The sequence below is a fragment of the Physcomitrium patens genome, chromosome 10 (genome assembly GCF_059467195.1).
Source record: "Physcomitrium patens ecotype Gransden chromosome 10, ASM5946719v1, whole genome shotgun sequence".
Taxonomy (NCBI): domain Eukaryota; kingdom Viridiplantae; phylum Streptophyta; class Bryopsida; order Funariales; family Funariaceae; genus Physcomitrium; species Physcomitrium patens.
This window is the reverse complement of record NC_143419.1, coordinates 11,007,048-11,148,604: the sequence shown is the minus strand read 5'-3', so window position 1 is coordinate 11,148,604 and position 141,557 is coordinate 11,007,048. Positions and strand designations below refer to the sequence as shown.

Sequence of the window (141,557 nt, the reverse complement as noted above, 5' to 3'; positions counted from 1 at the left end):
AAAAGAGTGACACTAGATAGAAAACTGATTCCTTAACTTTGAGCGCCTATATCTCCTTCATAAAAACTCCAAAGGACTCAAAAATTGTACCCAAAATATAGCCAAAAACCTGAACTTGCTGACCCTAGCCTCCAATGTTCGAATATTTCTGAAAGACTAACCCTATTTCCTAATAAGGCCTCGTGCAACCTCCTTGAATCCCATTGGTTATGATTTTTGACCAATAGGAATGGAGATTTATATCATCCATCTCCATTCATTCAAATGGGTATCCAAATTACCTTTTTTTCTACCAAAATCCCTCTTCAATCCTTTTTTATAAAAGATTTACATATCATTTGCCTTAAATACCAAATTAAAGAACCAAAATAAAACTTTAAGGCTAACCAATGTCTAACAAAGATGACTCTAAATATACAAAAATTACTACCAATAAAACTAATTTCAAAAGTCACTATCAAAAAATATACATATATATATATATATATATATATAAATTCTAATAGTAATCCTTTTAAATAATTTTCTTTTAAAATAATAATTTAACTAAATTCTACAATCAATTAAAATCCAGTAATAAGGCTCTCATGATCTTGCTAACTAAATTGTATATTAAATATATAAATATATTATTTTTACATAGTAGCTGAACCACAATTCCACACTGTTGTCATGTTATAAAATGACTATATGATAAAAGATGATAATATAAATCTTATTATAGAAAAGCCAAAATAAAAGATAAAATAAAAAATATGGATAAAAGATAGGAAGGTAGTAAAATTTATAGTAGTAATATTTCTTTTTTTAAAAAGTAACTTCTACTTACTTTGTAGGGCCATAAATAAGGAAAAACAAAGTAGATTAGAAAAATGAATGATATTAGCATCTTTAGAAGAAAGTAAAGAATAAATTTTAATAAAAACTACCTAAAAAACCTAGATATTAATACCCAAAGATGGGTAATTATGAACCAAGGTCGAAATCAGACCTTGAGGCACAAAACCAAGCCTTGACAATGATTCTAGGATTTTTTGGTAGATTGGAGAATAGGATTAGAGAGAAGACTTAATAAAGTGTCAATAGGCATTAATTTGGAGTTCTTTGGATTTGTATTGACTTTGAAAGAGCTTTGCAAAATCAAGGTTTGTTTTAGGTAATTCTAGATTTGTGAAATGAAATAGAAGATACTTTTTGGAGAATTTTATAATTTTGGCAATAAATCTTTAGATGAAAATTTCTAGGTTTGTAGGGGTAGTTGTGCTTCATATGTGCTATAAATTTAGATTTGATTGAATAGTTAGAATAAAAGACATGAAGATTTTTGTGAGTTATGGTCTTAGAATTTTGGGTTTTGAAGACTAGTGAGGTTTTCTCAAATATCTATAAAACCATTGGTTAAATTTAAGCATTCTTTTTTATAAAGGTAGTCAGCTTGATTTCTAATAAGTATATAAAATTTGGAAGCAAAGTAATGGTTCAATCAGAAGAAATTTTCTTTGGGAGATTAGCATCAAGGTCAAAGCAGGAGGCCAGCCGACACTTGAGCATATTTTTGAGGTTATCGTCTATTTGGTAATTTTGATCATTTTTAATTTTTTTTGTGCTTTTTTTCAACTTAATTTTTAAGAAATTTGCAAAATTTGAGTTTAAATCAACAGTTCATTCATTAGTTGTTGAGGTTTAAATCTGCTATAGAAATTACTTGGGATTGATTAGGATTTGTTTAGGATTTGACTAGGATTTTATTAAGGTTTGATTAAGATATGAATAGGATTTAATTAGGACTTATTTAAGATTTATTTAGGATTTGACTAGGATTTATTATGATTTAACTAGGATTTATTTAGAATTTGATTAGAATTTGGTTAAGATTTATTTAGGATTTGATTAAGATTTGGTTAGGATTTGACTATAATTTGATTAGATTTTGTTTAGGATTTGACTAGGATTTATTTAGGATTTGATTAGAATTTATATAAGCTTTGATTAGGATTTATTTAAGATTTATTTAAGATTCGATTAGGATTTGATTAGGATTTGATTATGATTTGATTAGAATTTGATTAGAATTTAATTAAGATTTATATTTTAATATTTTATTAAAATTTCTATTTTAGTATATTTTTGAATTTCTATATTATTTTTTTATGAATTCTTTAAAGCATCTCTAGGAATTTTTTGTGTTTCTTGTATAATTCTTTTGAAATTTTAATTGAATTAGATCAATGTTTGATTGTATTTATTAATTTTTAATTGTAATTTTTTTTAAAATATATTAAAATTATTTAGACTTGTTGTTGCAATTTTCTTTTTATCTTCCACAGTTAAGTGCTTCATGCATTTTCAAGCCAATTGCCATGTAATACGACACCGCAAAGATAAGAGCTTGGTCTTTGCTGCTCTTTCTCAATTACTTTCTCTGAATGTGTCCATAAATACTTCTAAGAATGAATTCAAATCATAAAAGAGTTACGAATCTTTTTCCATTGAAGGTACAAATCAAAAGAGCATTTTTTTTATAGAAGTATGCATATGAATCCAACTTGAGTAAATCCATCGAGGTATTGGAAAGGATGAAACCTTAGATAAAGCTTGATTTGTTGTAAAAATCCTCAAAATTTTGTTCTTGTTCCATCAAACTTCTCAGACATACTAATCTTTGTCTCCATCATACTTGTAGAAGCAAAACTCCTTAGATTTGGTTGTGAGGTCAATATACGTTGTCGTGTTGTAACACGAGTATACTGTGAAAATATAAAGAAAGAGGACTTTTATTAATGTTCAGTTACCTCGAATATTGGGAGCAACGACCAATTCCAGTGCAAATACTGAGAGGCTAGGTTTAGTCATCCCGTTACAGTCAGCCGGAGCTTACTGAAATGCTCTGTTTGATTCCAATAACGGGAGTCAACAGGATGGGAAAGGACCAATTCAATGACGGGTGAGCCTAGTTCAAAGAGCCAATTGGATCCAATTTCAAGACATTCAATCCAGGTCCTCTTACCCAATATGAGACCTAAATTGGTCGAGCAGCCCAATGCGGTCCAATTGTGGGAACATCTAGGTCTTACTACGAGGTCCTACTATGGGCCTCTTATCCAATATGAGACCTGAATTGGTCGGGCGACTCAATGATGTCCCAATTATAGGGCTCCGATTCCGTTTCAGGCTGTTCCGTCCTTTATGCTGTTCCAGGGACGTCCTTTCGGTAAAAGGATCTCTTAAAGGTAAAAACAAAGGAGAAAGCTCTGACAACGGAGCCAATTCCGGATCCAAGACAGAAGGAGCCAATTCCGGATCCAAAACGGAAGATTGAAGAAATTCAGAGGCTAGGGTTTGAAAGAGGAGAGAATTAGGGTTAAAGGGGAGGAAGGTTAAGAAATGGGGGGTTTTTTTTCAGATCGGGTTTTTTGGGTCGAAGAGCTAGCTTCAAGCTCTTTTCAAGGTCACTAGTTTGGTTTCATTAGGGTTTGTGAGGGGAGAGCAATCGCTGCTCAAAGTCAGTGTTTATTTTGGTGTTTCAGATTTTATATAAAACATTGATGGTTTGCATTCTCAATCAGTTTGTGCAAGTCGTGTAGCATCTATGGATCAAAATTTGGTATTGTGTGGATAGTTGGGTGTGCAAAGTGTATACAAAAATTTGTGTTAATCTAACGATGCAATCAAGAGATATCTGGATTTTAATACAAAGGGTTGTCGGAAGTTGGCAGTCTAGGGTTGGATAGGATTTCTGTGATATCTGAAGATCTACTAGTTGGATCGATGTAATTTTTGGCTTGGTAATAGAAGATTTGGAGATCAAGCGGCTATTCAATTTTGAGCTGGAGTTAACGGTTGACAAAGGAGAAATCACTTCTGGAGTTTCTACATCAAATTTCAAGGTTGCGGCCGAGTGTCATCAATGCGGTTTTTGGGCGTTTTCTTGCAATCTGTAAGTTGTGTTGCACTGAAATTTTGTGAGCATATAGAAGGCTTATACTGGTATTTGGGTGCAAAATTACACACTAAGTGGACGGTTGGATCAAAAGTTATAGCTTGTCAAAGCTCATTGGCTAGGATCAGGGCTTGTTAAGAAAAACAAAAACAACTTAATTATAAAAGAAATGAAGCAATTGGAATATTGTATGGTTAAAATGACTATGAGGAGTGTTTTTAAATACTTGGAAATTGATATTTCAATTATATTCTTCATACATGGATAAAATCTATTAGGGTTTCTTTGTTATTTGCGAAAACAACTATACCTTCCACAGCCAGATACCCAGTGTATTCCCGAACAAGACAACACGTAATACGACAACGTGCTTCCTTCAATAACACAACTTCTTGTTGTAAATTGTGAACTTCATCCATAGGTGTAGGTATATTACCTCCACGATTCACATTAGAAAAATATAAGATTTTCACTCTAAGAGTATTGACAAGCTCATAAAGATTTGTAATAGTTAGAAATCTATTGTCACTTCTACTAAGAGTAGCATCTATAATCTTTCTTTCTATAGATAATTCAAAAAAATTTAATAAGTAAAATTAGAGGAGGTTAATCTGCAACATTTAATAAAAATTTCCACAAAGAAGGATAATCTATTCTTTTTAAAGAAAAATATTAGTGTTAAAAATCAAAAAAAAATTATTTAAAGGTGGATAGTCGACAACCTTCAAAACATAGTAATAGAAGTAGGATGATGCATTGACTTTTAAAAAATGACAGTAACAATAGATTAGCACTCTTGTCAAACTATCAAGGACATAATCTCAAGGAAAGAAAAATCCTTAATAAACTCATATATCACTAAAAAAAAACTAGAAAGTCACTCAAAGATGATATAATATTGAATTAGAATGGCTATTGTCAAAAATAAGAAGACTAAAAAGTCTTAGAATAAGACTAACGACTAGAAAGGTAAAAAAGACTTTCATTCTTGCCTTCATATATACTCTTAATTAGGAATTATGTAACAATGTCCTATAGGACCTTCAAAACTTATTGACTTTGCAAGATACATATCTTATTTTGCAATGCAAGTTTTCTATATACATTGCCATATTATGTACTATCTTGCTTGAGAATGCACCGGGCATCTAGCTGTAGAAGATAAAACAATATCTTGCAAGTATTCAAGTAATTTAGTGGGTTTCAACCATCTAAATACAAACTATTTTGGATTTCAATATAAAAGCTTAATCTTAATATAAAGTACTTAGAAATACTATTTTTAGTAACTTCAAGATATTATAAGTACAAATTCTTTTATTATTTTTTAATTTTATTTTATTTTATTATTATTATTATTCTTTTTTTTCTTTTTCTTTTTTTTTTATTTTTTAATTTTTTAATTTTTAAACCCTAATCCTAGACAATGAGCTTCAGCAAGTTGTAATTCTCAATTTAACTATCCGATTGTTCTAAAACTTCTACCACTAGTTTCTTTGCAAGTCTTCTAAATGCTCAAGAAGTTTCAATCCAATCTAACTTACAGATTGTAAGAAAACGCCGTAAATGCACACTGATGTCCCTTGACAACCGCCTAGAAAGTTGATGACAAACTTTGAATTGTAATTTCTCCTTCTTCAATCGTTAATTCTCATTCAAACTTTGTGTGCAGCTCTGCCTTTAAATTTTTGACTTACTACGCTAAAATTCATCTTATTTTAGATGGTAGATCTCCAAATATTACAAAAACCCTAAACAACCCTAATCTGCCAACTTTTGATACCTCTTTATACTAATGATCAAATATCCTCTATTAGTACCGTTAGATTAACACAAATTTTTGCATGCACTTGGCATACTCAACCATCTATACACTTCTAAAATTTCAACTGCAGATGTTTTTCTAATTTTACAAAACAGTTAAGAGTACTAGCTATAACTTTATTGCAAAAAATTCAAATCACCAATACAAACACTGACTTTGAACAACGATTGCAAAGTCCTTCTGAACCCTTTGAAACTAAGTCTTACATCTTTTGAAGGATCTTGAAGCTAGCTCTCCGATTCCAAATCCCGATCTCCAAATGCCTCCTTATTTTATCCTAAGCAGTCATTTTAGTAGCTAGAGGTTGGATTTCGACCCTGACTCACAAACGGTCATCTCCCGGATATCAATCCTACTTATCCTAGAGGTTTTTCAACACTTTCCTATCCTCAATTTCACCTTATTATCTACCAAATCATTTTTTTACTTCATCTACCTTATTTTTACTAATTTGTGGCCTTTTTAAAGTGATAAAATAGTTTCTACAATCTAGAAAGAAAATTTAATGACAAGCTTTTATTTATTAGCTATTAAGACATGAAAATACTCTAAAAGCTTTTATAAAGCCTTCTTAAATTATCTTGAGGTCTTATCAACTAAGATAGCTAAATATTAATAAAATCTTCTTCATTTATATTTTCACCATATAGTCATGTTACAACATGACATCTACCCCCTCTAAACCGGTGCATCCTCTGGTATGCACCAAATAACCTAGTTGTTGTTTAATTCATAATATGTTCTCCAAGTCTTCGTCCAAATCTTCTTCATCATTTTTGCTATCCAAGTCAAATTCATCTTCTTGTTGAAGAATATCTATGTCTTCACCAAGGTCTTTTATATTTATTTTTATGTATCTTTGTTTAAATATTTTTACTTGCTTCCCTACAATTGGTATTTTTAACCTTGTTCCATCTAACTCTCGCAATAAGTAAGTTGCATTATCATGAATAGTTGTTATCACATACAGTCCAAACCATCATTTAGAAAACTTCTTTAAAGTATTATGTTGATTGTCCAAGCTACTATCATAGACCAGGACCCAATTACCTTCTTCAATTGCTTTAGGCCTCAATCAATGTTGCTTGTCAAATCGTGCCTTGTTTTGTAACCTCGCTCTTTTTAACCTTTCTAATGTTATTTGTACATCTTTCAATCTTTGCTCTAATTATTGAATTTTAATAGCTATTAAAAGTTCTTCTCTTGTCAATCCATCTTCCTATGGTAGCACACTCTAAGTAGGTACTTTTTCTTCAATTAGCATAATAGGTTTTTGACCTATCATAAGCTCAATAGGCATATATCTCATTACTGAGCTATGAGTTATTCGATCAGCCCATAATGTAAATGACAAAAGTCATGGCCATTCTCTAACCTTCCCATTACAAGCTTTAACTAATGCTTTCACAATCGATGGGTGTCTACGTTCACTTTTTGCATTTCCTTCAGGATTATAAGTAGTAGTTAGTGATAGTTTAACTTCACATCTTTCAAAGAATTCATGAGCTTCTTGTGCATTTAATTCTCCACGATCTGCAGTGATTTTTCTTATACATCCGTAGTGGCAAATAACATCTTCAAGAAAAAATCTACAAATTCATTCAATAGATTTTGTTCTCAATGCTCTTCTTTCTACTTGATTTAATAAATCTTCATGAGCTAAGACCAAATATCTCATTTGCCATATCCCGACTGGCATAATAACCAAATCAACAATCCATTTAAAATGAATAGCTAGAGGATATGTAAGATGAAGATCATCTTGATGTCGTATATTAGAATACGCTTGACAAATTTCACATGACTCTACAAATAAGAGGACATCTCAATACATATTTCTCCACCAATATTGTTCCTTAAGTTTAGCAAAAATAGCCCAAATTCCTCTATGTCCTGTCTATAAACTATCATGAAACCCCTTTAATAATTTTTGTTTCTCTTCCTTATTGCCTATCACTCTTTGTTGCATTCCAATTCCTTTCTTTGGTCTCTTCTATAAGAATCCTTCTTGAAGCAAAAATCCATATGTCTTTTTTCTTATTTATTTAAATTTTTTTGTAAACCAATTTTTTTGTTTAATGAAGGTATTCAAGTAGTGATCAATATCCAATAATTTTCCTTCATAAAATTCTTTAAAAAATAGCTTGTCTTCTTTGTTAAGATTTGATATTGAATAGAGTTTTGATCCAACATCATCAATGTTTTCAACCATTTCATCTTCTCTTTCATATCTTGCTCGAGATAGCATGTCTGCTACTAAATTATCTTTTCCTGTAACATGCTTAAATTTTGGATTTAATGACTTAATATAAACAATCTATTTTAACATTGCAATATCTGGCATTGAACAATTAGTAATCATTCCAAGCAATGGCAAGCAATCTGTTTCAAATACTACTACTGCACCAATCAAATAATCTCTTTCAGCTTTCATAGCCGAAATAACTCCCCAAAGTTTTCTTTTGACTTTCGAATATGCACGTTGATGAGTACTTAAAACTTTAGCTCCAAATCGAACTGCAAATCTATTTCCACTTGAATCATCTTGACCCACAGTCCATCCAATAGCAATAGGACTAGTATCCACAGTAAGAATTACTTTTCTATTACAGTCCTAATCAATTCTTCTTAAAATTGGAGATATCATCAATAACACCTTTGGCTTCTGCATTGCTTCAGTATGCTTTTTTTTTCATTTAAATTCATAATCCTTATGTAATAATTCATACAATGGATCCGCTACATGAGCATAATGAGGAATCCATATATGATAAAATATACAAGCCCCTAAAAACTTGCGTATTTTTGTTAAAAAGTCACATGAATCTTTCATCCTTCCAATTGCATCAACTTTGCTTGGATCTGGCTTTCTCCCATAAAATCCATACAAATATCCAACAATAAGAACTTCTTGTATTCCAAATATAGATTTTCCTCCTGAAAGTATAAGATGATCCTCTTCAAGTCGAGTTAAAATTTTTTCACAATCTTATATATGATCAACAACACATTTGCGACACCCTCTCTCATCTAAAGTTTCATCTTTTTCTCCTTCTTTACATCCTTTGATTGGAACATCATCTAAAAAATGGCATAGTTTTTTCAAGAATGAAGTCTCTTAATACCTTGTTCATCCCATTCATCATATGTGCAACTGAGTTAGTAGCACCTTTAGGGAGAGTACACATTTTAAGTAATCCAAGTGGCGTTTTCATTGTTGTTAGATCTCTACTCCCATGTACAAGTTGAAATTGATCATAACCTGAATATAAATCACACATTGAATAAATTACCCTTCCCGCAAATGCTTCTACAAATTCATCTACTAAAGGTCTTATACATGCATTTCTTATATTTACTACATTCATTAGCTTCATACCTTGAATAAAACGTAAAAATCCATTTTTTTTAGGTATCGTAAACCAATGACTAGAATATGGAGCAAAAGAAGGCTCCAAAATTTTCATTTGCATCTTTTCTTTCAATAATTCCACCAATTTAGATAAATGTGCCCTCGGCACGGAAATTGGCCTTAAGTTTCAAGGCACATGAGGTATTGTAAAGATAACCATGGGAGCAATAACATTAGGATCTACACATCCTATTTCACCAGATCCAAAGGCAAATGATTTATCTCGTTTTGTAAGCATTTTTTTTAAATATTCAATTTTTGTTGGAAATAAAGAACCATCACATCCAATCTTCAATTCTTCAAAAGTCTCCTTTGTAAACTGATGTCCAATCTTCTTTGGATCTTTTAAACTCTCTTCTTTTGATGCTTCTTCTATTTGTTCCTTAAAATCTTCTGGTAAAGGACCGGCAACACATTTTACCTTTTTATCTACTGTTTTATATTTTGTCTCTACAATAAATTCTAATGCTTGAAAAGACTCAAGTATAGTATAAACCTCCCTCGAATGAATTTCCACAATCTTATCATTATCTCTTAATCCAATAGATACAATTAATTCCAAAGAATCCTCCAATCCATTTTCTTCATGAACACCTAAAATCCTCTCATCATCTTCTAATGTCCCTAACTTGCGTAATTCCCTTTCAATACTATATAATCTTTTTCTTTCTTTTCTTTTAAAATCATCAACTTTCTTATACATAATATTTCCATTCTCAAAAATATCAAACAAATTCGCATCAAAGGCAGCTATATCTCGTGAGAGTATCACTTCTTTTATACCTTCATAATCCTGCTTTATAGTGGTACTTCTCCAAAATCCTTAAATTCTTCAACAACCCTTGGCAATGGTTTCTCCCTCAACCTATCTCGATTTCATTGATGATTAGGAGGTACTGTTAGAAATTATACAACTTTCCTTCCATCTTTACTACGTACCCTTGCATAAGCAGAACCATTGTCAAGTACTTTTGTTTCCATCCGTGTTGTCATAATATAAGGTTGTCCTAAAATCAATGGATAAGACGTTGTATCTTGAACAAAGAAATGTTGTTTTGTCACAACATCTCCAATCCGAATATTGACATCTGGGCAACCTCCATATAGTTTGCCTTGTGTCTTATTAGTTGCTCATATTACCCATCCATGTTCCATATCAATTGGCCATTTCTGCTTCTTATGAAGATCTTTAGACATAAGATTTATTTCAGAACCATGGTCAACTAAAGCAACAATTGGTTTTTTTATATCTTCTACTTTCACCAATACTTCAGTAGTTGCCCTTGCCCAATACTTTCAAGTATAATGGCTTGAAGCTTCCATTTCCTTATTACTATAATCTTTGAAACATACTCGTTGATTATACCCATTCTTTTCATTTGTTGATTGCTTGTAACCATTATCAACCTTTTCTTCATCTTTATATAATCTTGCATCAATAGCATGATTCATTCCAGCTTCGCCCATTAATTATCTCTTTCGCTTAATGTTGTCAATGATAATATCATGAAACTCCTTCTTTGCAATTCTTAAAATTTCTTTCAATGTGAATTCCACCTTAGTATTTAATATACGTTCTTCCAACACCCCTTTTCAATTTGTTGCCGCTTTAATATCAGAAAGTAGCTTATAAGCAATTGATTTATCCTTATCTTTTGTTTCCTTTGTTTTTTCTTCCAATGCTGGTGAAGTATCCTTTATAGGCAATTCTTGTGAAGCTGCCTCACGAGCCTTGTCTCTTCGAGTTTGCCTCTTAGAAGAATTTCTTTCTCTTATATTATCAAAATTTCTTCCTCTCTTTTCTTCCATCAAAGCTTCATGTTGGCTCTTAGCAATATATGCATGAACTGAAAGAGACTCAGCAGGATCTTTCCAACCTGTTGCTCCTCGTATTGTAGCTGTAGTCTTCAATAATGCTTCCTGAGGCATTTTTCCTTTTTACATTGTAGAAATGGCAGAAGCCCAAAATTCACTAGTTTCTATACTTCCACCAAAGTCATCATCTACTCTAGCACCATAACTTGCACTCTCTCGTGTAGCTATTCCATGTTCTATTAAATAATCTTGAATCAATGCTCTCATACGTCCTTTGCCAAAATTGATTTGAAGGAGATCCTCTATATTATTTAATGCAATCTTTCCATCTTTCCAATAAATAACTCCTTGCTGTACAATATTATTAAATTCATTGCAATCCTTCCTAGTATGTGAAGCATCATCACACCAAATACATCTTTGTACATACCCTTGTTTTGAAACATTCTTCAAATTGTTTGTAGAAGTATTTTCTTCAAATCTTACCAATTTGATTTGAAGATCTGGCATTCCACGTATAATTTCTTCAATCCCCATCTCTCCTTTCTTCGAAAAAGATGTTGAAGGTTGAATAATATGCATTGTCGATCGTGTTGTATGTACTGGATTTTTAGGTGCTTGTACTGCTTTTGGAATATTACTCCTATCCTTCCTCCTTTCTCTTTTTGCAAGCAAATCCACCACATTTTCAACATTTTTTCACTTTGTTGTCAATCTTTCATCTTCTTCTTTGACTTCAAGAAGCAACTCCAATTTCCCTTGTAATTCTCTATCAACAGCTTGAAGAAATAATTCAACCTTATTCGGCTCTAATGTCAATTTTTCTACCTTCGATAATTGAGAATACTGCCTCTCAAATTTCCTTAGTAGCTCTGTTGCTTGCAAATTCTTATTAGGCCGCTCAATTCATTCTAGAAATAATTTCTTAGTAACATGATTAGTGTCATCTAAGAAATATTTGTCTTTTAATGTATGTGAAAAAATCTCCCATGAATTTCTATAATGTTCTATAATTGATGTAATATGCTCTCTTATCTCCGGTATCATGGCAAGTCTAAATAATTCAACCATCTTCTTCTCAAAAATCCAATTTAATTCCATTTTTCAAACATAACATCTTAAATACTTTGAAATATCCTTTCCATCAAATTGATCAATTTTATTGACCACTGCTTGCAATGCTTTGGTTCCTAAAGCTTCTTTGTAATCATTGCTTTGTTGTTGCTGCATAGATAATGTTAAGGCTTGAAACATACTAGCAATGGATGGATCCATGTACATACCTTGTCTTTTAGAAGAAACTCCACAAAAAGCTCCACTTGAAGCTCCTCCCAAAGCTCCTTCAAATTTCCTATTCTCATTCTCCATAAAATAAAAATAAAAATAAACAAATTTCAATACCTCCCACCTGAAGCCTTCACATCGGATTCACCACTTATATCATATTATATGCTATCTTGCTTGAGAATGCACTGGGCATCTGATTGTAGAAGATAAAACAATGTCTTGCAAGTATCCAAGTAGTCTAGTGGTTTCAACCATCTATATATAAATTATTTTGGATTTCAATATAAAAGCTTAATTCCAATACAAAGTACTTAGAAATACTAATTTTAGTAACTTCAAGATATTATAAGCACAAATTCTTTTATTATTTTTTAGTTTTATTTTTATTATTATTATTTCTTTTTCTTTTTCTTTTTTTTTTAAATTTTAAATTTTAAAATTTTTAAATCCTAACCCTAAACAATGAGCTTTGGTAAGCTATAATTCTCAATCTGACCGTCCGATTGTTCTAAAACTTCTACCACTAGTTTCTTTGTAAGTCTTCTAAATGCTCAAGAAGTTTCAATCCAATCCAACTTATAGATTGCAAGAAAATGCCATAAATACACACTGATGTTCCTTGACCACTGCCTAGAAAGTTGATGACAAACTTTGAATTGCAATTTCTTCTTCTCCAATCATTAATTCTCATTCAAACTTTGTGTGCAGCTCCGCCTTTAAGTTTTTGACTTACTACGCTAAAATTCACTTTATTTCAGAAGGTAGATCTCCAAATATTGTAAAAACCCTAAACAACTCCAATCTGCCAACTTTTGATACCTCTTTATACTAATGATCAAATATCCTCTATTTATACCGTTAGATTAACACAAATTTTTGCATGCACTTGGCATACTCAACCATCTATACACTTCTAAAATTTCAACTGCAGATGTTTTTCTAATTTTACAAAACAGTCAAGAGTACTATCTTAACTTTATTGTAAAAAATTCAAATCACCAATACAAACATTGACTTTGAACAACGATTGCAAAGTCCTTCCAAACCCTTTGAAACTAAGTCTTACATCTTTCGAAGGATCTTGAAGCTAGCTCTCCAATTCCAAATCCTGATCTCCAAATGCCTCCCTATTTTGTCCTAAGCAGCCATTTTAATGGCTAGAGATTGGATTTCGATCCTAATCCACAAATGGTCGTCTCCCGGATATCAATCCTACTTATCCTAGAGGTTTTTCAGTACTTTCCTATCCTCAATTTCACCTTATTATCTACCAAATCATTTTTTTACTTCATCTACCTTATTTTTACTAATTTATGGCCTTTCTAAAGTGATAAAATAGTTTCTACAATCTAGAAAGAAAATTTAATGACAAGCTTTTATCTATTAGCTATTAAGACAAGAAAATACTCTAAAAGCTTTTATAAAGCTTTCTTAAATTATCTTGAGCTCTTATCAATCAAGATGGCTAAATATTAATAAAATCTTTTTTATTTATATTTTCACCATATAGTCGTGTTACAACATGATAGCGTCACATAGTTAATTTGTTTTGTAAGCTATCAATACGTGGTTAACTTGTTGACTTAGTTTCTGACCTATCAATTAACCACAAATATATATAAAGACAAAGTAATATCTATGAAGCTTCTAAGAAGCTTTTCTAGAAGGTCTTATGAAATTAATCTACTTTTATCTACTTTTATCTACTTCTACCTAATTATATAGGTATTTATTAAAATACTTATGTATGTCTATGACAATCACCAAGCATTATTTGTATTATTGATCCATTAGTTGGTACATTATTGTGTGTACTTTTTTAAAATTATCATTTAAAGAAAATGTGTTTCCATCTCTTTGAGAATGGATATCTAATCAATAAAGAAATACAATACTTATATTTAGAATACTAAAAATATTTATAATAAATCTTGATTCTAAAAAATCTTTGATTAAAATAAAAGTTACTAAGATTTTGTATCTAAAATAGATTGTGGATGAAATACCTGATGGCTTCAATGATGCATCTTAGATTACAAGAATTTTGATTAATGAAGCTTAGAATGCACCAATTCAGATTTCAATATTATTAACTAATATATCTTAAGTTATAACATCAAAAACTAAAAAGATTCGTGGACCAAATAAGCAACCATATAAAAAAAAAATTAAAAATTATAATATGTGCCAATTTTGATAATTTTTTTGTAAAAATTCCTACTAAATCTACGAGACCATCAAATAATGATGATATGTTGATGTAAATTATATCTTTACGTCATGTAATAGAAAATCTTAATATTATAAAGAATAAAACCAAGTTAAATAAAAAAAATATCTATTCTATATTGTACTAAAAATGTTATTTGATATAGACCATATATTATAATAGATGAATCATTTGCATGCACGATTACTAAAGCTCTTTTTTATAAGGAAGAGGATCTTGAACCTTAAACCATCAAAGAAGCGATGCATCATAGTGACTCTATAAAATGGAAAAATACCATTAAAAAAGAATATACCTTGTTGCATAAGAAGAAAGTCTTTGATCCAATTGTGGACACTCTTATATATCACTTTATGGAATATAAGATGGTATTAGTACTCAAGTGACATGCTAAAGATCAAATAATCTACTATAAAGCTCGTTGTGTTGCCTAAAGATTTATCTAATGATTTGACATTGATTATGAATCTTCATATTCTCTAGTCATAGATTCAATTACATTTTGATATATTATTGGAATGACAATCCATGCCTCTTGAGATGTGTCTCATGGATGTGATAACTGCATATCTATATAGTTTTCTTAATGCAAATATTTATATAAAAAACCACTTTGTTTAAAAATAAAAACTCTAAATATACCTATTCCAAGATGATATCATGGTATTAAATTACACGAGGCCTTCTATGATCTAAAATAATCTAGATGCATGTAGTATCAATATTTTTAAGATTATTTAATTATAAATAAGTTTATAAGTGATCCACCAATGCCTTGTTTATTTATTAAATATGATAAAATTAGTTTTTTAATCATCATTGTATATGTTAATGATTTTAATCTAGAAGATACTAGATCTGCATATATTGCAGCTACTAACCTACTTATCAATGAATTTGAGATGAAAATGCTAAAAAAAATAACTTTCTGTAATAGCCTTTAACTTAAGCATCTCAGAGATGGTAGCATTTTTTTCTACCAATTAATGTGTATTAGATGAATCTTGTAGAGATTCAATATAATTGATACTTATCGATTGTTAATACTAATGCTTAAACGTGGTTGTAATGATGATGATCTATACCATCTCTACAAGGAAGAGATGAAAATATTGCAAGATCAGTATCTATACCTCACGACAGTTGGAGCACTTTTATATTTAGCCACATCTATAAGATCAAATATTGCATTTACAATTAATATTCTTGCAAAAGATAATGTTCGTCTAATACTATGATATTTAAATGGTATCAAATACTTATTATATTATTGAAAAGGTACTAAAGACTTGGAAATATATTACACATGATTTATAAATCTAAAATTAGTTAAATATTGTAATGTAAGATATAAATTTGATATTATAATAGCTAAATCTCAAAAAAGCTATGTATTTTTAAGACATTGAGCTACAATATCATAGAAATTAGTGAAATAAATAATAATTGGGATTTCATTCAACCATGCTAAAATTATTATCTTACATGAAGTATCTCAAGAATGAATTTGATTGCAATCAATTGATAAATTCATTCAAATAACCTATGGACTTTTATATGATGATTCTCCAATTGTTTTGCATAAAAACAATAGTACTTGTGTTACATAAATATAAGTTGGTTTCATTAAAGGTAACAAGAAAAAGCATATTGATCCAAAATATTTTAGTTATATCTATGACTTGGTTATTGATTAAACACTTAAGATCAAGAAAATTGAATCTACATATAACCTTGTTGATTTCTTTACCAAAGTTCTTCTTTTGTACAACCCTCATTGACTTACTTATGATATTAGCATGTGGTAACTTAATTTTTTTGAATAAGAAAGTTCAGGAATTTTTTAAATAATTAAAAAAAATAATATTGTATTTTTTTCTTTTATTTATGATTTTTTCTCTTGAATTCAATACGATTTTTTTTAGATAAGGTTTTAAAAAGTCAGCAACTGTTGATTATGCAAGATTATAGAAAAGTATTAATCATAATACTATGCAAATTTTATGTTATATAAATATTATGAAAAGTAAAGAAGAATGTTGAAACCATTACTTTCCATAACATTCATTGTAGTTATAATAAATATTATAGCTATAGTATTTAGAATGTAGTTGTAATATGGTATAAATAAGATATTTGTATTATTGACACATAAAGATAGATAGTGAGAATCATATTTGAAAAGTTTATAAAAGTTTTTAGAATTGGAACTAGGTTAGTAGAATATATAGGATCCACCATTGAACATTCTAGAAAGAACTTAGGGCGGTTATTTAGATGGAGTCCACCATAAAACATTCTAAAAAGGATTTAGAACAGTTATCTAGATAGGATCTATCATAGAACCTTTTAAAAAGAATTTAGGGCAGTTCTCTAAGTGAGATCTACTATTCAAAACATTCTAAAAAGTTCCAATATGGTTGGACAAAGTATAAATAAGACTAGCGAGGGCCTTTTGGGTATTTTGTTAGGTATGGCTTTGGACCTTTTTTCTTACTAAATTTTGGTTTTGTTTCTTCATGTTTAATTCTGTTCTATTCTATATTTGTTTGTTCAGTTTTGTCTTTCATGTTCTATTCTACTTAGTTCTATTCAATTTTATTCTACTCTATTTTGTCCTATTTTGACATGAAATTTATATTACTGTAGATTAAAAATGTCTTAGATTCTCAAAATAGACTGATTATGTTTCATTGATATTAGAGTAAATATTAGACTGTTCTTTGGTAGTATATCAATAGCCATCATTTAGTTCGAGGTCAATTGTTGAGGTTATACTAGATACTATATTGAAGCTATTATGAGCTATTTTTAAAAAATTAACCAAAAAGTAAAAAGGTATTACAATAGTTTGGTTAGGATTTGATTTAGGATTAGGATTTGATTTAGGATTAGAATTTGGTTGGAGTTTGGTTTAGAGTTTGGTTAGGATTTAGTTTAGGGTTTAGAATTTGGTTAGGATTTCATTTAGGATTTAAGGTTTGGTTTAGGATTTGGTTAAGATTTGATTTAGGATTTAGAATTCGGTTTGGATTTGGTTTAGAGTTTGGGATTTGGTTTAAGGTTTAGGATTTGGTTTAGGATTTAGGATTTGGTTTAGGGTTTAAGATTTAGTTAGGATTTGATTTAGGATTTATTTAGAGTTTGATTTAGAATTTGGTTAGGATTTGGTTTGGGATTTAGGATTTGATTTAGAGTTTAGGATTTTATTAGGATTTATTTAGGGTTTAAAATTTAATTAGTTTTGGCCTAAAGTTTAAATGAAGTTCAATAGGATTTTAACTAGGGTTAAATTAAGATTGAATTGACATGTATTTGAGATATATTTGTGATTATTCTAATATTTTTTTAAGATTTCTTATTATTTCTTTGAAATTTCTTTGAGGTTTCTTTGAATTTGATTAAAGCTTGCTTGACATTATTATGGTCTAATTAGATTTTATTAGTATTCTATTATGATTAAGATTTTTTGTTGCAATTTCCATTCTACCTTCTACAACCAAGTATCCGGAGCATTCTCAAATAAGACTTCATATATTACGACATATTTGGTAAACTTGATGTAAGAAGCTTGAGGTGGAAGGTATTTGATTATCTTGGATTATTTGAACTATGGAAAGAAAAAAGACAAGTGAATTGAAAGAAGAGCTTTGGATAGTGCGTGAATTCGAGCTTTTGAATTCTTCGAGCTTTGGAGACTATCTTAAAATACAATGGTAATATTTAGATTATCATGGAGTACTATAAGACTTTATAGATATATTGGAGTATTTTGAAGTATCATAAGGTATTTATTGGAGCATTTCAAGGAATATTTTTGATCATTGTGGAACAAAATCGAAGATGTATCATTAAGGTCTTTGAATAGGTCAAATATTTTAGATGGGTCAAATATTAGTAAAATTTTTAAGGCTTTTTGTATATTCATAGAGGAACAACAAAGAATGCAAGTAAAGAAAAAAAGATATCATAAGGACATTGCAAGGAATAATCAACAAATTTTGGAGATTTGAAGGATGCAATATCACTAAGTTTTTACAAGTTTATATATGTAAGATGGAGACATGCCAAATCCCTGAGGCAAAGATGAAGTCAAGCTTCTATTTGGCTATTGAACCTAGATTTCATAAAAAAATGAAGAGATTGCTTGGAGAGGGTATAGAAATATGGTCAAAATTTCAAGAACTTTTGAAGGAAGAATTTATTGTTGGAGATGAGGATAGGATTATCAAGCAAAAGTTTTTGAATTAGATAGAGTTGCAACTAAGCAAGCATAAGGATCTTTATGAATTCTTAGAAAAATTTGACAAGAAATTTTATCAACTCTCATCCTCAAAGAGACAGTCATTGAGTGTATTAAAGGTAGAGTTGTTTTTAAATGGTGTTGATGATGCTTTGAGAGACAAGATTTTCATGCTTCTTGTAGATGAGTCTATCGAGAGTGGTTGTACCAATAATTGGGAGAAGTTGAAGGAAGTAGTGGTTATTTTAGGAAGACAACAAGAAGCACAAGCTAAAGGAGTTGCAATATGGTTTAAGAAATCTTCTACTTTGACTTCTATGTCATCTTTATCAATGCAAGGGGCTAATCTTAAAAGAAGAGAAATGGAAGAGCAAGTGAGGGATTTTAATGGAGAAGCCAATTCTTTGCACATGAAAGAAATTAGATCTTATACTAAGGATGGTGAAGGAGAGAAAAAAATACTTTTTTCAAACTATTACTATAGAAGGTCAAAGTATCTAAAATTTTGAAGACAATATGGAGTTCAAGGATTTGGAAATTAATGAAAATAAGGTTGAAAGTTATGGCTATTTTACATTGAATAAGTTTGTATAAGTTAGTGATGGTAATTTGAATGGAATATTTTTTGGTGATAAAAAGACATTTTCTACATTTGAAGGAGGTGAGGATGTTTTATCTAATACTTTGGATTATGTTGAAGAATTTAAGGTTGAACCTTTACAAGAAATGGATTATGGATCTATTGAAGATTATAATCATGAAGATTGTATAAATTTACAACATTATGATGTGAGAAGTGGTGGGATTATGTATGGATATGATGTTGAAAGTCAAATTGCATATGATTATGAGACCACATATGAGTTGGATGAAAGAAGTTATGAGTTTTCACATGATTATTATAAAGAGGGTTATGAAATTGTACAAGGTTGTAGTACTAAATGTGGTTGTGAAACCACAAAAGACATGGAAAATGGATTTAAAGATTACATGGATATCTTAAATGGGACTTTGAATCAAAAAAATAAGAAAAAAGATACAAGGAAGATGTATGTGGCTATATGGAAGAGATTTCAATTCAATCTTTTCATTTCAAATTTTTTACCTCGCCAATGGTTTGGTCATGTGCAAAGGAGGATATTTCCAAACTACTTGTACATGGGGAGTAGAGAGAAACATTAGCATTGAAAAAAAAAAAAAAAAAAAAAAAAAAAAAATTAGAGAAGTATTATTGTAAAGCTAGACTGTAGAGGTATAAAAATGGTGGTAATCTTATAAGATATATGTGCTTTTGATTTAAGCTTTATTGGATTTTAAAAAAAATAATAAAAAAAAATAGAGAAGTATCATTGTAAAGCAAGACTATGGAGGTATAAAAAAGGACGTACTCTTACAAGATATAGATGCTTTTGATTTAAGTTTTATTGGCAAAAAAAAAAAATCAAAAAAAAAAAAATGATTGAGAAAGAATTATGTGAGTTAGGAATATTAGAAGATGATGAAATATTTTTGGTATTTATCAAGGAAATGGATTGAAAGATTCTTGAAGAAAAAATTGCATCTATTGGATTAAAGAATGATGATAAGAAAAACGACTGAAGATATTCAAACAAAGACAGAGAAAAATAAATATAGAAGACTTTATTGAAGACATAAATCTTTTAAGACAACAAGATGATTTTGATTTGAATAGCGAAAATGAAGAAGAAGAATTGGATGAAGACATTGAGAATATAGTATGAATCAAACAAAGTTGGATTATTTGGCGCATACCGGAGGATACACAAGTTCAGAGGAGGTGGATGTCGTGTTGTAACACGACTATATGTTGAAAGATGATAATATGGATCTTATTATAGAAGAGCCAAGTTAAAAGTTAAAGTAGAAAAATATAGATAAAAGATAGGGAGGTAATAAAACTTTTAGAAGTAATACTGCTTTTTTAGAAAAGCAACTTCTACTTACTTTGTAGGGCCATAAACAAGGCAAATAAAAGTAGATTGGAAAAATAAATGATATAAGCATCTTTAAAAGGAAGTTAAGAGTAAATTCTAGTAAAATTTACTTAGAAAAACTAGATATTGATACCCGAAGAGGACTGGTTATGAACCAGGGTCGAAATCAAACCCTGAGGCACAAAACCAAGTCTTGATGACGACTCTGGGATTCTTTTGCAAATCAAAGAATGGGATTTGATAGCAGACTAGATAGGGTTTCTATGAGCATTGGTTTTAGACAATTTGGAGTTGTTATGACTTTGTAAGAGCTTTATAAAGTCAAAGTTGTTTCAGATGACTTAGGGTTTGTGAAATATAATAGGGTTGATGTTTCTAGTGATTTCAAGAGTTTTGTAACAAATCTACAAGTGAAATTTTGTGGATTAATGGTCATAGTTGTGCCTAATATGTATTACAAATCTTAGCTCCATCTAATGGTTGAATTGAGGATTATTGATGTTTAAGTGGGTCAAGGTCTTAGAAAGTAGAATTTTAGGTCTAGTGAGGGTTTTTAAGTTTTCTTGCAATCTACTAGTTGCATTGGAGTGAAATTTATGTAAAAGGATATAAGACTTGTTTTTCTATATGTATGAAAATTTTGAGATCAATCAAACTGTGAAAAGAAGAGATATTGGCTCTGAGAGATTGGCATCAAGGTTGGAGAAGGAGGCCAACCAATATCCGAGCACGTTTTTGATGTTATTGTCTATTTGGTAATTCCGATCCTTTTAAAAAAAAATTGTGCTTGTTTTCAATTTTATTTTTAAGAAGTGTGAAAAATTTGAGTTAAGATCAATGCTTCATTTATTAGTTATTGGAGTTTAAAACTGTTGTAGAAATTACTAGGATTTGGTTAGGATTTGATTTAGGATTTAGAGTCTGGTTAGGATTTGATTTAGGATTAGGGTTTGGTTGGGATTTGGTTTAGAGTTTGGTTAGGATTTGGTTTAGGATTTAGAGATTGGTTAGGATTTTATTTAAGGTTTAAGGTTTGGTTTAGGATTTGATTAGGATTTGATTTAGGATTTAGGATTTGGTTTAGGATTTGGTTAGGATTTGGTTTAGGGTTTAGAATTTGATTTAAGATTTAGGATTTGATTTAGGATTTAGGATTTTCTTTAGGATTTAAATTTTAGTTAGGATTTGATTTAGGATTTATTTAGAGTTTGGTTTAGGATTTAGTTGGGATTTTATTTAGGGTTTAGGATTTGTTTAGGATTTAAGATTTAATTATTTTTGGCCTAAAGTTTGAATGAAGTCTAATAGGATTTTAACTAGGATTAAATTAAGATTGAATTGAGATATATTTGAGATATATTTGTGATCATTCTAATATTTTTTTAAGATTTCTTATTATTTCTTTGAAATTTCTTTGAGGTTTCTTTGAATTTGATTAAAGCTTACTTGGCATTATTATGGTCTAATTAGAGTTTATTTAGTATTCTATTTTAGTTAGCATTTTTTTGTTGTAATTTCCATTTCACCTTCCACAGCCAGGTGCTTGGAGCATTTTTAAGCAAGACTTCAGGTATTACAACAACGCTTGATACTAAGATTAAATTAAGGATAGGATTGGACTAAAAAAATCCTTAAGATAGGTTAGATTGATATCCAAGGATTGAGCATTTATGAAATAGGATTGAAATCAGATCTCTAGCCATTAAAATAATGACTTAGGACAAAATAAGATTTTATTTGATGATCAAAGATTGGGATTCGAGAGCTAACTTAGAGCTTCTAAGTTAGCTCTAAGTTAGCTCTCGAATCCTAAATCCTAAATCCTAATCAATTTCCAAATCCTAAACCAAATTCTATTCAAATTAACCTAACCTTGAGGCAATTTAGAACTTTAATATCTATCAATTATACCATTGATCTTACTTAATATTTTACACACCTTTCAACAATTAAGTTGGCAACAAGCAAACAAAGTTTGAAGAAGATTGAACTTATCAAATAGAAGATCAATCCTAAATTCCGCTCTAGTATTGGTCGGCTTCTTACTCTAATCTAAATGTTGAACTTTTAGTACCAATATCTTTTTTTTGAATTATTGAATTACCTCCAAAATATTCTTAAACTATAGAAAATTAAGTTTAGTCTCTATAAAAAAAATTACTTCAATCCAATCAACAAATTGCTAAAAATCTTAAAAATACTCACTAACCCTCAAATTCCAATTTTTGAGATTTCAACTTATAAAAACCTTCACATACTTTGATTTAATCATTTGATTGATCTCAAAATCTTCACACATACTAACAGCTAGAAAACCAATATATTATGTAAATTCACTTGTATATATACTACAAAACTCAAAAAATCCTCAAATTTATAAATATAATTTTATTTTTAAAAATCTATTCTAACTAAAAATATCATTAATTTTAAAAATCTTCCTAAAGAATATTAACTTGATTGAAATAAAACCAATGTTCAAAAATCTTTTCTTCAATCAACTCTCAAATCTCATTCTCCGATCTACCAAAGAATCTTGGAGTCATTATAGATACGCATGTGATATTGCACAAAGTCTTGCTCAAGAATACACCAAAGACATGGTTGTAGTAGGTAGAATTGAAATTGCTACAAAAAAATCCTAATTCTAATAGAATACTAAATAAACTCTAATTAAAACTTAATAATGTTAAATAAGCTTTAATCAAATTCAAAAGAAACCTTGAAGAAATTACAAAAGAAACAATAAGTAATCTTAAAGAAGTTAAAAGAAAATCTACAATAAATCTTAAAAGAATCTTTAAGAAATCTTAAAAAAATATTAAAATAATGACAAATATATCTCAAATAAATCTTAATAAAGTTCTAATTTAAGCCTAGTTGAAATCCTTTTGAACTTCAATCAAACTCTAGACAAATCCTAAACTCTAAATTAAACTCTACACAAAACCTAAATCCTAGATCAAATCCTAGAAAAATTCTAAATTCTAGTTCAAATCCTAGATAAATTCTAAATCCTAAATCAAACCCTAGAAAAACCTTAAATCTTAAATCAAATCCTAGACAAATCCTAAATCCTAAATCAAATCCTAAAAAAATCCTAAATCCTAAATCAAATCCTAAACAAATCTTATATTTTAAACCAAATCCTAGACAAATCTTAAATCCTAAATTAAAACCTAAACGAAACCTTAATCCTAAATCAAATCCTAGACAAATCCTAAATCCTAAATCAAATCTAAGATAAATTCTAAATCCTAAACCAAACCCTACATAAATCTTAAATCCTAAATCAAACCTTAGATAAATCCTATATCTTAAATCAAACCTTAAACAAACTCTAAATCCTAAATCAAATCCTAAAAAAACCTTAAATCCTAAACCAAATCTTAAAAAAATCCTAAATCCTAAATCAAATCCTAAAAAAAATTTAAATCCTAAATTAAATCTTAAAAAAATATTAAACCTTAGACCAAATCCTAAAAAAAATTTAAATCCTAAATCAAATCCTAAATAGATCCTAAATCCTAAATCAAATTCTAAACCAAATCCTAAATCAAATCCTAAATAGATCATAAATCCTAAATCAAATTCTAAATCAAATCCTAACCAAATCCTAAGCAACTCAATCTATCTCTAGTATTGTTTAGAACCTCAATATCTATCAATCAAACTATTAATTTTACTTAAAATTTTATTAACTTTTCAAAAATTAAGTTAAAAATAAGCATACAAAATTTGAAGATAATCGTACTTATCAAATGGAAGAAAAATCCTAAAATCCGCTCAATTATTGGCCAGCCTCTTATTCCAATGTAAATATTGAACTTCCGATGCCAATATTTCCTTCTTGATCTATTCAATTATTCTCAAATTTCACATATGTATAGAAAATCAAGTCTATTATTCTTATATATAAATTTTATCTCAATCCAAGAATTAGATTGCAGAAGATCTTAGAAATCCTAATTATCTTTCAAAGTCTAATTTCCGAGACCTCAACCTACTTGAAACTCAATAACCTTCCATTCATTTATTTGATCAAACTCAAACTTACAACATACACTTTAAACAACTATCTTCATAAGTCTTCAAAATTTGAACCATAGATCTACTACCAAACTCACAAAATTTACCAAAATATAATATTTTTTTTATTTTACAAATTCTAGAGTCATCCAAAATAACTATGACTTTGCAAAGCTCTTGCAAAGTCATCATATACTTAAATCACATAAAATCAACGTTTAAAGAAACTTTTTTAAGTTTTCTCTCAAATTCTACTCTTTAATCTACAAACAAACTCTTGAATTGCCTTAAGTGTCTAGTTTTGTGCCTCAAGGTCTGATTTCGACCTAGGTTGATAACCAATCCTCTCCGGGTATAAAATTTTGCCTTTTTGAGTTAATTTTTACTAAAATAAAATTTTAACTTCTTCCTACATATGCTTATATTTGTTATTTTTCTGATCTACCTTGTTTTGTCTTATTTATGGCCTTACAAAATAAGTAGAAGCCTACTATGTAAAAAGGTAGCATTTACATCTTTAATTTTACTTTTTTTTGGAATATTATCTATTTTCTAAGATAATTTGCTATAATACTTGAATTAAGATCTTCTATAATATAATAATTTCTTTATCCTTTTCACCTATTAATTGTATTATATCACAACAATGGATTTGTGCCTTGGGGTCTGATTTTGGCCCAAGTTGACAACCAATTCTCTCTGGATATCAATATTTAGTAATTTGATGTAATTTTTTCTTGAACCTATTAGTAACTTCTTTCTAAACATATTTATATCAATTACTTGTGTCATTTATTTTTATTTGAGGTATTTATGCCCCTACAAAGCAAATAGAAGCCCTTTCTCTAAAAAATAGCATTAAAATTAAACTTTTTATTACCTTCCTATCATTTATCCTTGTCTTTCTATCACATCTTTTTACTAGGCTCTTTTATAACATCCATTTTTTTATTTTTCTCCATGTAGTCATGTTACTACATAACAACGTTTTACATTAATAGAAGTGGATTAAGTGTAACAAGGTATAAATAAGATATTTATATTATTGATACATAGAAATAGATAATTGGAACCATATTTGAGAAGTTTATAGAAGTTTTTAAAATTGGGACTAAATTATTGGATTATATAAGATCCACCATAAAACATTCTAAAAAGAATTTAGAGTAGTTATGTAAATAGAACTCAGCATAAAATATTCTAAAAATAGCTTAAGGTAGTTATCTATATAAAATCTACCATGGAACCTTCTAAAAAGAGTTTAGGGTGGTTATCTAAGTAGAATCCATCAATAGAAACATTCTAGAAAGTTCCAAGATGGTTGGACAAAGTATAAATAGGAATGGCTAAGGCCTTTTGGACATCTAGTCAAGTATAGCTTTGGATATTTTCTCTTAATAAATTTTGGATTTGCATCTTCATATTCAGTATCTTTTTATTCATTTCTATTCTATTTTATTTTCATTTGCTCAATTTTGTCTTTTTTGTCCTATTCTATTTAATTCTATTCAGTTTTATTCTAGTCCATTTTGTCCTATTTTGTGATGAGATTTATATTGCTGTGGATTAAAAGGATATTAGACTCTTGAGATAGATTGGTCATGTTTCAGTAGTAAAAAGAAACTAATTATTTTCTCTCTTTTTCTTTGTATACAAGTAAAACAACCACATTAATACATAGTTTTGTTTAGAATCTCTTTCTCCTTCTATATATTGTCTTGTGAGTGTATGTGCGCATTACTTCTAGCTACTCTTATATCTCTTTAAAACATTTTCAACAAAGTCAACATGATTTTTAGTTTTGTTATTGCAACCAACAATCAAGTAAAAGGTGATGATAGATATCTTCTTGAAAAATTAAACCTTGCAAAAGAATGAGAGTATTCTCAAAATTTTAAATTAACAAACCATCTATTACAAATATTAAAAGACTTATATCTTATAAAAAGTAGAAAATTAGATGATTTAAAAATATTATTAAACATAAAATATCTAATAATTATGTTATTTTTAAATAAAATATATAATAGAAAATCTATAAATCCAAGTAATTGAAACTTCTATTTACAATAATAAAGATGGATGTGAAACTTGATATATCATTTATCAAAAAAATAAGCATTCTAGTACATCTAAACTATCATAATTTAATAACATATTATTTTTCAATAAAAATTAATTCAAATTGTTGAATGTTATGTAGTTAAGAAGAAAAGAAAATATTTTTATTGTAATATGGAATTGGTAAAAATTAGTTTAAACAAGATATTGGAAGAAAATAGATAATTATCTTACATTTTTCTTATTGATATGATGTACTAAATTACAAAAAGAATGTATTACTTCATTTTCAATACTTTTTTTTAGCTATAATATTGTTGGTTTTTATTCAAAAGATTATAGAAAAGATTGTGCACATTTATTATATTTATAAGATTTTTATTTGAATTGAAATTTTTTTTATTTATATTTCTATACAAAAATTTCAATAAAAAATAAAACAAAGTATTAGATAAGGTAATTGATAAGCATGTATAAAAAAAGTTGAAAATTTTGAAATATTGAGATTTTATATAAGATATCTTGCAATTGAGAACTTGTAATTTTATAAAAAAAATTACTAATATCAGTGTTTGAAATGAATACACTATATTAATTCAATTTAAAAAGATGTTTAAATTTCATACAACTAAAAAAAATAGAATATTTGGCTTTATTAAAATTATTTAATTTAGAAAATTTTTATAATTTAAGAATATTACTAAAATTAATAAGTGGACTTATTTCTTTAAAGATTTATATTTCTTATAGATATTGTTTAAAATCAATATCAAATGAATTTAAAAACCTCATATTCATGATTACTTTAGATATGTTAAGGTATTTAAGCTTAAAAATATTGTTAAATGGATTGAATAATCTCACATCTTGACTGTTTTATTTTTAGTAAGATTCTCAAATTTGACATTATTACTAATAGAATTAAGTAACTTTTTGTCTTTCACTACTTTAGATATAATAAGATGATCAAGCTTTAAATCATTGTCAAATGAAATGACCAATTTTAAATTTTTAACTAATTTAAGTATATGGAGGTATTCAAGCTTAACATCATTATCAAATAAATTGGACAACCTCACATCTTTGATTACTTCAAATATGTCAAGGTACTCTAAATTGGACATTATTATAAAAAGAATTATGTAACTTTGGTCTTTGACTACTTTAAAAATAGAATGGTTGTTAAAATTGATATCATTGCCAAATGAATTAGACAACCTTCTATCTTTGATTACTTTAGATTTAAAAGATAATTAAAACTTGACATCTATATCAAATAAATTTGACAATCTTACATCTTTAACTACTTCAAAATTACAATGGTGTTGAAGCTTGATATTGTTCTTAAATGAATTTGACAACTTTTTTACTTTAGAAGTAGAAAGTTGTTTAAATTTGATTTTATTGCCAAATGCATTGAAAGACCTTAAATCTTTTACTACTTTAGATATGATAGGGGCTTTAACTTCACATTGTTACCAATTCTATTAGAAGATTTTATACTTTTTATTATTCTAGGCATGAGAGGAGCTTTAACTTGAGATTATTACTAAAACATTAAACAACTTCACATCTTTAATTACATAAGATATGATATTTTACAATAGCTCGATATTATTGCCAAATAAATTTTAAAACCTCATACCTTTGTTTATCTTAAATATATAAGGATATTCAAAATTGACAACATCACAAATTGAATTGAATAAACTCTTATCTTTGATTACTTTAAATTTAATAGAATGCTTAAATATGATATTATTGTCAAATGAATTAGATCATCATATTTCTTTGTCTATATCAAATAAGTATAAGTGCTCAAGCTTGATATTATTGCTAAAGAAATATAGCAACTTGTCATCTTTGACTATCTTATACAACTCATTTTTCTCAAGTTTGATATTATTACGAAATGAATTGGATAATCTTTTATCTTTGATTATTTTTTATTTGTATAGTTGTTCAAGCTTGACATCAATGCCAAATAAAAATATGCAACCTCACATATTTATTACTTCAAATACATCAAGGTATTCGAGTTTGACATTATTTCTAAATAAAATTGAATAATCTCATAACTTAGACTACTTCAAATATGTTAGGATACTTAAGCTTAATATCATTGCCAAAAAAATTTGATAACTTTAAATATTTTATTACTCTAATTATATATATATATATATATATATATATATATATATATATATATATTCAAGCTTGAATTTATTACCAAATGATTTGAATAATTTGATATCTTTGACTACCTAAAATACAGATGGATGCACAAGCTTGACATCATTGCAAAATAAATTTAGCAACCTCAAACTTGACATCATTGACGAATGAACCTAATAGCCTTGCATTCTTGACAAATCTAAATAAAAAGTATTCTTTTTATTTGACATGTTTGCCAAATAAATTCAACAATCTTTCATCTTTGATTGCTTTAAATATATGAAATTGTTAAAACTTTAAATCATTGCCAAATAAATTTGGCACTCTTACATCTTTGACTATTTTATATATATTAGAATAATCAAACTTGACATAGTTGTGGATAAAGTGGTAATAAAACAAATGTGTTGATTGTGATGAACTACAAATAGTTAGAAATCACATCTTCTTAGATGTCTTCTCACAAACTAAAATTGTTTTATGTTGTATTCTACCATGATATATTCTTACATGTACATATACATGCATTTGTCATATAATTATCCATATTAAACTTATTGCATCCAATTTCAAAATGTGGTATTAGGTATATAGTTGAATTCAACAATCAAAAAGAAAAGAGAAGAAAGTTTTACAATTTTTGTATGTGGAATAGTAAGGTGATCAAGCTTCTTTGATTTGTTACAAATATTCCACTTTGTTGCATTATGTATTGCTTCCAATACATAAGAGTTAATAAAACCAATAAAACCAGTAATATTTAATATTCTTCTCTCTAAACATATATAGACTTACTTCTTACTATGAACATAGAATTTTTTGGTATTTTTAATCATGTTTGCATACAATAGTTAGAAATTATATGCAAACATGATTTTAAAAATTAAATATTTATATATACCTGTATATAACAAAAAAACCAAAAAAACCAAAATTAAACTCAAATAAAATATTATTTACCAACAAATTCTTTGCAAAGAAATGTACCAAACTAGAATATATATATATATATATATATATATATATATAACTTTACCCAATCAACACTCACGACTATACTTAATTGTAGTGCCAAAAACACACCATGCTCAATTCATGTAGCAGATGGTGACAATTTGCTCTCCAACTAGGTCACCAAGACTCCTGTTGTGATACCCCTATCCAACCATATCCTTTGCTGCTTAGTCACATTCTCCTACCCAACTCCAAACATCCACACGAGTATGTCAAGTTTCGCCCTAAACCCCTAATTGGTTTTCCAACCTTTTGGCGCTCACTTTTTCTACTTGCCTGACGCTTACTGATGCTTCAAAATCCACTTCTGTACTCTACGCTTCAATGATCAACAGGTTTGCCGAGGGTATGTTAATATTTTAATATGCACAACAGGTTTTGTGTCGTGTATTCCGGCTTGTAAGGTGTGAAATCCACGACCGTCACGCGCTGTACACAACAGAAATCTGAAATAGTACACAGCAAACGAAAGAGTTGTTGTCGCAAGGTGGCAGGGAAGGTGTCGTGTTTGCGCAAGGATTAGAGTATCAAATCCTTGAGCACCCGCACCGCTGCCAGGCCCGCTTCGCTGTGTCTCCGTCTCGGAAGCTCTTTCCTGTTCTCACCCACCCAGATTCCAGTAATGGCCACCGTTGGGGCAGCTTTGAGTACCGCTCTTGTGCCTCTGGCAACTACCGCTGTAGGTTTCCGTGCGCGCCTCTCGTCCGTGTTCATCGTACACGCCTCTAAGTCGAGCAGATGGGGCCTGGGCCGTGTCACTTGCATGGCTTCCTACAAAGTCACGCTTAGGACTCCTACGGTGATACACACATTGGAAGTCGACGACGGTGTTACCATCTTGGACGCCGCCGAAGAGGCAGCCATTGACATGCCTTACTCCTCCATGTGCCGCAACGGTGGCTGCCCTGAATGCGCTGGTGTGCTGGAGTTGGGGCAGGTCGACCAATCCGCCGGCAATTTTTTAGACAAGCAACAGCTCGGAAAGGGGTTTTGCTTGACGTGCGTGGCGTACCCCAGAAGCGACTGTACCATCACCACCCATCAAGAGGACCTTTTGATTCGGAGTATAGTCGCGGACAGCAAGATTGATACTCTGTTCTTCTGAGTATGACATTGGTGGGTTGCACATTTTCCTTATGCTCTGAGAGGAAGGTTGGGAGTATGACGGAGAATCTTGTCTTGAAGGTTGTGGGTTTGTGACTTTCCACGACAATCACTTGTAAATATGGAATGTAATGAATCAAATACTAGAAAATAGCTGGTATCGCACGCAATTGAACCCTTGAGTCAATGTTCCGGTGTTCGAGATTGCTTCTGAAATGGATACTCCCTGTATGCTTTTCATTTAGCTGCGTACGAATCTTGCGTTTAAGATGTTCTCATTTAGGGTTTGAGGGATTCTAGACGTTATCATGCTCTACTTCTGCGCATTTTGGAACTCAAAATTATTGGATCTGCTAGTGAATTTCCCTTCAGCCACGCCGCGACAGGAACATTGCAAAATTCTAACGAATCATCTTCGAACTTCACCATCTTCATTTCCATATTTCGTAGCTTATGCAAAAAGCGCTACCCTTGTCGCAGAGTGGTCTCGTTTGCTTCAACAGTCCGAGGCAATGTATGCTTGATTCGCGTGTCAGATGTGTGGGGTGCTTGTTCGGAGGTCGGTTTGAGGGCGTAGATAATGAGCACAGAATATGTACGAAACAGCTTCGCCTGCGCTCAATCCTCGAATTCCCCCAAATCACAGAACTGCACCATAGCCGTTTGAATGTGTTGAATGTTTACCTAAGCACGCTTTTCTTACAATCTCCAACGCAGATGATGCTGCAATCTTACACTGGGCAGGCGCCATGCTTCGCAGATGGCCTGTCCTGAGGCACACTCAGGGTGTCACTCCCTAATGCAATGGCGACAAGGTCTAAAACCCTAAACCCTGAATCTTAAACTCGTTTCTTCGGTTGCTAAACAAATGCAAGCACTGCTAGAATTAGATGTCATGTCAATGGTGGTGGGGTCTCGTAGTATTGTAAGGGGATACTGAAATTGTAAGGGTGTGAGAATTACTAATATGTTCTGCAATATTTGCTATCTACTCATTACCTCAATGGCATCTACGCTGATGTATGGAGCTTCAAATTTGAGATATGTAGTTACAACATGCAGAAAGTCAATCATTTAGCGCACCACTTTGATGCACAGACAACAATTCAACAATAGGAAATTTTTGCAGGGTAATAAGTCTACATGAATGCCCTCTGCTTCTGATTTCATCCCATTTCAGCAAACAGCTAGCGACCTTCCATTCCCCTAAGTTTCAAGCTCCCACCTCTTTTAGGCAGTCCACAAGCGTAACAATTTCAATTATCTGAAAGACCATGGCCAATAATCCAAAGAGGGTCGGACAATAAACACCAGTGTAAACAGGGAACACCAATCTGAATTTAGATACAATGCTCAACTACCACGGCACGGGAGTAGTACTGCAATATCTAACTTCAACTATTAGGATCCACAGTTGCAGCGATTTCAGGCTATCGGCTTTAGAGAACAAGTCATACATACTACAACAAAGCTCTCCACCATATTTTTAGAGAGCAATGAGTTGATGAGTTTGTTTACTTCTAAGGTAGCAGTTTACAAGAGTCACCTCAGAGATTGAGAAGGACTAAGATGGAAACAACCACATCAAAGAATGTGGAGCTCTCGTATCTCTAAAAAAATATATATATGTATCTGAAGACAGAAACACTAATCTTTTGAAGTTATTACTAACAAGCCAAGAACTCCAATCAAAAGGTACTGCACACAAAGAAACAAAGCCAGCACCATTAGTTCATTGAAAAACCAAGCCTCAGTTCCAATGAATCAACTAACTTGTCTGCTACTTCGGAACATACCCACCAAGGGTTCAGCTCCACCACATGAACTCATTTCTCTTGGTGACTTCTAGACATACAAGCCTAATGAAGGACAGCACGTTGTTCTCAACCGAAAATGCCACGAGCAGGAAAAAAAACACACAAACTAACCTTGATGTAGGGCTTCTCTGTCATAATGATGGTAACCCACCCAATATACGGTAAAAATCTGCAGGAAAAAAGGTTCCCAACTCTAGTTTTTGAATAAACATTGAAATAGACAAATAAATAATAGTATAAAACTTTGCCAGTCACAATGTATCCCAATGATGCAATGCATAGCTCGATCACTCACCCAACTGCTCGTCCCATAATATGCTGTCGTTGTAGCCACATCTGGTTTTCCGCATAAAGAAGACGATCATCACCAGTATTGTTGTCCCCTGAAGAATTCACACAAATTGAATGTGGATTAAGGACATCATATCACTTTGGTTACCAAATAAACCTAAATGCATCTCATTCGAACCTGCAACAATAAAAGGTAGTCCTCGACCAGGTTGTGAATCGTACCTTTCGTAAGAACCTCATAATCTCCCTTTTCAACGTTCTCATGAACCTGCCACAACGTAGCAGACTCAGTTAAACACGATTCAAATAAAGTGCTGACCTCAATAAAGTTTCAGCACATACTCATACTTGAATGTATTACCGGTTGAATCCAGGCGAAGTACGTTCTCTACATTCATCGATATGATTGAACCAGAATGCAAACACGAAGCGTTGATTATTTGGTGCAACCAAAAGAAAGTGATAGCATTTACAAATAACAACCAAACAAGCATGACGTCAATTTGTGCAAAGCATGCCTCCTCCGCCAGCTCTTTTCACATCAGAACACATTTGTGTAAACTTACGCAAATTAACCAAAGAACCAAAACACACCCACCTTAATAACTCTATGTACAATAGGTATATTCCGCCCCTGCAAAAATGTACACAACAGACGTTAAAAAATATTTCTGGGTTGATGACTGTCTAACTTTGTACATACTACATCTGATAAAAACAACGCTACAACGGCAATAAGACGATTGAAACAAATATCCTATATCCAGCTTCTCCAAGCAGCTCACACCCTAAAAGCAATTCAATAAGGAGTAAAATTCAGTTACACGAGAAAAACAGTGGAACTCATGAGCTATCACGATCCCTAAGCAAAACCGTGCTACGCGTTTCATCGTGCCACAAAGACTATCGGTTGTAAACTTACTTCGACGTGGAAGACAACAATTTCTCCAGCTCGGATTGGAGCTTTACCCATGTGAAGGAAGAGTATATCCCCCTATCACCCCAAACATCAAGCTGTAAGTTCAATATCTGGAGACATTTCTAAGAAGGAACATAGCAGAGAACAATACGTGTAATACTTCTGACCATCATAAATAGAGAGACTTGCGGAAGACGATTGCAGCACTAGGATTTTGAGACCATTTCTCAACATTCCTACATGGCTAGAGTTCAAAAGAATTATCGAAAATTCGTAAGTTCTACCATCTACAACCTATCTGATCTGTTCGATGTCCAAAATAAAAACGATGTTCGACGAACCGCCCGAAAAATCACTTGTCGTTAACCTAAGGTATGCGTTGTCCAATACGATTACTCACTGATGGCAAAAGGCGGCTGATTGAGTAAGAGTTTCAATCCAGCAAACAAAGAAGAGACTTAGAGCATACCCTTCTAAAACCAGGCTCCATGCTGCCTGAGAGCACAACGACGACAGGAGATTCACTCCCCGTGAGGCACATCAACCCTTTCCATATGATCAAAGCTGACGTCACAATCATTCCTGAAAGTCGAAACCACGTTGCAAGCTCATTAATACCGACATACTACCAAGTCCGTTTCCCGATCTCTCAGACCATCAAATAAAGTATCGAGCAGAACGGATTCAGCAATAACTAGATTCAAATAGCAATACGATAGCGTTACTCTGAAACCAGACAGTAAGCAAAAAGCAAAACATGATAAACCAAATTTGAACCCCCCTAAAATACACTTCTGACTTCAAATTGCGCGTCATCCCAGAACATGCAGCAGAAATCCAACATGCGCAACCCAAAAATCATGGAAACAAATTCACGTCCTGCGCTACCGATCGTTACACACTAACAGCTGCCCACACCTAGGTCTATAATATCAAATGTCGTAGAGCAGCAAAATCTCCCCGCCACAGACACTGAGCTTCGAGTCTTACCTAGGCTGATTGCCTGCAATGCGATGTGTCTGAAGTTCGTTGCCTTGATCGAAGCTATTGCGTCCCCGAAGGCACCCATCGCGTCGAGTTCGGTGCTCTCAGAATGGGACTCCGCCAAACAACCGCGACTGAATTTGACAAAGGGTCTAAGAAACACTTGCGCGACGAAATCCAATCGCCGAAAACTTCGTCCGCCTCTCGTCCGTATCTCGTCCGGGTTTCGTCCCTTCGTCGTGCTCTTGACGGCTGAAACGACGACTTCGTCCGAGTGGACGGCATTTGTCGACGTGGAAAGGCCCGGGTCGATTTCAGCAAAGGCTCCGATGTGAAAGTTCACACAAATCCAAACATCTGCAAAAATAAACTATTGATTTTTTTTTAATTAATTTTATTTTGGATAATAACTAGATCTTTAGTGATTATGGTATATAGCATGAAACACACAAAGAAATATATATATATATATATATATATATTCACTAATATATTAATCATTATTTTTAAATAAGTAAAAATCACCAACGTTTTAGCCGAAGTACACCTTTCTTTATTCTTGTCGCAATCATTGATTTAAACTAGATACCCAATAGAACACAAAAGTCACTAAATTAACCAAAGATATATATAAACGAATTATTTTAGTGACAAAAATTTATACAAAAACATATAAAAGAAGTTCAAAAAACAACGTAAAGATATTATCTACTGATTTCATCTCTTTTTCTGTGTTACAATTAGTTAAACTATCCAAAGTTGGATCTACATACTATTGTAAAACAAGTAAAACACATGACCTGATACATAAATTCACCAACATTTATGATACTAAGTCGGTTTTCTATGGTTGAATTTTAACTTTGTCGAAAAAAACACACAGAAAATAATTGCAAAAGAAGATAAATATTGTTCTCTTCCTTGAAAATTGATGTTAAGGTATTTGACTTTACAATAAAATACTTAATTTAGAGAAAGTTAAAATATTTTCAATATTGACAAGGTTATAATATTAATAATGGGCATGTGGAAAGAAATTTGGCCAATATTTTAGAAGAGATAAAAATAAAATCATCATAAAAATCCATCCAAATAATGCACTGACCATTGGTGATATTATCACGCTAATAAGTATGAAACAACGAGAGTTAACTTAAGCCTTTAAATTTTATATTTACACAATTAATTTTCGCTCTTGTTTCGTGTTTTTATGTTCTGGCTTTTCAGGGAAAAAAGTACTCATAACAGATGAACTTGCATGTAACATACATAGAAATATGGCTGAAGTTTTCATTATTATCATCACAACATTTTATTATTAAAAAAAATACATAGATTTTATGGCATTGCTTAAACATTCACAAACAAATTCAAAACTATATCTTTTGCAATCCGTTTACATTCTCAAAATTTTGAAGCATATTTTGAAACACAAGTTTTTATTTATTTACTTCCATGTTAATTTTCTTAAACTTCATCAAAATAAGTAAATAAAACAACCATTTACGTCTTGTGTGACACAAAGAAAGAAGCTGTTAATATATTTTTTATCTCTTAGTCCAATATAGATAACAACTTCCTAATTATAACTACATGACGTGTTAAAATACTGCGATCGACAAGCGTGGGATAAAGAATGAAATCTGGCTTCATCCGTATATATCATCCATTCATATCATTCATTCATCGAGTACAAGGAACGTACATTCGACCATGTCATTCTCACCAACCTAGTTTTTGAGGGGCCTGAGCGACGATGACAAAACAATTGTCACGAGGATCTGGACCTGAAAAGGAAAATTTGACGGGTGGGAAGGATGGACTTAATAAATCCTCAACCACGCTCGCAACGAAGAATCCTTCCTCGCAAAAGCGAATGTGATATTTGCGAATCCCAACCACGATGCAGGCTCCACGCCGAGTGTAGGATTGATTTCATGGTTGCGTCAACGAGAGACTGGGACGCGCCAATCTCGTCTCGCGGCTGCAATGAGCCCAAATCCCACGCGATGCCGTCATCAGGTTGAGGCTGGAACACCGACGGATCGATCTCACACAGGATTTCCTGAGCCAGCCCAATCGAAGGGCATGCTTTTGCAAACGAACCCTGGCCTCTAGCCTCTGCCGCTCTGAGGAAGCAGACTGCCCACGCCTCCCAGCGTCGCTGGGCTTGCTCATTTATCCCAACCCTAAGCGATAAGTCCATCTTCTTCTGCTCCGTCATCGTCGCTGCTTCACTCTGAGGAAATACTTCTCTTGGAGTAGTAGCGCGGTGACATTGCCCCTTGGAATTCTTTGCTAAGTCTCAAGGTGAGGCTCACGTGACTTTGGTTTGTGAACACACCTGTGTTTGGGACTTGATTGTGAGAATTTGGAAGTGTAGGACTCTTTTTTTTTGGGCGAATTGACGTGGCGATTTGATTTGCGATTCTATCGTAGGATTCCGCATGATTTTGATGTGAGTCGTAGCTCTGGGAACTGGAGAATTATGTCGAGCGTGTTTACAAATATGTGTAGTACTTGATATGAAAAGTGATGGTCAATATCAATTCTGATTGCGTAATTGGGAATGAGTAGCTCGTATGGCGTGTGAATCTCAACTTGAACAATTGCGGGATTTAGACTTGCAGATTGTTGCCTTATATCCTAATTTTGACATATTTTTGTCCGCTAGAGTTCTGGTTTAAATTCTTCCTGTTTAAGAAGTGATAGCCATTGAAGAGGTACAGTGAGGAGGAAGGACGATGAGCATCAATATTTTGTAGGAATATTAGAGTGGAGTCTACGAGTGTAGCCAAATTCGTGATGGCTCATGTAGATTACTATACTTTTATTAAGTTGATCTGCTGTTAATAGAGTGCAAGAACGTTGAGAACCAGTGCTTTGAGCTTCTGTAGTTTTTTTGTTTTTGTTTTTTTTTGTTAGTCTCGAAGTTGGGTGGCGCAACGGTTTTGCACTGCACTGTAGATTCTGATGATCACTTCGGTGCGCGAACTTAATATTCAAATCAAAGCGTAGTGTCAATAGGGGAACGAGATTTTGATCTTGTCTGTATTTCATGGTCGAGATGGAATTCACAGCGAATTCAGACTTCTCGTGTTGTATTCCTTTCTTTTATTTATTGTCATTATATTTAGCACATTGTTTCTCGGATGGTTAGCTCTATTGGTTGGTGGCAATTCAATTAGGAATGGCGAAGATTGTAATTACTGCTAGATCTGATGTAGGCAGTTGCAGGTTGTTGTTCAATTTTGGGATAAGTCTCAACAGTGTTTTGGTATTGTCGCGCAAGTGAGAGTTCCATCTGGGGATGAAACTCATGGCCTTCGCGTGTATGGCAGGTGGTCCGTCTGTTGACGGGGCGTTAAAACACATGGCATCTTCCTTGTCTGTGCCTTCGAAACTCTCGATTACTTCCTACAGGTCTGAAGTGTTCGGACATTGCAACAATGAACATCAAAAGAGATCTGCTAAAAAGAATGTATTATTGAATGCCTGGTTAGGATCAGGGAAATTGTCACGACACAGTCATGTTCGGGGTTGGCAGAGTCAGGAAGGAAAGAAAGGTCCTCTTTCTTGCCAGGCACTTTTTGGAAGTAAAGCTCCTAAGGATGAGAACGACTCGGAGGACGAACCCAGAAGCTCAATCAATGACTCAAATAGCGTAATTTCCACACTTTATTCTTAAGATTAACTCACCATATATGCTTGCTCTTATTTGATGGCTGGTTACAATGATGCTCAGTTAAATCAATCATACAAATCTCCTTGTTAATATATTAGAATCGTGATCTGCTCTCGTTTAAACGTGACCTCTGTAGTTTCCCACAGCTTTATTTCCTGCACAGGGCTGTATCAGCTGTTTACACTCAGCTAGCTTTCACTCGTGATGTTAATGTTTTCAGATAAGCTCAGACGCTTTCCGGCAGCAAATGGAACGAATGGTAAACAGAGATAATGCCGATGTTTCTTTTCGAGGAATAGATTTGGCTACACTTATAAGGAAGAAATACGGGAGATCTTATGACGTGCAATTTATTAAGAAAGTGAGTACATCCCTTACCCGTTGTTACGTAGTTGTGAAATGCTTCAATGTAAAGTTTGATCACTCTCAAAACTGTTCTACCTAAAGACCTGATACTCAGTTACTGATTACTATGCAGGAATTTATGGGACGCCAGCTCTTAGCTATGAATGTGATGTGGAAGTATCGTGAGCAGGTAATGAACATCCATTTGTAGTGCGTTCTGTATCAATTTAACTCTCCTTGAGTCGTAGTATTGTGGCATCTGTGCTTAATGCCTGCTCAGCGTAGGTTTTACTGTGAGTGGAAATACGATTATGCATTTCAGATCATTTCAATCTAGTAGCAATATTTGATAAATATGCCCCCAGACAGCCGTTAGCTGTTTCTAGATTATAGGACTCGTGATATGTGCACGGGTAGTAGAGCTGTGGTGTTAAATCAGCATTAAAACTTTCGGAAAAATATTCACTTGTCTTTTTTGGCATCAGCGTTCCTTTCCTTTAACAGAGGAGGAATACCTACTACACCTAGATGATATTGCCAACAATCTGAGATGCTGGGGTGCTGTTGGTCTTGTGCGCAACGGCCTTGAGAAGACCAAAGAACGACCACGTATTGGCAAGGTATTGAGTCGCCTCCATTTTCACTTTAGATCATTTCTTTATGCATGCTAGGCAGTTGATCTTGTTCGACACGACAAAGACTTGACCGAAGTTTTTTTATGGCCTTTCATGAGATCAGATATAAAAACTTAGTTCATGTGCCCTAGTTATCAAAAATACTCGAGGCATTATTTTTTGGTGCTAATGAAATACTCCAAGAAAGTCCATGTAGCTATTGGTCAGCAATGTCGCAGAAGCCATCATGGCTTTGTTAAGTTGCAATGAGAGACTAAACTTTCATTTTTCACAGGCTGTGAGCATTTTCATTGATCTTGACGAATTTGGAGGAAGGTCGCGAGAGTGGATAAACAGGTGAAGAATGAGCAAGGGAGAGACAAGTTGAATAAACATATCAACAGTTCATTCATCACATTGTACTTTGTGAGGCCGATGTTATTATTATTAACCCCTTCCATCGTCCGTTTGAAGGGGTGCTACAGGCGGATGGAAACTCTTGTAGAATTAAATTCGCTTCAGGAATGCTTCCTGTACGCAATGTACGCTTTGATTAGCAAAGTGTCAATTCTCTAATGTGTTCACCTCTGCCTCGCATAAAGTCCGCAGACTTGTTCTTTTATTGAGGTTGTATACACTTGTTCTATGTATTCGGGGTTGAAGTGAAAACGCTAATTGCTTGCTTTCTACTTACATCAATCATGCCACCTACTGATATCTCTCGAAATATAGAATAAGTTACTCATATCATACGACTCCTAAGTTTGACTAAGTATGTTAAGCTGCACATTCAACCTGTAGATTAAGAAATCGATTTTGCAAGACGCTGTGACAAGTCTAAACCAAACAGCTATTAATCAAGATCTTTACTCTTGAAACTTGATAGTCAGATGATTTTCAGGTTATAATTTAAAATACAATTATCATGTTGTGTTCCTCGCCCTCAAACAACCACATCAAAGGAACAGATTGGGATAAGGTCCCTTGAAGAACCGATTGCAATGCTGAACTCGAATGCTGAAAGACGTCGATCTCTCAAGTCCATAAAGTTTCTCAGGTATCCAAATCCTTTTTCTCCTTCCTTCCATTTCGGAGAGGCGTAGAGAAATGGTTTCTCATTGGTCAGTAACTACTCTAAGGACATTTTATGAGCAACAAGTCTCCTTACCATCCTGACAGTGTCTCAAGACTTAGTGGGATGGTGGTTCACAAAGTTGCAAACCACAGCTTTTAGCCTCTTCTACAGTTCAGTTCATTGATCCTTACTGATGTTTCTGTAGAAATGATATCATAATTTTTTATTTAGGAGAAAAGCATCCGACTTAATGAAAACACAAAATCCAGAATAATTCGACTCGTTTTCAAACAGTGACTCAATGTCATTGCTGACGATGACAGATATACAATGGCTTGCAATTGAATGAAGTGAACAGTTGGATGAAGAGGTACCGCTTGCGACAGAACTTGGAACCCCTAGAAAGATGCCAAGAAGAATTCATTCAATGAAAATAGAGCGGCCAACCCATTCACTGACGACTGTTCCTAGGGAGAAACACAGATGCATTTGGCAGTCTTCAAAAGAGGTCGAATCATTGTCAAACAAGGGATTCTGTGCTTGCAGAGAGCCACAATGTCCTTCTCCACAAATGCTACCTCGAAATAGTGACAGAAATCTGCTAATCGAAGCATAACATTGATGGAAAAACCTTTCGTTGCGCGTGCACTGTTCCCATGATGAATGGCAAGCATGTGGTTAGACCCGAAGAGGCTTCCCACGCTGGTTACCGTTTCAGATATTCATATCTCTTCCCTGGCAACTCCTGGTTCTAATAACCGACTCATTCAAGCTCTCCACCCCCGTGGTGTTCAGTCTCAGTGCTCTTCTTGTAAGGCATCGAAGCAAAGAAAATAACAAATACGAGGTCTGCCGTTGTCCAGTTACTTACACGAAATACCGTGTAAGCTGATTATTGATCAGCTATATTAGGCATGAGCAAGTCAGCAGCCAGGGCTGTTCAGTTTGGGCAGACATCCAGGATTTTGGTGGGCCATACTTGTCCACCAGAGTATGCCTTCTCCACAGCATGCCATGATGAAACATTGGAGTTTGATAGTAATGTATGATAGTTATGTGAAGTGCTTTAGTGTTGGGCTTTCCTCATTTCATCTAAATAGTATCCCTCCATCACCGCCGCCATCGTGAATGAACTGATCAGCATCCATGCTGTCTTGAGCAAAATTTAACGAACCTAAAGTGGTTCATCTTGAAAACTTTAACTTCTCCACTTCAGACCTTTTTGACGGATGTTCCAATGCCCTCGAATCCAAATCTGAAAAAACTAACCAAGTTGATATACGAAATAGCTACCGCACCACACCCAAAGCAAAGTCCCTCGTTGAATGAGCGAACGTAAAGAAACTTGAAAAGGCGAATATGGCGAGAAGGGATGAAATTGTGAGAGTGTGGTTTCTTAGACCTAGGGATGTGTAAAAAATAGATAAGGATTCGTTTCTCTCCTGGAGCAACTCAGCTCCACCCGTTTCTACTCCCTTGTAGATGGAAAATGGTAAAGCGTCAGTTAGATTCTTGCAGAAAGAGCAGATAATAGCGGAATTTAGCAACAACAACAATAAAAAACCAAAAAACCAAAAAAAAAAAAAACTAACTAAAACAAAATCAAAGACAAATGACGTGGGAGAAGGATATTGCTCTGGTTCTAGGGACGTTGCGATGGTCTTAATTAGTGCACATCGTTCTTTGCAGATGAGGATGCTAGCAACGTAAAACACTGACCACAAGTGGCAACACTACAATCTCTTTAGCCCTGCGAACATGAGTAGAAAGCATGTTCAGAGATCGTGTTTTCTACCAAACAACTTTCACAAGGAATACTACAAACCTCTTCACATACACGTCACAGCTTACTTGTTTGTTTCTTCTTCGGTACATGCTGAGAAGCAGTTTGCAACGATGCGGATTCTGATACCAGACGGGTTGAAATCACAGACAACAGATTAGAAACACATGGACCCAATGCTTGCGAAGAGGACAAGAGACAGAAAACCCGAAACCCCAAACTGGGTCTCCAATTTTCTGTGATTGAATGTGGAAAAAAAACACACTTAAAGGCTTATTAAAAACTCGATAAAATTTTGTATTTTAATACTTTGTGTGTACTTTCTTTTTCTCCACAAGGCTGAAATTAACTCCCTTTTGAATGGAAAAAAGGGTGTTTAGGTTTTCACACAGAGATTTAATATTATAGTTTTTATATCAAATTTAGTAAGCCCTTCATTCACAAGCAAGAGGCGCTATGTGGACTCCTAAGCACCGAGAGTTTTCCCACAACGAAAGACAGTCAATAATGTGGGGCGGGCAGCGGGCAGAGGGGGCAGCAATAATGAAAGCTTCCCCATATGTGTGCCTGGAGAGAGGAAATAATAATAAAAATAATTATAATGAAACTAAGAATGCTGCTGCAATTGGTGTGAGGGTTTTGTGAGGGAACTGGCGACGACGGATTCCGGACGAAAACTGTCGTCCTCTCTGCGGGCGTTTCTCGGTGCCCCTCGCACTTGCCGCAGCTAGAGCTCCCCCCTCCCCCTCCCACTGTCCTCCCCTCCCCCGGCTCCCGTGCCCTTGCCTTGCCTTGTCCTTCGTTTCGCGTGCAACCAACCAGGAGAATCCAATGAGCCATTCTCCGTTCTGCGATTCCTCAAGCTTCCCACAGTTTCTTGTTCCAATTCCCTTTATTTGCAACGCCTCACACGGATAGAGCCCCTTGGTGTAGTAATTTAGTGAGGTCAGGGTCTGCTTGCGATGGGAGCTCTCTCGATTTGCTGAAGACCAGGATTCTGCGGTGTTTGTATCGCTTGCTTTGAAGCACTCTGTGGCAGGTGCTGTGCGTTTATTTTATTTTATTTTATTTTATATTTTTTTCCTCTCTATTCTGAATTTGTATCTTTGAACATAGGAGGAGACTTTTCTTGTACTGAGTCATTCTTTTTTTTGCGATATTTTTAGGGTTAAGGGAATGGCTCATTCTGGAAATGTGTTGATATGGATACGAATATGCAAATAAATTGTTGCTATACTTTTTCTTTTTTCTTTTTTTCGTTTTTTTCCTTCTTTTTTAAAAAAAACATTTCCCGTGGTTTGGCGTGTATATGTCGGATTGTTTAGGATTAATAGTAATGGTAATGCCCTCGGTTGAATGGGACTGGTGAGTTTCGTGAGGGATTTTTTGAGAGCTTTGTCATCTTGCTTTCGAGGCAACGGATTATCCTCCTGAACTTTGAATGCTGCATGGTAATGTCCGCAGCGCCTTGAATATCATCCTCGAAGAACACTTGAACACGGAAATTGTTTATTGATCTTCCACTAGCCCTGATTATAAACCTTTTTGAGCGAAGAGGTCTTGGTCATAACCCAGAGCATTGAAATTTCTTGTCAAGTTGACATCGTTTACTGTCTTCTGGTTTGCAATATCATTGTATTCTTCTTTTTATAGTCCTTCAACTTGGGACATAAACGAACGTGGTGTGCTGGTTTATGTCCTCCTTGCCTTACGAATTGTGTTTCTAGCTTCAGCTTGGGATTTGACCATAGTATATACATGGAGTCAGAAGAATGTCTTAACGTTCTTGGTGTTGGCTAAGTGGCTGAGGAGAGTATTCAAGCTGCCTGATGAGACATGTGTTGCCTTGGAACTATTGTGTAGGCCTTGTCGATCTGTAGTAAGCAGAAGAGTCTTATGCTATTTGCGCAACCCTACCTTTGTCTCTATTCCTTTTTATCTTTTCTTTTTTTGAAGTTGCTGCTGATGAGGGACGTAGCATACCGTATTCGGAATATCTGCAGGAACTTGCCTGACATGAAATGTTCGTATTTCGCACTGGTTTTTGACCTTTGTAGATTTGATTTCAATTTGTCCTGCTTAAGTAGCTTTTAGTTCTTTTCTCGTGTATTAGTAGTCTGTCTCTCATTTCATGATAAAGTGATTGCTATATAAAGCAACCCATGGTGGTGGTATGTTAGCAGGCTATGCCGTAGCAACTGTTCTTGAGCCAACGAGACATGTGAGAAGTCAACGGACATCAAAAGCACGTGAGATTGAGTCCGTGATGTTGCGGATTGGTCGTGGCTAAGTTATGAATGGCTCTTCGGAATGTCTAGATAGTGTGGCAGTTGGGGAGTAAATTCCATGCTTGATAAATTCGAATGGGTTGCAGCAGTCTGATCTACGTGAGGTGGTGCTTCGCTGTTTAACTTTATTTTGAAGAATGATGAAACATCCATGGTTGTCAGAAGACTAGTAAATATCAGCAATGGCATCTGAATATTTGGGTCCTGAATCTGAGAAAAGTGCAGCTGGAAATTTAATCCTAAAGCCTGACGCTTTGCTCACCAACGTTGCACCCCTCCCACAATTAGGGCTTATGAATAAGCATCATCATGGTGAACTCGATGCGTTGTCTCAGATTTGCAAGGATGGGGGACCAAATTTTTGTGGTCAGAATGGTACAGATTCCACTTATGAAACGAATGGAGAAGGAGACCTTAAACCCGAGATCATTGATAAAGAAGTGGAGAATTCAGCCCCACAGGAGCCGAAGTTGATGGTAGCGTTTGAAAGAACTGACATCGGGTTAGCAACACTTGCTGTCAGTGTAAATACGAAAGAGATCGTAATAGCCGCACAAGAGCCTGAAGTGGTGGACGTAGATGAGGCACGTGATGTTGGTCTAGTTACAGCTAGTGAAACTGTAAGTGAAATCCCAGGAGGGGTTAGGTTGCCTGAACCAGCTCTTACACATGATGCTGTGCAAGAATCTGTTATTTCCAGCGTGCGTGAAACAAAGACAATCAATGTTGAGATTTCAGAAAAGCAAAAACGGAAGCGGCGACAGAAGTCGTCCACGAACTTCGAGGTGGAAGAGCAAGAGGCAGGGAGGAGGAACAAGAGGCCTTCTAGGCAGCACTCTAAAGTGTCGACGTACGATGAGTCTGCCATGGACAAAGTAATGGAGGAACAAATCGAGGGGTCTTCTTCAAGAAAAGGGGCTAAAAGAAAATATGACAGTGTGGTTCGAGGAATTGAAACAGAAGCCATGGTTGCTGCTGCTCTTGGTTTCCCTCGGGACTCACTTACGGAAGAGGAAATTGCAGCAAATGTAGTGAACGTAGTGGGTGGGAAAGAGCAGGAAAACTACATTGTTGTACGCAATCACATTTTGGCTGCTTGGAGGGAGAATACAAACGTGTGGCTGGAGCAGGAGACTGTGATGGAAAACATACGAAGTGCCCACAGTAAACTCGTTGCTTCGGCTTATAAATTTCTCTTATTCCATGGTTACATAAATTTTGGAGTTGCTCCGGCTATTAAAGCTAGGTTACCGGCAGAACGGAACAAAGCCAAGGTGGTCATCGTTGGAGCTGGACTTGCAGGCCTTGGTGCCGCCAGACATTTGATGGCTTTAGGACACCAGGTGATTGTATTGGAAGGTAGGCAGCGGCCTGGAGGTAGAGTATATACTAAGAGGATGGAAGTGGATAGCGTACATGCTGCAGCTGATTTAGGGGGTAGTGTTGTTACAGGGATGCACGGGAACCCCTTAGGTGTTTTGGCTCGTCAAATGAACTGGTCAATGCATAAAATCAAAGACTTGTGTCCAATTTACCAACCCAACGGTCAGCCTGCTGTTGATGAGATTGATAAGAAGGTGGAAGCACAGTTCAATCAGTTGTTGGACACATGCAGCAAATGGCGAGAGGAAAATCATTCGAAGTCTGCAGAGATTTCGTTAGGAAATATCATGGAGTTTTTACGTCATAACTGCGGAATGGGTACTATTCCTGCTGAGAGGCAGCTTTTTGATTGGCACTTTGCAAATCTTGAGTATGCCAATGCACAATTACTCACTAATCTCTCGCTTTCTGATTGGGATCAGGATGATCCCTATGAAATGGGAGGGGATCACTGCTTTCTACCTGGGGGCAATGTGCAGTTTATAGAGGTCCTCTGTGAGCATGTGCCTATCCTCTACGGTAAAACTGTGAAAAGAATACGTTATGGAGATAGTGGGGTGAAAGTTGAAACTGCAGATGAGACTTTTGAGGGTGAAATGGTGCTGTGTACTGTGCCATTGGGTGTTTTGAAAAAGGGTATGATCAATTTTGATCCACCACTTCCTCCATACAAGGTAGATGCCATTCAAAGGTTAGGCTTTGGTCTTCTAAACAAGGTGGTGATGCTTTTCCCAAAAGTGTTTTGGGATGGCCACCTAGACACATTTGGGCACTTAGAGGAAGATCCACGTAAGCGTGGTGAGTACTTCATGTTTTACAGCTATGCAGCAGTGGCTGGGGGGCCACTGTTGGTGGCTTTAGTGGCTGGAGAGGCCGCCATTGCTTTCGAGGCCACTCCCCCAATCGAAGCTGTAACTCGTGTTATGACCATTCTCAGAGGTACTTCAATATTTTTAACTCAGTGTGCTCTAAATGTCGAGATTGCAGAACCAGCGATATTATAACGCATGGGATACTGTTCATTACTACATTGTTACCATTTTCTAGGGAGTGGCTTTCTTCTATCCACGAAGGCTCTTCTAAGTTTTGGTTTTAGCATGCTCTGCAGTTCATATTTATCATAATAATAAGGCTTGAAGTATTTGGTGCAGGTATTTTTGAACCGAAGGGAATAAAAGTGCCAAATCCCGTGCAGACTGTTTGCACACGGTGGGGGAGTGATAGTCTGTGTTTTGGCTCTTACTCAAACGTGGCAGTAGGAGCATCTGGCCAAGACTACGATACAATGGCAGAGTCCGTGAACGATAGGCTCTTCTTCGCAGGCGAGGCAACCATTCGCAAATATCCTGCAACTATGCACGGTGCACTTTTAAGCGGCTTTCGCGAAGCAGCTAATATGGCAAGAGCTACATTAGCCAGATTGGATCCACCTAAACTGGAAAGAACTCAATCCAGAGATTTACATTCATACTCAACAATTCTGGTAGACCTTTTCAAAGAACCCGATCTCGTGTTTGGTAATTTTTCTGTCATTTTTAACCAGCAGGTGTTGGACCCCTCTTCGCTGGCGATTTTGCGAGTGCATATGATTTCTCCTGGGAAGAGTACCAATGTATCTGTAGAGGGGACAACTGAAATCTTTGTTCCAGAGCAATTGTTCTTGTATACTACCATTACTCGTCAACAGGCTTTGGATTTGAGTAGATTGGATAATGATAATGAAAGGCTACAGCACCTTTGTCTTAATTTTGGGGTGAAGTTAGTGGGTCGAAAAGGTCTTGGTCCGGCAGGGGATTTGTTGGTTTCCACGATTAAGTCAGGTCGTGCTGCAAAGAAGGCTTCTCCTAATTAGTTGCAGTGTTCCATGCTGCTGTAAGATGAGCTTCTCAGGAAGCAACGGAAGGGCATTGAAGAGATGGACCCTTCTGTGGCCGGACATCAGTACATCACGATTTTTGTCCCAACAATTTAAAAATAGTCTTTAGTACATTTCTGATGGCAAATGATAATACTGGGGGATTGCAAGGCAGCTTAAGTACTGTGCTCCTGTTCGCAGAGCCCGTTAAAGACCCTTACGACGTCCTCTTTGCGCACAATTTGACTCTTGTTTAATCAGAATATACCAACCATGCACTTAAAGCAGCATCTCTGTAACATTGGGTGTGATGATTTACTGTATGATATTGCACCTTCATCTCTTTTGGATCCATTTCTGTTGGATCGATGTCGCAATTTGATTTATCTAATTTTATTTCTGCAGTGAGGAATTACTTAATGTTCTCCGTACGATCCGAGTTGAGCTGCTCTTAACACAAGCGTCGTTCTTCGATGCTTAGAATGTATAACAATAGAGATTGTAACTAGCAAATGTAATCTTGTGGTCGAATTGTTTTAAATCAATAATAGCTTTATATTTCGAAACAGCTTTAGTGTTCTTAGATGAGGGTTCTGGATATGGTGTTCACGCATTCTTCTCTTTGACCAAATTTTACGAGGTAGTGTAGCTTGCAAACTCTGAACAACTTTTTCTTCTCAGAAATTATCCTTGCCGACAGTTCCTATGACTAAAGGAAGGTGGGTGCAACATGTCATATAATATCAGTGGTAGGGGGTTCCTTCTCCACTAGGTAAGCTCTATGTGGATTGTTACAGCTACGGAAATGTTATTCTGTACATGATATTCCTTGCAGGTCAAGGTACTCTGATAGCTGTTCACGTGGAAGTGTCCTGGTGCCTCAGTGTCGTGTGAATCGTGATTGTAGAGTACATGCTGCATGGAGTTTCAGTGTTAAATGCTGTAAGAGTGGATGTGAAGGAAGGAACTTCATCTAGTGAAGTGCCGTCTCTTGATAACCCCTTTAATGTAATGGAGAACAGGAGAGGGTTTGAAGATTGTGATTATGTCGCAAATTAGAGATGTTTCCAAAAGCGGCCTTGTAGTGTTGTTGTATCTACCACTTTTCTTAATCACAAGCAATATTAGGGGTAGCTCCAGTATAATGCAGGGATGAATGTTTCGTTGAAAGCTGATGGACTTCTCATCAGAAGCATCTGAACCTTCGGCTTTTATTTTGTTTTGCTATGTACTTCTTTTTGTTTTTTCCAACCAATTGAAGACTTCTATGCCAACTGTGTCTTTATTCCAATGGTCAATTTGTGAACATCCTGGCGCTCCGTAAAAACAATGTTCGATTTTCATTTATATTGACTGTGAGTGCAAAAGAACAGTTCTTTCTCCACTTCGACTGATATTGAGGAAGAAACGAATTTGAAGATCGTCTCCAAAGCTATCTCTCAGGTTAGGCTCTGCAATTCTTTGAGCTTCTCTTATCATTCCTACGCTTTAAACCCGTAGAAACCATCCACTAAGAAAGATGATATATTATAACCTGCAGAAATCCGCTTTCGAAGGTGATAGTTAATCAGGGACTTCACGAACTTTCAATGATAAGCGCTGCTCCAATTGGTGGGTAGTTCAGATGCGGGTGAAACACAGCTGTAGTAGGTTATACGGTATGGAATTCTGGACCTACCCACCATGTGTCACAGCATTGCTAAGCATAGCTCCGTAGAGATCACTCCAATTCCGCCCTCCATGACAAAACTTGGATACAACTTTCAATGCTGGATGTGGTATCTATGTTCCAGATGTATTCAATTTGCCACAGACGGGGTCAAATGTGAGAACTGGATTTAATGCACGCAGTGTTCATTAAATACACTTCCTTACGTTAGATCCTCTCCCAATAATGAATGTGACACCTTTCTGCGTACTCAACATCAACTGAAAAGCAATCAACTGAATTCAATTACGATGATTGCTTGCTTGGTTGCAATCAACCTGCTTCATTTTTTATTTTTTATTTTTTTTCCTTTTTCCTTTTTCCTTTTTCCCAATGAAAGTGCTCGACTACGATGGAACAGTCGGCACAATTCCTCACCTCTTAGGGGTTTCGACATGCTGTTGCTGAGCACAAACTTTCCAACTTCCAATACAGGCTAATTGTGTGTGGTGGCAAATAGTGTTTAGGGTATGGGATCACACACATGTTGCTGCTTTGAGTGGAGGTGGTGAGTTGTGAGTTGGTAGTTGAGCTTCCTTCAAACCTTGCATGTCCATATCATGGGTTCCCTTTTACTGTGCCTGCCTGATCTGGGGGCACTAGAATGGTTTTCACGGCCTCTCCAGTGTGCTAAGCATCACCTTAAAACTACCACAAAAATAAGCTTTTGGAGCATGACTAGTAATGAGTATAGATCAGGAAACCGATTTATTTCTACTTAACTGTTTAAGTAGTGGAATAAACAAAAATACCCTACTTTTTTTTTTTCAAAAGGGCGAATCCCCAATGAAACAAAGTCTTCAAGTTATGCCAATTACACTAAATAATTGTACTAAAAGTCATGGCAACAGTAATTGAAGGTGTGTAGTTATGAATCTTGGTTTCTTTTTTGGTACATGGTAATATGCAGAGCATCGTGAACGTTCACAGGGGATTGTTTTCAACCTTGGTCGCTATTTTCTATTTTGGTACATGGTAATGAGAATGTGTGATCCCAAACAGATATTTGTACACAATAAAATAAGAATGAAGAGGGATATTCGCTTTTTATTTTTAATTGTTATGATAAATCAGGAAACTCGTTAACACTAATATTATCTAAGCGTTGAATTCTTACAATAGTATTGTCACTGTTGTCAACACAACGTTAAATTGTTAAATAGTTACGTTTCGTCAGTTAACAAATATAGTATAGTATATGGCACATACTAAATATTAGTACGTAGCTTCAAATAAACTCATATCATGTAACATATATGAGGGATCTTTCTATAAGAGCATAGATATATTTCAATACCTCTAAATTTAACAAATCAATTATTTTATGGCAACTAGCAAAGTTAAACTCTACAACATGATTCCAAAAAAATCGGAGGATGTATTTCATTTTCAAGATAAAGAAACTTATTGGGTAATCATAGGATGAGAACAAAGACCAGCTAAAAGCCTTTAAAACATTTAAATGATAATTAAACATGTTAATCACAAACCAATGCAAAAAAAAACATGAAAAATAAAGTTTCGACTTTATAAAATATAGAAGTGAGGTTTCTGAGAAATCAAATACAACATATTCACCAAAACCAACCAACTAGGGAAAAGAGGAAAGAGGAAAGAAACAGTCTAAAAGGAAAAATACACCAAAAAAGTAAATATTACCAAACCTCCTTTAGAACAATCGGCACACGGATGAATGAATTATGGTTCGTCACTCAATCATTCGTTCGAATGAAGCATGCGGTGGCAAACACGGTGAACGGCTTCCATACCCTGCGTGAGGCAAGGCCTTTACTCGCGCTCTCTTTAACTTTTACTTTTTACTAATCATCTCATCATCACCATCTTTCCGGTGGCCTTCTTCTTTTGCTGCTGCAATTTCTTTTGCATAGGCGTGGATTTACTTTTCGCTTTATTTCTTTTTCTTTTCGTTTCTCCCCCTTCGTGCTGCTGCTGTTGCTCCTTCTCTTCTTTCTCTTCTTCCTCGTCCTCCTCACCCCGATGTCGCCTACACAAGTGCGCGTGAAACGCGCCTGGAGGTCCCCGCAACTACTTCAACAGTGACGTGTTGATCTTCACACTAACATCATTTCACGGAGAGAGAGAATTGAGATTTGGGGTCCGACGGAATCACTCTCTGTCTCGCCAGTCAAACCGTTTTCAGGAGTTGCAGAAGCGGCGGTAGCGGCAAGAGCAGAGCGTCTAGCTCTACTACAGTCCTCCTCCTCCACCTCCTTCGTTTTCTGCGGCTTGGCTCGATTTGGCTTGGCAGCCAGGGTGAGTCCCGAGGAGACCCCCCCTCCCTCTCCCCCAGGTGCAAGTCGAGGCCCGCTTCTATGCTTGTGCCTAGAGCGCGAAGAGATCTATCGAGCTCGATTGTCTGTTGCGTGCAGTGCGTTGGAGGTGGCATTGGACTCACTGCCACGCTTGCGTTAGTGGGACTGGAGGGAAGCAGTGTCGTGGCCCTAGTCACTGGCAAGCTAAGGGCACGGGAAGTTGCCAGAGTGTCGGTAGGAATGCGTGCTGGGGAGTGAATGTGGTGTAAGTTGGATGTCAGGTGCTAGGCTGACGATAGTGGGGTAGGTTGCTTGCTTGACTGCAGGCGTTAGGGTCTAGAAGGTGGAATCGAGAGTCGCGGGATGGAGAGTTTTGGATGGGCCAGGGTTTTGAGGTGAGATTGGGAGGTTGGGGTTGGGGTGGGTTTGGAATGGTGGGAGGGGTCTGCGTAGATCTTGTATGTAGACTCGTGGGGGACATGAAGGACCGGGGGTGGTGATGGGTGGTAGTGGTGGTGGTGAAGATTTTGGAGAGAGAATAGGGTTTGTGGCGCTGCCAAGAAAGTGGTGATCGGGGAGAAGGGGTCTGCTGTAAGGTGAAATTGGTGAGATGGCGCGGATTACGTTTCCAGTGTTGGTGTTTCTGGCTCTGGCGGCAATGGTGGTTACGTACAATACGATCACTATGATCAACAGCTACCACAACCGGAGTGACCTTATAGACTCTAGGGCTGGGGAGGAGGACGACGACAACCAGTTTGCGTTCGATCCGCTAATCAGAATGCCGAAGGACATGAAACGGAACGGTCCTAAGCGGTTGTTTCACGTTGCTGTGACAGCTAATGATTCCCCCTACAACCGTTGGCAGTGCCGGATCATGTACTATTGGTACAAGAAGTTCAAGGACGCACCTGGGTCGGAGATGGGCGGCTTCACTCGCATCTTGCATTCAGGGAAGGCTGACAATTTCATGGACGAAATTCCAACCGTTGTCGTGGACCCTTTGCCGGATGGCGAGGATCGGGTATAATTCTCTCTCATGGTACTTTGTTTGTTTTTTGTTTTTGTGTTTTTGTGTTTTTTTTTTTTTTTTGTTTTTTTTTTTTTTCTTTTTCCGTAGGTTACAAAACGAATGACATCATCTCAAAAAGAATTTACTGGCGTAATCTTCAAATTCCGAAGCAACCTCTACGCTGATTGCAGGGATTTTTTTGTATAAATTTATAAAAATTGAGTTCAGGATGTTCTAGTCGGTGAGATTTCATGAAAGCAACTTGCTGGACCGCTTCACGAAGTGTAATCTGCCCAAGTATGGTAGCCTCCGCCAATGCAATCACCAAAGCAACGCGAGTGTTATTGACAGGGACATCATTTTTCCTCTGGATATCAAAAGTTTTTATATAAGTTTGTAGACTCGGTGGGGTCCTGAAGAGTCTTAACTTATGTGTTGGTTGAGTGTCCAGGGATACATTGTTTTGAATCGACCATGGGCTTTCGTGCAGTGGTTGCGAAAGGCAGACATACCTGAGGAGTATGAATCTTATTCCAAATTATGTTGGTGTGCATGTGATTAGTGTGTCGGTGGGTGTGTGCGCGTGTGCATGTGCATTGGCTATTCTTTAGGGAGCCATTTTGAGTTGCAGTTGAACGGAACAATCATTGACTTTATCACCTGCTTGTGTTACTTTAGCTTAGGTTTTAGATCGCTGTGAGTATCCTTTACAGTGTAGTGTACTGTTGCGAATATAGCTGCTTGCTTATGGATCTAATACATTTTGATATTAGTCTTGGTTTCTTTGCGGGGATCGAAAGTAAAAAATTACGTTTTTAATCTCATCACTCATGGGGACACGGTCGGGGGTCAGTTATATCCTGATGGCAGAACCAGATCATATATTCATACGGCCGCTTCCAAACTTAGCTACGGAAGAAATGCCGGCTGCCTTCAAGTTCTTTTACATTGTTCCTACGGAAAATGAAAAAGTTTTAAGGAAATTCTTTCCGAATGAGAAGGGACCGATTGCCAACATCGATCCCATAGGCAATTCTCCAGTCATTATTAAGAAGGTACGACGTTTTTATCAAAGACCCACTGTCTAAACCGTTAAGCGATGTGGATTACTGAACTTGCTTCTTTTGAATACTTAGGAACTGTATTTCCATATTATGTGAACTCTAAGTGTGTTGTTGATAAATGCAGAGTCAACTAGAGAAGATAGCTCCAACATGGTCTGACGTGTCCATCAAGATGAAAGATGACCCAGAAACTGACAAAGCATTTGGTTGGGTTCTGGAAATGTGCGTGAAATTTCAACCTTGGTAGTCTGCGCAAGTTTCTGTCTGGTAGTTAGCCTAGTACATTGTTTGTCGCCTCTTTGCTGTGCTTTGGCTAATTTGGAGGATGTGCATTGTATGAGCAGGTACGGATACGCAACGGCTTCAGCTTTACACGGGATTAGACATATGTTGGTGAAAGATTTCATGCTACAGGTGCATTGGTTTTCATATGATGTCCTCTCTTTCTACTTTGTGAGCTGGATTTGCAAGATATCATTTAGCTGGTTGTGTCAATATCTCTTTGTTCCTGAAAAATAGGACAAGTTTGACTCTCGCGTCTGTTAATGACGCCGGCCAGCACTTACCATCGTTTTTTTTCTTGCAGCCACCTTGGGATACCGACCTTGGAAACAAATACATTATTCATTACACATATGGATGTGATTACAACATGCAGGTTTGAATTACTGTCACCTTGACATTTAAGTATCTTAGTCTTCTGATACCAGAGATTGTGTTCTCTTTACTGCTCTTTATCAAGTGGCGACTGGCGTTAACACATGCTCATCGCCATGTTTTATTTCTCAGGGGAAGTTGACGTACGGCAAAATTGGAGAATGGCGATTTGACAAACGTTCTTTCACTACAGGAGCTCCACCTAAGAACCTGACGCTGCCTCCTCCAGGTGTACCAGAGACAGTGGTAAGTTCGCCACTTGTTTTCCTTAAACGTGAGCAGCAGTTAGTACTAACAACTGCAGAATTTTGGTTTCTAAATTGCTTACTTAACCCATTAACGGTCGAGGTGTCCTAATCCTAGGAAAATCTTAAATGCGCTGTGATATGAATCTTCTTATATACATGTGCATATTAACGACATCTAGTTTTAAATTTAAGTTTATTTTATCAAAAAAAAAAAAATCTTAATTTTGTTAAAGACTCACATTTGAATATTTATCACAAGTTCAATTTTTATTTTTAATACTTGAAAGATAGTATTATTGACGAGAAGTATTCGTATCAATATCACAAAAATATTCTTCAAATGAATTTTTTTCAATACTAGTTTGTTTTAAATATTTGCACTTATGTAGACTTCAAAAGAGTTTTGAGTTTGTAGATTTCAATATAGCATACTCTGAACTGAACAATAACTGATTTTGGTTATAGTTATGTACGTGCACAAAACAGGCGTGAATCTCAAATGTACCTTAACCATTAAAGCTGCAATGAAGCATTTCATGGTCTGTCCATAAAGTCATCAGCCGTTTTAATCAATTGCAGGGTTTGCATTTCCTATAGTGACCTAGCGATTGGTGAATGCAGGTCACATTGGTCAAAATGGTGAATGAAGCCACCGCAAGCATTCCAGGATGGAAAGGAGGGGAATAGTGCAGAGGCATTTCCTCTGGTAGATATGCTTAAGAAAACGTGCTTCTCCGTTAGTGCCTCTTTTCATCAATCGCAGTAAAACTAGAGAGATCTGCAGTTAGCCTAGGCCTGAATTATAGGCACCTGGTGTACTGTATGATCATTAGTTGCTTAATGTGAACATTATGGAACCCACAAGATATAGTGCAGCCAGATTTTTTGTTGAACTTATCAGGGGTTAGTAGCATGCGGTCACTTACCAACAAGAGGTTGGATAACGTCTTTTTCAAAGGGCAATTAATTTTAAGGTTAATTTAGTTATATCGTACCGATGTCTGCAGCGGATTCAAATTTCCATGTTTTCAATAATTTAATTTTCTAAAATGGTAAAATGTATGCTGCAGAAATTGTCGGACACAGAATAGTACTCATTTTTTTCCCACTCTCTATTGTAATGTCTATATATCAGATGCACGTTTACTGTATCCTCGTACATCATATGGAAATATTTATAACTGCTTCAGATTAGCATAAACTATTCTACTTTCGCTGGTGCGCGAATAAGTAATATTGCACCAGATTAAGCTTCTGTCTGCGGCAGAGAAGAGAGCCTCACTTAGGGTTTGTGATGCACAAAAAGGGTGCTAGATGATTGCGTCGACTTACATAAGACGCTGATCAATTCACTAATTACACCTCGCTGCGTGTGACAACTCCAGGAAAAAAATGCGTTGCACGAGATTAAACGTTATGCGACATACTCATGGATACACTTCACAGGCGATCCAAGTGTTGATGTGACTGATTAATAGCTGCTAGTCAGGGACGTTGCTCCGGATACTGGAAATCTTAGAGAATCACTAGATGGGAGGGTCATAACGTCACTCTCGACAATGTCGGGACTTAAGTTACGTTCTGCGGGAACAGGGTCGGGATTTCGGATCTGCAAGAGCATTTTCAGCACTTCAATGCTCTTGGGGCGTTGCTGAGGGTCAACGTGTGTGCAGAAGACGGCAATCTTCATAGCCAAGAGAATCTCGGTCTCGTACCCTGACGCCTGCAAGGCGGGATCGATTGCTTCGACTCCATTGCTCGATTGGAGACACTTGTGGAGCCATTGGCCAATACTACCGCCATTCTCCACGACGAATTGGTCGGTTGGGTTACGAGCTGTGACGAGTTGGGCAATCACGACACCGAAGCTAAACACGTCACTCTTTTGCGAGTACCTGGATTCAGACATGGTACACCGCGTCAGACTATGTGCGCATGCATCTCAACTCTGCTGGAATTGAAGGTTGCAAGCAGTGACAAGAACAAGGAAATGTGCAGCGTATGATTGATCTCAACTTACCTCATCGTTTGATGATATTCTGGTGCAATGAATCCGATGGTGCCAGCAAGCACTTCAGTGGTGGCGTGAGTGGCCTTCAGGGGGACGACAGCTGCCAGGCCGAAGTCACCGAGCTTTGCTTCGTATCCTTCGTCCAGCAAGATATTGGCGGGTTTCAAGTCACGGTGCACGATGGAGCTGCCGAGAGACTCATTGTGGAGATACGCAAGCCCTTGAGCAACACCGCATAAGATGCGATGGCGTTCAGGCCATGACAGTGTCAAGTTACCAGTAGCTACCCGGTGCAGCGCATCTTGCAGACTTCCCCCTGGCATGTACTCGTACACCAACAAGTGAGAGTCCTCCTTGAAGATGTATGCCAACAATCGTACCAAATTTCGGTGGCGGATGAAGCCTAGGGTTTCGAGCTCTGCACGAATCTGCTTCGCGTCATGGCTGGAGTCTGAACCCTCTTCAGCTTCGTCCGAGGCGATGCGGACACATTTTATTGCCACGACGAGATCATCCTGGAGAGGAACTTGGTATACCTTCCCGTTTCCTCCTGCACCAAGGAGACGGCAGCCAGCTAATGCGTCCTCCTTGTCGAGGAAAGCAAGCATGTGGGGCGTGATTTTCTTATCGAAGATTATGGGCTTCTTGAGATTCTCAGTGCCCGAAGCAAACGCCACCACAACGCGTATTATGAGTGCGAGAAGGACAGCGGCTACCGCCCCAGTGACTAATCCTGCCGCAATTCCAAGCCCCCATCGGGCGCCTTTGCTGCGGCGGTTCTTTGATGCAGCTTTCAAGGACCTTCGCACCCCAACTTGCGTTCGTGGCTGAGAGGTGTTTTCAAAATACTTGCTGACACTGCCTCGGACAAATTCGCCCCCCTTGAAAAAAAGACTGTTCACGTGGGATTTGAACTCCTGAAGAACGTCTTCATCTTTGCAAGTCAGTAAAGGTGAACCGCACAAGCCGTCGTTCCCACGAAACTTGGGAGCTTCACGCACCCACCTGCCTTGGGGGATGTGCCCAGACAACCTATTTCTCGCTACATCAAATTCTCGGAGCTCTCGAAGCTCCGCGAAAGACGACGGAATTTCACCCACTATGAAATTGTCGGCCATATTGAAAGTCCGCAGCTTCGTGCAGCTCTTCAGCTCTTGAGGAAGTTGTCTATCCAAAATATTGTTCTGGACCTCCAGAACTTCAAGATTGACAAGTCTCCCATACTCAGCCGGAATGCCACCGACAAGAAGGTTGGAACCAAGATAAACTTCCACAAGTTGCGAGCACTCGTGCAACTGCCTCGGCAAGCTGCCCGTGAGACGATTGTGCGACAAGTCCAAGAGCTTCAAATGATCACATGGAGCGTTCTCGGGAGCCAGATGCAACTCGATCAAGCGGTCGAGACGACCGGAAAGCTTGTTTCCGGAGACAGACAACTCCAACAAATTGGGCAAGAGGGTGAGGATACCGGGAGGGAGGGACCCAACCAAGTCATTCTTTCGCAGATCCAACAACATGAGTCGCCTGCAATTGCCCAGCTCAACCGGAATGAAGCCTTCGAGCTCGTTGCCCATCAAATTCAACACTTCGAGCTCGGAAAGATCCCCAAGCTTGAACGAGATGTGGCCCTTCAGCTTGGCCTCCTTGAGCTCCAACCCTACCACGCGGGTAACGTGGTCGGTCCCCACGCGGGCACACTCCACCCCGAGCCATGAACACGGAGTCTGCAGATAATTCCAGCTTCGCAACACGCCGTTCGGATCCTGCAACCCCTCCTTGAACTGCAGCAGCGCGTCCGCATCAGCCCTCAAGGCCGCATCCACATACCAAGGGGAACTGTCGGCACCGGCACCGTGCACAAGCAAGGCGCAGAGCAGCACTGCTACTGCAACATTCGCAAACTCATGCCTCCTTGCAACCGCGCGCATGCTCCCCATCGCCACAACAACAAACCCCAGTCTCAAACACGCCCTCTCAACGCCACTCCCTATCTCTCTCTCTCGCTCACCCACTCCTTCTCTTCGGCCTCAACCCACGTCTAAGCTCGGAGCTCATGTCGTCATTCTCACTGACACATTCTCTAGCAACCACTCCTCCGACTCAACCCAGAAAACCACAACACCTCCAAATTGGGAGTAGGCTCAATACCAAGAAAAGTCGAAGCACAGAACCAAGCTGTGGTCTGCGACTCGGCGACTGTTTTCAACGCACACTCACCCACTACCCGGGAAGATTCGTCCTTTTACCATTTTACCACTGACAAAAAGTGTGTAACAATCACTCGACCTCATCTTCTGTGACAACACGTGACTTTTTTAATACATGTGAATCTCTCTCTATCTTTCTCTCTCTATAAATAATGCATGTCCTTGCAGCTACATGCTTTAGTTTCCACACCGATTGTACCCCATCTGCAACTGGCGGTCGGACCTGCAGCTCCGAGCGATTCCGTGTTGGCCGCGGTTCCTCCCACTCTTGTTGTCACTGTGCTCACTCTATCTCTAACTTCCCCTGTGTTTTCCTGTAACCATCAATCTATGACAACGCGACGACGGCGCCCACTGTCTGCGTTCTCCGCGTCGTCACACCCGCAGCCATCGCCCGAGGCATCATCCACCATGCAAAAGTATTTCACTTTCTCCACATGCTACGTTATGCTGCTTATTCAACTCCGTTTTTTGTTTGCCGAGTCTACTACATTTTTTTACTTTTTGTATTTTTCTTCTCAACTGTTGGTCAGAATGAAACTCCAACACTCTTTACTGATCATACCTTTTGCAGCAGGTTTAAGGCTTTATCACGCAATTTCTGTTTGAATAAAAACATCCACGTCTTCACCATTTTTCACACAAAATTTATGCAATCTATGAATATATACATATAAATATATACACAAAATAGGGTTTACCTGATGCATGGATGAAGTAAAAGAGTTACAACACACAACTTAACACCTAATACGCAAGGGGGCGGAGTAAAGAGTACAATGTGAAGTATCTACTTTTACTTCTCAATCCGATGCACTTTCTGTGTATTATCGAATAGATTTGTGGTACTGTAGAATTCCTTTTAATTACCTTGTGTAACCAAGAGCCTATTACAATCTACATACATTATGTAAGGCTGCTATTACATCCCGTTGGATCCGTGAGAATTGTAACCACAATTCCAGCATTGCTTTTGACTGTACTCGTGTGTGTGGAGCAGGATTCCAGCATTACTTGAGAATAAATTTTATGTATATAACAAAACCCAAAGAGTTCAGAGGGGGGATTGTGATTATTCTCACGGGGGTGTGGGGGCAGTGTGAAACCCTAATTGTGGAATAGAATGCGGAACCCAGCCCACTTGCATCCCCCACTTGACCCTCCCTACAAGCGCATTCACTCGTTCATTCATTCATCCATTTATTCATCCATTCATTCATCCCCTGAAGTAAACCCTAAATCCGCCCTCCCTTCTTTCCAGCACTGCAGAGCCTATTACCCCGTTCGCCTCCCGTTCCCTCACGTTCCCATATGTTACGTCCGTTTCCATCGTTTTTCGTTCGTTCGCTGTGGCACGGGGTCACGATATCTTGAAAGGGAACGGGACTCTAGTGGATGGGAAAAGCAAGGCCCACATGGGAGCACCAATTATGGAATATTCTCGTCAGATTCTTCATCATAAGGTGCTGACGCGGCCCCGAAGTGGCCATAGCTGACGTGGCATCCATGTGGCGCCATTTTCCTCTTCTTTTTTTCATTTTTCTCTGACCACGGGCACTGGGGTAGAAGTAGGTGGGAACGTGATCTCCATTTGTCTCTTTCTCCCCCCCACGTTGTGCCATTCAAGAGGACCCCCTCATCTCCAGATTTAGGGTTTGGAATTCTCTCTCTCTCTCTCTCTCTCTCTCTCCCCCCCTCCACCACCTTCAAGCGTGTGTGTTTACTCAAGTCCACGCTTAGCCTTTGTTGGATGGATGACTTTATGGATGGATGAAAATGGATGCGAAGTATATATCCGTGTGTTTATCATCCGTTTTAGATGGAAGATATTTCTTGATCCCATGCATGGAGTAAAGCTTATTCTTTTCATTAACTATTTAAACAACAAGCTTTTGTATGCTAATCTTATCCACTTGTTCTATTGCTATATCTTTTACTTCTTTGAGGGTGCATAACATAGGCAAAAAGATTTAATCTTAGTTGAAGGTGAAAGGGAGATTGCAAAATACAAGAAGGGAGATGACAACCACCAAATGTAGTATTCAATATATATATATATATATATATATATAAAAGGAGTTGGAGAATTTTGGAGTAAAGTGGTACTTTTGTGGAGGGGAATCTTCGGTTAACATCTTTTTGTCTCTAGTTTCTTCTATTCTCCCATTCTTGCTTGGTGCACTTTGACTTCATACAAAAATAATGGTTGGAAAGAGCTACAAGCATTCATATTTGTCATGACAACTTGACTATCTTTGCTATTCTTGATTTTTAATATATATACATATTTATATATTCATATATTGAATGGATAGGGTGTGAAAGTCTAGCCAAATGATGGGTTCTTGTTGGTCTTGTAATTTGTGCTAGTTGGTTTCTTTGAGAGGGTCAATGGAATGTTTCCAAAATGTGACATCTCTTAAGATATATATTTTTTTAATATATATACATGTCTTTTTTAATCGAACACATTACATCAGACTTCATGTCATAAGCAAAATAATACCATGACTTTTGTGGCCATTAACAGTGTATATGTCTTTATTTATTCACTTACTTTTAAATATATGTGTAAGAAATGAAATAAAATAAAATAAAAACAGACATTTCAATTGAATTTGATTTTTAGTTAATACAATGATAAAAAGCCATGTGCATGTAAGTATGCAAATAGTTAGAGATATGGTTTTTCTTACACTCTCACTTGAACACAAATTTCTCATTTCATTTGGAATTTTCTATTGAAAATTTAAACATGTATACTTCAACTTTACTTCTATCTCAATTCAATTTTTTAGAAAAAGCCCACTATATATATATATATATATATATATATATATGTACATGTTTAATAATATATGTATATATATATATATTATTAAACATGTTAAATAAAGAAGTGACCAGGTTCAATGCACAGTGTTGGGTTCATTGAATGTGTTCAATATTGTCATACAACACATGAAAAACATTCTACTTCATTGTTGTTGTTCAGTCTTCAAAAAAACAAATGTAGTGTGATGAAAAATAGCAAAAACCTAAGATTCATATGTTATGATAAAGCATAACCACACAGCTTTAAAGTAGTTGAGCATGTTAAAAGCAAGAATAAAAAAATAAACAAACAAAACAAAACAAACAAACAAGTGTTTTGTGTCCATAACATGTCCTACAGATGCTCTAGAAGATGTGTTGCAAAATAAACATAAATTCTCAAATACATATGACACAATGCTAAATGTATTTTCGTTTTTTTTTTCTTTTTTTTCTTTTTTTTTTAAACCCAAAAGTAGTAATGTAATTGTATTTCTTAAATTAAACCATCAGCCAGATAATATCAAAATGCAAACACATCATCATTTGTTTTTTAAAAAGTTTCTAAAACTTTTCAAATTCCATCTTTGAAAGTTTTCAACTTTACAATGATGCAATACTGTTAAATATGTGCATGAAAATTTTATGACTGGGCCAGAAACCAAAGTTTTAAGAAGTTGATATAATTGAAATGGGATGTTAATTTAAATTACTGTATTAGTCATTAAACATTAATCCTGAATGTCATGCTCGTGCATGCAATATATTATTCTATGATGAAATTTTTTCTTTGCTTTTCGCATTGTGTTATTTGAGGCTTAGTAAATACAAAATTTGTAATAGTAACCACACTTATCATTATGTACATGCAATAAATAAAACTACAGAGTTCTCATCAAAATACATATTATTTTATAATGTAATATTTTGAAATAAGCCCAACTTATTACACTTTCAAGTTTCAGTAAAATTAGATTACTTTTGTGGTCAGTAAGTTTGTTTTTTCTTCTTATTTTTGCTGTTGAGACAAGTTAAAATATATTCTTTTATTACGTTTAATTCATTTATCTTTGAAAATAATGATTTGGGATAAATGTTTTATCTCGTATTAAAAATCGATTAATTCCTATTTATATTTACACACACACACACATGCATTTCATGGTAATGAATTAAAAAAATGAAAGAGTCTCTTTTGCAAATCAATTCAAATGTGTTACTCAGTGTACATAATAAGTTTGATCTACTAATATATAACATACCAACAAGAGATTTGATTTGATTCGATTTAATTTTTATTATTCCAAGCATATAAATTATCTATATTAAATGATAGAAAAAGACATAATTTTACTAAATTGCTAAAAAGTATATGTTGGTGGCTATTGTGGTGCTTAATTAATTCTTTAGTGTTTAATTTTTAAAGATAATTGTATGTTATTACTGTTATATTAACTGTTTTGGAAATTATAAAAAACATGATAAAATTATGAATGAAAACATCTCTCCTACAAACTGTTGACAACAGATTCTATCTAACGGATAAAAATTATAAATATTTTATTATATATATATATATATATATATATATATGGGTACAAAGTACTATAATTTTTCAAGTTCACTGAAAATTTTCTAAAACCACAAATTAAATGCTATATTTTGGAAATTTACTTTTATGAACACAATTATGAATAACTGAAATTTAAAAATAAATATCTTTGAATAAATCATTCATTGTTCAGTATTACATGTGCACACAAAAATTAACAATGTTTGCAAAGCATTGACCTCTTGCAAAAACTTGTTTCATAAGAAAAAAGTGTAATTAGCTCAATGCCAAATTAATAATAATAATAATCTTCTTCTATGTTGTTGATGTTCATTTTAATATGTTTCTTAAAAAACTACATTTTTTTTTAAATGCATGCATGTATGTATGTATGTATGTATATATCTATATATATATATATATTTATATATATTTATATATATTTATTTATTTCAGAACGTGAAATAAAATATAACCTTATAATAGTCTCATTTTGAAAACACATTCTAGAAATTTGTTCCTTTGTACTTTTGGTGTGACATTCTAAACTTTCAAACAATTTGTATTTTTCAAGTGACAGTAATTATCAATCACTATTATGCTTATTAATTGATATTTTGATAATTTTTTCAATTGCTGATTTTACAAACATGAATATATTACAATTATTTTTTACCAAACTTTTATTGGGACATTCAAATATGACTGTATTTTATAAATTTTAACTTTGCATTCATATTTAGTTGCATTATGTTTTACACAATGCATGACACTTGTTCTAGTTATTGATGAACATACTCTAATACTCACTAGTGTGAGTGAAGTAATGAAAAAAAAAAAAAAAAAACAAAATATAAAAAAAATAAAAATCAATCATGATTCAAAAATCAAAATTATAACTGGCATATCCTACAATAGTTCATTTGCTTTGAGAAGACATTTAAACTGAAATATTAGTTGAAATCTTTCTAAAAGCTACGTGATGTTGATTATTTTATTTTTTATTATAATACTACAAAAAAATCAACCATAGAAACAGTATTGAAATTAATTCTGTATAAGTTGTGATGAAAAATATTGAATCTTTCATGTGTATTTGTTTCAACAATCTTGCTAAAGTAATTGTTCAATTAATATAAGAATCCATTTTATATGTATATATATATATATATATATATATATAAATATAAATAGAAAGAGAGAAGGAAATAATTGAATAGATAATAGTTTATTGTTATTATTAGGATTCTTGCATACTTCAAAACCTCAATAAATAGTGTTTATGAAATTAAACAAATTACTTTGTTTTTAAGCTGCCTAGTTAATATTTATACATGTTTTATTATTATTTTAATTTTCATAAAATCAAATTTTTACATTTGAAATTTGATTCTTCACATTTTGAACTTAGCTCTATATTATTTTTGTATGAGAGCTATGATCAATGACTTTGCATCTATTGAGTATTGAATGTAGCCAACACTCTCTATAATATTTATTGTAGTTTATAATAAATACTATAGCTAAAATATTTGGAATGTAGTAGAGAGAAATAATTTATCTTCTCTCCTTGTCTTTGTATAAGTGAGATAACTACATCAATATACTCTCTCTTGTATGTATTTGTGTATTTTCATGCACATTACTTCTAACTACACTTGTGACTTTCCAAACATTTTCAACACATTATCAACACAATTGCTCTTATATACTAGTCTTGGTTCTTAAAAACTTATGTGCACTTTATCCTTCACTTTTTCCTTATTTTTTTTGTTAATCCTGTTATTATATTGTATTGTTGTATTATTGTGCTATGTTGCTGCTATGCTATACCTTATCCTATTCATGTGTTATGCCCTATTGTGCTATTGTAATGCACCCTATTCTATTGTTGTGTTGTGATGTACTACATCTTGCCACCAAATGTCACACACTGTGGCCAAATTGCTGCACCTTGCTACCAATTGCATCACCTTGCTATCGTCTACTGCATCCTACTAATAATTGCTGCATCTTGCCATTAACTACCGCACCTTGCTGCCGTTTTTTGTACCTTTCCATCATTTGTCGCATTGTACTACTAACTCCCGCACCATACTGCTATCTATCATATCTTGCTACTGATTGCCGCACCCTGCCACAAAGTTGCAGCATCTTGTTATAGTCTACCACAAAGCCTTATTTTTGTAAAAAAAAAAAATCTCCTTAAGTATAATTTTATCATTTTATTTGGCTTTATATTTCAAGATGCATTTTACTCAAACTCTTCTACTTGATTTCATATTTTTTGTTCACAGATTTATTTACAATGAGTGCTTCACTATCCTCAACTGCATCTATTATGTTTCTAACTATCACCAGTGCATCCCAATATTTTCAAGTTCTTCTATTTCTACTATTGGATGCTCATAGAAATAACTATTTATTATAGACAAAAATGGCAAAAGTAAATTTATTTACAAAACAACTCTCAGATGTAATTTTATTTTAAATTTTTTTTACTGTAAGTACTTCAATTTTTCTTGCTATCTATTTGAAAGTACTTCTTTTTCATTCATCGTCATCTTATATCTACATTACAACATTAATATTTAGAAATTGAAGATCTAGTGAAGCTTTGGAAGAATCTTAAATCTACGTTTGATCATCAAAAGACTATTTTCCTTCTACAAGCTTGTCATAATTGGATACATTTATGTTTTTTAGATTTTCTAAATTTAAATACTTTTAATAGTGAAATGTATCATATTGTCTCACAACTACGGTTATGTAGAGAAAGCATCTCTAAAGAAGAAATGATCAAGTAAACTTTCTCTACATTTCCTCCTACATATGTAGTACTTGTACAATAATATAAGAATATGAAATTTCAAAGTCATTATGATCTCATATCCTATCTACTTCTTATGGAAAAACAAAATGAGCTATTCTTAAATAATGCTGAAGCTTGTCCTATTAGAACCAAAGTTTCAGAATGTCATGCATTTAATATTTCAAAGTCTAAGAAAAAATTATACAAACATGGAAAAAGTGCTCATAAGCACCAGATCAGTCATAGTCGTGATTATTTTGGCCCATATGGAAAGAATAAATGTTCTACAACTAATTAAAATAGAAAATAAAAATCAAAGATGGAATGATTGAATATTTAGCATATACGTGCAATATTTTAGAATATTTTGTTAAAATATTCTAAAAAAATAAGAAATTTAAAGTTGAAGCTTGTGAAGTTCATACTAAAGATGTATCCATGGACTCAATTAGTATTCATGATTTAGATGCTTATATGAATGATAAAACTTCTAATAATGAAACAAATGATATGTTCATTGATTCTACAACAACACATACTATCTTACAACATAGATGATTTTTTATTAAAAAATCTTCAACTTGGCAAACTAAAAATTTGATGACTATGGCTAGAACAAATGTGTTTCATTTCTAAGAGGGAATAATAATGGTAAAATTGTGTGCATGCTCTATTATAAAATATAAACATTCAATTTTTGTAACTTCTACACCTTGGAGGGTGATCAACTACTAAGTTGTGCATGCCAATGGTTATCATCTTTCAACATTAATTCTAGATAAACAAAAGATTTTGGTTCTTGTACAAAATCATAAATTTATTGAAAAAGCCTTTGTTGCGACAAATGGTTTATATTAGATTGCAATCCAACCTCTTGTTATATTTAATTTTATATCCTTTATCACAAAGAGTCGCATTTTTCTCTGAGATGGACAATTGAAACATCAAGAATCTGTATTATTTTGAAAGATAATTCCATATATAATTGGATATAATTTAAGACCTATAAATACAAATTCTATAGAATTATGTCATGCATGAGTGCAAGGTAAGATGATTGCTTGGCCTTCAATTTGAAAACTCCCATGAAAGTTACCACCAATGCTTGAAAAGTTGCATGGTGATATTTGTGGTCATATTAATCTAATATCTAGACCATTTTGATATTTTTTGGTTCTTGTTGATGCATCAAGCAAACAATCACATGTTTCATTATTATCAACCTAAAATTTAGTATTTTCCAATCTTATATCTATATTTCTTTATTTTTGATTATATTTTCTTAATTATCTTATTAAAATATTATATATAGATAATAAAAAAGAATTTGTACCAAAGTCTTTTGAAGACTATTGTACTACAACATGGATTAATGCTGATATATTGTGTTCTATATGAACATGCTCAAAATGGACTTACAGAGTTATTTATAAAGCATATTCAACTCATTACTTGGCCACTCTATCTTTAGGCAAATTTACCTACATCTATGTGGGATTATGTAGTTTTGCATGTTGCAGCATTAATACACCTCAATCTTTTTTTTCTTGAAATTATTATACATCAAGAGCTTATTTTAGGTTGTGTTCTAAATATATTTCACCTACAAGTATTTAGTTGCCATTGTCGTGATGTAATACGACAATATAGTGAAATATAGTGAAATTGTAATCAAAGTTGAATTTCTAATTAATATCTAATTATCTTAATTTAATTATAATTTGAGGTATCTAAACACGGCTTTTATAAAAGCCTCTTAGATTATTTTCTTATCTTAATAGTTAATAGGTTGAAGGTTAGTTAGTAATTTTACCTTCTAGGTTGTAGAGACTCTTCTACTACCTTAGAAAGACCATAAATTAATAAAATTAGATTAGAAGAGATAAATAATTAATATAGTTGGTACTAGAATTAAGTTGAGAGTAGGATTGCCCTAAAAAACCCTTAGGATAGGTTAGATTGATACCCGGGGATCGACCATTTGTGAAACAAGGCCAAAATCAGACCTCTAGCCACTAAATTGATGGCTTAGGGCAAAATAGGGGGTCATTTGAAGATCGAAGATTAAGGTTTGAGAGCTAGCTTGAAATTCTTTCCAAAGACATAAGAATTTTTTTGAGAAGGTTTTGGAGGACTTAACAATTATTTTTCAAAGTTAGGATTTGTATTAGTGATTTGGATTTTATATAATATAATTAGGACTAGTAACTTTGGCTAGTTCATGCAATTCGTGTGACATCTATAGTTGAAAACTTGATATTATTTGGATTATTGGGTGTGCTAAGTGTATACAAAATTTTGTGATAATCTAATGATGTGGTTTAGAGATATCTAGTTTTTAGCAAAAGAGGATTTTAGAAGATGGCAGTTTGAAGTTGGGTAGGGTTTCTATGATATCTGAAGATCTATTGATTGGATTAAGATGAAAATTAACATAGTGTTGAAAGACTTGAAGATCAAGCTACATACCAATTTTGAAACAAAGTTAATAGTTAAAAAAGGAGAAATCATTGCTAGGATTTCTGCTTCACTTTTCAAGTTGGCGGTTGAGTGACATCATTGTAATTTTTGGAGGTTTCTTCACAATCTGTAAGTTGGATTGGGCTAAAAATTCTTGAGCATATAAAAGACTTACATTGACAATTGCATGCAAAATTCTACATCAAGTAGACAATTGGATTGGATATTACAACTTGTTAAAGCTCTTTGATTAGGATTGGGGCTTATAAGAAAAATCTAAATTGCTTAAATATAGAAGTAACAAGGTAATTGGGATTTATGTATGGTTAATACTACTAAGAAAAGTATTTTAAGCACTTTTGAATTGAAATTCAGATTATATACTTCTTGTATGGACAAAATCTATTAGTATTTTTGGCTACTTATGAAACACAATCTCACCTTCCACAGCTAGGTGCTTGGTGTATTCTTGAGCAAAACAATATGCAATACGACACTTGGATTTCAATATAAGAACCTCAACAATGTACTATTGGAGCTCATTGACAAAAGGGCATATATGTTGGTTTTGATTCATTAAATATTATTTATATTGTTGATCTATCTAAAGATACATTATTACATGTACGTTTTTAAAATTGTTGTTTTGATAAGAATGTATTCCTATTTTTTCAAGGAAGAATATTTAATCAACAAAGAAATGCAATACTTATATTTCAAGTATTCAAAATGTTTATAATGAATCTCGATCTTAAAACTTCTTTAGTTGAGAGTGAAGTTGTAATAGTTTTGTATCTAAAATAGATTGTATATGAAACACCTCATGGATTTGATGATGTGCCTTGGATTATAAGAGTTCCAATTAATGAGACTTAGAATGAATTTTTTGAGATTGCAACACCACTAACTAATATACCTTAGGTTTAAACATCAAAAATTAAAAGGACTCATGAAGGAGATAAGCAACCACAAAAAAAGAAGACTATAATATGTGGTGATTTTGATATAATTTCTATAGAAGTTCCTATTAAATCTATCGGACCATCAGTTAATGATGACATGTCCATTCAAATTATATCTTCACATGATGCAATAAAAAATCTTGAAATTAAGAGGAATAAATTCAAGTTGAGTATAAAATTATCAGTTATATATTGTATTATTAATGGCATTTGAGATAGACCATCTATTATAATAGATGAATTATTTACATTTATGATTGCAGAAGCTTTTTTTTTACAAGAAAGATGATCTTGAATCTTTGACCATCGAGGAAGCGATATGTTGCTTTGATTGGTTAAACTGGAAAACTGCCATTGAAAAGGAATATGCTTCTTTGTTTAAGATGAAGTCTTTGGTCCAATTGTGGATACTCTTACTTCTCACCCTATGGGATATAAGATCGTATTAATATGTAAGCTAGATGCTACGAGTCAAATAAACTTTTATAAAGCTTGTCTTGTTGTTTAAGGATTTACTCAATAATTTGACATTGATTATGAATCTATATATTCTCTAATCATGGATTCAATTACATTCCAATATATTATTGGAATGATAGTCCATGCCACTCTTGAGATGCATCTCATGGATGTGAGAACTGCATATTTGTATGGTTCTTTTGATGCAAACATTTTTATGAAAGTTCTACTTGATTTGAAAACAAAAACTCCAAATGCACTTATTCCAAGACAATATTGTGGTATCAAATTACACAAGGCCCTATATGATCTAAAACAATCTAAATGCATGTGGTATCAATGTCTCTAAGATTATTTAATTACAAATAAATTTATAAGTGATCGACTAAGTCCTTGTTTATTTATCAAACAAGTTAAAATTGGTTTTGTGATTATTGTTGAATATGTTGATGATCTTAACTTAGTGGATACTACATCTATATGTGTTGCAACTATTAATCTACTTATCGATGAGTTTGAAATGAAAATGCTAGAAAAAACAACTTTTTGTGTTAATCTTCAGATTATGCATTTCATAGATGGTAGTATTTTTTTCTTCCAATTAATGTATATTAGACAAATCTTATAGAAATTCAATATGATTGATTCTTATTCATTATCAATACCAATGGTTGGATGTAGTTATAATAGCCATGATCTATACCATCCATGCAAAGAGGAAGAAGAAATATTAGGAGATCAATATCCATACCTCACAATGATTGGAGCATTTTTATATTTAGCTACATCCACAAGACCAAATATTGCATTTGCAATTAATTTTCTTATAAGACACAATGCATGTCTAATACTATAACATTGGAATGACATCAAATATTTATTACATTATTTAAAAAATATTGAAGATTAGAGATTATACTACACACAATTTACATATCCAAAATTGGTTGGATATTGTGATGCAAGATATAAATCTGATATTGCAACAACTAAATCTCAAATAGGCTATATATTCTTAAGTCATGGAGTTGCAATATCATGGAAATGAGTGAAACAAACTATAATTGCAACTTCATCCAACCATGCAAAAATTATTGCCCTACATGAAGCATTTTGAGAATATATTTGGTTGCAATAAGTTGATAAAGTCATTCAAACAACTTGTGGACTTTCACATAATGATTCTCCAATTATCTTGTATGAAGATAATAGTACTTGTGTTACACAAATGCAAGTTAGTTTCATTAAAGACAACACGACAAAGCATATTGAACTAAAGTATTTTAGTTATATCCATAACTTGGTTATTGGTCAAGCACTTAAGATTAAGAAAATTGAATTTGTAAATAATCTTGTTGATTTCCTCACCAAAGTTCTTCCTTTGAACAATCATTGCTAACTTACTTATAGCATTGGCATGTGGGGACTTGCTTTTCTTGAGCAAGAAAGTTAATGAATTCTTAAAATGATGTTGTATTCTTTTTCCTTTATTTATAGTTTTTGCTCTTAAATACAATAAGGTTTTTGTAGATAAGGTTTTAATGAAGGAACAGTTGTTGAACTTATAAGATTAAAAAAATATGTAATTATAATTCTATGCAAATTTTATATTATATAAATATTATGACGAGTACGGAAGAGTATTGAAAGCATTAAATATAGCCAACGCTTCCTATAATATTTATTGTAGTTTATAGTAAATAATGTAGCTATAGTATTTGGAATGTAGTGGGGAAAAACTATTTATCTTCTCCCCTCCTCTTTGTATAAGTGAGATAACCATATCAATATACTCTTTCATGTGTGTGTGTATTTTCATGCATATTACATCTAACTACTCTTGTGTCTCTCAAAACATTCTCAACAACATCTATAGCTTTTATTTTTAATTTATTTTATTGCATTGATTAAGTATAATTCTCTTTTTAGCTTTTATTTTGATGATCATGAAAAAAAATTACCAAAAGTAAAAATTAATTCTTAAAAGCATGTTGATCTTTAACAGATAAGGATCTTTCCATGCTTGAATTATTCAAATAATAATAATAATAAACAATCAACCCAACACATAGATAATATTGAATAATTTTGATAGATAGAAGAGGTAAACAAAGTTTGATTTTTTGGGGAAATTATGACAGAATAGTTTATGGAAGTGAGGATCTTTACCATATAGGCTGAAAAATGGATGTACTAAATTTAAAACAAAACATGCATCAGACACAAGTAGGGTTCCCTTTCCAACAGTACTGAATCATCGACACCATGGCCTTTAGCTACATGGTACATAACAAAAAACAAAACAAAATACAACTTTGTAAACAATTGAAAATCAATCAAAACAGAATTAACTCAATATACATCTGAGAATACCTATTCATTTCACCATAGAATGGATGAGTATTTGGTTTAAGTTAGCTCTGTGGTTGAAGTCAATCCAACTTCAAAACGCCGAGCTTATCTGTCTAATTTTTTGTATTGCATTATCAAGTTTAAAACTTATACATAATAGTTCAGTCAATTTCCAAAATTTTATATGTATATATAAAAACCTTCTACAAACTAGTTTTATAACATGTGACAAACAATCCTTGAATATTTTAAAGATGTGTATGTATGAAATTATATCAAATTTTAAATAGAATACAGCATAATAATTAGAGATCTAAAATTTGTAACTGTATCGAAACATAGAAATATATATAGAGAGAGAAAGAGAGAGAGAGAGAGAGAGAGAGAGAGAGTAACAAATAAGGTAATTCTGGAATAACTTGACAAATAAAAAGTTTGTTCTACAAGTAAACATATTATATTCTTTTCATCAATTTTTTTATTAAACAACAAGATATCAATATTAATATGTAGAAGTCTTTGTTTCCATTAATAATATTTAAGGCTCAATTTTCTTAAATATTCCCTAAGAATTGAAGTATTGAAATTTGTCATGAATCAATCAGTATGTGTGGTTGTATCCTTGGATGTTGGAACAGTATTTACTGTTTTAGTTTAACACATCAAAAAACTTGACAACTAAGTATAGTATAGAAGAAAAGATAATTTATCATTAAAATTTTCTTTTTGCATCAAAGAAAGTCGAGCCTAGTATTTTGTGTAATGTTCAATTTTTGTGATCAAATTAAAATTTATGAAAATTAAAGAACAATATGAATTATGCAAAGTAGCAAAAAACTTTCTGTGAAATGGAAAAATGGGAACAGTAAATTGAAGAAATTGTCATTTCAGACTTTATTTGTTATTGCACAACAATTAAAGTTGTTGTTGTCCTGTTTTATTTTTTTATTTTTTTTATTTTTTATTTTTTTATTTTCCCTCCATAATTATAGATTATTAAATTATTTATTTCTCTTGCATAGGAATTGTGCAAAGTTTTAAAATAATTGTAAGATAAGTGATTAACCACTCAGCATGAAATGCATAAGTTTAAGAATCAAATGGAAGGATCTGATACAATGGTTTTTGTAAGCATAGTTCTTCACCATGCATTACTCATATCACTGAATCTTATCGTAGTTTAAGCTATTGGTCTGAAAACAATGTTATACATTTGATAAATTTTAAATTAATTAATTTTAAGTAAAATCAAGAAACGGAAATCAATACAAGAATTCACAACATTTTTGTAACACCTAAAGAATAAAGTAATCAACCGAGAAACCCATTATCCAAACATACAAAGTTACCTTTCTCACATGACAAGTGATTATTCATTTGTTTATTTATTTAGCAGGACGAATGTAAAATAATTGCAATGGAGCCCATGCCTCAGTGCACTGTATGGCGAGCGAGCAAGAGGTTATTTTGCAGTAGAAGCAAGTAATGGGTATTTGCTTCTTCTTATTATTATTATGCAACCAACACTGGCTTCGAGATTCGGTACTCACCCCCACCCCGAAAGCATAATTGGAGACTCGTTCCTGGATTCTATTATCAACTCGCCACTACTCCAGGGGTACTTAGGCTCTCCGCCGCTGAGGCTCATGACCGGGAGGTACCGGATGTATACCAGGGTGTCTACCTATCAGAGGCGGGGCTCGTGCATGTCTCCGGTTCTCAACCGCGGACCCCACGGCGCTAGTCCTCCAGCTTGGGCGAGAGACGGGGTTGTGCGTGGGGCCCAGATTTATTTTTATTTTTATTTTTATTATTTTCCGGGCTGGTGGAGGGGCGTCTGTGTGTTTGTGAGTGTGAGTGTGTGTGTGTTTCTCGTTCTGTTCCCTTGTATGTGCTTTCTCGGCGGTGCTGGGTGTGCGTCTCCTTCTGTTCGCGTTCGATTACTCGACTTGGGAGTGGTGGTGGACTTCGTAGCTGCAGCGTTTCGGAATTTCGAGGGTACGTCTCACAACCCTGCCGGTGAAACTTTCTTTTAAGAAGGAATCGTTGGGGGAAAGATTTGCACGTGGTGTTTGTGCATGTGCATTTACTGAGGAAATTTGTGGCGACGGAGACTGGAGTCGAGGTGAAGGGCGGAATGTTTTCGAATGTTAGGGTGGGATTACTCTTCCGAGGAGTATTGAATCAATGCATTGTGTGTTGGTGTTTTGATTTGGGCGGTTCACTCGATTAGGGACGGCTGTTTTTATTTTTTTGTTTTTACTCCCTCCCTGCAGGGCTGCCTTGCGAAAACGGGCAGCTTGTCCGCTTCTTTCAATTTTGTTTTACTTTAATATTATTTTCATTTTTTTTTTTGAAGTAAATGTTTATTGTTAGGCTGTAGTATGAGCTTCTTTTGGTGCCAGCAGAGGGTAGAGTATCGCGATTTATGACAAATTTCTGCTTCCGGGGATTTCAATTTTATGTACTGGCTCGTTGCTGGTCGCTGAAACTTTTGGAGGGGATTTGACAACGTTGAGAATACAACTCTGACCTAATTTTTTCAATGTTAGCATTCAAGGTCAGCTCTTCTTGGTAGTCTGCATTCCGCCAAGTTATGTGTTAGAAATGACATGGAAGACACTTAAGTCTGGTCAAAGTTCAGAATAACCGTGAGAGAAAACTTTTTACATTAGCTAGTTTTGAGTACTGATACGAGACTTGCATCTCACTGTATACGGATACACTCGGACTTGCTCCTGTATTGACATTTCATGATTCCAGTATGAGCAGAGTCTCAAACAGTTAGGTTTAGTATCTGTGTTTCAAGTGCTGACATTTGCCCTATATTTAGAGTTGCGTTTTTACAGTGGCATGGATTTTACTCGAGAAAGGGGATGATGAGGATGAAATTGTGAAGGCGAGCATTGCATGAGCGACGATGAGGGCGCCTGGTGCTGACGGTCGCATTACCAGGAACAGGAACAGGAAGTGGCAGCTGTTATTGCTCCTACTGTTGGACGAGGAGGAGGAAAAGCAGCAGCAGTGGGAAGATCGGCAACAGACACTCGCATATCTACAATGGCAACACCAGCATGCTCGTCGTCGCACATGGTTGCAGAATTATTACTGTCAGTTGCAAGCTCTATATGCGGATCTCGATGTCCTTGAAAGTTGTCGGTTGCGTCGTGCTCACGTAGCAGCAGCTGCGTTGGGAGCTGCAGTATCAACGCAACAAAGCGTGCATCGTCGATTATGGGTGAAAAATAGGTCGCAAGCATGGTGGGCAAAGTGCAATCACCCAGGGTTTCCAGACGAGGAGTTCCATCGATCGTTTCGGATGTGTCGCGCTACGTTCAATCTCATCTGTGAACAGCTCGCAGGAGCGGTGGCGAAGGAGAACACTATGCTCAGGGCAGCCATACCTGTGGAGCAGAGAGTAGCAGTGTGCATCTGGCGGTTGGCCACAGGAGAACCCTTGCGACTTGTTTCAAAGCGCTTTGGACTTGGAATATCAACATGTCACAAGATGGTGTTAGAGGTCTGCGCAGCAATCAATGACGTGCTGCTTCCTAAGTATGTGCAATGGCCGTCAGCAGAGCGTCTGCAACATGTGACGCGGGAATTTGAGGCTATGTCTGGGATGCGGAATGTGGTTGGGGCCCTCTACACGACGCATATTCCTATTATAGCTCCCAAGATCAATGTGGCTGCTTATTTCAATAAGCGGCATACTGAGCACAATCAGAAAACGTCGTACTCCATCACTTTGCAAGGAATGGTGGATGCACGCGGTTCATTCACAGATGTGTGCATCGGGTGGCCAGGGTCCATGTCCGACGAACGTGTGTTTGAAAAATCGAATTTGTTTAGGCGTGGAATGAGTGAAGACCTGCGTGGAATGTGGGTACTTGGAGGGCCTGGGTATCCGTTGCTGGATTGGCTGTTGGTGCCGTATGTCCAACACAACTTAACTTGGGCGCAACATGCATTCAACGAAAAGGTAGTGGAGGTACTACAGATTGCCCGAAATGCTTTCAGCCGTCTGAAAGGACGTTGGAAGTTTTTGCAACGGAGAACCGAGGTGAAGTTGCAAGAGCTGCCTGCTGTCTTGGGTGCATGCTGTGTGCTGCACAATATCTGCGAGATGCACAACGAAATGTTTGACCCCGAGCTTCACTTCGAGGTTGTTGATGATGAGATGTTGCCGGAGAACATCAACTTTCCTATCACAGCCCTACAGGCTCGTGACTCGATTGCTCATAACCTGCTTCACAACGTTCATGCAGGTTCTTCCTTTTTGTGACTTGTATAGGAGCATTTTAAACGCCTGATACAGTGCCCGATTACGGATCATTAAATCATCTGTATTTTACTCTCAAGGCTTGTAATTGTGAGGATGATGGCACCATAAGTGCAATTTTATCTGCTGTGACGAGTTCTCGTTTCCTTCTGTTTTCTTACTGTTGTAAATTGCTCGCTTGCATTTGCAAATATTTGCGGCTTGTGATGTTTCGATGTGGCGATTGGTGAAGTATCGTCCTACAACGTCAGTAATTTCTTATGCGCGTATTTCGACTTCTTAATTCCCGAATACCCAGCCAGGTTTATGAATTGATGTCGAAGGTGCCGTCGAAGATGCCGTATAACACAGTTGCCGGATGGTTATCATGATTCCACACGAAGCTGCAGGTTCTCTGTTACGGTCGAAAGAGGGACAGACGTACATATCGGTTTGGTTCACCAAGAGAAATTAGCAGCAGCGAATTTGACTTTCGATACGCAGATCCGAATAGCAATCCGAAGACTTGTATTACTTGTTATTCTACTATGTTCTAATCTTGTCTTTACCAGGATATTCTTCCGCAATGACATCGCCTCAAAAAATTTGGTGCTACCTGAGCAAGTCCTTGAAGTTGCCATTCCACGGTGCAAGTTTGGTACCTGTTTATCTTGTACAGAGTTTATCTCAACGATTTGTTACGATACGTGTGGTTACACAGATCTGAATCAAATGATTGCAAAGAAGTTTGTTCTTCAAGAGTGCCAAGATTCTGGAGCGGAGAATTTTTGCCTGTGGATAATTCATTTCATCAGAGTAGGTTCAGTGATCTCCTTGTTACTGATCAATCAAGGGCTACCCACTTCTGGTTTTTGCTTGCAACTTTGATAAACGCTGTTAACGAGGGCCGTTGGGTTGGATCATAAGCAGTATAGTGACGTAGCAGATGGTGCAGACAGGAAAGTTGTATTCTCTTATGTTTTGTAAGCAGTGCATAGAATTGGTTGTGTGTGAGAATTTGCGACACTGCCATCGTCAAAAACTACATGGAATTGGCTTATTTCATGAAGAATGTGCACTCCAAAAGTTGGGTGCCAAGTTTTTGAGTCGTACACCACAAGGGATGTAATTTCATTCAGAGTGACTTGAATTTGAGATATATTAAGATTTCTTTTTCTTCATTTAGAGGATATTTTTAAAGTTTAAAAGACACACAAATTGAAGATGGGGAAAAGATAACAAGAAATCTCACACAATAACAACCACAAAATCACTTGGTCTTGTTGAATGTTTTAAAATAGCAACAAATACAAATTTATAAAAGAAAGCGAATTTCCTGGTTAATTTCTCACATTCTGAAAAATCTCCTCATTTCTTCATATAGCTCTTCCTTTCTGTAAAATATCCACATCTTGGATTCACAGCGTGGAACTATACAAAGGCTGAAGAAAGAAATTTTAACAAACCAACTAATTACTGTGTAATGTACGGGCTGATTGAATTGGTGATTGTTTGTAATTAAACATTATACTTCACTGTTACTATTTATTTCAATAACACTTTATTACAATGAATACATACCAAGGTTGATTATCATATGTCAACTAATAAAGGAAAACATGGTATTCATTGAAAAAAAGTAATTCATGTCAAAATTTAATACTTGTAGTCTTTAATAGAAGATTGATGAATGTCTGCAATAAGTTTTAATTTCTCTAAGAAGAGTATTTGTGTTACTTTTTTATATCTAATTCTAAAAACATATTTTAAATTTGGCATATATAATTCGGATAACTTAACAATTTTTAATATGATGGCACAAAGTTAAAAAGTTGTAAAATTTTTAGTAGTTTATTTAATTATTTTGTAAGGTAAATTCTTTTCATTGTTCTTTCTATATTAAATTTTCATTGAGAATAATTATAAACAAAAGTAAAGAACATGTGCGTAAATGAATCTCGCATTGGTACTCTTGTGTTGTATTATCTTCTCATGGCCTTCAATTGTCACGGTTACAACCACACCTCTCACTGCAGTGAGAACCTTATAAGTCTCAACGAATGAAGTCAAAAGTTTCACACCACCGCATAGTTGGATAATCGTACACCACATACCCCCAATTGATCCCCCAATTGGACGGGTATACACCCTGTTCATTCGGCATCAAAATTGGTTCAGATTCAGCTGGGTTGGGTGCCTGAAAGACTGACATGGGATGGCCCGACCGATGGGGTGGAGGAGGCTCCCAATTCTCAGTCTCCGATTCCTTGAAGCAAGTTTCACACATGTCAAACTCATTACACACGTTGCAATGCCAACCACGTTGACCTGTGATGAGCGTTTCGCATATATCACATCGTCGGAGGAAACGAGAATGCACCTGCACATTACATTCCATTCCAATTATTAAAAGCTCAAAGACTCACCGGGTGCAATAAATTCAAAGTTGAAACACAAGACCTGCATAGCAAGCTGCGGTGAATGGATAATCAGACCATGCCTAAGCACATTACTACAAACTAGTCCAGTTATTTTTGAGGAACTGAATAACCAAACAGACCATGCCCTCAGCATAATATTCTAAGCCTACCTTTCATATTAGTCTATTTTCTGGGGTACTTACTAAGTGCAAGCTCCTATCAAGGGCAAGAGGATGAAGGATGGCACAGCAACAATAACTCGAACCTTGAGACCACGTAGGTAGCAATTATGAACCATATCACTTACCCCATCATCCAAGGTAGTGTAAAGTCATTTCAGACTGGAAAACTATATTTTGATTACTTCATACATTTGACTCTGATATTAACTGCCTCTCATTCATTTAGGGGTCATATATATTGTATAAAACCAGCACTATAAACCAAGACAGTGAGTGATAACACGTCGAGCACACTTACCATTCGGAAGCGGATAGCTTTGGCATCACTTTTATCATGAGAAGGGCGGGCAACAACGCGTTTGATGTCCTGACCAATTCGAACACCGCTTTCATCAAAGATTGAGATTAGCATGGGTAAAATGGCAACCTGAAGGACAAGTGGAAACGGCTCAGCTCGAAACGTATGCCGAGTGTCACTCACACCATCTTTCAAAACTAAACCGTCGAGAACATCCGACCTCAATCCCTGGTCGGGCCGGTTATATGCAACGCAGATGCTCCCCTTCATGACTGTGATCCTCCATTCTTTGTACACAGATCTAGCAAACACACACACTTTGTCTCCACCTTTCAGACTTTTAACCAGCGGGTGAGGCCTTCTCAAGGTGCAAATGTATGCTTGGTCCCGATAGTTTGGTGAGGCTGGAAGCACATAAAGCAGAAAATTTGATAAGATTTGCTCCCAGCTCTCCGTCTTCGGTTGAGAATAGGGTCGCAATTTTACTGCAGCCGTCCAATGACAATGCCTTGAGGTTTGATAGCTTGACCATGCCCTCGGGCAGCCTTTCCAGATTCTCGCACTCATTCAAATTAAGTTCTTGAAGTCCTTGTAGGTCGCCCAGACAGCCTGGTAACAGTTTCAGTCTTTTGCACCCATGAACGTTCAGTATTCTAAGCATGGTCAGTAGTTTGATGGTCTCTGGTAGCTCTTCCAATGCTGTGCAGTTCTGAAGGAGTAACACTCTCAGTAAACTGGGCACGGCCTGATTGAGACAGTCACGACACATTCAAAAAACGCACGACAAGATCAAAAAACATATATATATATATATATATATACATATACATATCACTAGTAAATTATATTGAGAGCCGGCCCTAAGCTACATATATAATGATAATGATCAGGCAATAACATGCATTTTTAATCCAAAGGATTGAATTAAAACCAAATACAGCATACTTACTAATCCTCTGTTTAGATACCTGTGCATCATCGTCTGACCAAAGTCGAGCTAAGCTGTAACTATTTGAGAGATCCAGGATTACCAAAACCTGCATGTGCAATCTAGGAGGCAGCTCTCTGAGAAACGAGGATCTCCACTGCAGCCACCGTATCTTCTTGGATAGTAGGGAGAAATCCCCCTCAATTCGAGCTCCATCTAGTTGCATCAAGTGGATCTCAGACATCATTTTAAACTCCAATCCAGCAAAATCTGTTTGCTTCGCCCCAACCAGTGACAATCCTCTTACTTCCTTTGACCCCTACCATGACCAACATTAAGTATTAACGTTTGTCTTCTGTGAAACAATGTTTAAAGACATGCAGAGCTAAGAGAAAAAGCTAAACATACGTATATCATTTCAGTTGTGGTAGAAATCACATGTAGAGATTCAACTTCTATAAATTAAATCAATACTGAGCATTACAAACTCAACTCATAAATTTGATAAATTCTTTTGTTCATAATTTCAATAACAATATATACACACACACACACACACACACACATATATATATATATATATATATATATATTTTATCTGGTTCAAAATGCACAAACCTCGTCATCCGTGAGGTAATATTTAACGAGAAGAGGATCCCATAGGTGGCACCAATGTCCTTCTTTCTTCAAACTACCAATCTTGTCCACCTCGTCCATCTTTTTGCCCATCTCACGAAGGAGGTCATGCATGGTCATTCTTCTATCTTTGTCTACTTCCACAAGGGACTTGTCTTTCAGAATTTGCAAGGAATCATGGACCATTTTAGAAGTCATGCAGTAACGGGACTTGCAAGACCCACAAGATTTCCAGATGTCGATGGCATCCTCCTCCAGCAAACCAACCATTTGGCAAGAGACATCTAAGAACATCATCTTGTTTTGTTCCTTTAGACCCTTGTAACTGATGCTAAGGACATTTATGATATCAGGTCTATCCTTTAGAGACATGGTTGCTTCTCTCCACACTTCCTGCGGCTTTCCATACAAATGTTGTCCGATAACCTTCAATGCCAAGGGAAGACCTCCACACAAATTATTAACCACCATTAGTGCGAGAGGGCGAAACATTTCGTCCTCGGCCTTTGAAAGTTCTCTGTCATGGAAAGCGTGGAACCAAAAAAGATTAAACGAATCAGTAGCTTCCAACGGCTTCATTTCATGCAAGTAGGAACCAAATCGAGACGGTGCTTCGCTCATGATGGCTCTCATCGTATCCCTCTCACGTGAAGTTAGTATTATTCGGCTTCCCACGCCCAGCTTCTTCATGTTGGGAACAAGTTCCTTGAAGTGTTCGACGTTGGATATGTCGTCTAAGACAACCAACACTTTCACTCCAGCGAGGCCCTCGAAGTGGTTCACGTATCTTTCATCTAAGTTCTTCTCTTTTTTGTTGAGGAGGTCGCGGAGTGCCTGTTTTCGTAAGTGGCTCGTGTCCTTGATGTCTCCAATCTTCAGAAAGGTTTGGTACAGGAATTTTCCACCTGTGGAGTAGTGGTTGTAGACTTCCTGGGCCAATGTTGTTTTGCCAATGCCTCCCATGCCACATATGCCTAGTATTCCCACGTTGTCCCCCATTTCTTCCAACCGTCTGAGTGTTTCTTTCAGTAGCACCTCGCCTCCAACATTTGGGCTCGGGACCGACTGTTTCCTGCTTTGTCCGCTTCGTGGTGCAATTAGTTCCTGCACCCGGTTGATGATTTTCTTTTTGAGCTCATTCGTATCTCTGCCCACATACACACGCGGTACACATCAATCGGTTTCCAATAATAACCCTGTTCAATCTTTTTCTGGAATCGATAAACTGATCAGAGTCCAATCTCCCAAACAAAAACCACTAGTGACCCTTTCAAAAGCACTCTTACTGCCTGCATTAGAAGCGAAGCTGGACTCAACTTGCCACATACATTGTGAGGCCTGCCAGCTTAGAAGTTGATAGAAGCTTGTACAAGGACAAGAATTAGCATCACCTATTAAGCACTTGAAGCACTATAAACTAGTGATGACAACGGATTTGTACTGTTTCATGCTTCAATTCAATGTGAAAATCCCAGACTTCAAGGTGTATGGTGTTATGAAGCTTTAGGAAAAAACATGTAAGGTGGATATATCAGACATCATTCACTATACTGCACTATTGTAAACCTCACCCTATAAAATATGGGGTAGAAGAGGGAGAAGGGAACCAAACAGCCCCCTATTTTTGCATATGTGAATGTTCTCTGCGACCTCCATTGGTCTAGCAGGAGCTAAAATTAAAGAGCAGCCTGGTAAACCTCGCAACTACACACTGGGAGACGGAGGTGGACAACAGTACAGCATGTGTACCGACAATGTTAACTTAGGAGGCAAAATGCCCATTCAAACCACTGGCGACTCTGCTAGCGGTTTGTGAAGTTTTGATACCTTCAACAAGTATGTAGAGCTCAGTCGAATTTGTCAAAAGCAGAGTGTTACAAAACAAACTCAATTACAAACAACTCAGAGTTTTGTATGTGCGTTTCGGGGACATACTCGCCGATTTTGAACTCAAATCCTTTGATATCCGCTGCATCATGTAGAGCTTTCTTCCACGCTGAGATTCGCTGATCAGAATATCTGAGTTTTTTCTGCTGGAACGCGTGCCAGAAAGGACTTCCAGGTAAATCGGGCCTGCGAAGTGCTTGAGGCTTCACGTCGTAAAAGACAGGCACCAAGGTGACAGCGCCATTGGGACTCTTTCGTCTACATTCTAGCATAGAAACCAGTTCATCGAGGCAGTATTTAGACTCAGCGTACCCAGGAGAGAATATGGCCAAGTGAACCCGTGTGTCTCGAATGGCTGCTTCGATCTCCTCGAAGACTTGTTTTCCCTCTCCCAGTGACTTATCCACAAACGGAGTGTACTGCTTCTCCTTTAGCCCCTCTTGGAGGTGGGTGACAAACGTCAGCTTTGTGTCAGGACCCCGGTGGTTTATGAAAATGTCATACTTGGTCTGTTGTAGGACGCGATGAAGGTGAACAGCAGGGCTACCGAGATTGTGGACGTCATCACTCTCCGCATCTTCAGGTGTGCGGGGGCAGTCGCCATGGTCGGTGTAGAGACTGCTATGAGCTTGATTGGGATGTTGTTCTCCATCACCTCGGAATCCACCACACACCCACGCTATCCATTTACAAATGAATCCTAAGAAGAGATACATGCCGATATATAAGGCTGAACAAAATATACGAGCAGCTCTGTAACTTAACCTCCTGAAGTGCCCAGACCACTACATAGTTAGCGGTTTAAGCCTACTAGAGTTGTATAACTTGAGCCTATTCCCCATAATTGATCGCACAGCATATGACCTCTTTTTAAGGTGTGATGTGAAGCTGTGCAAGTGAAGTAATTCAAGTAAGAGGTTTACATGTGCAACTTTAATTAACAAATTCATGTGCCAAGGCTCCAGTTCTCCCTCTTAATTCGTTCTGCAGGAAGTTGGATGCGAATACCGCTGCAGAGAGCGTGAACAACTAAAGTCAGCCTTGGAAAGATTCTAGAACGTACAAGGCTGGTTGCACGGCACATTGAAAACCCTGGTCCCGAAACCCGTCAGAGTTCTGAGTTTGGGGACTCCGCTGGGAAACTCCATAGTGAGGGTGGGTCCAGCCTGCAGGCTCTCTGGCGTCCACGGGGGAGTGTTGACGTGTGAGCGGTGACAGATGAGCAATGTGCGGTGAATAATGAACAATGGTTATAGGATCCACAATTTAGGGTTTCGTGTTCATACTGGCTTCAAGATATTAAGGTTCGAGTGCGTTTGCGCGGGAAGAAGAGCGCCCTGAATTTCGTTAGCTCGCGCTGAATTCCGTCCCTCGCAAAAAAGGACTCGGATTTGGCGGCTATGACCACGTCCCTTGCGATGCCCACTGTCCGTACCTGCGCTTTCTTCCTCCTCTAATTCCGCCCGGATTTCACCCCGATCTGCGTCCTTTCCTAAATGTTGAGTTTCTTGTGGAGGGAGATCGGTATTGACAGGGTTTGCGTCGAGACACAATCGTGCTGTTGCTTCTTTTTTCTTCGTTTAGGTCACGGACGAAGGCTTGGAGCATACAGAGTAGTAGTTTGTATCTGCGGAGGATTGTAGAGTAGTCAGTTTCTTTTTATTTATGTTATGGTTTTTTAGCTGGCAATAACGGGGAGTAGGAGATTTGAGATTTTTTCTTTTATCCATGGAGGATCAGATACGGACTGAATTTTTGAATAATAACTTTACGCTGGAGGACGATGAAACAGCTGAGAAATGTACGTGCCCCTTCACATTGTGCCACGTTCTTGTTTTGTTGTGTTTTATGGACCTGTGTTGCCCTTAGTTCGTATTCAGAAGTTTGAGTTTGAGAAGTTCGGCGTGCGTTAATATTAGTTGAATTGTTAATGGAAGTTTTTTAATTGTTGAAATTTTGTGGAGGACATGGATGTGATTTTAGCTTGTGAATGCTTGAGCATTAAGGAAGTTTGTGTTTCTCAGGTGCATCGCTGTGCATGAGTTTTGGGATGGAGCCGGAAATGTTCGTCTCCAAATGGGAACTTTTCTACCTGAATCAGTGAGTTTTCTGTTTAGTCATAATGTCAATGCAGCTGACTGTAGTGCATGAGATGTTCTACAAATACGGAATTCGTTGTCGCATGTGAGACTTGCTTCCACTTGTCATTATCTTCGTCCTGCAGGTTGCGCACTTCGTGACCTAGGTCATGTGAAAGTTACACTGAATCATCTCTCTAAACTGCCTGGAAACAATTTCCCAGTCATATTTTCATGGAGAATTTGGAGAAATAGTGCTTCTAGTGTTCCCCAGAATGTTTGCCACACTGTGTAACATGGCACACTAGAGTGTTATTAATTCTGGCATTGTTTCAGGTGCTTATTATCTACTTAGGAATCAGCGTCAAATGTCTTCTGAGTCATGACTGGACATCTTTGCTGCTTTAAGCTTGATACCTAATGATGAGAATGTAACGGGCTATTCTGATGGAACTTTGCTACGTTTTTTAGGCAGCTGGATGGAGTTCAAGTTTTGAAGGCAAACTTGGATAGTTTCAAACAGTTTCTGGAGAGGGACAAAATAGAATCGTTTCGCAAAAGGCAAACTGGACTGCACTACTACACCAGAGATGACGTCGACATGTATGTCCTTAGAATTCCATCTTGCAATGTCCACGCCACGGGCATCAGAAGATTGTCCACGACCATTAATTATTTCATTTCCAATTTCATTGTCAACTTCATTTGAGTATTTTCTCTGTTCAGATTGTAAATATATCTTTTCTTTGTCAAATTAGGTTGCTTGATGACAAGCAGGAAACCGAATGGCAGGAAAAACACCTGCCAGCTACTCCCTCTAAGGAGAGGCCAACATCAGGATCTTATGTCGACCCGATGGAGCTAACACCCCCTCCGTTTGCTTCAAAAAATCGTGGATTCTCATTACATACTCCAGCAGATGTATCTCTTAAACCTTCAGACACTCCCTTTCAGCGTCGCGTGAAAAAGTTCAACGTGCAATCTACCTTCAACGATCATCTTTCTTTTGAGGCAAGCGAGGAGGCTGTCTCCAATTCTGGCGACGATGATATTTTGAAGCGCTTGAAGCCGGTGCGACGTTGTGAGGTTGACGTTGTGAGGACTGGTCCTGAGCCCGGAATTCGATACATGTTTGACCAGACCGAGAACAGGGTGAGTTTCTGCAAAGTTCTCAGTGGTTTATTTTGATTTTGGATGGCAAAAAATTCCTCGTCTTTCCTTTGCCGTCATTCTTAATCTTTTGCTTGAGTGAATATTGTCGAGTGATGACAAGGACCTTGATGTGGCGCTTAGTAGCAATTTTTACATCGTCAGAATCTGATCGTTTTGTGGTTCCAGCAGTTCTTTTAGTCGGTATCTAGTTTGTATCGTAGAGGGACTATTGAAGATAACAATGGCCAATCCTGTCTTGCACGCATTATGTTTTAGAAAACCTGAGGCATCTCGTGAGGGTTGTACAATCAGTTTGGCGCAGTGGACAGACGGATACAAAATTTTGCCAAGGTGTTGGAGGAGCGTTTGCAACGGAAGATGAACGATCATGTTGCTGTTTCCTCTCAGGTGAACTTTTGCGACTACTATGCCCTTCTGTTCTATTGCAAGTTTACCCACTAAGTGTGAAAGAATAGTCTCCTTACTGGAATCTCGTACACGCAAAGTTCTCAACAAATGGGCTCTAGCCTCTCAATTTGAATATGGTTGTGCAGGAAAAGGTAATGGTGGTAGGTAGGATTTGTTGTGATGCAGAGGGCCATCTCAATGACAATTCTATTCTTTTAGAAGGGAGGTGAGTATGCGACACTCAATTTTTGAAGTATGTGGTGGTTTATGGATAGCGGAAACATTTTCTCCTCTATTTTACTGTGTGCTACAGCTTAAATTACACTATTGCTTGTAAAAGCCTTCTGATTCACTGGAAAGGTTTTCGTTTGCAGGGTGTTGCTTTTTTCTCTAAGCTGATTGTTACACAATATGCTGGTCTGTGGTATGCAGTGTGGAGCACTCAAATGGGCAACGTGTTCGCCTTGATCTTCGTAATATACCTAGATTTTCCTTCTTTCCTGGTCAGGTAGTCGCCCTTTTCTTTCACGTTTACCTCTGGTATTTCTAACCCTAGTGTATATATCGAACTTTTCCTCCCTGTTCAGCTGAACTTCATTTAAATATGAAAGTGAAATCTCTGCATTTGGCCTGAATCTTCTACCTTACGAAGGAAACTTTGGCAAATTCCTAATCTTTTTCTCTGCAATTAATCAGGTACTAGGCGTTGAAGGTCAAAATCCAAGTGGGTTTTGTCTTATGGCTACACGCATTTTTGATTCTATTCCTGTATCTTCGTCCTCACTGAAGTCTGATGAACCCCCAACCAAACGCCGAACTTCTAGTCGAGATCCGAGTGACTCTGAACCTCGACAATACACACGCATTGTACGTTTGCTTAGTTGCTGTAACTATTTATTATGTTTGTCGGTGACAGTAGAGGACACGTTTCATGATTATCGGATAATGTTATGCTTTGCTTTGACTTTAGAAGATCTGTTCTTATACTACTTGAATCCGTCATCCAGGTGGCTGCAGCGGGTCCATTCACAACCAATGACAACCTTGCGTATGAGCCACTTGTGGAACTTTTCGCTTATGCAAAGAAAGTTCGGCCGAACCTATTGATATTGGTAGTCTTTTGACACTTTTTTTACTTCCCTCATTTGTCGAATTCAGATTCGCAGGTTCTAATCCTTCAACTACTATTTGTCAGAGGTAAACTCATTTTTCTTGTGGTTGTTTTCAATGTAGATGGGTCCGTTTGTAGATTCTGAGCATCCACAGATCAAGCAGGGGACTGTCGGCAAGTTATTCTCCCATATCTTTCAGGAAGAGATCAGGATGCGGGTAAGCTAATTAAACGCTGTGTTAAATGGTCAACGAACCTTGACCGAAGTCATTCAGTTTTGGTTTCGCCAAAACTGCAATTCTTTGTTCTAGCAAAATCACGTACGAGTACTTCTACATCTTATATTAAAGACGTACCGTTTGTGGTGTAGGTGGAGGATTATTGTGAAGAAATGGGTGATGGTTGTCGGATTGTTTTGGTTCCTTCTCATCGTGATGCCCACCACGATCTTATTTTTCCTCAAGTAAGTTACCAACTGTTTTCCGATCACATGTCTAAATATCTCTACATGGTAACCTAATTCTACGTTTTTTTCAGGAAAGACAGTCGACAATATCCCTGTACAATGGTCTGACCTCATAACAGAATGCAGCCTCTTCGATCTTGGATCAGAAAAATATTCTGTAATATTTGTTTCGTCAATTCATAGCTTAATTGTACAGATTTCCTTATCTACTCTAGTGTGCAGCCTCCATTTGATGCTGATGAATTCGAGGACCCAAATCACCAGGTATGAGTTGAGACCAGTTTCGGATCAATTACTGAATTTATTGATAATTCCAGTATTATTCATGTATTTTGTAAAGTGCAGTGTGTTCTTAAGCTCAGCACAAGTTAGCCAGTTACCTTTTATTCATCTTATTGGCTGACCCATTTCTTATTGAACGCAGATAACGTTACTTTCAAATCCAGGCGTCTTGAAAGTTGATGAGGTACGTTCAATAAGTTCGCGTATCGTATGTAAATCGTGAAGGATGGACAATGAGTTCTCTTGGATTATATAAATTGCAAAGTTATCTTCATTGAACTAATGTTAGCATTTCCCTTCAATAATCACATCTTCTAAGTCAATTATTGCATGGTTTACGGTAGTAGAGCAGTTGTTGACGGATTTCTGACATGAATGCTCCCGGGACTGCACAATTCTGCTCATGCTAGTTTTTAGATAAGCCAGAAACCCGGTTTAGAATGTAGAATGTCACAATCAAAATGATCGCTGGATTGTTTGTGGTGTTTAGTAACCGTTCACGAATTTATGTCTGTTTGGTTTCAGGTAACTGTGGGATTTTGTACAACCGACATCCTGAGACACTTGAGTAGCGAAGAGGTGTCCCGAGTACCTCAAGGAGCATCCAGTGATCGAATGACTAGACTTGCTTCACATCTCCTTTCACAACGCAGGTATTTGTTTTGAACATTTTCAGTAGGCTGTGAACAGCTAAAATTTATGCAACATTGAAACTTGTGCAACTATTAGAAAATTACCTTCGATTGTCAGAGCAATTTGATCATTGTTCTTGATTAGATTCTGCGACACGGTGTCGAGCATTAACAAGCGTGGTACGGATGCAGTTTTTATCCCCTGTTTCCGCCTCCACAAAGTGTCCCACTGGACTTATCAGTTGCTCCTGAGTCGCTGGATCTATCGTCTTCGCCAGATATCTTGTTGCTGTCCTCTAATCTTGCTCCATTTGTGAAGGTTCTTTGAACTCTTCTTCAAGACTTTAGTCATTGATTTTATGCTTCGATTTCCATGCTCAGTACAGTTGTTTTTCTGATAAAGTAACACTGAACCCCCTCATTTGAATTACTAGTTTCGTTTTGTATTATCGAGGTACTTTGAAGTTGTAACTGAATGAAATCTATCAATTCACAGGTTTTGTCTTTACCAGCGGATATACAACGGCAGGAGAATAGAGAGAAGGTGGAAAAGGTTAAATGTATTTGTATCAACCCAGGATATGCTGCAAGAGGGATGTCTGGAGGCACTTTCACTGAGATTCATCTTTCAAGTGGAGATTCAAACACTGAATTAGAACCTCTTCACAAAAGGGCGCAGGTCAAAATCGTACGTGTTTGAAAACATCTGTACATTGAATACAAGTTCGAACTTACAATAGTCACGTGTTCACCTTGACAGTCGACGGAATTTTTAAGGGTCAATTTTTGTGTTGCCAGATCGCCGCTAGTACCTTTCACAGTTATTGACGACTGGTAGCGAGGTATTTTGCTGTAAGATGCAAACTCATGTTGCAATGTACTCATGTTGAAATTGCATCTCACTTATCAAACTTTGTGAAAGATTGAATACTTCAAAAATATATATTTTTTAACTAACCCGTTAAATAACACATTCTTCTTAAATTGTGTTTTAAATGATTTAATTCAATGCGTATCTTAATTTCACTTTGAGAGCTTTGTACAGTAAATTTGTATTTATCGCACAGCTCTTTGATATTCACATATTAGTCAATTTTAATCTCATCTTCAAGATTTGTACATTGAAGTGTCGGAAAACTACTCAATGCAAACTGTGAAGTACACATTTATAAATTATATGTTAGTTGATTTACATACGAACATATTAACACAGAAATATTTGTGTGCAATCTTCTGTGTTGCAGTAAATGAATCTGTTCTCAAATGTGAAATTACCTTGAAATGTTTAAATGTTAAACGAGTTTGACAACTGTGTATTCATTGCTAATTACTTGGCACTTTTGTGATTTTCCAAATTTTTACTATTTTAACTTTTCACCCTCAAAAAGAACACCAATGAAGAAACAAAATACCCCAATATCTATTCTTTGTTAAATGCTGCGAAGGTTTAGTCTAATTTTACTCTTCCGGTAAGAGGCTCATGCACGATACAACAGATGTATATTGGAACGGGAACCCAAGAGCCAACATATTCTCCATGATGTAATTGTCTGCATGATGGTCAATTGAAATGCATTTTTTAAAAATGTATTCTAATCTGGCTTTAAGTTCATGCTTCTGTACTATGCGTGGCCTCTGTATGCAGTCATACAGGGGTACTCACTCTTAGATTTACCTGGTCCATGAGCTAGAACAGATCCAAAACAGGAATCTCTGATGTCCAGACCCAGTAATCAAACAAATTGGGTTGATTGCAAGTGCTCCTTGCAAGTGGTCATCGACGAGTTGATGGCAACTTCCTCACATCGACACATTGCCTGAGCTCACCATCTAGAGAGGAATCTAACTGCTCTTGCAATAACTCAACTTGTGCACATCTAGCTGACAGCTGAAGTTGCAGCTCTGCCACCTGTTTACGCATCGAGGACAACTGATCTTTCCCATCTGATGTGGTAGGCCTAGAACTGAACCTTGAGCTCGCAGCGCTTGTCATCGGTGTTCTTTCCCTGCTTCGTACTTCCTCACGCAACTCTTCTGTATACTCTACCAGGTACTGGTTGTCCTTTACCAAACGCAAGCGAAGTCTGTTGTTGTTCTTTCTCTCCTTTTCTATGTCGTGCTCCAGTGATTTCACCTGCTCACCCACAAGTAATGGAATTTGTAGTTGGGATGCACGAACTCAAGGAGAGTGCCCATGAGGAAAGATTCATGATTTGTAAAACTGCAAATGAGAGAGTATAAGTCTGCCCATCCTCATGGCTATAAAGTATACCTTCCTTTCCAACAGCTCTCGTTGAAAGAATGCTCCATCCTCCGGAGATCTCTCGAAATTTCTCACTCCGAGCTTGCCTTTGACGTGCTTCCGAAACACCTTCAAAAGTTCCTTCTTCAGAACTCGAACACTCTGCACAATGAAAGTGAGGAAATGGTAATGAGGTCTTGTGAACCTATCATACATATTTTGTGGTAGAAAACGGTTTTTTTCAGAAGTATACTTTATGCATACAAGGAAACATGGCCAATGCCTCACATGAGCTCCATGAGTAAAAGTTCAATTGACACCCAAAAATATTTTTACGCTACATACCAACATCTAATGACACGTTTTTGCTCATTTAGACAGAATAATAATGCTACGGGGGGAAAGTAGGACCTCGTTCTTCTGTGACAATTCGTGAAAGTCGATTTGAAAATTCCTAAAGTCTTGGGTTGTTTTTGAGATGGATAAAAGCATCCTCTGTTTTTCTACACCAGCAGCGTGCAGCTTGGCCTTCAGGCTTCTCAGCATAAGCTCCTTGTCTTTCGAGATATGGCGTGCTCTGTCCAAGTGCGACAAATATTTATAATCATTTCAATCTAAATGAGCACAGAAGAAAGCAACTACAAAATTCGGATAAGCAACAAACAAAAAATTGATGCTACAGGCCAGGGGCCAATGCGGATGTCTTATCTCAACGAAACGGAATTAATGAGCTAGGGCACATCCATGCAAACCGACTTTAAAGTTGAAATTTGACCTTGTAAGGTTTCAAAAATGGCTCCACTTAACGATAGTGCATCTCTTAGTCCGTCCCTAATACGTTGGAAAAGTACCTAATTAACTCGTTCTCCATTTTTCCTATTCTTTCTGTAAGTTCTGCGGCTTGAATTCGAGAAGGTTTGATACTCTCCTTAAGGTCCTTCAGTTTGTAGTCCAGAATCCATTTGAACTTCTCTAGTTCCTGCCAGTACATTTCTACAAGCATTAAGAATATGAACCTTCAGGACTACGTGAGATTTTCTCCAGCATGTCATAAAATTTTATGGGGGAATTTGCAGTAGATCAGGTGGAAGTTTAATATGATTCTCACGAGCATGTCATGAGGTGGCAAAGTGCGCGATAGAAGATAAAAAAAAAAGTAATAATAATAAAAATTAAAAAAAGCTTTCACCTGATCCTCTATCTAATTAAAACATTTTAATAAAATAGGTTGCAATTTAGAATCAATCTACGTAATTTCAGGACTAATGGGTACAATTAACGTGAGATCATTCACTATAATGGGCTGGAATTAATCCAAAGAAGATTACACGGGGATTTCGAGACACAATCTTAGAAACTCGATCAGTCACGGCTGTGGTGAACTCAAGTACCGACGTTACCTGATTAGCTCGTTTGAGGCCATTGATGCGCTTGTTTTTCTCCTGTAGTAGTTCTTCACTTTCTTCTAAATTTTTTTCAAGCATCCTGTTGTGAAGTATACTCTTAGGTACCCAAAAGAGAATTCCTTCTGATTTGCACCTCAGTTAATATTGCTCTTATAAATTGCAATTGAAATAATTGGGAACGCACAGTAGGCGGTAATTTGAGGAACTATAATAAGACGTGCACTTGACTAAGGCTTTGAAGAAGAACAAAAGATAACATGAATTTTAAAAATAAAAACATACATTTTTAATTTAAAAGAAATGAGTAGAATAGCTTGAGTCTACAACAGAAGTTGATGTAAGCTCGTAGCAATAAATAGTTTATTTACAAATAGGACATTTACGATGCAGATTATCATATACGTTTCTGTGCAAATACAACGTGTCGTTGATTTTGAATATGGGGCGGCATTTCAATTGATCTGAGTCGATTCTAGTCCGAAGTCAAACATGTTTTACCTGCCAACGACCAAAAGATTTCGCGAATATATGTAGATTGAAGATGGCTAGTTTTTTCAGCTCGTGTACCTGGCGTAGATTGACATACTAGACCAGGCATTGATTCACGTACTGAATGTTGTGTTGGCAATGACGAATGATTTCAAAAAGCTCCTTCTTCTGATTCACCAACTCGCTCAACTCTGCAAATGACATGTCTACATCCTTTTGGAAGAGACCAAATTTGTATTTCAGGATACCATTTTCACCCAGGACTTTTTGTATCTCTTCCTCTGCTATCATCAACTTCAGTTCATACCTGCATGCAATGATTTTATCCTTGTAGCAATCACGAGAAAGGCAACTGGTCAAGCAATATTTGCAAAATAAATGATTCTGAGTATGTTTTATCTACTACATGTCTTTATACTTAGCAACCAAAGAATAAAGCATCCAAGTGCTGTGTGGGGATGAGGCATACTGTTCTCTCTTTTCATCAATCTCAAGATTGATATCTTCCTCCAATACTTTTCGGATCTCTTCCAAGTTAAAGGTGGTTTCCTCCTTGGTCTCTTTCGATTTCTTGAGCACTTCTCGACTATCCTCGAGTTTTGCCTCGCATGCTTCCATAAGCTCCTGGCAGAGTGATAATCTTATCAGCTAATCGTAATAGAGCACCATCAGATTTGGAACGTTGGTCAGAAACGAAGGATATGTGAAATATCTTGGGAATCTGCTGAGTACAAGCAAATATCTTGCCTGAAGTGCAACCTCATGTTCTTTACTTAGAGATTTCATTTGCTGGGTCCAGCGAATAATTGCTGCATCCTTGCTCCGCACAAATTCATCGTACCTGCGCATGTTCTAACATAATATGAAAAAAGCAATTCGTGAAAACAGGCAAAACTTCGTGAGAGTACTTAAAAATCATATTAGATTGGCAATTTGTTCCAATCATTTATCTCAGATTTACTGCGAAAAACTCGAACATGTGCGCACGGACTAAAGTGACGATGAATGAGAACCTTGAGATCTCTACCACAGTCATTCTATTGTAAACATCCTCCATGTCCTTCAGATGCTGGGCATGAATAGCCTGAACATCCTTCTGTTTTCTTTCCGCATTCAGCTCCTGCATCCTCCAACACTAAATTTAGGATGATAATGAACTGAGGATTTCTCTGATACATTGCTTTCTAAACATGTACTTAGTGCAATTCGACCACGAAACGTCAACTCCCACAAAGAATACAATGGGAGTCTAAATAAACCAATTCGAGTATTCGGCAACCACATCATCTCGAGGTACTCTGAACTAATTCTTAAATTTCATAAAATTTTCCTGCATTCATTTCGTAAGTTAATTGAGAATAAATTGTGAATAATAAATTGTATTAGAATTTCCTGAGTTTATCAATTATGTACCATTGCAGATTTCTCCATTGAAAGTGCCAGGAGCTCATCCCGAGCTACGTCCACTGTATGTTCGTACTGCTTTTTTATGTCCTCGATCTCCTCATCCAGTCGATCGCAATTAGACTTCACTCTTTGTTCACAAAGCTTCTCTGTGTGCACAGCCTGTTGTCACGTGTTGGAACAATCCAACGGTTCAAAGATGGAAGTTCAGGTTGAGAAACAATACTGCCCAGTTAAAGAGTTTACAACGTACGTATTTTTAACGTCTGCTGTAACCACCGTTCACTATTTTCACGATTATTTTCATGATCTAACCTGGTTCATGGACCAGGACTCAATTGGTAAGGATTCAAAATGCCTCCAGGCATCTACTGCATAGTTTGATGATTTCTATACCCACACCCACAGCTTTCATGTATATTTTTATTTGAAACATTCTCAAGCTGTCTAAATATCATCTAATTGTTGAAGGTACCTGGATTTCTAACCCTTGAACCCTCCTCATGTAATCTTCGAGGCTAGCCTTTGGGATCAAAACATCATCGCTCCACCTATGATGCTGAGGACCAGGAATTCGCACATCAAACATCATAATCAATCCATCCTCAGAAGCGCAGAATAGGAAATTGTCACTGCTCAGGCATACTTTAACCACCGAAGCCGCAAACAACTTTACTTCATGAAACAATCCTGTGGCCTGACATCCAAAGCTCGATATCATCACGATGGGCAATATCAAGCGGCCATTTACAATACTAGCATTGTAATTGTTATATTGCTTGGAACTCATCAGAGAAATAATCTGCAATCATAAAAGTAAACCTCAATCCTGTTTAGTATAATTGAAGACCAGGTAATTATCAGATTCCAGATTTACGTATGTAGTTGCCAAATCAATGTCACGCAACAGTACTATGAGGACTAGAAGAAGCATGCCTGTGAGAGGATAATCATAAGCTCGAATGGCTCCATGTTCCGTGCCCACGAACAACACGGAACCTTCTACGAATTGAACAATCTGGGTGAGGTTTACATTGCTTTCAATAGTCTGCACCCCAAACAAATACTTCAACTCTAACAATGAGGAGCTCCTGCCACAGATGACAAGAACCAGGACAAGTAATACTCATATTGTGATGGTGATACAAATAAAAACAAGACGACCAACCACGAGACTGTGCTTATAATCGTTTGATCATTGAGGTCATTTATTATAGTTTGTGTACAAGTGATCTCCACAATTCACAAGTCACTCTTGATGAAACCAGCGAAGATTTGTCTACGCATGATTCACTACAAAGTCTGTACATGTGATTGAAGAGTGGTCCAAGCCAGTAGGACATAACCAAGAATGTAGTTAAGGTTAAAGGACTCAACATGGAAAACTTCCACACTATCCAGCTCCCGAAGTTTACAATTTGAAGTGGTGCTGAAAAAGCGATTCGAGCTTTTGGTCCCAATCGCACACGTTTGTGGGCAACCTTCAGTGACATACTCACGGCTTCGCTCCCATGTCTTTAGCGACCATTCATAGATGGCCCCATCCATTCCCGAAGTCACTATGCTGAAGTCATCATATGCCCACCAAATGCTTCGCACCTGGTCAGAACAACGAAAACCTTTCACTTCACAAAGTATATTGTTCACCACACTGGCCAAACCAGGTTGCTCAGTGTACGAGAGTGCACAGATCAAATGGGTTTCCATACAAAAATCAAGCACAGATCCAGATGACCAAAAAGGCTAGTGGATAAATTCACCTTGTTTGTGTGACCCCGCAAATGACCAATGATTTGACCGGTATAAGTCGAGATTACATGAATGACGTTGCCAGTAGCAGCTGCGAAACATTGTCCACCGCGGCTGAAGGCGCAGTCCGTGCACCCTTTCACAGATGGGAATTCTTTCCATAAACTCAAATCATCAATGACCATGTTCAACAGATGCAAACAGTCCATACATCCAACCAACAGATACAAACCTGCCATCCGCATTCGAAGTTATTAAATCCTTGATAGGAACACAATACATAACCACACACGACAACACTAGTAACGTGTCATAATAAATCACAAACATTTACCAATCGCATAATAATCACTGTTGGTCGAATCAAGGTTGAATACAAGGGAATAAAACAGGGTACCATTTGGATGTATGGAAACAGATAACGCTTCTGATGGGAAAAACTTCAAAATCTCGCAAGAGCGATCTTCAAAGTTCCACACACGCACACTGTTGTCCTTGCTGCATGTAACCACAAATGGTTTGAGCAGACATGTGTCCATGCCTGTTATGAACGCTTGATGATACGACTGCTTTCATTCCACATGAAGATCAGTATAAAAATTACAAGTTCACGACATGATCGATCCACAAACTTGCCAAACAATTATGATCATCTTGTCACTGGGCTCGGAATTTTCTTCTCTTGAAATTACATGAATAAATGAAAGTGATGCTATTAACAACTAGCAGATTCCTGAAACAGAATTGTGCCTACTGCACTATGTGATGAGGCTCATATCCAGGTTTATACACGGAAAAGTGCAGGTCCAGTAAGCATGGCCCTCTTAACTGAAGTTGAGTGAAAAAAGTTCAAAGAAATTAGTATGCTCGAATCATCTCATTGTCTGACTCGAATATTTGAGTATGTAAAGATTCAGGAAAAACCTGTGCTTGGACTTTCTTCGAGACCGTATCAGCTGACATCGTATCAATCTCGTCAAAACAAAGGTGGATGAGACGGTTGGTGGATAGCAAACATATCAACACATCCTCCTCAGACGACAAGGCTAATCCATGAACGCGAGCGTTGGTCTCCTCCACTTTAATAGACCGAACTTTCTTGTAGGTTTTATGATCCTTATCGTAGTCATAAACTGAAACTTTTCCATTTTCGCCACATATAAAACCTTTCGAATATGGTAAAATAGTCTGGACAATGCATACTTCATCTCCCGACTCTTGCATAGGTATTTTTGCGATCACCTGCGAAGCAAACACCTCCACCCTTTTGGAAAGATGAAAATAGTCGAAATTGCAGTCAACAGACTGCAGTAGCTCTCTAAACAGTACCAGCAATATTATAGTAAAAGAGCCTCATAATAAAATTTTCGGCAAAGATCTCTTCCACGATGTTCATTTAATTCGTAATGTGCTTCACATATTCTAATGCGGAACCAAGAGATAACTATAAAGTGAACCTATCGTGCAATATCTCAAAAATCAACACCAAGATGGTTTGTCTCTTATATTTGCCTCAGTAAGTTGTTACTGATGCTTCCACTAACAAACCTAAAACATTTTTATATAGAACAACTAGAAAACTGAACAATCGGAGAGAAGCCCACCTCCCCATGGTTTACATACAAAAGCTCCCCGGAATCAAGAGCGTACACGCAACCACATTTCACCACCTCATTGCCTTTTAGCTTCATCTCTTTATTTGCTTTCTTAACGACCGTGATCTTGCCGTTTAATCCTTTCCCACCCTTGGCTTTGGTTTCCTCATCCTCAGCTGATTTTACGGCAGATCGTGGAATCCAAGAATGACAGAATACTTTCCGTCCCTCCTGGTTCGTATAATCTGTGGACACCTGCCGCAAGTCGGTGTCCACCATCTTGTACGTCTTCGCAAAGCCATCTCCACACACTGTAAACCAATTCTTGTCCACTGGACAGCATCGTACCTATAAGAGTATAATCCCCTGTTGTAGGTTCCAGTGATAAATATGCAGTCCTCCGTCACGATTATCATCTCAGAAATATCCTTAATCCCACAACGCCCTCTCTCTTAAAATGAAAGAAAAAATCAACACCCGATGGATTTCAGCCATCAGCAATGACAAGTGGTCATTGTCAAATCCTCAAAACCTGGGTTGGAAACCAAAAATACTAATCAAGAGCATTGGCACATTCGAAATCCCAGATGATGAATTTCCAAGTGTAGTCACATCATGTAACAATTCCAATGTACAATGATGTAATGTAAATCACAATGCACGTTGAAACGTCGACCTTCTAAGCTCAAAACGATCCAGAAAAGGGAAAAAAAAAAAAAAAAAGAAAAAAAAAAATTATCCCCACAAACCTGATAAGCTCCTGTTGAGTTTAAGGTAACAGTCTTAATAGAACACAGCACTTTGGTTTTCCTAACATGCCACAGCTGCAACAGCCACTCCGGCGGCCCACCCAAAGCAGCGAGGTGCTTCCCATCACAAGTATACGACAACGAAATGTACTCGTGCGATCCGGCCGAAGCACTAATCAGAGACTGCTTTTTCGAGAGCTTTGCAGCACTGTAAACACTAATCACAGGACTCGCGGCCGCCACGCTGCTGCTGCTATAACTACTATTCACGTCCTGCAGCTTCGCAATCTCGGCAACCGCCAGGGTTCGGTCATCAGGGCTGACAACAATGGCGGAGATGCCACACATGCTCGGAGAGCCTGTAAGGAAGCGCCCCTGCGCTCTCAAATCTCGTATGTTCTTCTCGATTACACAATGGCTGGCAACGTAAATGAAAGTATACCCCTCCACGAAATGAACCCCATCTCGGAGGGATCCCTTCACTCCAAATGCCTCACTTGGCTTCAACGGAATTGACAACGACGACGCCGAAGAAGCCATCGCCATGGGGAAGAGAGAGAGGGAGAGATTCAATGCTCGCAATCCTGATCGAACCCGCGACTTGCACACTCCGACGCTGCAGCGCGGGGCAAAAAGCTTAGCCAAGCTAGCAGCAGCTATTGTGCATGCGCTGATCTCAGGCTGTGTTGGATTTGAAGTCGGGGCCGGAGGACGAGGCTGTGGTGACCAGTGACCGTGGTGCTTAGTTATGGTTAGCGCCAACTGCCTACCCTCCCCCCCAAGGCTAGCAAATAGTTCTTTCACACATCATTAAAACTAAACAATTATTTATCCCTTCCTTCTTGTTATATTAGTCTTAGTTTTACTCTACTAAGATCTTGGTTTCAAGCTTGATACAATAAAGTATTCAACTCTCCATCTTCCTCTTTATTTACCATCTATTTTTTCTACCATTAAAATAAGACATAATGATACACTTAAAACTAATCTAACTGAGTAAATAAGTAAATTGTTTTTAACCGTTGTGGAGAATAAAATAAATTAAAATAATGGATGTTTACATAAATGATATTGCAACAATCTATTTGAGTATAAAAGTTTGAAATACAATGAAATAATTTACTTACCCACTATTATAAATAAATAAATAAATAAATCTTTTGGTTTTTCTTTTTTAGATATACTTAAAAGATTATTACAATATACATTTTTCAACTACGAATATATATATATATATATATATATATATTCTTTTAAACCTCAATTTTTTCCTTTACTTATTGTTTAACAAAAAGTTTTAGATGAACATGCTTTGACACACATTAAGTTTTAGGTTTGACTTTTTCTTGTGGATAATTACTTTTTTAGCAAACTTTAATCCAATAAATGTGATAAAAATTTCACATACAAATTTCAAAAGACCTCGTATTCGGCTGCCATACAGAATGGCACCTGCACATTTTCTTACTGTTACAATTTGTATTAATCATACATGCAAGTCCCACCCAGCTTCACAACAACAGAACAAATACACACTAAAAAGGTTTGAGAATAGAAAAGTCAAAAATAACCAATGTGATGGACTGCAAAGTCACAGTACGTTACAATTGACTCGCTAAATGAGTTCCAAAACGGCGTCTCAGTAGCAATCGGCTGCACAGCTCAACTCCTTCCCCGCATAGGACAAATCCCACTTTGGTCTTTGAAGCTCAATTGTGTAAGCTTAGAAAAAGTTCAATTCAAAACAGCGAACCCCTGAGCAGAGTCGACTGGTTATTCCAATATTTCCTGTGAGTGACATAGTTGTCAAGACTGCGAAGACCATGTGTGAAAGAGTTTTTCTCCACTTTGCCTAAAGAATTGCAGCTGGATGCATCAGTGGAAAGTACGCTTGTTGCAAGCTTGCCAACATGCATTTGTGAGGGCAAATGACGCGTCCCAATCATGCGGGACTTCGAACTGAGGATTTAGGACAGAACTAATGAATGTTTTGTTTCATACGAATTTGATCCCGAAGTATGCAAATCTTCCCCCCAAATGTCTCTAGATATCATCCTATACATGGACATACGTGATGGTCAGCTGAAAGATGTCATAAATATCTGCATGATACTAGATACTCTTCACTTGACGACATGAAGATGAAGGATGGCAATTTCATTATCATAAGTTCCACATGCTCTAAGAATTCCAACACTGGAGATGCTCGAGAAGTTGACCCAAAAGATCACGATTTACAAGGCACACGCCTATCAGATCAGAAAATGCTGCAGAGTTCCTGTCAATCCATTCACAATGTTGCAAGGCCAAAAATAAGTTGATCAGTGCGAAATAACTCTTGGTTATTATGATGTGCATATGTTGTCACCGTAATGTAGTGCATGAAAAACTCTGCAGACGACTTGATATGGTGCCTGGACAGTGTCTTCTCACGTGCATTTTCAGATTGCTGATCTTGCGAGACCTGTACCTCCACAGATTGCATCATTCTATGACAAGTGTGGCATTTGGATTTGAGATGAGTGAGCGATACATTCAACACTAACACCTTGCTCTGCAACTCATTAATTCAAACCTCATGTTGGATTCTTAATAGTGCTTGATCACTCTTTCCAATAGCGTTCTTGCATTCAAGTTGAGACAGGATATGCGTCAGGTTTTCTAATCTAAAGGAAGCCTCCTTTTGAGTTATCAGATTAATATTCTTCCACTGTTGAGTCACCTTCTCTGCAAAAGTTACGTGGTCCTTATCATGCTCGAGTTGCGATCTTAGGTTGCCAAAGGCGCATTGAGCTTGCTGGAGCTGTGACTGCACATGCTTCGTCTCTTTTACAGCCGTAGAAGCTTTTTTTGATGTACTCTAACCTCGGCTGATTTTTTGGCCCTGATTACAGCAACTGAAGCCTCTTGAATCCTACCTTCAGGCGCAGTCTGGATATCAGTCGTTTATATTGAATACAAAGCATGCTGATGATATTTTTCTCCCACTTCAGTATGCCGCTGTCCTTAGCAGCTGACCATCCTCAAAACTACGAAGTGATTCAATCCTCAATCCCCCATAACCGTGACGAAGCATTTTCGAAGCAGAGCTGATATGTTCAACCTCTTTATAGCTGAGAAATTCTGCGTTCAATTTCTCCCCTTGCAATTCCTCAAAAGATAATTGAACTTTGATATCTTGCCCCATGAGTATGTCAATACCTCCTCCTTGGACAACTGTTGCGTCCTGTTAACAATCTCCCAGTGGATACAGGGACTTTCAATTGCGGTCATGATTTCGAAGCTCTGCAATAGTGGCATCTTTAGCCGCTAGTATTGCTTCAAATGGATCACTCGGAGAGTATGAATCCCGCTTCATTCGTTCCACTTCTGCTCTATCAATCACCAAATAACCAATCACAACCTCCGAAATCAAGCTTTTCTTAGAAATGTATTGCTCCAATGATGATATTGGTGCATCAAGCTTGCTTATGACATCCCAAAGTCTTTCCGTGTCCGACAGCATTTCCTTTACCCGACTCTCATATTCAAGTTCTTTACTCTTACATGTATCTGTCTCCAAGACAAGTTTCGCTCTTTCATCATGCCAAGCTGTTTCATTGGATAAAAGTAGCGCCAAAGCCTTATCGCCATCAACTTGCAAATATTTCAGGTCCGAATCTTGTTGCTTGATAATTTTCTGTTCATGCGTTTGAATTGAGAGCTGTTATTTCATCTGCTCCTTCTAAGCAACCTGCAATCTGACTTCATGAGCAACCAAAATCTCTTGATAGTGTCCAACTTATACCACCTTGAAATCCTCACATGGCAATTCACCGCCTTGGGGTTCTTCAGCCACAAAAGGAGTACTGCATCTTGCAGCTCTCGACACTCGGTAAAAATAGTCGCGTCAAGCACAGTCGTTTTATTTCAATCTAATCCACGCTGTCCAACTTCAAGTATAGACAGAACATTAAGCGAAGACCTTGGTTCAAATATTTCAACTCCCAACTAATTTAGTCTAACATTCTTGCATAACTGGCATGCCTTCGCTTCGCGCACAACTCTTAATTCTCGTTCCCTCCTCTTCAACCCAAGCAATTTTTGTAATGTTCTCTCTTAAACTTTGCCACCTCCTTGGTTGAATTTGACATTATCTGTTTATCACAATGTCTATCCAACGATGTGCGCAGCTCCTGAGAGGTTTTTACACCGTCAGGCTCAGCATGCAACAATTCAGACACATTATTATCTTGTCTGCCTGAGTTCCACCTCCCTCGATTCCAGTTTGCTTCGAGCAACACATTCATCCACAAGCAAAATTTTGACAAGTACAAAACATCAAATCTATGGCATAATTACATATATATATATATATATATATATATAGTACCAATGTATTCTGTTAACAGTACCAATGTAAAAACAATAATTTAGCTTGCTAATTGAGTTTCCTTTGGTATATCTATATAATAAGTAAATAGGATACTATGAGATAATATCTCTTTTATCAAGTTTGTATTTTATGCATAATCATACATGAAATACAATAGACTAGAACTAATATTACTTAGGGATGAATAAAATATTTTATTTAAATGTTAATACAACTTAATAATAAATTATAAGTATTCATTTGGTTTCTAGGAATATTTTTTGAAAACGAAGCAATTCATAATTGCCTTCTAATTAAGGTGTAGACTAAAATAGATTAAAAATTGAATTTATAAAATTCTTAATATCAATGTGTATTTAAAACACTAAACTTATTTTTAATGTTATATTATATTTAAATTCTTGTAGGTTTGGTTGCATGCATGTATGCTAATTTTTATATCTACAAATTTCACCAAACATTATGATTAATCTTTTAACTAAGTATAAGTAACGTTATAAATTCTTGTATTGAATGCAGTAAAACTAAGATTATCTTTTCACACTTCATCAACAAGTTCATCTTTTGAATTCGTTAATGTTAATTATAACTGCAATTTAAATGCACAGTTTGGTATTGATGTTTTGAATCTACATATGGAGTAATTTTATTTTATAGTTATGGAATTTCGAGCTTTCATAAATGCAATGAAAATGTGAAATGTAGCAAGTATGTCCATTTCTGTTTTAGGAATTGTCCTCTCAAACAAGTAATTTGAATTGTCTTTCCCATGTTTAACTTGATGTAGCTAAATAGTTGATAGATTTTAGGCAAGCTAATGATTTTCATACAATAACAAGACAATAATCGATAAGTTATACTTTTGTCTATTACATGTAATTAGAAGGATTCCACGAATCCACCTCCAAACTTGACCTGCCAAAGAATACTGTCCAGGAATCCATACTCTCAACTGGGCCATGGCAGTGAAGGTTCGACAGGGTGGGAATGGAGTAAATTCCCAGTAAATGAACAAGGTAGTTCTTCGTGTGCTTTATTGCATTTGGTATGTACCCATGTCTAAATAGGTGGAGGGTGGTAAGCTTGAATAGTGACTTTTAATTTGCCAGAAATTTGAACAAATATCAAGAAAACATGAAGTATAATAAGCATGGCCAAAACAAGGTAGTCAACTGACATAAGTGTAAGGTACCAAGAAACTTGAGGTCATTTGAACATATGCTTTCCCGCTCCATGCTAACAAATTAAAGACGGCATTCACTGATGAACACAAAATTTAAAGCGTTAAAATTAAATTAAAATCCTAAATTGCTGGATCAATAGAGTCAATGCTTAGGACAAAGCTGATGACGTTACAACACTTACAGAGCAAAAACGAGAGATCGTGAACTGAAGACTCTCAGAAACCCGAATGAAATTTTTTAGTATATCCCACCAGAGCTTGACTCCCATGGTACTTGCCGTTGTCATTATCTACATGCCCGTCAACCATTTCTGTGTCTTCCGTAAGAATGATGTCTATGTCCCTCATGTCTCGTTTTAAAACTGTAGCAAGCCGTGAGATTGCCTCCGTTTGCTGCCTCAGTACCTGAAAATGATCAGAGCGACCAAATTTCTTCGTAAGCCCTGGTGTCAAGACTGTAAGATGAATAATGCATATTTGAGGAGTGAACATTACAACCCATGTCATAGTCCATTTTAATGCCACGTTCAAATACGACATTGAAAGTCAAGACGGCCATTACCTCGTGCATCTCAATAAGACTTTGGTTGTCGATCTTTCCAGGGCCCAAAAGTACTGATTGTGATCCTCCTCCTAAACCAACTTGCATCCGCGATACAGAAAGCAGTACCTCCACTCTTCGAGGCAACTCTGCACTGGCTCCTTGAAGCTGCAGTCAAAACGACAGCTCCCCGGGATTAATTTGCCGAATGACAATAACTACAGGAAGATTTCAAAAAAATATTAATAATAATTATCCTCAATCCCGACAATTTACCTGTCGTGTCAAGCCCCTCAAGTGATCACCCAAATTGGCCTCTCCTCGAGTCAGTGCCATATGCAACCCCTTGCCTTCAAGAGCTTCCACCATTCTCATAATCTTAACACACAAGGTCAACAATCAGTATCAAAAATTATGCAAGGCAGCCCACTGAAACTCTAACGAATTATAGTTTCAAGTCTTTTCTGATTATTCTAAATCGTAAGTAACCATACTGATCTCCATAAAAAATAAAAATAAAAATGCAGCCACTGAGTCCATCCACGAACTCAATCTCGAATAATCCCTCTGATAGGACAGTCATAAACGAGATTTTTTACATGTCATTCTTAAAGTAGCAATTAGTAAACAGGTGAACTTGAAATATTGAACTGCAAACACACATGTTCATATGAAGAGGAACAAGTACTTTGAGTAGGCGCCGTTGCAACTCTTGCTCCTTTTGACGAAGCCTTTGAATCCAAGGTAGAGAATCTGTTTCAAAATGACGACGGAGCTGTTGAAAGCCACCAATAAGACAATCAATAAGATAGAAGAGCACAGCCTTTAAGAACTTCATGCAAGATCTACTAACACTATTTGAACCAGCCCTGGAAAATGCTTGAGCGATAATTAACAAGAACTCAACAAGAACAAAAGCACACTATTGACAAAAAGCCAACGACAACCTGACACCTCTTGATAAGATCATCTGCTGTTAATGAGGCAGTACTTAAAAACCATAAAATGAATTTAAAGTAGAAAGATAACTTACAAGCTTGACATTAGATTCTGTTGCTTGAAGGCGCTGCACATCAGCTGTGCTTGCCTCATCCTGGAGCTGCAGCATGAAAATCGTCTTACTAGGTTCCATCGAACTTCAACTAACGAAACGCCTCTCGTAGAGAAGTCTCTAACACTAATACTATGAGTTCAGAGTACATGATTAAGGTTGAAACTGGCCAAGGCACTAAAATCTCACATTAAAAGAGCAAAGAAATAGTTCCAGATTCAATGAACTAAGACACACTCAAAAAGAATTAGGGGAAAGTTCACTCTAAGCTATTCCCAGGGTAAGAATAATTTACTCACACCATCAGAGATTTATAATGATATTTATAAGTGAAAAAAAAACTTAATAAGTGAAATGTGCCTAAATTCATGAAAACTAACCATTCACCAGCGTAAAATCTACACTTTCATGTGATCATTTGTAAATGTCAGCACTGAAGCGAGTAGGATTGAAAATGGCCTTTGCAGTTAAAACTGGAAAGTGTAATTATACCTTCATACGTCGTGAAAGATCTTTAAAGCCATGCACCAATTCCGGCCACAGGCGTTCTCTGTCCATGCTATCCAAACCTTCCAATTTGTTCATAGCTTCTGCCCACAGAATCTACATAAGTTCCCACAATCACAATAAATCACCATTTCAAGTAATGAACTGAAACTTTTGCCAGTCCGTTATGGCAACTGCCATCATGGAATGAATCGTCCAAAAACAAAAGAAAAAACGAAAAGAACACGATCAGTACTCTTGTGTATAGATGACACGTGGACGTCCGACAGAATTTCTTACATCTGATACGCCTGCAGGTTTGAAGCGTGCTGCCGGATCAGTGACGCTTAGTAGCAAATACTGAAACAACCACCAACAACATCAGCAAAAATGCATCATCCCATTTCATTTTTCTACTGTTATAAACAGTACAAATCCGTAAAACCCACACAGAGACATCAGCACTATTCATGAGCAAGATAGCTTACTAACATTACACCAAATACAATGCATATTATGTGAATGTTTTCACACCAACCTTAAAACAATCTTGAGGATTTCCTACATCGTCTCTGTAAGCATCAACAATAGCCTGAAACAGATGCCCACAGTCTAATAATTAAACAGAACTAGAATGACAAGCATGCCATTGTGCTTAAAAACCAGGAAGTAATTTTTGAAACCAGCAGCAGCTTTTCCAAGCATACTTATCCATTCGCCACAGGTATGGAAACTGTCTTTAGAGAAACACAAAAAAATGATCATCTTCCAAGAAAACTCACCTGAATTTCCCGATCAGGCAAGGGCACAACCACCGGTGCTACTGGGGCCATCTGAGTACTTATGTTACTATTGAACATATTCATCTGCTGCGTTGGTTGGGGTTGAAAACCATTTGACTGCTGCTGGCCAAACAATCCACCTGAAGCTTGGTTGACCGGCGATGCCTGCTGTTGCTGTCCCCCAAACAAGGGGCTATGTCCAGGCTGCCCAAATGTAGATGCTTGATGCGTTTGCCCAAATGCCGGTGTCTGTTGAGTTTGCCCAAAGGGCGTCGCCTGTGGCTGTCCAAAAGGTGATGGAGATTGCCCAAACAAAGAGGAGCCTTGTTGCTGACCTGACCAATAGAACTTGAACCTTCAGTCTACAAAGGGGTAAAATTGCAGGAACACAATAAACTGCCTTCTTGTTTCTGGGCTTCGCTCGAAGCATTGACAAAGGCAAACCAAAGTGGATTATTTCATTCAACTCAAAATTCACTCGGTTACGGTTGAGCAATTTACAGGTTTCAGGTTACGAACTGAAGCTAAGGACACGAGGAGAAAACCTCTTCGTCGCAATTTTGCTTGTACACAGATGATGTACTTCTAAAGCTTTAAGCAGAGAATGAAATCTGACAGCATTTTAAGCTCAATTCCACACACACATGTTAAGAAAAAGAAAATGAAAAGAGAAAAAAGCTGGTGAAAAGATGGATTTTAAAATGACAAGGCTAGGTCGGACCTGATGCTCTAAATGCAGGGGTCGAAGGAGTGGCACTGCCGAAGAGGCCACCACTGCTACTCGCACCAAACGCAGGTGTCGTCGACCCGAATAAGCTTCCACCGCCACCAAAAACAGACCTGAGCGACAACATAATCGAATATCAAACAGCTGGCTCACATGTTCGGGCTGTGACGCCCTGTGGTGGCTATCGCATTATTGATATTCAAGCTCGTCAAAGATATTGCAATTAATCTCCACCGCAATGCAATTGACCTAAAACCCTGAGCCCATACGCCCTTAAACCTCTCCTCTCCGAACCAGATCATTAAAAATGCCAGTGCCATCCTAAGATGCTGTTCCAGGAGTTCAAAATCTACTAAAAAAACCATTACGCTTGATTGCTATGGTTGGTTGACACCTGAAAATCGTGACAAAAGAGACTCATTCAACGATTGGAAAGATTTGAAGAATACTCTCATGTAAACAGACACTTGATACCATTTGCCAGAACTTCAGCTAGTTATTCAAAGTTTTAAGGTCCGACTATTGATTCATGACCACATTGAACTTCCAATAGGAAAGTTTGCGCATGGACCTATGCCTGCCAGTCACTATAGCACTAAAAATTACGTGGTCTTCTATGATCATCTTCATGGAATCGGGGACACTATCAGTTGATCGAGTTTAGAAAAAAAAAAAGCTTCCACACAGTAACACTGAGAACTACTCTCATTCTTTTCCAAGAGCTTTCCCAAGCAACAGAAAAACAACCGATAGTAACTTGCAGAGGATAGAAAAAGTTGAAGAGCCTGAGAGCTATAAACTCCGACCTGCGACAACTGAAATCACAGAGCGAAGGCTAAAGAGCATACCCGCTCGAAGTCTGGGCTGCAACAGAAGACGGCGTGGAGAACAAACCTCCCCCACCAGCGCCAAACGGCGTCGACCCCATCGCCGCCCCACTGGATTGAGCCGGAGTACCAAAAATCGACATTGCTCGCCACCTTCTCCTTCCGCACCGCAAGGCTACTTCGCTTCAGGATTGCGAGTCGGATGGAAACAAACCAGCGTTGATCGCTCAAGCAATGCCTCAGAGAAGATTAGGTTTCGTACCCATTCCGGTGGCATCCAGCCGTAGAAGAAGCTAGAAATTCACATGTCGATCACAGGGGGGAATCGGAAAATCAAACTAAGAATCCTCCTCCTCCTGCTCTTCCTCGTTGGCGCTAGAGCATGGCCGTACCCAAGCTCCAAGCGTCAGATTGAATAATGAGCAGGTCATGGCCTCGGCGAAATGCAGAGTCCGCCATAGCCAGACCTGGGCGACACAGCCCCGCGACTCAAAGGCCTCGACGAATGCCATCTTTGGGAACTTGGGGGAACGAACATGGGGAACCCTGGAAGAAGAACGGATGAACAGCCTCACAGCGAATTCAAAAGTGGATGGATGAAAGTTCCTTATGACCATTGGTCATGGATGACTTGTCACATCGTCGTTGAATCACACTTCGGAATTTTTATTTTTATCCTATTTTATTTTGTTTTATTTTATTATTCACATATATTTTTTATTTTTTATGTAAGTTTTTTTAATAGCTACCATTATTTTCTCGGAAGTCTATCGGAGGTAATTTTAATGGTGGTTCTAGTTCACTGAGTAGTATATGCATCCATAATATTGTTCATATTTTCGTCATTCTAAGTAATTAAATTTTAGAATCTAATATTGCACATATTTCTTGACACACATACTTTTTTTAAGAAGAAAGTAATATTTCATGGATGAAAAAAATAAATAAAGGAATAGGTTATGTCATTTCTATGAATAATATTTTGTATTTGTCTTAAATTTTAATCATCCTCAAAGCCTTTTACATGTAAAAAAATGCCCTTTGACAATGATGGGATCATGCATCTCATTTAAGTTTTAATATACGTGTATGTATGTATTTATGTATGTATCTATGTGTATATATACAAGTGTACGAATGTGTATGTGTTTATGTTTGAAGCTAGATTTTCAGTAAATAAAATAGATCAAGATAGTTCATTGGACAACCATTTGAAAATCACGTAAATTATTGATTACCTTCATAATGTAAAAGATACAGTTGTACACACGTTTTTATAGCATTTTAATATATAATTTAAGAAACAGACTTAAAATAAAATTGAAGTAGCACAAGTAAAAGTAAGGAAAAACTCAAAAGCTATACAGAACAAAGTTGTGGCATATAAGCATCTACATATTCTTATTTGAAAAGTTAAAAGTAGATTCAAATCCAAAAGAAATAAAAAATCAGAAAATATTTATGGAGAGTACAACGTAGTAATAGAAATTTTAAGTTTTTTTAGAAAAATGCCAAATGGTGTCAGAAGATTTTTTTGGCATGGTTGCAATAGCTTACATTTAAGCCTAATGTTTGAAACATTTTTTTCACTTACAGGACACAACTGAAGTTATTCCAAGCCTTGTCAACAATTTATGAACAAAAAAACAAAAAACACTTCAATCCTTTCACCTCAAAAGAATTCACTGGATTGTTCACACAGGCAAAAACCTACACATCACATGAAAGTTGTGTATGATTTAACATCTACGACCTCAGAGTTGTGCTACATCAAAAGCAATATTGTGACCGGAGTACGCGCACAACCCTTAATTTATACACACTTCATCAGGAGCTCAAATTTTTTTGCATTGAAGGGCCTCTGCCAGGAAATCCAAACAAACGGTTCTGGACCAGAACAGGATTACTGGAAGACAGGGTGAGCCGCAGAATCGATGCATCGCACAATTTGCTGCTAGAATGTCTCCCAGTGCAATCAGGAAAAGCAAGCTGATGGTACATTGAGGCCGATGTTTGGAATGCGCTCGCTTCAAATTGGGGATCCTCAGCAGTTCCTGAGGAAGATGTTTGTCGAAAGTGTAAATGTATGTGTGTGTATTTGTATCAAAGGTAGTTAGTCATAAACTCTAACCTTGTCAGAAAATGCAGTCGAAACCTGGATATATGATCCTTTTGAACAATATCACTGCCGAAGTTAGAGGCTTTTAGAAGACCCATATGTGCATGTGCTGAATTCTGGCCTTGCCAATGCAAAGCATTTCAAAGACCTGTCAGCAATGGTAATCCTTTCCTCTCAGTTCGATGGAAGCAGTATACATGACATTGAAGTGACTATCGTGGTTCCACAAGAATTCCTTAGTGCCCGCATACTGCTGGAAAATTCACCGCGGCAAAGTCACAGAACTGATCACGACGAGCTTAAAGCGGCGGAAGTTTATTGAAGCACATGTAAGCTCACGTGCGAGTCGGAATTATTTACAGTGCACATATTGCAATGTACCGAATCCAGGTACAACACATTTGACAAATTGTAGATTTTTAACTTTTTTGTATTTTTTCTTCCGGTTATGGATTTCTCTCGATATAGATAGCAATGCCTGTTACAGAAAATTGCATCATTTCCAGGACTAGGAATAAATTGAAGGACTCTATATGAGTCCGTAAAAAACGTACAACAGCTGAAACCAGGTTCGTGGAGATCGATCTAAACAGGACACTCTCCCGACGGGGGATTGCAATATCCGACATGACCACAATCGCTGAAATAATCGGCCACGTAACCATACAATCGTTGCTTGGGTACATACACGCACAGCCACAGATTATCATCGAACACGGATTCCCCAATCTTTCCGCCCAGGATCATCACCTCATCCCCTTGGCTAATGGTGGTGATCACCTGGTAATCAGAACCACAGCCCTCAAGCAAGGTTGTGTCGCTGAGAATAGTGGCCAATTTATCCTCGCAGTTGGAGAGACCAATGCAGTGCAAAAGTAATAGAACCACCAGAAAACAAGACCGCCATCTGCACGTTGCACTCAAATTCGTTAACTCAAACATGATGTGCGATTCTGGAATCAACCGACGCAAGCTAATACTAAACACCTGCACCAGATCGTTCGATGCCTGCAGCCTGGCACTGAACCCAATTAGAAAAGACGCGTGCTCCGTAGTCACGTTTCAGTGCCCTACTCTGACGCAACTGTTTCGACATTCCTGTGCAGTGGAGTGCTCAAGGAGCGACAGTGCTTGCACCGCGCTCACCAAGGTCGACTCTTTGACCTGAAACTTCAAACCAAGACTTTTGAAAATTTGATGCGTGGGACGGACACAACGCTCAGATTCAAGCGTACAAACTGTAGATTGATCCACAGTACGTCACCCTCGGTGTTAAGTTCCTGATACTACGTTCTCGACACAAGCCGGTAGTACTGGTACGGCTACAAATCCATGCAGTGAGTAAGGCAGTTGATTTGAAGGTCTATGGCACGATCTGAGAGTGCACGGAACTACGCACGTCACAACACCATCTTGGTGTCGCGTGAGATCACCGTCCTAGCGTAGAAAGGTGACGACTATGACCTCGACCCATCCATTCATTTCAGATCCCGAGTTCCCCGGCAAAAACAAAAACAGCTGGTTAAAAGTACCTGAAAGCCGCTTTGTCCATCACCATTGCAAATCTCTGATCAAACTCAACCCCAAACGACGTCACGAATCAATCCCAACGTCTTCCCAGCCCACCACTGCAAGTCGTCCCTAGCAATCCACAACCGTTCCCTGCCGCACCGCTCCACCTTCGCGAAAAGAAAAATAAAAACGAGGGTTTCAATATATACCTACACAATTCCCTCCCTCCCTCATCCGCTCAAATCCGCATCCCCACGACCTGTCCTTCGCACCCCGAAGGATCCTCACGTCACGGAGCGACCGCCAGCAAAGTGTCGGAGGGAATGTAAAACCAGTCCGAAGCAACAACACCACCACCTGCAGACTAGTGCAGGATGAGTGAGATTCCGAAGACCCACTGCATTGAACAGTGAGGAGAGGGAGGGAGAGAGAGAGAGAGAGAGAGAAACGAACACGACGGCAGCAACTTCCGTAGAAGCGTGCAGTAAACCCATGAAGTAGGTAGAAACCAAGGAGAAGCCAGCGATGAGCCATTGAATCTAGCATGCGCCGAAGTCAACAGCAGACCCGGCTATAGCAGCCTTTAATTAGCCGTTGACAATTATTTCACGGCATCCATCCCACAACTTACCCCACAAATGATTAAACTTCATCGATAGCCGAGTTAGACACAACAAACTTCCCCTTCGTCTGTAGAAAAAAACATTTCCTCTTAGAAATTCTCACCTTCCGGCATCTCCGAGCTCAGGTCCCACCGTCTCTCCGAGCAACCGAAACAGTGTCGATCCACACTCTGGAATCACCGCTTGGTGGCCTGTGATGTGCAGACTAGCGCTGATTTTGCTCACAACCACAATCACTGCAGTAGCACGGGGAAGGATCGGTGAGGACAGTGTGGGTTGCATCAGTAGGGAGGACCGACACCGTGGGCTGCTGCTGCTCTAGTGGATCTGCCTGCCAGTGGACTCAAGCATGTGCAGATCTACCGTGCTACCGCTTCTGCTACCGATTCTCCCCTCACACACACACTTCTGTCAGCAACGCATCGACCACAAACTGTGGCCAGGTGGGCCTTGCAAACAAAAAATAAAATAAATCAGGGGCTTTTTTGTTGACCATGGGATTGATTCGTTGTGGAGGTCTGATTTTCTAAGCTTACACAAGAGCATTGGCTCTTTAGTCCGGGGTTTGGCATTCATTCCCTTCCATGTGATTGCGGTGCTACTTTAACAATTCATTCCCTTTACCATGTGATTGGACATTTTAGATCTGATCCGTTTCACTTTGTTGTTGATGATGGTGTTGTTGGGTGGGTCATTCCACCTCATGATTATTGGCTATTGTGGGTCCAGAGTCTTCCTCGTGGCAAGGCCATTTGAGAGTGTGCTGTGCTGTGCTGTGGTGCTGGACTTGATCTTTTTGCAGGTTCCTCCATTCCTTCCCTCCCTTGCCCTTCTTCCCCTCTCTCATGTTGGGTGGGTGTGGAGCATTGGTGTTTGTCCCCCATTTGCCTTCACTCTTGTGCATTCAATTCTATCTCTCAGCATCATTATCATCATCATTGTGTTTGTGTGTGTGAATATGTGCATATTGGAGGAATGTTAAATAGACCCAAGTTTTTACTAAAGCGAACCGCCCTTCCAAACCATCATGAAAAGTAAAAATGATCTCTAGATTCATTCCTCCATTTCTGGATTTGCAACCAATAAAAAATATGGGTCTATTTAACATTCATATATATATATATATATATATACATGGGTTGTTAATTTCTTCTTTAGAGATTTGTGAGTTGTGTGATTTAAGCAATGGATTGAGTGATTGTAAACAAACATGTTGAACACTTTGAATGAATGGATGGAAAGAAGGACAACAAAAAAAAAATGGTTTGTTGTTTCTAAATTGTTCCTATTGAAAATGAAAAGTGAAATCATAAGTAAATTGACGAGTTTCAAAATATGCAAATAATGGCAAGAGAGCAGCAGTATGGTGTGTATCTAATAGATTGTTTGCATGTTTTTATCAGACATAGCATTTTAAATATATTATTGTTATTATTATTATTTGGGTGTATATTCCAAAATTAGATGGATATTAGTTAATTTAAAAAGGAGACTAATCTTTTGCATTTTAGAAATCATGGCATCTTACTCCTATTTTTTAATTTTTTTTCATTTTTTGTTGCATATTAAACATGCTGACTTCATTAAAAAAAAAAAAAAAAAAAAAAAAAAAAAAACTTGAATTTAAATTTTCTGTTAATGATCCAATAGTGCATATTTTTTCTGAGTTTTAGTAGATTTTTGCTCAATATTCAAAAGAGAAAGGTTTCGTAGGAATAAGCTTCTATATAAATTGGTTCTTAATCTTTGATTACTGTTTTATGATTTAAAATATTATTTCACCACTTTTCTTGTTGCAATTTTTTAACAAAAGTATTAATTATCTGTACGTTTAGTTTTGAAAGTATGTTTTAATCTTTTTTTTTTCAAAGTCCTTGCTAAATTGTATTTGAGCAATTATTGATGATTAATCAAACTTTGTCAGATCACATTTCTTTTTATAGTACATTTATGTCTTCCATGCTTGATTTTGGAACCATATCTAATTGTACATGTAACCATTATGTTGTATGATGTTGAAAATATATTTATATATATATATATATATATATATTAACAATATATTTCATCTACATAGAATGTACAACATGAGAATATATATACTGGAAATTAATTGTTGTTCTATTCATATCCAATGTGTTATTCCTCTGTCTTGTTAACTGGTTGTGACATAATAGTAAGGTGACAAAAAAGCTAAGCAATGCCATGCAATGTTATTAGAGCACTAATGCTTATAATAAATTGATGATTGTGAGATTAGAACCAAATATTGTTGCTCCTTCCTAAAGCATGTCAAATTTCCAATTGGTTCTTATTAAAATAAATAAATAAATAAATAAATAGTAGAGAGATGTGATTGTTTGTTCCTATGCCTTGTTGTGTCTATTTTTTTACCAAGGTGTTTTTTTAGTTGCCTCCAAGTCTTTTAATGACTTATACAAAGGTTTCAAAATAGTTGGTTAATTTTGTCAATAGTTGGTTATGTAAAAATTGTTGCATTTTTTTTCTTTTGATGTTGCTTGAATGCATTGTTGATGAGTATTGGAATCTTATGTAGTAGCTAAAACATTACACTCTTGGGTTTCTTGTAACATATCCAAATGATGCTAACATGGTATAGGTATAAGGTTGTAAGCTAAATAGATGTTTTGTTCCTTGCAGTTTTAATTGGATTGATGTTATGTAGAGTGGATTTACATTTTTTTTCTTTTTTAATTTTGATTAAAGCCCATTACCTAGGACTATATATATATATATATATATATATATATATATATTTGTTTCCCCTTCAAGAGGGTATCTATGTTGTTTGAAAATCTCTTTGTCTGTTCTCTATTCACTTGAAACATTTTTTTTTTTTTTCAATAGTTCTGTTCTAAATTTTCTGTTTAAACTTAAGTAGGTGTAGTAGCAAAAAGCTCCAAGCACAATCTATAAAATTTAGAGTGACAAACCTTTAAAAAATATCGAACTAGAAATAGAAACCCATGTGAAAGTTATTTTAAAAAAATGACTGTAAAGACAAAAGCATGAATATTACAAAATTCAACACATCATGATAGAGTGTTTTGTAGGATTGCTACTATACTTACAACACAATCACTCATGTTGTTAAGTCAATCCTCAATTAATTTAACGCCAGAGAATTACAACAGTTCCGCACAATATGATTAATAGTATTCCATTACGCAGTTGCAACTATGGTAAAATGACATTATTTTTAACATTATGACACAAAACAAGTTTGCAATATTATTTCTAACAACAATAACATGTGAATGCATAACACTATTCCTCCGCACAATGAATGAAGATTCCAACTATGTCGCCGGCAAAGACCTCTGACTTTCTGATAAAGTATCCACTTTTTTCAGTGCATTGACCCAAATCATTAAAGCATTTTTTTTATTTTACTACGAGTCCCCCCCTTTGACCACATCCTCCACTGCCGTCCAAGGTCAGAGGATGAAAAATCCCTTTAGGATTTCATCCATCCATTCCAGCTGGACGAACTCCGGATTCCGCTGCTCTGAGTTGGATGAACGCGGTGAATGAAAGCTTGCCCAAAAGTTGAAGGGAGAAGGGAGGTGAGGACGGATGAGCACATTCGCCGAAGCTGTCCCACCTTGATTCGGAATTCGTTCATCCATGTGAGCATTGCTTTACCAAAGTGTGAATAGGATTTGGGTTTTAATAATATAATTGGCGATTATTTAGTGTTGTTGAAGTTATGATGTCTTTATTTTATAGTATCACGTTTTGTTTCCTATTTCAACTCGTTTGGATATAATAATTGATCCTCTTATTGGCTTTCATTATTTTGGGCATTTAAAAATTAAAAATTAAAAAAAAATCTTATTCTAACATTTTGTGCCTAAGTCAAAAAAATCATTGGATTTGAATGACTCTGATGTCCCTAAAATCAAGACGAGGATCTTAAAAAAATATAATGTGTTTTTAAAATAGATAATAGGATATAATACTTTTCATATTATAACTATAGAAATAGACTTTAGGTTTTTTGAGATATAATTGGAGGAAAATACCTTGTTTCATTAAATTTTAAATATTTCATACAAAGGCCTTAATAATATTTGATGTTATTTAAATTTGATCAACTTAATTAAAAAAAACTAAAATTCTACCACTCATATATATATATATATATATATATAAAGCTAATAAATAGAGAAAGAAAAAAATAAAAAAACTTTGTTAAGTAGATGATAATTTTATAAAACATTTAGAAAGCTTTCTAAACATAAAATAAATTTATAAGTGTCCTTTGATGCACCAAACACTTTATAAATAATTTACAATTTTTTTATAAATTTATAATAAAATTTATAATTTATTATAAATTGTATCAAGTTTAAGAATAAAATCTAATAAATTAATTATATTATAAAATTTGTATAAGTAATATTTTAAACAGTTTAAAAATATTACTACATCTTTAAAAAAAAAAAAATTGATTGCAACAATTATTATTTATTGTACACATACCTTGTCTATTTTGTAAAGTATATAATCATTTACATTTTATCAACTTTATTTAGATAGAATATAAAGTTTTTCTTTTAAAATTTGATTGATAAAAGAGTCATATTAATAATTATCTTTATAATAACACAAGTATAAATTTTATTTGCTTTTATTATAAAATAATATTTATCAATAATGTTCAACCTGACAGTTTGATTTCTGCATTTAGGTTGACTATTTTAAAACTAATCTTTAAACATTCCATGTTTTAGAAGCATTTCAAAATATCTTAAGATCGTACATGTGGTTCTTCTACCTTCAATATTTTTTTTGTACATTCAAATCATTGTTTAAATTCTTGTTTTTTTTTGTTTTTTTTGTTTTTTTTTAATTTATAAAAAGTACATGTTAAAAATACTACATGCATTTTAAAAAGTAAAAAAAAATACAATGGCATAAAAACCTACCATTGTTAAATATTATGATTTTCATTCTACTTAATTTAAAGAATAATTGAATAAAAAAAATATGCACTTACATAAGAACATTGGTACTATTTAATTTCTATGCATGATACTTTTCATATTTGAACACTAATTTTAAATGGCAAATAGACTACTTGCATAAATTACAGGCTTTTTTATATTTATCACAAGACCAACAAGTAATGTATCAAAAAATCACAATTATAAGCTTCAATTATAACCACGTTGTTGAAGAATGGCATCCAATAGCAAATCATGTTGAGTACAAGCCATTATGAAAGCAACGATGACTTTACAGTTGTTAAGCACAACTTGTTTTCTAGCATTCAATGGGAATAATGAGAAACTTTGTTCCAACTTGCAAGTGACGGATAAGGTGAGGCAAGTAGAAACAAACTTTAACAACGAAGTACTCCTGGCAGCAAAGATGTGATAGGTCCTTTGATATTCTATGCCATGAGGCCAACACATTTGTATGTTTGTGAACCTGAAAACCTCTTAACGGTTTTGAAGATTCCACTTCCACTTGCACAACTTCGTGAACTCTACTCCTGCTAAAGAAAATTTCTTCTGTTTTGCAAATGCCTATTTCTCTGAAGAATTTGAAGACTTGCAAGTGGAAACTGTTTCTCATGCAAAATCCATGCAATGATGTGTTGTTATCAAGACAGGTTCTCGTTCGTTCATTTATTCATACATGTGATTTTCCTTGTGGTTTGTATCCCTAGCAAGAGCTAATCTTCTTGATAACCTGACTTTCATTACACAAGAGATGAAATGAATTTTGAGCTTCAAGTATTCTGGAGGAAGAGAGCACCTGCAATTTCGCTGTGATTCCAGGGAAACTGCCTCTCTGTAGAAATCGGAGCCGGTAACATGCTGGAAACTCCTGAATTTAGACAAGTCGCTGACTGATCCAGCATAATTTCAACCAAAATCTGCCTTGGCAAGTCGTCGAAAATGCCTCTATCACGGCAGGGGATCGCAGGAGTCGGCCCGAAGCGTTTGGAGAATTCCTCACACCACATGTGAATAACGATTCCATGGCCATTCCAGTGTCCGTAATATGCGAGTTCTGAAGGTCTTGTCTTGTTTGATGCCTTTCGAGAATGGGAGCCGCAGGTAGAAATTAACAGCAAGGATGAATCCATCTATGACGAGCAGAGCCTTCGAAATGAAGCGCATAAACAGTTCCATTGCAAGTGCTCAGAATCCAATCCGATAGGGAAAATAAACTAAAAAATAAACAGAGACTGCGACTTTCACGGCTCGGGAACGTCAATAGTTCAGGAACCTGCAGCAGAACAGGAAGCGGGAACATCGGTAGTACTCGTGTCCGCAATTTAGGAGTTCCACCACGCAGTCACAGTAACCCGATCACCTCATGGGGGCACGAATACGACTCTTCGCCGCGATTCAACCATGACGCCAAAATGAGTCCTCGAACACAAACCTGCACAACACACAGCAAAGTTTGTCTGCTGTGCGAAGTTGTAGACCTAATCATAGACGGAAATTACGCTTCCCGATAGTCAGTGGCTGGTCACGCGATTGCAGGCAACAGATCCTTGAAGGCTGGTATCAAGCTTCGTGTTGTAAAGACTCAAACGCATTCACTTCCAAGTGTGGGAAGCATAATCTGTGCAGATGAAAGCCATAGATCATGGAAGCTGTGGCGGGGGAGACAACTTACACGATTAAGCAAATCATGCAAGCATCCCTAGTCTGCATCTTAGGGGTGAGGAGGGCCCGCCATCGCTGCGATGGCGTCGTGTTGCTGCTCACGGTGCATGCACAAAACGCCGAATTACGGTTTGCGGTAGTGAACATTTCGTTTAAATCAGAACCAATTCAAGGCTCGTTGAGTTAAAATAATATAAAAGATATGATAAAATTTGTATAAAAACTGATTTCTATTCTGTTTTATTTTTTTCCTTCAAGGTGTGCACTGCATTGAAAACCCAGGAATGAACATAGATCTCTACGTACTTTATGCTTGTGACTGTTGGAAATACACTATGGCTGTGTTAGATATTATGTTATTAACTTTATGTTAACTTTTCTTTAATTGACATAATTCAAAAGAATCACGATTTAATTATGATTTCTAAATATTAATAGCTAAATCTTAAATATAAAAGAAGCTTTTACATAAGGATGATTCTATTATATTAAATAGTTCAACATCATATCTAAGTTTTAGTAGTTACACTTCTTTACTAAAAAAACAAAATCAATAATTTAAACACAAAACTAATAAGGATTGCCATTTTTCTTTGTTAGAGAGTAAAAGTGATTAATTCTATTTTTACTTTATTATAAATTTTTATGTTTTTATGATTTAAAATATTTAGTATTTTGTATCTGTATATTATATAAAAAGGCTTAGATATAAGATAAAAAGACAAAAATGAAATTTGATTAATTATTGAGAGAGAACTTTGAGAACTTGAAGAATGCAAAGTAGTTGGAATTGTTAGAATTGTTAGGATTTTAAGAATGGCTTCTTTACTTGCCAAGATTGCCTTCCAAGATTGCAATCCAAATACACGATGTCTTGCTTGTGGTTGTGCTATGTTTTCCATATCAAGTTTTGATATCTTCTTTGTTCTAAGCCATTATGTTGTATTTGGCCTTAGTCCACTTTATTTTGTAGTAGCTTATATTCAAGTGGTTTTTTAAAGCTAAAAGATTATAAGTGGAATTTATTGTAGATAAATTTTATTTGATTTTGTTTTTATTTCCTTCTTTTAAAATAAGATATGGTTATGGTTTTATATGTTGGTTGAAGAGGGATTAAAAACAAGAAGAAAGTAGATGAGTGCATATGTAGCATGTATTTGGGATATATAAGACATATAAGTAAATAAATGAGTATATATGTAGTACATCATCATATATAAGATATAGGCTATTTGTTTTGGTATTAAGTGTTCACCATTGTTTTAGAACTAATATTAGGTGATTATATCTTTTATAATAAATTTATATGTCATTTAATTATAAAATCTATGGAATTTTATGAAAAAGTATAACATGATCATATCTATCCTTGAAGTATGTGTAACTTTTGAGATATTATTCATAAATCAATGTATATTTTCATAAATAGTGTTAAAATATATCCCTTACATTCTTTCTTATTCACAATTAAAGGTCCAACAAATATTGTTTTTTTATAATAATGGTTTATTTTATTGGTGTGATTTAAATTTTAAAAATTATAAGAAAGTTTTATTAGCAAATATAAATATAAATAGAAATAATAGTAATTTAAATATAAAATTTATATATTTGTTATTGTATGAATTTAAAAAAATTATAACAACAATAGAAGTATTATTATTATTATAATAAAATTGATTTTTATTATTAAAATATATTATTATAATAAAATTATTATAATTAAAATTTATTATTATTTTTAAATTATTATAAAAAGGTGATTTTTTTGCTCTTTTGGTAGCTAATATGTTCATTGTCAATTGTTAAACTATTGCACAACAAAGATGAAGAACACATGAATAAGTTATATGTACAAGCATATAAAGAGTAAGAAAGAAGTAGATTAAATGTCCTATATAGACATAGAAACAATTTATATAATATTATACCTATATACAAAAGAAGTGGAAGGACATGGTTGTAGGATTAATAGAAATGATGGTGGTGGTAGAGAGATTGTTCAAGCTATAAATCTTTAAGAAAATGCACAATAAAAGAAAATAATATAGCAAGAAATAATCTTACGTGCACAATAAAAAGAAGAAGGAAAGAAATATGATAGAATGGAAGAAATTGGTGAATAAGTGGAGCAAGTTCTTTATAAATATCATAATGAAAGATAAAAATTTGAAGGTTGTCATAATATTAGAAATATGGATGTTGAATGCTGACATTGTAAAGAACTCTATTGAATAGATGAGCAAACCATGCCATCAATAAAAATGAAACTTTAATCTCGTATATATTATCTTTATGGAAAGTTTGAGCTTCTACTTCTTAAAATTTTCTTGTTGTTAATTAGACAAATACTTAATAGATAAAACAAACAAAATAAGGAGTTTAAAAAGATTATTTAGTAATATAATGCTATACACTCATTTATATTTTTTGGTGCAAAAGTTGATAATAATGTCTTGTAAGGACATGGTCTATATAGCATTTGCATACTTAGAAAGCTTCAACATCAAATAGATATCCTTTTATCAAAATAAGGTATAAAAGCAAGTTATATGTAACTTTGCATATATGATCCCAATATTGCACATGAAGCAATGATGGCACATAACTAAAATTTGTGATTTTAGACAATGTAGAAGCTTCAAGCATGTTTAAAAAAATATTACAGATTTTTTTATTTTGTGGGTAAATTCATGAAATGTTATTTGGAGTAAAAAAAAGAAGAGAGAATAGTGATGATATATACATGTATATTTATTTTAATAAAAAAAACTAGAAAATACATTATAATCTTTTAAATCCTAATAAGATTGTTTTTATTATGCCAAGTAATGGAATAAAAGCAAACATGATGAAAGATATATTTATTTAATAAAGAAGAGATTCATTGCAATAAATTCATAAAAGACATCTTACATACTTTCTATTCTATTTTATAATTTTTTTTTTTATCACAGTGAAAATTTGGATGGCATGACCAAATGAGATATAGAAATATGAATGCCAATGAAGATGGAGATAAAAATAAGTAGATTGCATGTCTTAATCAAATAAAATTTTATTCATATGAATTTTTTCTACAATATAATAAGTATTCAACTATCTTACTATGGAGAAAGTTGCTACAAGAATTTATTTTGGATGCTTGAGCAACAACATAATAGAATTGGTCAAGATTATTTTATATGAATTAATATAGGTTATATACACATGGATATCAAAGATTGGCAAATATTTTTGATGATGTTCAAAACCAAAAAATTGACATACAAAATCTACTACTAAAAATAATCTATTTGTTATCTTAGAATAAAAGTAGAAAAAATCTTTTTGTTTTTTTTAAGATTTTATGGCCATTATTTGATATTTTTAACATTAAGATATATTTGATACAATGACTTTCAATCCATAGTGGCAAGAGACCTGAATTGCACTCTTACTTTAATATATTCTACCTAACTGGGAGCTATATATCAATATTCTATAGAATTTCTAACAAGTGACCAACTTACCAGATATGTATCTTAACTTATAAGACAAGTTTCTTTATATATGCACTACATAGTAGGCTTATACTACAAGCTACCAACATATAAAATATATGGTTAATTTGATGGCCAAGTTTTTAATCTATCAATCAACTACAAATAAAGATAAAGTCAAAGCCATGTCTATAAAGCTTTTAGAAAGCTTATATATAAAAATTTATCAAATTTATCTATTTTAATCTACTTCTACCTGTTCATAATTATTTAAGTAATTATTAAAATAATATGTTTGTCTATGGCAATTACCTCTAAAGCTTCAATATATTGTGAATTAATATATTACTTAACTTCATCTTCGTCTTTTTTAATTTGCATTGATGAACAATCATGCCTTTTATAAATATACTTGTAAATATATTTCATAGCATGAATTGAATTATGAATCTCAATGTTGATATAAAAGTTATATTTTTTTATTAATAATAGGATTACATGAAATAACATCTCAATTATCTACAACATAATTGCAAATGTTGAAAATTCTTCTATTATTCATTCTATGATATTAAGAATAGCTATCACCATCTATTAATGTTTCTTCTTTTTATTCTTTTGAATATCTTTTTTTGCATATTCCATCTTTCATGCATGAATCTTGTATATTTTAAGCTCTATATAGAAGCCATGCTTTAACTCCAATTTTGAAAGTAGGTGCTTGATTTCGAAATCTATCTGCAGACGCCTTGTAGGATTCTTGAGCGGATTGTAATTGAAGCTTCAACGTATTTTGAAGCTCTGATAGTTGTTTCGCAAATCCTTCAGCTGCTGGTTTGTTATTTGTTGACGGACTCAATAAATCAAGCTTCGGATGATACCCATAGTTAGAAAAGAATGGTGTGTATTGAGTCGACGCATGAAGGGTGTTGTTATATGCAAACTCGGCTAGTGGCAAATATGTGGTCCAATCGTCTTGCTGATAGTTGATGCTGCATCGTAAGTATTGTTCCAAGACTTAGTTCATCCGTTCCGTTTGGCCGTCAGTTTGAAGATGAAAAGCTAAAGAAAGCTTGATATGCACCTTCAGTATTTCAAAGAGAGATCTCCAAAACTTTGATATGAACTGGGTTCCTCGATCTGATATGATATCATCTGGTAGTCCATGATATCGATATACATTATCGAGAAAGAGCCTTACTGTGACTTCACTGGACGATGTCTTCTTGCAAGTAACAAAGTGCGCGATCTTTGTAAGCCGATCTACCACGACAAAGATGCTGTCAAATGAGTTCGATGATGGAAGGTCCGTGATGAAGTCCATGGAAACTGAAGACCATGGTTGATGTGGAATCGGCAATGGCTGTAGGAGTCCATAAGGGCGATGTCGAGGATTCTTGGATCTTGAACAGATGTCGCAGGAGAGGACAAAATCTTTCACATCCTTCCATATTTGGGGCCACCAAAAATCTCAAAAAATAAGCTCTAAGTTCTTGTTGAATCCAAAATGTCCCGCAGCTGAAAAATCGTGGCGAGATTGAAGAACTAGGAGTCGTGCTAGTCCTTTTGGGATATACAACCACTCTTCAAAGTATAAAAGATCTCCATCCACCTTGAATTTATCGTCATTGGCACGCTGCTTGATATCAATGGCTACTGAATCTTTAATGGTCGCAGCACGTACTTGATTCAAGAAGTCAGCATCAATTGGCACAATAGTAGCGCAAAGTCGAAATTGCTCTGGCTTCAACAACGTCGTACATTGTTGATCAAACGCTGCTTCTCCAGCCTTTGGTACAAGATACGATCTCCTTGATAAGGCATCAGATAGTCCTTGCTGCTTTCCAGGTCGATAAGTGATAACAAAATCGAACCTAGATAGCAACATACTCCACCGAGCTTGACGTCGATTTAGAACTCGAGCCGACATGAAATACTCCAAATTCTTGTTATCTATATATACGGTCACTGGATGTACAGCTCTTTCAAAAAAATGATGCCATTCTTGGAAAGAATCCACTATAGCAAGAAGTTCCTTATCGTGGATCTCATAATTGATTTCAACAACAGAGAACTTTCGAGAATAGAATGCAACCGGATAGAGCTTCTTGTCTTCTCCCATTTGTAAAAGTACAACTCCCAAAGTTAAATCCGAAGCATCAGTTTCTAAATAAAAGGCCTTTGTAAAGTCTGGGTGTACCAAGATTGGAGCCGTAGTAAATGTAATTTTTAGGTCTTTAAACGCCTTCTCCGCTAGAGGTCCCTATTCCAGCTTATCCTTGCATGTCAATTGAGTAAGAGGAGCAACAACTTGAGAGTAATTCTTGATGGAGATCCGATAGAAGTTGGCAAAGCCAAGAAAGCATTGTACGTCTCTCATCGTCTTCGGAACCTTCCAGGACACGATTGCTTCCATCTTCTTGGGGTCCATCTTCAAGCCTTCCGTAGTCGCAATGAATCCCAAAAACTCCATTTTTATTTGGTGAAATAAACACTTCTCCAACTTGGCATATAGTCTTCACTCGCATAGTTTCTCCAAGACCAAGCGAACGTGCTTTTCATGCTCTTCCTCATTTTTGGAGAATATCAGAATATCATCCAAATAGATGACAACAAAATCGTCAAGGTACTCTTGAAAAATGTCATTCATCATATGTTGAAAGACCGCTGGAGCATTGGTAAGACCAAAGGGCATGACATTATACTCAAAATGGCCATACCTTGTACGAAACGCTGTCTTCTACTCATCTCCTTCTTTAATTCGTATGAGGTTGTAAGCTCCTCTTAGATCAATTTTTGTAAAGATCCTCGCATGTCCAAGTTGTTCTAAGAGACCAGAAATCAAGGGTAATGGATAACGGTTCTTCTTTGTTACCTTGTTGAGGCCTCGATAGTCCACGCACATCCCTAATGAGCCATCTTTCTTCTTCACAAATAAGATGGGTGCTCCAGTTGACGATTTTGAATGACAAATGAAGTTCTTGGCTAGATTCTCGTCGATGTACTTCCGCAATTCCGCCAACTCCGTCTGCGATAGATTGTAGATTGGACCAGAAGGTGGTTGTGCTCCTTCCTGTAAATCTATGGTGCAATCATATGGTCTATGTTCCGGTAGCATGTCGGCATTTTTCTTTTGAAACACGTCTTTAAAATCCTTATATTGCTCCGGTATACTTGCTGTCGAGATCTTCTCCCCGGTAGTTGGAGCCGCATAAATGACAAACGGTGTGTCTTCCTTGGATGATCTTATAAACGCTCTTACTCCAATAAATAAGGATTTTTCTATTCGGGGTTTTCTACTAGGCTTGCTCTTGGATGGTTTTGTGGGAAAGGTCATCTTCCGCAACTTCCAATCTATGGATGGGTTATGCTTTTTTAACTAGGAAAGATTAAGAATAACAGGATTTGATGGGGTTCTAATAATATTGAAAATAATATGACTACTATGGCCCTTAAACGTCACTTTTATAGGTTCTGATTTATGGGTGATACTACCAGACAATAAAGGGCGTCCATCTATGACGTCAACGTGAACAGGTTTGGATTTTTGTACTAAAGGGATCTTATGATGTTTTGCAAATTCTTTGTCTAAGAAACAAGCAGATGCTCCTGAATTTAACAATACTAAGATTCTCAGTTTTTGAGGGCCAATAAACAAAGGGATTGTAAAACAAAGGGTAGGTTGAGTGGAAAGAAAGGAACCTGGTTGTTGTTGCGATATTTCACTGTCCAGCCGCACGGTTCCTATTGTAGCTGGGCATCCTCGTTTTCTTGAATAAATGCACCCCTAGTCTTGATAATACGTCGATTTTGCTTCTTGGGATAGTTTCCAACTTTGTGGCCTTCTTCATCACAATACAAGCATAGACCTTCCTCCATACATCGCTTTTTTTTTTTCTAGAGTAAGGAATTTGACACATACCACATCAATTTGCATATCTTCTACCTCCGAATATGAATTCACGCTGCTTGTTGACATAGTTGGGGCATGGCGAACCGTATGTTGTCTTGAACGTTGATCTTGGCAACATTGGAATAGGCGGTTATCGCACTTCACAGCTTGGCTAATAGCTTCGTTGAGCATTTGTGGATCAGGAAGAGTTAACAGCAAATCCTTCACATCGTCCCTTAAATCCCAATAGAATTGACTCATCAACGCTTCTTCGTCCTAATTGATGTCACATGCTAATTACCTGAAGTCCGATGCATAGACTGATGTAGAGCGCATCCCTTGTCGTAATGACCGGATTTTTGTTGTAGCCCATCGAACCTTGTCGTATTCACCAAATGCTTCTGCAAATGCCTCCAAAAAGGTTTCAAAGTTGTTTACTATGGACGATCGTTTCTCAAACAAAGGAGCAAACTATGATAGAGCTTATCCTGTAAGTAAGGTTCCAACAAGCCCAACACGTGATTCCTCCGTTGGATAGCGTTTGGATTGTAAAACTGTTATCAACCTGATTTGGTTGACGAATCCTCAAAACTTAGAACGCGTACCATCAAACTTGTCCGGAAGGCTAACTCGAGGCTCTTTATGTTGTAGAATCAGTGATGCTTGTCAAACCTGAGGCAGAGTTGCTTCTCCAAGTGCAGAAGTTTGAGGCTGGTGCAACCTAGATTGTGCCATCCCAGATGCTCCATCATTATGAAGCCTTGCTACGACTCCCTCAATCTCTGCAGTTCTTTGTGATAACGTAGAGAGGGCATTCATGATAGCATTTAACTTGGACTCCGAACTTTTTGTCATACTAATGTCTTGGTCCCTGGCCATTCTAAGAGAAAGATAGAAATGACTCTACAAGAAGACAATATTGGTTTAGAGGAAGGTACTGTGCAACCTCTAAAATGCCTTAAGAGCTTCAAGAAAAGGGGTAATCTACTTTTTCCAAGAAGAATAAGATTCCAATATTGTAACAAAAGAAGTATCAGTTTAGAGGAGGATAATCCGCAACCTCTAAAATACTAGTATACTTCCAAGCAGAGGGGTAATCTACACTCTAACAAAGAAGAAACTAGCTCTGATATCTGAGGTGAGTGTAGTCTCGACAAACTATCACGGATACAAAAATACAGACTCGAGATCTAATAAGAAGTTCAAGAAGAACTGGCAAGAACTAGATTAATCAGATGAGAATAACACCAGAGAGGTGAGCTAGAGCTCCAAGAGATGTGTTGTCGAGACTGAAGAACTCTTCAGCCTTGATTCTAATATATACTTCTATTTAGGAAGCTTCTCAAGTAACTTCTACCAACTAAAAAGCTTCTAGAAGGTTCCAGAGACTTGCTTCTAGAAGGTTCTACAAACTTATTTCTAGAAGGTTCTAAGGATTATGTCCCTAACACTTGTCCAGATATCAAGAATAATTCTTTTAAGTCTCATTATACTTTCAAGTTTGAGTTTAAGAACAACTTATCCTATTTTAAATGATGATTACACATTCCAAAAGATGAAACATGATTACATGTTCTTTAAACTCATCATAACTTTTCAACATCTAGATATTTTAAATATAATAAGACTTTGGAGCTAATATCAAGTGATTTTTGGTGGTCTCAAATATAGAAGGCAGTTAAAGGCTTTGTACAATCATGTGATATTTGTTCAAGATCCAAAATTCCTCGCTATAGATCTTATAGACTTCTTAAACTATTATCTATTTTAGAGCAACTGTGATCTTCTATTTCTATAGATTTTATCATGGATCTTTTAATCTCAAGTTTGTATGATTCTATATTTGTAGAAGTAGATTATCTTATTAACATGTCATATTTTGTATTATGTTTAAAATCTATCACAAACAAAGAAATGACTAAGTTTTTTCTTAACAACATCTATTGTTATTATGGATTGTTTAAAGATATTATATCAAATAAGGGGACTAAATTTATATCAAAATTTTTGAGAATCTTTTTTGAGATTTTAAAGGTGGATAGAAAGCTTTCTTCGGCTTTTTATTCTCAAATTGATAGGCAAATGGAATGGGTGTATCAAATTTTGGAACAGTACTTGAGGTGTACCATCAACTATTATCAAGATGATTGGACAATTTTTTTTCCATTGATAAAGTTTACGTATAATAATTTGGTATATTCTTCCACTAAATAAACACTTTTTTTTTTGCCAATTATGGTTATTATCTAAAACTTAATACTTTTGACTTTTCAAAAGTTAATAATCATATAATTAAAGATTTGGCAAATTATTTGTCAGAACTACAATGAAGGTATAGTTAAAGAGAGCTCAAGAATGATAAAAGATTAATATACATACCTATTGTAAGAAACAACTATTAGTGAATAAGTCAATCCTATTATTTATCAATTATATCTATTAGAGTCTATAAAAATCCACCATGTATCTTACATTTTTCTTTTTGAGTCATGTAAAATAATGAATATTTTGAAAAAAAGACAAATGCCACCTTCTATAGAAATAGATAATAATTAAGAGTTCGAGATAGAAGAAGTTTTAGATTCAAGGCGGTGCCAAAATAGGTTGGAATATCTTACTCATTAGTGTGGATATGATATTAGTAAATGCACGTGGGAGCTAGCAAAAAAACTTATAAATACAATAAAGAGAGTTGAAGCTTTTTATTGAGGATATCTATCAAAATTTAGATGAAGAATAGAAAATCTTTGCTATATAAGAAACAAGATCAAAGAAAGATAATACTCTATCTTCTATAATTTTTTATAGCTTATGTGTATTTGTGACACTAAGGAGATGGCGAACCAACAATCAACAAATTCAATTGAAGAGCTTTCATTTGCGGACTTACCAAAGAAAATATTACAATTATTACAATCTTCAAGACAATAAAATCGAGATGAAAATCCTCAAAAATAAAATGTCTTTTCTTAAATAGATTGTGAGATACAATGTCTTTGATGTCACAACCTTAAAAGATACTCCTGATCTTTGGTGATTTTATTAGAGGTAGGAATAATTCTTAATGGTATTTCAAATATTTTATTTGAAGGAAGATACGAAGGATTCAACAAGAACCAAATAATAAGATGGTCTTTTTGTCCTAATATGTAATATTATTGATGGTTGAGAGGACCTATCAATTACCTTCAAAACAATAAAAGATCAGAGTATGTGGCAAATAAATTTGTTGCATCTTGGATTTATTCAACATATGAAGATTGTTCCTCATAGAACTAATCCATAGAAGGGAGGATAGTATCACAGATATACATACATTGTTGTATTATATATTTTTCTCTTTGAAAATGCACCATACATCTGATTGTAGAAGGTGAGATTGAATTTTATAAGTATTCAAAAATCTTAATATATTTCACTTTTATAAGAATAATATAATTTGAATTTTAGTTCAAAAGTACTTAAATCTAATATTAAGTACTCAAAAAAAATTTCTTAGTAATTTCAACCATACATAAACTCCAATTTCCTTCTTACTTTCATAATTAGGTAATTTTGAATTTTCTTTACAAATCTTAACCTTAATTAATAAGTTTTAGCAAGCTATAGTTCCTAATCTAACCATCTAATTGAAACAAACTTTTGCATAAAAATGCCACTATAAGTCTTCTATGTATTCAAAAAAAATTCACTCTAATTCAACTTACAAATCATGAGAAAACATCCAAAAACCACACTAATGTTTCTTGGCTTCCAAAGTGAAAGTTGCTGCAAATGTTCTAAGAGCAATTTCTCCTTCTCCAATAATTAATTTCAATTCAAAATTGGTATGTAGCTTGATCTTTAAGTTTTCTAAAGCCTTGCTAAATATCACCTTAATCCAACTTGTAGATCTTTAAATATCATAAAAATCCTATTCAATCCCAAACTATCAACTTTCGATACCTTCTTATATCAAAACCTATATATTTGCCAATTATACCATTAGATTTTTACAAAATTTCACTTACACTTAATACTTCCAATTAACAAGTGCTATAAAATTTTAAACTATAGATGTGACACCAATTTCACAATCTAGCCGAAAATGCTAGCCCTAATTGTATTGCATAAATTCCAAGTTATCAATATAAACTTTGATTTTGAACAATAATTACAAAGTCAAATCAAATCCTATAAAAACAAGCCTTATGTCTTTAGAACAAGCTCTAAGTTAGTTCTTAAATTCTAATCTTTGATCTTCAAATGTCCCTCTATTTTGTCCTAGGTTGTTGTTTTATTAATTAGAGGTCTAATTTTAATCTTGTCTGACAAACGATCAACCCCGAAGTATCAAACTAATCTATCATAGGAATTTTTTAGCTCAATCCTACCTTCAATTTAATCCTAGTATCAACCATATCAATTGTTTATCTCTTCTAACCTGATTTTATCAATTTATGATCTTTCTAAGATAGTAAAAAAGTCTCTTTAGCCTAGAAGGTAAAATTATTAATCAATCTTTAACCTATTAACTATTGAGACAAGAAAATAAACTAAAGACTTTTATATAAGCCAAGTTTAAATATCTTGAATTATTATTAAATAAAAATAATTAGATTTTAATTAGAAATTTATTTTTGATTATATTTTTATTATATAGTTGTATTACATCACAATAATGTATTCTAATAAATTCCTATATGATTAGGTAGAAGTAAGTAAAATTAGTTAAAAGTATATTTATTTCATAATACATTCTAAAGTAGCTCCTTAGAAACTTCATTAACGTTGCTTTGACTTTACATGTATTTGGAGTTGATTGATAGTTTAGAAAATTTGTTAAGAACTTCACCTTGTGTTGTTAGCTTGTAGAATAAGCTAACTGTCAAAGACATAAATCTCCAAGAAAGAAAATCCTCAATATACTCTTGTGACACTAAAAAGAACTAAAAAATCACTCAAAGATGATATAATATTGAATTAAAATGGCTATTGCTAAAAACAAGAAGACGAAAAAATCTTAAAATTAGACTAAAGACTACACAAGAATTGACAAGAGTGAAAAAGGCTTCATTCTTGCTTCCATATATACTCTTAACTAGGAGCTATATAGTGATGTCCTCTAAGACCTTCAAAAAGTGTTGACTTTACAAGACATGTATCTTAACTTATAAGGCAAGTTTTTTTTAATATATGTGCTAAATAGTAAGCTTGTTTTATAAGCTATCAACATGTGATTAAGTTTTTGATCAAATTTTTAACCTAACAATCAACTATAAATACATATAAATTCAAAGTAGCTTCTAAGAAGCTTCTCTAAAAGATATAATAAAATTAACTTACTTATATCTACTTTTATCTACTTCTATTTAATCATAAAGATCTTTATTAGAATATCTATGTATATTTGTGACAATATCTTCCTTTCTAGGAACAAGTTTCACGACGAGTAGTCTTCATATGTTGAATAAATCCAAGATACAACAAATTTATTTGCCATATAAACTGATCTTTATTCCTTTTGAAAGTAGTTTATAGGTCCTCTCAGCCATCTATAGTATCTCATATCAAGATGAAAAGACCACCTTATTATTTGGTTTTTGTTAAGGCCTTCGTATCTTTTTTTAAATAAAATATTTTATTAGGAGTTGTTCCTACCTCTAATAAAATCACCAAACATCGAGAGTCTCTTCTAAGGTTGTCATATTAAAGACATATCTTGCCATCTATTCAAGAAAAGACATGTTATTTTTGAGGATTTTCATCTCGATTTTTTTGTTTAAATGTGGGCAGTCCCAACCTTCAAAATACAACAATAGAAGTGAAGTAATCCACTGACTTCTAAAACAAGACAAAAATAATAAGTTATTACTCTTTTCAAACTATTAAGAATATTATTTTAAAAATAAAAAAATCCTCAATATACTCTTTTATCACTGAAAAGAATTGAAAAAATCATTCAAAGATGATATAATATTAAACTAAAATGGCTATTGCTAAAAACAACAAAACTAAAAAGTCTTGAAATAAGACTAAAGATTAAAAACATATTGAAAAGAGTAAAAAAGGCTTCAATCTTGCTTCCATATATACTCTTAACTAGAAGCTATGTGGTAATATCTTAAAGGACCTTCAAAACATGTTGAATTTGAAAGATATATATCTTAATTTGTAAGTCACGTTTTTTATATGTATTATGGGATACTAACATAAGAGTACTAACTTATTGTTTCTATCTTGTTTTAGAAGTTAATACTCTTGTCAAACTATTATTTTTGTCTAACATTTTTTATGTATGTCATGTGGATAGTTTTTTTCACTAGTAATAGATTTTATACATAATACAAAATATACCATCTCGGTGAATCAATCTATTATTACAAATTTAGAATCATAAAAACTTATGACTAAAAGATCCATAATAAAATCTATAGAAATAAAAGATAATAATTATTTTGGAATAGATAATAGCTGAAGAAGTCTATAAAGTCAATAACAAGGAATTTTTTATCTTGAATAAATGTCATATGATTGTATAAAGTCTTTTGCTATCTTTCACATTTGAAGCTAGAAAAAATCTTTGAATATTAATTCCAAAGTCTTATTATATCCAAAATATTTGGTTGCTAAGCAATCATGACAAGCTTGAATAACATATAATTGTGCTTCACTTTTTGCAATATATAAGTAATGCTTAAAATAAAGTAGATTATTTTTTAACTCAAATCTAAAAATATTAGTAGATTTAGAAGTTTTATTCTTAATATGATGAATAAATGGATCAAATAACATTCTTGATTAAACTTTCTTAAAAAAGATTGAATCAACAATTAATATTAAATTTGTTGCTTAAAGATGAAGATGCTTTGGTTTCAAAAAATTATTCTTTGTTAATCAAAAGTTATATTTTCTTCTTTTGAATATAGATATTAATATCATTTTTGAAATAAATCCATAATTATAAGAAGTTTTTTTGTCATGGATTTCATAGTTAATCTTGACTGCTAAAGTTTTTTTTGGAATAAAAAGCTTTTGAATGAAATTTATTATATGTTTTTATTTGTAACAATATCTATCTTGAAGTAATGTATGATGCATTTGTTTCTTTAAAACATGTCTTAAAAAGCCAATATAATACAAAATTGGTGTAGAAATAAAAGTTTTTTTCAAAGCTTTAGAAGATATTTTAATTTCTTTTTTCTACTCAAGTTTGTCTTTACATGTAAGATGTATAAGAAGAGTTTTCACTTGAAAAAAATATGATAAATATTTAATAATAATTAAAAAATGTCAAAAAATATTAAACATCTTTTATTGTTTTTAGAACTTTCAAATCTATGATAGTCTAAACCTTCTTAGAATCCATTTTAAAGCCATCATTTTAAATGATATATCTTAAAAAATCAACTTGAGTAGTGTGAAAAACATACTTTTCCATCTTAATGTATAATCTTACATTTCTAAGTTTTTATATCACATAATAAACATAAAGTTTATACTTTTATATATTACATTAAAATATTTTTTAGATAATAAACAATAAAATCATCAAGAAAATCTCAAAAAACATCATTCATTAGATGTTGAAAAGTAGTTAGTACATTTGTGAGTCCAAAAGGCTTGACATTATATTCAAAATATCCATATATAGTTCAAAATACAATCTTCTATTCATCTCTTTCTTTGATGCTTATTAGATTGTATATTCCTCATAGATTTATTTTTGTATAGATCTTTACTCGATTGAATTGATCAAAAAATCATAAAATCAAAGATAAAGGATATCTATTCTTTACCATCGTATATGGATTTGGCAAACATAACAAAATTTAACCTTTTTTTGCTACATACATAAAAGATTTTGCATCTACTAATAAGGATTTGATTGTATTAGACTTATGGATTTTAATAAAATATGATATTAAATTATGGAAAAAATCAAGATTACAAGAAATCCAATCTATTTGATGATTATACTTCTTCAATAATAATAATCCTAAAATAATTGAATTGGAGGGAGATCCAATTATATTAAATATTACTTAACTATTATAATCATTAATTGTTGTATGTAAAGAAACAATTTCATAGATAACATCTCTAAAAGACAAAAAAACAACCATCTAATATTTTTACATGTATGGATTTGATTATCTTAATTAAAAATATTTCTTATTTTTTAACAAAGTCTTTGTCTGTAAAATAAGCTAAGATTGTTGAATCTAATAAAGCAAAGATTTTTTGATTTTTTGATCTTAAACAAATTTTTATTATAAAAAAAGATGAAGAATTTGATAAAAGAATATAATCTTTACTAGATGTTATATAAGATTTCAATTGTACAATCCCTATTATAATTAAAAAAATTAGTTTTTCAACACATCTTCTTTGGCAACCATGCTTCTTATTTGTGGTTGCATTGCTTTTTAGGACAATGTTGTATAGTATACTTAGGTTCTCTATAATATAAGTACAAAACTTCTTGACAATTTTGAGTCTTTTCTTGCTTAGTAAGAGTTTTGAAATATATTGTGTTAATTTACATAGATTAGTCTTAATAAATAAGCTTTTACAAATTTAAAAGTTATTGCTATGACTAAATTTGTATATTTCCAATCAAATCGTTGTTTTTGGTATCTTTCAAAGAATCAATTATTGTATGCAATGGCTTAAAAAATAAATTGTTGCAATGAGTCCTCTTTTGATATTGTCAATAGTAAATTCTTTATATTATCTTTTAATAAATATCAAAAGTGATTAATAAGTGCCTTATCATTTTAGTTTAAGTTGCAAGCAAGGTCTTAAAATTCAGCATGGTCATTGAAAGTCATCCTTATTATGAAGATACAAGTATGGTCTTTACTATCCTTTTTCAATCACTTTCTTCAAAAATTGTTGTAAAAACTTCTACAATTGAATTAAATTTATAAAAAAAATATGAATTTTTTTTCATCAAAGATATAAATTAAGAAAAAGTATTTTTAGAAAGAATTATATTATAGAATAGATAAATAAACTTTATAGTAAGTTACTGGTTAGTTATTAATAATCTTGAGAATTAGACTGATGGCTAGGCAGTTTAGCTAGTAACAGTAGGTTGTTAGTGGAATAAATGGTTAAGAATTCAAAGGATCATAACCTTTGAAATCCGGTGGCAGACGGATCATCTTTTAGTAGGATAAATAGACTGAGAGTCGTAAGCTGGGATAAGCTTGGTGCTACCTCTTTGTTTTCTTTATTATTTGCTTATGAAGAATTGTGATTGAGAGAAGTATTGTTGAATTGATAATCGTAGAATGGATTATTGATTGAATTAAGATGGAAGTAATAAGCCTTGGTGTTTTGTAGTTTGATAATTAATTTCAGATAGCTTGAGTACAGTCAATTGTGATACTAACAGACCCAATTCATATAATCAATCTTTCTCCATGTTTGAATCCATCTCTATTAGTTCAATTGCTTTCGTCTATTGAAGCTTGAACACAATGAGAATGACATTTTGGCGCCGCTCCCTGAGAAATGATAACAATATGAAATATTAGAAATTATTTGTATGGGAGATGGAATTATATGTTGAATGGGAATGTGAAAAGAACCAGTTTTAGGGTTACAAATAGGTGAGTTATAATTCAAGGCAGTATTGATTTTGTAAAGAAGAATAAAAGATTATGAGTGATAATCATGGGAGAGGGGGGGGGGTAGGATTATCAAAGAATTAATCGACAAACAAAAGAAAGACATGAGCGATTATGCATAAGAAATATCCTACGGGAACGAAAAAAAGGAATTGCAGGTCCAAAAAAAACCAAAAGAAGAAAAATTCAGATTCAAATAGTAAAGAGACCAGTGATAACACCAATGGCCGTGGGAGTGCCAGAAGTACCAATTGTAGTACAAATGGGAGAAGTAGGAGACTGAACTATAAGTGTGGCACCATTACCTACTTTTAGTGGTTGGTCAGGCTCTGATCCCGATTACCATATATCTCAATTTTTGACAGCTTGTGTAGCTAATAATGGTAGAATTGAAGACATTTGGTTGAAATGGTTATTAACAACTTTAAAAGATATAGCTTTTGAATGGTATATTCGGCAACCAATGGGTAGATTTTCTAATTGAGAGGCCTTGAAGAATACCTTCCTAACCCATTTTAAACCAATTGGATTTGAAGATCGGCTTCGAGAAAGTTTTATAAATAGTAGGATATTTGTGAGGGAATCCATAGAATCCCATTATGGCAGGATCATGGATATACTTCGTAAATGGTCAAATAATCAAATGGCAGATGCGTTTATATTGTTAATATTAATTAACGGTTTGTATCCACCAAAATTGAAAATGTTTGTAAAAGAGGCTTGACTAGCTACGGTAGAGGCATTGTTGGCATGAGCAAAGGTGTGGGAAGAATGTCATTATGACCAATTATTAATAATGGAGGCCACAATGATTCCAAGTTCAGGAAGCCAACAAATACAACTGGAAAATGTGTTGATGGATAATTATCCACAAATGGCTGCATCTTACATGAAGAATGTTATGTTGCAAAAATCAATTAATGCTACACTACGCAATTGTGCCAATAACAATGACACCTTATTGTACATCGCCAACCTATCAACAACTAGAGTTGCTCACAAATGTGACTGTTAAAGATCCAAATGAAGCCTTGTTATTAAATCTAACAAAGAAGATGGAAGAATTAGCCGTGAATTTGGCTAAGGATAAGGAGAAACGACATAAGCCTTCTTATACGAGACCTAATATATGGTATAATAATTGTAAGGGATAAGGTCATTTTGATACAAAATGTCCATCACCCAGGCAAATGGATGTTCAATGTACATTTTGTGGAGGAAAGCATCGTATCCAAAACTACTAACATTTACAAAGGCAACAACAATTCAGTAATCAAACCATGATCCTATTGACTCAATGGGAAGTCAATCAAGTTCAAACAGGAAATACGTATGGATGGAATGGAAATCGATCTAATCAAAAAAATCGAACATTCAATAATTTTCAAAGTTCCAATTTTAATCAGGAATTTGCATCAAACCTCCCAAAACTATGGGAAGGAACAGAAAAGGTATCAAGAATATGCTCCATCGACATCATCAAACCAAGTATCCTCTGTACTAACGGGACAACCAGGATCATTTTCTAACCTTACATGGAACAAGCCTAATAATTATATACCAGTGGAAACACCTAATATGCCGGATGGGGGTACAAGAAGACCACTTCGTTGTTTCCATTGCACATAGATTGGTCATTATGCCAGTGAATGTTCCAATCCCAGAGCCAGTGATGATTATGCGCAAGTATGTGTGAATTGCAAGCAGTTGAGACATACTTATCAGCAATATAATGCTCTGTTCAATTTTAATAATCGAGATTAGTAGATCCAAAGGCAAGAAAAAATAGAGGAGATAAATCAAGGTCCTCAAGATTCACCAGTTCATCGGGTAGAAGTAGTCCAAGTTATCCTTACAAGAAGTCAACAAAAAGAAAAATGACCAATTCAACATTTGGGTGATCCTGAAGCAAAGGGCCAATTGGACCCAATTATAAGGCCATCCAATCCAGGTCCTAACATGGGCCCCTTACTCAGTATAAGACCTGAATCGATTGTGCACCGTAATAAGGTACCAATTATGGAGGCTTAAATTCCATTTCAAGCTGTTCTGTTCTCTACACAGTTTCAAAAAACATTCTTTCCGTTGAAAGATTCTCTAAGAGCCGTGAATTCCAATGAACCAATATCAGCCCAATTGGGAGAATAATCTTAACCGTTGAAAGAACCGATTTTACAGGCTCCGTCAAATTCAGTTCCAGTAGCTTTACCAATTTTCAATATAGAGAATACCAATTTATCTGCGTTGGTGTCTAGGACTAGGAAGAAGAAACGGACATTGGGAATTACCACTAATACAAAATCATATGATATTCTAAAAGATTTGGACACCATATATCTTAGATCTCTATGAAGCAATTATTGGCGGTAATACTTGAGTGCCGAACTATCTTGAATTTTTCATTAAATCATCGCAGATCTCGAAATAAAGAAATCCGAGAAGAAAGTTTGAATCCCGATCCGGGTGCACCTACGATTGATGTCTCAATTGATAAAGTGTTATTATCAAGAAAGCAAGTAGATAAAGGATCTAGTGTAAATCTTATAAATGCCGCTACAATGGAGGAGCTAAGTTTTGATCACTTATTGCCTACTATAGTAGTTTTGAGAATGGTTGATTCCAATGCAGTTAAACCTATGGATATTTTATAAAGTATTGATACAGTAATTGCGGGGATTACCTACAAAATTGATTATATTACTTTTCTATTGTGAAGCTCTATATTGTCATATCTAATTTTATTGGGATGATCGTGGTTGTATCAAGCTAAAGCTCGAAATGAATGGAGCCGTAGTACATTGATAATTGGAAAAGGTAATGATAAAATTATACTTCAAATGTATCCTATCCAATATCACGGAGAAACTCAAGTTGTTAGTTCAGAATTCACGTCAAATTGTGAAGATGAGTCTATAGAAGAAGAAATTGGTGCACCTGACCCAATTTATGCTGATATAAGACAAGTTGTCGAGCACACTAAAATGAACTACCAGTGCAGGGGACCAGATGTTATTGATGATTCTGATCATATGATTGCATATTGGATGAATAGACAAGATATTAATCATGTTAGTACTATGGAACTGGAGTTGGAAAGTTCTAGTTTATCAAATTTTATGAAAGATTTTAAAATTGAACAGAACATTATTCGAGAGACTCCTGAAATTCCACGATGTCAACCAATTAATTTAGGTGCAGAGGAGGCTCTCCAAATCATTCAGATTTACGATGATATAAAAGGCAAGGAGAAAGAAATTTGGGTGGATTACTTTTTAATGCATAAAATTGCTTTCACATGGTCATATGCAAATTTGAAAGGAATTCCAGGTGAAGTTTGTGAGTATCGAATTATATTAGAGGAGAATGCTATACTTGTACACCAAAGACAATATCGACTTAATCCAAAATAGTCACTTATGGTAAAAGAAGAATCGGATAAACTCTTAGAGGTTGGATTTATCTATCTGATTCTTTTTAGTAAATGGATTTCACCAATTATTATGGTACCGAAAAAGAATGAAAAAGTTTGCATCTGTCAAGATTTCCGAAAATTAAATGTAGCTACTAAGAAGGATTATTTTCCTTTACTATTCATGGATAGTATATTTGATATTGTCGTTGGACATGAATGTTATTCATTTCTTGATGAATTCTCCGATTATAATCAAGTTAAGATACTAAAAGAAGACCAGTTAAAAACTACTTTTACTGTAGATTGGGAGACCTTTGCCTATAAGGTTCTACCATTTGGGCTTTGTAATGCACCAGCTACATTTCAAAGGGTAATGACGTAAGCATTCCAAGATTATCTACAAATTTCAATAGAAATATTTCTAGATGATTTCTGTACATTTAGTACGAGAGCCAAGCATTTAGAATGTCTAGGTCAATGTTTGAATCAATGTACCAAATATGGAATTTCTTTAAATTTGGAAAAATATCAATTTGGTGTGCCTTCTGATAAACTGCTGGATCATATACTTTCGATAGCAAGCATTGCTATAGATCCGGATAAAATAAAGATTATAGTAGAATTAAAGCAACCAGACACTCTTATAGGTGTTCGAGCATTTGTTGGCCATGTCAGTTATTATCGACGATTTATCTATCTATTTGTAGTTATATGCCTTCCCTTGATAAATCTCTTGAAGAAACCACTATTCGATGGGACCAGTCCATTTTGGACAAAAGAATGTACAATTGCATTCAAAACATTGAAACAAAAATTGGTTTCAGCACTAATATTGGTGGCACCTTGTTGGACAAAACCATTCCAAGTTTATGTGGATGCATCTATCGTCGCGATTGGTTTTGTGCTAAGCCAGAAAGATGACTGGAGTTTTGATCACCCTATTTATTATGCAAGTTGTTAATTGGTAGCAGCTGAAAGAAATTATACAACAGCCGAAAGAGAAGAATTAGGAATGATTTATTCCATACAAAAGTTTTGACATTATCTTCTTGGTTATAAATTTGTTTTCTATGTCGACCATGATGCTTTAAAATATATGATTAATAAGCCTCAATTGAGTGGTCATATTGCACGATGGGTTCTACTCTTGCAAAAATTTGACTTTACTATTCAAGTAAGA

At 35.5% G+C, this 141,557-nt stretch overlaps 13 protein-coding genes and 4 long non-coding RNA genes across 27 annotated transcripts; 8 read left to right on the top strand and 9 right to left on the bottom strand.

Annotated features, from left to right (window-relative positions):
* The first annotated feature begins 30,230 nt into the window (after positions 1–30,230).
* On the top strand, positions 30,231–32,094 carry LOC112288064 (ferredoxin-2). Of its 2 annotated transcripts, none has more exons than XM_024531873.3 (2): positions 30,231–31,102; positions 31,851–32,094. In XM_024531873.3, the coding sequence occupies exon 1, from the start codon at positions 30,609–30,611 to the stop codon at positions 31,089–31,091; it is 483 nt and encodes a 160-aa protein (XP_024387641.1). In that variant the 5' UTR covers positions 30,231–30,608; the 3' UTR covers positions 31,092–31,102; positions 31,851–32,094. The 2 variants fall into 2 exon arrangements, with proteins under 2 accessions (XP_024387641.1, XP_024387640.1); XM_024531872.3 differs by having other exon boundaries at positions 31,808–32,094.
* Positions 32,095–32,406: 312 nt separating this feature from the next.
* Positions 32,407–35,217, bottom strand: LOC112288063 (uncharacterized). Of its 2 annotated transcripts, XM_024531870.3 has the most exons (8): positions 35,108–35,217; positions 34,587–34,699; positions 34,121–34,192; positions 33,797–33,832; positions 33,421–33,466; positions 33,203–33,290; positions 33,019–33,076; positions 32,407–32,788 (listed from the first exon to the last, which is right to left on the bottom strand). In XM_024531870.3, the coding sequence occupies exons 1-8, from the start codon at positions 35,184–35,186 to the stop codon at positions 32,738–32,740; spliced, it is 543 nt and encodes a 180-aa protein (XP_024387638.1). In that variant the 5' UTR covers positions 35,187–35,217; the 3' UTR covers positions 32,407–32,737. The 2 variants fall into 2 exon arrangements, with proteins under 2 accessions (XP_024387638.1, XP_024387639.1); XM_024531871.3 differs by lacking the exon at positions 34,121–34,192.
* Positions 35,218–37,317: 2,100 nt separating this feature from the next.
* Positions 37,318–40,367, top strand: LOC112287503 (uncharacterized). Of its 2 annotated transcripts, none has more exons than XM_024530552.3 (6): positions 37,318–37,411; positions 38,443–38,765; positions 39,007–39,147; positions 39,265–39,321; positions 39,617–39,751; positions 40,041–40,367. In XM_024530552.3, exons 2-6 carry the CDS (start codon positions 38,475–38,477, stop codon positions 40,104–40,106), a joined length of 690 nt encoding a protein of 229 aa, XP_024386320.1. In that variant the 5' UTR covers positions 37,318–37,411; positions 38,443–38,474; the 3' UTR covers positions 40,107–40,367. The 2 variants fall into 2 exon arrangements, with proteins under 2 accessions (XP_024386320.1, XP_024386319.1); XM_024530551.3 differs by having other exon boundaries at positions 38,394–38,765.
* Positions 40,063–42,804, bottom strand: LOC149988273 (uncharacterized). Its single transcript, XR_016505156.1, has 2 exons — positions 42,672–42,804; positions 40,063–42,295 (listed from the first exon to the last, which is right to left on the bottom strand). It is a non-coding gene; the product is annotated as an uncharacterized LOC149988273 (long non-coding RNA).
* Positions 42,805–43,003: 199 nt separating this feature from the next.
* LOC112287502 (protein FLOWERING LOCUS D) lies at positions 43,004–48,416 on the top strand. 3 transcript variants are annotated; one of them, XM_024530550.3, is made up of 3 exons: positions 43,004–43,642; positions 45,227–47,213; positions 47,426–48,416. In XM_024530550.3, exons 2-3 carry the CDS (start codon positions 45,365–45,367, stop codon positions 48,124–48,126), a joined length of 2,550 nt encoding a protein of 849 aa, XP_024386318.1. In that variant the 5' UTR covers positions 43,004–43,642; positions 45,227–45,364; the 3' UTR covers positions 48,127–48,416. The 3 variants fall into 3 exon arrangements, with proteins under 3 accessions (XP_024386318.1, XP_024386317.1, XP_090109860.1); XM_024530549.3 differs by having other exon boundaries at positions 44,787–47,213; XM_090253734.1 differs by having other exon boundaries at positions 44,068–47,213.
* Positions 48,417–51,844: 3,428 nt separating this feature from the next.
* On the top strand, positions 51,845–56,078 carry LOC112287184 (hydroxyproline O-arabinosyltransferase RDN2). Its single transcript, XM_024529937.3, has 8 exons — positions 51,845–53,134; positions 53,574–53,641; positions 53,976–54,177; positions 54,311–54,408; positions 54,531–54,600; positions 54,773–54,844; positions 54,976–55,089; positions 55,713–56,078. Exons 1-8 carry the CDS (start codon positions 52,721–52,723, stop codon positions 55,776–55,778), a joined length of 1,104 nt encoding a protein of 367 aa, XP_024385705.1. The 5' UTR covers positions 51,845–52,720; the 3' UTR covers positions 55,779–56,078.
* Positions 56,079–56,102: 24 nt separating this feature from the next.
* Positions 56,103–59,210, bottom strand: LOC112287183 (uncharacterized). Its single transcript, XM_024529936.3, has 2 exons — positions 57,112–59,210; positions 56,103–56,986 (listed from the first exon to the last, which is right to left on the bottom strand). The coding sequence occupies exons 1-2, from the start codon at positions 59,037–59,039 to the stop codon at positions 56,563–56,565; spliced, it is 2,352 nt and encodes a 783-aa protein (XP_024385704.1). The 5' UTR covers positions 59,040–59,210; the 3' UTR covers positions 56,103–56,562.
* A 391-nt stretch (positions 59,211–59,601) lies between these two features.
* On the top strand, positions 59,602–60,032 carry LOC149988272 (uncharacterized). The gene is made up of 2 exons (XR_016505155.1): positions 59,602–59,728; positions 59,887–60,032. It is a non-coding gene; the product is annotated as an uncharacterized LOC149988272 (long non-coding RNA).
* On the bottom strand, positions 59,831–60,304 carry LOC149988271 (uncharacterized). Its single transcript, XR_016505154.1, has 2 exons — positions 60,180–60,304; positions 59,831–59,910 (listed from the first exon to the last, which is right to left on the bottom strand). It is a non-coding gene; the product is annotated as an uncharacterized LOC149988271 (long non-coding RNA).
* Positions 60,305–74,536: 14,232 nt separating this feature from the next.
* Positions 74,537–77,129, top strand: LOC112287202 (protein ANTAGONIST OF LIKE HETEROCHROMATIN PROTEIN 1). 2 transcript variants are annotated; one of them, XM_024529969.3, is made up of 2 exons: positions 74,537–74,718; positions 75,570–77,129. In XM_024529969.3, the coding sequence occupies exon 2, from the start codon at positions 75,641–75,643 to the stop codon at positions 77,003–77,005; it is 1,365 nt and encodes a 454-aa protein (XP_024385737.1). In that variant the 5' UTR covers positions 74,537–74,718; positions 75,570–75,640; the 3' UTR covers positions 77,006–77,129. The 2 variants fall into 2 exon arrangements, with proteins under 2 accessions (XP_024385737.1, XP_024385736.1); XM_024529968.3 differs by having other exon boundaries at positions 75,554–77,129.
* Positions 77,130–78,929: 1,800 nt separating this feature from the next.
* Positions 78,930–84,451, bottom strand: LOC112287199 (TMV resistance protein N). 2 transcript variants are annotated; one of them, XM_024529963.3, is made up of 5 exons: positions 83,381–84,451; positions 81,428–82,592; positions 80,919–81,128; positions 79,882–80,626; positions 78,930–79,361 (listed from the first exon to the last, which is right to left on the bottom strand). In XM_024529963.3, the coding sequence occupies exons 1-4, from the start codon at positions 84,046–84,048 to the stop codon at positions 80,222–80,224; spliced, it is 2,448 nt and encodes an 815-aa protein (XP_024385731.1). In that variant the 5' UTR covers positions 84,049–84,451; the 3' UTR covers positions 78,930–79,361; positions 79,882–80,221. The 2 variants fall into 2 exon arrangements, with proteins under 2 accessions (XP_024385731.1, XP_024385729.1); XM_024529961.3 differs by having other exon boundaries at positions 80,850–81,128; positions 83,381–84,449.
* Positions 84,452–84,631: 180 nt separating this feature from the next.
* LOC112287200 (uncharacterized) lies at positions 84,632–90,430 on the top strand. Of its 3 annotated transcripts, none has more exons than XM_024529964.3 (16): positions 84,632–85,133; positions 85,357–85,432; positions 85,882–86,013; positions 86,169–86,562; positions 86,875–86,970; positions 87,117–87,196; positions 87,403–87,478; positions 87,667–87,837; positions 87,978–88,082; positions 88,204–88,299; positions 88,452–88,544; positions 88,770–88,811; positions 88,972–89,013; positions 89,355–89,482; positions 89,654–89,780; positions 89,958–90,430. In XM_024529964.3, the coding sequence occupies exons 1-16, from the start codon at positions 85,061–85,063 to the stop codon at positions 90,159–90,161; spliced, it is 1,935 nt and encodes a 644-aa protein (XP_024385732.1). In that variant the 5' UTR covers positions 84,632–85,060; the 3' UTR covers positions 90,162–90,430. The 3 variants fall into 3 exon arrangements, with proteins under 3 accessions (XP_024385732.1, XP_024385734.1, XP_024385733.1); XM_024529966.3 differs by having other exon boundaries at positions 84,635–85,133; positions 86,203–86,562; XM_024529965.3 differs by having other exon boundaries at positions 84,635–85,133; positions 86,188–86,562.
* A 534-nt stretch (positions 90,431–90,964) lies between these two features.
* LOC112287201 (uncharacterized) lies at positions 90,965–96,520 on the bottom strand. Of its 2 annotated transcripts, none has more exons than XM_073536554.2 (13): positions 96,380–96,520; positions 95,939–96,093; positions 95,478–95,804; positions 95,012–95,164; positions 94,612–94,718; positions 94,346–94,439; positions 94,068–94,222; positions 93,720–93,905; positions 93,104–93,188; positions 92,555–92,682; positions 92,115–92,280; positions 91,734–91,865; positions 90,965–91,595 (listed from the first exon to the last, which is right to left on the bottom strand). In XM_073536554.2, the coding sequence occupies exons 2-13, from the start codon at positions 95,972–95,974 to the stop codon at positions 91,236–91,238; spliced, it is 1,929 nt and encodes a 642-aa protein (XP_073392655.1). In that variant the 5' UTR covers positions 95,975–96,093; positions 96,380–96,520; the 3' UTR covers positions 90,965–91,235. The 2 variants fall into 2 exon arrangements, with proteins under 2 accessions (XP_073392655.1, XP_024385735.2); XM_024529967.3 differs by having other exon boundaries at positions 95,939–96,050; positions 96,380–96,519.
* On the bottom strand, positions 96,179–102,282 carry LOC112287376 (uncharacterized). The gene is made up of 9 exons (XM_090253944.1): positions 102,114–102,282; positions 101,961–102,013; positions 101,464–101,559; positions 99,096–99,812; positions 98,356–98,694; positions 97,676–97,993; positions 97,149–97,320; positions 96,763–96,983; positions 96,179–96,601 (listed from the first exon to the last, which is right to left on the bottom strand). Exons 1-9 carry the CDS (start codon positions 102,280–102,282, stop codon positions 96,296–96,298), a joined length of 2,391 nt encoding a protein of 796 aa, XP_090110070.1. The 3' UTR covers positions 96,179–96,295.
* A 2,463-nt stretch (positions 102,283–104,745) lies between these two features.
* On the bottom strand, positions 104,746–109,545 carry LOC112287204 (nuclear pore complex protein NUP54). The gene is made up of 11 exons (XM_024529971.2): positions 109,089–109,545; positions 108,235–108,353; positions 107,514–107,848; positions 107,270–107,323; positions 107,032–107,091; positions 106,738–106,848; positions 106,228–106,293; positions 105,883–105,969; positions 105,471–105,572; positions 105,216–105,362; positions 104,746–105,058 (listed from the first exon to the last, which is right to left on the bottom strand). The coding sequence occupies exons 1-11, from the start codon at positions 109,208–109,210 to the stop codon at positions 104,870–104,872; spliced, it is 1,392 nt and encodes a 463-aa protein (XP_024385739.1). The 5' UTR covers positions 109,211–109,545; the 3' UTR covers positions 104,746–104,869.
* Positions 109,546–111,471: 1,926 nt separating this feature from the next.
* On the bottom strand, positions 111,472–113,737 carry LOC112287276 (uncharacterized). Its single transcript, XM_024530141.3, has 3 exons — positions 113,425–113,737; positions 112,719–113,055; positions 111,472–112,093 (listed from the first exon to the last, which is right to left on the bottom strand). The coding sequence occupies exons 2-3, from the start codon at positions 112,742–112,744 to the stop codon at positions 111,772–111,774; spliced, it is 348 nt and encodes a 115-aa protein (XP_024385909.1). The 5' UTR covers positions 112,745–113,055; positions 113,425–113,737; the 3' UTR covers positions 111,472–111,771.
* On the top strand, positions 113,624–119,929 carry LOC149988270 (uncharacterized). The gene is made up of 3 exons (XR_016505153.1): positions 113,624–113,764; positions 114,051–116,971; positions 118,441–119,929. It is a non-coding gene; the product is annotated as an uncharacterized LOC149988270 (long non-coding RNA).
* The last annotated feature ends 21,628 nt before the right edge of the window (positions 119,930–141,557 follow it).

Excerpts from the sequence above, each read along its gene's own strand:
- LOC112287184 (XM_024529937.3), top strand. The coding sequence starts at position 52,721 with ATGGCGCGGATTACGTTTCCAGTGTTGGTGTTTCTGGCTCTGGCGGCA. Across the intron at positions 54,178-54,310 it reads CTCCAGTCATTATTAAGAAG|AGTCAACTAGAGAAGATAGC; the intron begins GTACGACGTTTT and ends TGATAAATGCAG. Across the intron at positions 54,601-54,772 it reads TGAAAGATTTCATGCTACAG|CCACCTTGGGATACCGACCT; the intron begins GTGCATTGGTTT and ends TTTTTCTTGCAG.
- LOC112287201 (XM_073536554.2), bottom strand. The coding sequence starts at position 95,974 with ATGGAGCCATTCGAGCTTATGATTATCCTCTCACAG. Across the intron at positions 93,189-93,719 it reads CATTGCCAACACAACATTCA|GATGCTTGAAAAAAATTTAG; the intron begins GTACGTGAATCA and ends ACTTCACAACAG. Across the intron at positions 91,866-92,114 it reads AATTGTCACAGAAGAACGAG|AGTGTTCGAGTTCTGAAGAA; the intron begins GTCCTACTTTCC and ends TTCATTGTGCAG.
- LOC112287183 (XM_024529936.3), bottom strand. The coding sequence starts at position 59,039 with ATGGGGAGCATGCGCGCGGTTGCAAGGAGGCATGAGTTTGCGAATGTT. Across the intron at positions 56,987-57,111 it reads GAATATCATCAAACGATGAG|GTACTCGCAAAAGAGTGACG; the intron begins GTAAGTTGAGAT and ends GTCTGAATCCAG.
- LOC112287202 (XM_024529969.3), top strand. The coding sequence starts at position 75,641 with ATGAGGGCGCCTGGTGCTGACGGTCGCATTACCAGGAACAGGAACAGG.
- LOC112287502 (XM_024530549.3), top strand. The coding sequence starts at position 45,074 with ATGGCATCTGAATATTTGGGTCCTGAATCTGAGAAAAGTGCAGCTGGA. Across the intron at positions 47,214-47,425 it reads TGTTATGACCATTCTCAGAG|GTATTTTTGAACCGAAGGGA; the intron begins GTACTTCAATAT and ends TATTTGGTGCAG.
- LOC112287204 (XM_024529971.2), bottom strand. The coding sequence starts at position 109,210 with ATGTCGATTTTTGGTACTCCGGCTCAATCCAGTGGGGCGGCGATGGGG. Across the intron at positions 108,354-109,088 it reads GCAGCCCAGACTTCGAGCGG|GTCTGTTTTTGGTGGCGGTG; the intron begins GTATGCTCTTTA and ends GTTGTCGCTCAG. Across the intron at positions 105,573-105,882 it reads TGCAACGGCGCCTACTCAAA|ATTATGAGAATGGTGGAAGC; the intron begins GTACTTGTTCCT and ends TTGTGTGTTAAG.
- LOC112287376 (XM_090253944.1), bottom strand. The coding sequence starts at position 102,282 with ATGGGGCAAGATATCAAAGTTCAATTATCTTTTGAGGAATTGCAAGGG. Across the intron at positions 101,560-101,960 it reads GGGCCAAAAAATCAGCCGAG|GTCTCGCAAGATCAGCAATC; the intron begins GTTAGAGTACAT and ends GTGGAGGTACAG. Across the intron at positions 96,984-97,148 it reads TGTTTCCATACATCCAAATG|GTTTGTATCTGTTGGTTGGA; the intron begins GTACCCTGTTTT and ends TGCGGATGGCAG.
- LOC112287276 (XM_024530141.3), bottom strand. The coding sequence starts at position 112,744 with ATGGTGATGGACAAAGCGGCTTTCAG. Across the intron at positions 112,094-112,718 it reads ATGGACAAAGCGGCTTTCAG|ATGGCGGTCTTGTTTTCTGG; the intron begins GTACTTTTAACC and ends TGCAACGTGCAG.
- LOC112287200 (XM_024529964.3), top strand. The coding sequence starts at position 85,061 with ATGGAGGATCAGATACGGACTGAATTTTTGAATAATAACTTTACGCTG. Across the intron at positions 86,563-86,874 it reads TTGACCAGACCGAGAACAGG|TTTGGCGCAGTGGACAGACG; the intron begins GTGAGTTTCTGC and ends TTGTACAATCAG. Across the intron at positions 89,014-89,354 it reads GCGTCTTGAAAGTTGATGAG|GTAACTGTGGGATTTTGTAC; the intron begins GTACGTTCAATA and ends GTTTGGTTTCAG.
- LOC112288063 (XM_024531870.3), bottom strand. The coding sequence starts at position 35,186 with ATGGGTGCCTTCGGGGACGCAATAGCTTCGATCAAGGCAACGAACTTC. Across the intron at positions 33,833-34,120 it reads TTGTTGTCTTCCACGTCGAA|GGGCGGAATATACCTATTGT; the intron begins GTAAGTTTACAA and ends ACATTTTTGCAG. Across the intron at positions 33,467-33,796 it reads TTGTACATAGAGTTATTAAG|GTTCATGAGAACGTTGAAAA; the intron begins GTGGGTGTGTTT and ends ACGTTGTGGCAG.
- LOC112288064 (XM_024531873.3), top strand. The coding sequence starts at position 30,609 with ATGGCCACCGTTGGGGCAGCTTTGAGTACCGCTCTTGTGCCTCTGGCA.
- LOC112287199 (XM_024529961.3), bottom strand. The coding sequence starts at position 84,048 with ATGTATCTCTTCTTAGGATTCATTTGTAAATGGATAGCGTGGGTGTGT. Across the intron at positions 82,593-83,380 it reads TTTGAGTTCAAAATCGGCGA|AGATACGAATGAGCTCAAAA; the intron begins GTATGTCCCCGA and ends GTATGTGGGCAG. Across the intron at positions 80,627-80,849 it reads GGTCAGACGATGATGCACAG|GCCGTGCCCAGTTTACTGAG; the intron begins GTATCTAAACAG and ends TGTCTCAATCAG.
- LOC112287503 (XM_024530551.3), top strand. The coding sequence starts at position 38,412 with ATGAAACTCATGGCCTTCGCGTGTATGGCAGGTGGTCCGTCTGTTGAC. Across the intron at positions 39,148-39,264 it reads ACGTGCAATTTATTAAGAAA|GAATTTATGGGACGCCAGCT; the intron begins GTGAGTACATCC and ends ATTACTATGCAG. Across the intron at positions 39,752-40,040 it reads AACGACCACGTATTGGCAAG|GCTGTGAGCATTTTCATTGA; the intron begins GTATTGAGTCGC and ends CATTTTTCACAG.